The sequence below is a fragment of the Salvelinus namaycush genome, chromosome 20 (assembly GCF_016432855.1).
Source record: "Salvelinus namaycush isolate Seneca chromosome 20, SaNama_1.0, whole genome shotgun sequence".
Taxonomy (NCBI): Eukaryota; Metazoa; Chordata; class Actinopteri; order Salmoniformes; family Salmonidae; genus Salvelinus; species Salvelinus namaycush.
In genome coordinates this window covers 51144113-51284042 of record NC_052326.1, presented here as the reverse complement: position 1 = coordinate 51284042, position 139930 = coordinate 51144113, and the positions used below count along the sequence as shown (strand labels likewise).

The 139930-nt window shown below is 42.7% G+C and overlaps 5 protein-coding genes across 5 annotated transcripts; 2 read left to right on the top strand and 3 right to left on the bottom strand.

The window, feature by feature from the left end:
* The first annotated feature begins 23187 nt into the window (after positions 1 to 23187).
* Positions 23188 to 37041, top strand: si:dkey-222f2.1 (keratin, type II cytoskeletal 8). Its single transcript, XM_039015454.1, has 8 exons — positions 23188 to 23325; positions 29833 to 30041; positions 33300 to 33360; positions 33910 to 34005; positions 34229 to 34393; positions 34975 to 35100; positions 36095 to 36315; positions 36987 to 37041. The coding sequence occupies exons 1-8, from the start codon at positions 23209 to 23211 to the stop codon at positions 37039 to 37041; spliced, it is 1050 nt and encodes a 349-aa protein (XP_038871382.1). The 5' UTR covers positions 23188 to 23208.
* A 2856-nt stretch (positions 37042 to 39897) lies between these two features.
* Positions 39898 to 42067, bottom strand: LOC120065489 (pre-miRNA 5'-monophosphate methyltransferase). The gene is made up of 2 exons (XM_039016535.1): positions 41107 to 42067; positions 39898 to 40900 (listed from the first exon to the last, which is right to left on the bottom strand). Exons 1-2 carry the CDS (start codon positions 41311 to 41313, stop codon positions 40307 to 40309), a joined length of 801 nt encoding a protein of 266 aa, XP_038872463.1. The 5' UTR covers positions 41314 to 42067; the 3' UTR covers positions 39898 to 40306.
* LOC120065490 (cytochrome c oxidase assembly protein COX14 homolog) lies at positions 41847 to 42376 on the top strand. The gene has a single exon (XM_039016536.1). It carries the CDS (start codon positions 41860 to 41862, stop codon positions 42037 to 42039), a length of 180 nt encoding a protein of 59 aa, XP_038872464.1. The 5' UTR covers positions 41847 to 41859; the 3' UTR covers positions 42040 to 42376.
* Positions 42352 to 89796, bottom strand: LOC120065488 (ceramide synthase 5-like). The gene is made up of 10 exons (XM_039016534.1): positions 89516 to 89796; positions 67392 to 67500; positions 66363 to 66493; positions 55408 to 55465; positions 55258 to 55308; positions 54841 to 54933; positions 52633 to 52761; positions 52135 to 52241; positions 45298 to 45454; positions 42352 to 43366 (listed from the first exon to the last, which is right to left on the bottom strand). Exons 1-10 carry the CDS (start codon positions 89686 to 89688, stop codon positions 43175 to 43177), a joined length of 1200 nt encoding a protein of 399 aa, XP_038872462.1. The 5' UTR covers positions 89689 to 89796; the 3' UTR covers positions 42352 to 43174.
* Positions 89797 to 94366: 4570 nt separating this feature from the next.
* On the bottom strand, positions 94367 to 126254 carry LOC120065487 (SWI/SNF-related matrix-associated actin-dependent regulator of chromatin subfamily D member 1-like). The gene is made up of 12 exons (XM_039016532.1): positions 126046 to 126254; positions 113569 to 113744; positions 113174 to 113339; positions 111791 to 111913; positions 111551 to 111667; positions 111260 to 111361; positions 106119 to 106280; positions 105573 to 105670; positions 103429 to 103564; positions 100431 to 100553; positions 97343 to 97444; positions 94367 to 96073 (listed from the first exon to the last, which is right to left on the bottom strand). The coding sequence occupies exons 1-12, from the start codon at positions 126229 to 126231 to the stop codon at positions 96020 to 96022; spliced, it is 1545 nt and encodes a 514-aa protein (XP_038872460.1). The 5' UTR covers positions 126232 to 126254; the 3' UTR covers positions 94367 to 96019.
* Between the last annotated feature and the right edge of the window lie 13676 nt (positions 126255 to 139930).

Sequence of the window (139930 nt, the reverse complement as noted above, 5' to 3'; positions counted from 1 at the left end):
CCTCCATTATCTTCAATGGCAGAAGATCTCCTCATGGTGTGATAAACATGACTATTACAGCGCTACACGTGATTCTGCTTGAGAACATAATAGTAGTTTACAAACTATGTAATATGACGGTCATTACATTGTACATTTAATACTGAAATCTAATTTGGGCCTGAGTCTCCTTCTAAAAATGAATTAATTATATCAATGGATTAAGCTAAAATATCCCTTCATTGTGTTAAAGGTCATCTGTTTGAAATCCAGAGTACTTGTCATATCAGCGGTCACTCCTGGTTGGGTGGAGGTGAAACCAGTTGATCAAGGTAGGATGGAGCTGGATAAACTGGAGCTGAGGAGTTCAAATTCCAATGCTTCAAGATGAGTTGATCTGCTGACAACAGAATGGAGGGCTATTTCCCTATGGAACACGACATCACAGCTCCACAGTCTGTGGTTACAACTCTAATACAGTAATACAACTGTGAGCCAGCAGTTGTACCATTATTTAAATGTATCCTTTATTTAACCAGGAAGTGCTATTAGATGAGAATGTATTGTTGAGGGAGACCTGGCAAAAGCAGCATTTCCATACAGTACTTTCAACAAAGTCTTCAGAGCTATAGGCTTAGTCACTCCAGATGTGTAATTCCTCACCAGATGTGAAATTCCTAGTTGTGAGGAATTCCACCAAGCAGCACAGATAAAAAAAATACATGAAGTCACTTTAGTCCTACAGTGACTCAGCCTACGGACTAGGAGTAGGTTACTGTAGCAACAGCGTGTGACTGATTCTAACTTCTCTTTGTTGTGCAATAAACATGATTTCTTCTCACAGAACAGTAGTTCTGGATGACTGGCTGGAACAGAATTATGAATTCAATGTCATGTAGGTAGCATGCAAAAACAATCCAGCATATTTCAGGCAAATTAAACCACTAGAGTTGTAAAAGGATGTAACATGATCTCTGTTGACAAGCTCCAACATGCTCAGACATTACCTGGGGTATATTGAGTGGGAAGGGGCTAACAGGAATGTTCTATGTGGTTTCTTTCACTGACAAACTTGCAAAAACAAATTATATATTTTACCATAAGTTCAAATACTTCCAAATAACAGAAAGCTTAGAACAGTGTTTCCCAACTCCAGTCCTCCAGTACCCCCAACAGTGTTTCCCAACTCCAGTCCTCCAGTACCCCCAACAGTGTTTCCCAACTCCAGTCCTCCAGTACCCCAACAGTGTGCATTTGTATTGTAGCCCTGGACAAGATCACCTGATTCAACTTGTCAACTAATCATCAAGTTCTCAATGAATTAAAGCAAAACAAGAAAATCATTGAAAATATTCCAAGTATTTAAAATAGTTTGTGCTGGAGTCTGCATACAAATGAAGGAATATCTCATATCTGTAAATTCCAGTTGGACTTCACTTACCTGAAGGGATGATAGGCTCTATGATGTTGTGGTGCAGTATCTTGTTTAGCAATGAACAACTGTAACTCTCTGACAGGGGCTTGTCCTTCTTATACCGAGCACCTGTCACTTGATTGGCTGAAACTTGTGTGTGAGCCAAGCCAAGCCCCTGGTTGGATGGGAGGACCTATTGACTGGCCCCAGTTGAACCAGTATACAGGATAACCAAAACATCAACATCCTGCCCACACACTTTTCTCACAGATCACCTGCAACTACAGTATATCAGGCTTCTCTTAAAAGGAGGATATTGAAGAAATATTCATTAGAAACACTCCTACACTGGTTTAAGAGGGTTTGGACTACGCGCTATCTATAGATACAGTAGCAATGTATTTCTGTATGTACAGTGCCTTGCAAAAGTATTCATCCCCCTTGGAGTTTTTCCTGTTTTGTTGCATTACAACCTGTAATTTAAATTTATTTTTATTTGGATTTCATGTAATGGACATATACCAAATAGTCCAAATTAGTTAAATAATTTGTTTCATAAAATTCGAATAAATAAATAACAGAAAAGTGGTGTGTGCATATTTATTCATCCCCTTTGCTATGAAGCCCCTAAATAAGATCTGTTGCAACCAATTACCTTCTGAAGTCACATAATTAATTAAATAAAGTCCACCTGTGTGCAATCTAAGTGTCACATGATCTGTCACATGATCTCAGTATATATACACCTGTTCTGAAAGGCCCCAGAGTCTGCAACACCACCAAGCAAGTGGCACCATGAAGACCAAGGAGCTCTTCAAACAGGTCAGGGACAAAATTGTGCCGAAGTACAGATCAGGGTTGGGTTATAAAAAATATCCAAAACACTGAACATCCCACGGAGCACCATAAAATCCATTATTAAAAAATGGAAAGAATATGGCACCACAACAAACCTGCCAAGAGAGGGCTGCCCACCAAAACTCACGGACCAGGCAAGGAGGGCATTAATCAGAGAGGCAACAAAGAGACCAAAGATAACCCTGAAGGAGCTGCAAAGCTCCACAGCGGAGATTGGAGTATCTGTCCATAGGACCACTTTAAGCCGTACCCTCCACAGAGCTGGGCTTTACGGAAGAGTAGCCAGAAAAAAGCCATTGCTTAAATAAAAAAAATAAGCAAACACATTTGGTGTTCACCAAAAGGCATGTGGGAGACTCCCCAAACATATGGAAGAAGGTACTCTGGTCAGATGAGACAGAAATTTAGCTTTTTGTCCATCAAGGAAAACGATATGTCTGGCGCAAACCCAACACCTCTCATCACCCCGAGAGCATCATCTCCACAGTGAGGCATGAGGGAATCCCCATCATGCTTTGGGAATGTTTTTCATCGGCAGGGACTAGGTAACTGGTCAGAATTGAAGGAATGATGGATGGCGCTAAATACAGGGAAATTCTTGAGGAAACCTGTTTCAGTCTTCCAGAGATTTGAGACTGGGACGGAGGTTCACCTTCCAGCAGGACAATGACCCAAAGCATACTGTTAAAGCAACACTCGAGTGGTTTAAGGGGAAACATTTAAATGTCTTGGAATGGCCTAGTCAAAGCCCAGACCTCAAATTTCTGAAAAATTGTATGACGTTAACCACTTCTTTGAGTTAATAGAAAAGTAAACAATTGTTCACAAAAAAAAAAACTTAAGCTACCCACCCAACTATCAAGAGATCAATATACATCCTGGATACCACCAGCACCAGATACCCCACCCAACTATCAAGAGATCAAGATACATCCTGGATACCACCATCACCAGATACCCCACCCAGCTATCAAGAGATCAAGATACATCCTGGATACCACCATCACCAGATACCCCACCCAACTATCAAGAGATCAAGATACATCCTGGATACCACCATCACCAGATACCCCACCCAGCTATCAAGAGATCAAGATACATCCTGGATACCACCATCACCAGATTTACAAAGCCTTCAGAGCTACTCATAGTTTAATTTATTTATTTTTATTATGTATTTTGTGGTGGGGCTCGGATGGTTGAGGGGCAGCTCTCAGTGACTGTGGGGGTCTTGGATGGTTGGTAGCCTGGCGGTTGAGAGCTTGGGCCGGTGGCCGATAGGTTGCCTGTTCGGGTCCCTGTTTTGACTTGACTTGGTGGGAGATTTGTCGACATGCCCTTGGGCGGGGCGGTTGACCCAGATTGCTCCAGTGGGTCGCTCTGGACGGGAGAAGGTTAGATGACTGAATGTAATGTAAATGTTGAACGGCTTCACTGCAGGTAGATTGTATGTTTTAATTTTCAATAATACAAAATACATTTTACAAAGGCACCAGAGCATCTTTCGGATCCTGGGAATATCACCATAACACGCTACCAACTTGGAATAAAGAAACAGTTATAATATCGACTAAATTGAGAATTTAAGACAACTGTTATCAATTAACTTTAGTCAATCATCTTCTTTGTTAATGTCATATCATTTAAAAAAATAATATCATATTTTGTACCAAACAGCCAAAAGCATAGAAAAAGTTAACATGAGAAACGTTTGTATAATATTTAATGTTTATGTTCTTCGTGTGAGAAAAAGCTGCGGCTGATTTGTTTTCACAGGAAGTAACGACTGACTGCACAGGAAGTAACCCTGTTTTGAGGCTTCCGCTCTTTTTGAGGTTAGACAGTCTGCAAGGCTAGTGTTCTGCTTTCTGTATGTCAGACACAGGAGGTTGGTGGCACCCTAATTGGGGAGGACAGGCTCATGGGAATGGCTGGAGCGGAATGAGTAGAATGGTATAAAATACATCAAACACATGATTTGTATGGTTTCTATGGTTTCTATGGTTTCCATGGGTTTGATGTCATTCCATTCCAGCTCCTGAACAGCTTCTACCCCCAAGCCATAAGACTGCTGAACAATTAATCAAATGGCCACCGGATTATTTACAATGACACCCCCCCTCCATTTTTGTACACTGCTGCTACTTGCTGTTTATTATCTGTGCATAGTCACTTCACCCTTACCCACATGTACAAGTTACCTCGACTAACCTGTACCCCTCGCACATTGACTCGGTACCGGTACCCCCTGTATATAGCCTCGTTATTGTTATTTTATTGTGTTACTTTTTTACTTTAGTTTATTTGTTTAATATTTTCCTAACTCTTTCTAGAAATGCACTGTTGGTTAAGGGCTTGTAAGTAAGCATTTCACGGTAAGGTCTACACATGTTGTATTCGGCGCTTGTGAAAAATAAAGTTTGATTTGATTTGATTACTATGAGCCATTATTATGAGCCGTCCTCCCCTCAACAGCCTCCACTTATGTCAGATATGGGAAAAGCCTGGTTCTTTTGTGCCCCTGTGCATTTTCAGGAAAGGATGAATGACAACCAGGCAAGATTCACAATGAACAGTATTTTATTTGGGAAAGGTAGGAAGCATCTCATAAAAATGGGGCAATGTCTTTTTAAAAGTCTCTTCTCAAAAATATCAGTACCTTTTAAAACATAAACATGACATAGAGTACTAATATGACTAGTATTCTGGTAAGACTTAATCACAGTTCAATGTAACTTTTCCAAGCTTGGCCATCTGCATCTTCAGCACCTGTATCTCTAAATGTAGCTTCTCTGGTTAGAGGAGGAGAAGATTTCCTGTCTTCAGTTCCATCACCTCTTCACACAATCCCTCTGTCCTCTTGTCCATGTACATGGTTCTGCATCTTCAGCACCTGTATCGCTAAATGTAGCTTCTCTGGTTGGAGGAGGAGAAGGTTTCCTGTCTTCAGTTCCATCACCTCTTCACACAATCCCTCTGTCCTCTTGTCCATGTACATGGTTCTGCATCTTCAGCACCTGTATCTCTAAATGTAGCTTCTCTGGTTGGAGGAGGAGAAGGTTTCCTCTTTTCAGTTCCATCACCTCTGTCCTCTTGTCTGTGTCCCCATGTATAGGCTATTATTTCTCAATCTCATTATCTGAAAATACAGAATAATTTGTAAAAAATTATGTTGTTGCAGATTTTGAATGTGTGTGTAGAGTGATATGTACAGGTGTGTGTAGAGTGATATGTACAGGTGTGTGTAGAGTGATATGTACAGGTGTGTAGAGTGATATGTACAGGTGTGTAGAGTGATATGTACAGGTGTGTGTAGAGTGATATGTACAGGTGTGTGTAGAGTGATATGTACAGGTGTGTGTAGAGTGATATGTACAGGTGTGTGTAGAGTGATATGTACAGGTGTGTGTAGAGTGATATGTACAGGTGTGTGTAGAGTGATATGTACAGGTGTGTGTAGAGTGATATGTACAGGTGTGTGTAGAGTGATATGTACAGGTGTGTGTAGAGTGATATGTACAGGTGTGTGTAGAGTGATATGTACAGGTGTGTGTAGAGTGATATGTACAGGTGTGTGTAGAGTGATATGTTCAGGTGTGTGTAGAGTGATATGTACAGGTGTGTGTAGAGTGATATGTACAGGTGTGTGTAGAGTGATATGTACAGGTGTGTGTAGAGTGATATGTACAGGTGTGTGTAGAGTGATATGTTCAGGTGTGTGTAGAGTGATATGTACAGGTGTGTGTAGAGTGATATGTACAGGTGTGTGTAGAGTGATATGTGCAGGTGTGTGTGGAGTGATATGTGCAGGTGTGTGTAGAGTGATATGTACAGGTGTGTGTAGAGTGATATGTACAGGTGTGTGTAGAGTGATATGTACAGGTGTGTGTAGAGTGATATGTACAGGTGTGTGTAGAGTGATATGTACAGGTGTGTGTAGAGTGATATGTACAGGTGTGTGTAGAGTGATATGTACAGGTGTGTGTAGAGTGATATGTACAGGTGTGTGTAGAGTGATATGTACAGGTGTGTGTAGAGTGATATGTACAGGTGTGTGTGGAGATGTACAGTATGTGAATGTTACTCTGTTCTGTTGGTGTTGATCTTTTCAGCTCTACCTCCACAGGGTAATGGTCGCTCACCTTCAGGGCCTAATAAAGCATAGTAGTTAGATGTTGACACATGAGCCAGGCGGCTCAACTTCGACATGTACTGTATTTCTAGGACAGGTTGTCACAATGTAGGCTACTAACATGTTAATTTCATCTACTTATAATATTGTAATCAAACCCTCTACCAGGATGGAATTAGTCTGTAATGTGCATATTAACATCTTCAGAAAGCCCAGTGGTGGAAAAAGTACACAATTGTCATACTTGAGTAAAAGTAAAGATACCTTAATAGAAAATGACAAGTAAATGTGTGAGTCCCTCGGTAAGATACTACTTGAGTAAAAGTCTAAAAGTATTTTGTTTTAAATATACTTAAGTATCAAAAGTAAAAGTATAAATCATTTCAAATTCTTTATATTAGGCAAACCAGACGGCATTATTTTCTTGTTTTTTTAAATTTACGGATAGCAAGGGGCAGACTCCAACACTCAGACATCATTTGCAAATGAAACATTTGTGTTTAGTGAGTCCGCCAGATCAGAGGCAGTAGGGATGACCAGGGATGTTCTCTTGATAAGTGTGTGAATTGGACCATTTTCCTGTCATGCTAAGAATTCAACATGCAACGAGTACGTTTGAGTGTCAGGGAAAATGTATGGAGTAAAAAGTACATAATTTTCTTTAGGAAGGCAGTGAAGTAAAAGTAAAAGTAGTCAAAAATATACACTACCGTTCAAAAGTTTGGGCTCACTTAGAAATGTTCTTGTTTTCCATGAAAACATACATGAAATGATTTGCTTAATGAATAGAAAATATAGTCAAGACGTTGACAAGGTTATAAATAATGATTTTTAGTTGAAATAATAATTGTGTCCTTCAAACTTTGCTTCCGTCAAAGAATCCTCCATTTGCAGAAATTACAGCCTTGCAGACCTTTGGCATTCTAGATGTCAATTTGTTGAGGTAATCTGAAGAGATTTCACCCCATGCTTCCTGAAGCAAACAAGTTGGATTGGCTTGATGGGCACCTCTTATGTACCATACGGTCAAGCTGCTCCCACAACAGCTCAATAGTGTTGAGATCCGGTGACTGTGCTGGCTACTCCTCTGTCCAGTGTCTGTGTTCTTTTGCCCATCTTAATCTTTTATTTTTATTGGCCAGTCTGTGATATGGATTTTTCTTTGCAGCTCTGCCTAGAAGGCCAGCATCCCGGAGTCGCCTCTTCACTGTTGACGATGAGACTGGTGTTTTACGGGTACTATTTAAAGAATCTGTCAGTTGAGGACTTGTGAGGCGTCTGTTTCTCAAACTAGACACTCTACTATACTTGTCCTCTTGCTCAGTTGTGCACCGGGGCCTCACACTCGTCTTTCTATTCTGGTTAGAGACAGTTTGCGCTGTTCTGTGAAGGGAGTAGTACACAGCGTTGTACAAGATCTTCAGTTTCTTGGCAATTTCTTGCATGGAATAGCCTTCATTTCTCAGAACAAGAATAGACTGACGAGTTTCAGAAAAAAGTTATTTGTTTCTGGCCATTTTGAGCCTGTAATCGAACCCACAAACGCTGATGCTCCAGGTACTTAACTAGTCTAAAGAAGGCCAGTTGTATTGCTTCTTTAATCAGAACAACAGTTTTCAGCTGTGCTAACATATTTGCAAAAGGTTTTTCTAATGATCAATTAGCCTTTTAAAATGATAAACTTGGATTAGCTAACACAACGTGCCATTGGAACACAGGGGTGATGGTTGCTGATAATGGGCCTCTGTACGCCTATGTAGATATTCCATAAACAAATCTGCCATTTCCAGCTACGATAGTCATTTACAACATTAACAATGTCTACACTGTATTTCTGATCAATTTGATGTATGCGGAGGATGAGGGCTTCAGCAGGTATCTCAGATAGGAGGGAGTGAGGCCTAAGAGGGTTTTATAAATAAGCACATTTAGCAATTTAGCCTAGTAGCCTGTTTCAAGTGAGAATTAGGCAGGTCTGATGCTGAAAAATAAATGATATTCTTGACTTACATCATCCATATTTAATTTTTGTAAAAAACAAAAGTAGTGTGTAGTTCCAGTAGTTAGCTACACCGCTACATGGTAAAACAGTAGTGTGTAGTTCCAGTAGTTAGCTACACCGCTACATGGTAAAACAGTAGTGTGTAGTTCCAGTAGTTAGCTACACCGCCACATGGTAAAACAGTAGTGTGTAGTTACAGTAGTTATCTACACCGCTACATGGCATGAAAAGTCATTAACTACTGAAAACACTACCAACATTTTTATTTAGTTCAAGTACCACCAAGCTACTGTAAAATGTAGTTAAATTACTGGTTGAACTAGATGTAGTTCACTGCTCCCTAACACTGTATGTCAACACATGTATTGTGTTTATTTTCATGGAATGCCATTCCAGTCACTGCGTGTTGGAACTTGCCCTGGTGATCAGAGGGGCCAAAATAAATAGGGGCCCTGTAGCCTAGGTTGGTCTAACGGTCTAAGCCTCTGCAACACATATACCAGTGGCCTGCTGGAGCATGGGGTTTGAATCCAGCCCACTACTATTTCAGCACTCTCTCCTCTCTTTCTATCCTGTCCAATAAACACGAACAAAATATATATGGAAGTAGTGGGACTGCCCCAGTCTTTAAAGGCCTAGTCCACTCAAAAACGAGATTTCCTGTGTTATATATATACTATATTTCCACACTATGAGGTTGGAATAATACTGTGAAATTGTGAAAATTATGGTAATTACTTTTTAGTGTAAGAGCTGTTTGAAAAGACTGGAATTCCCTTTTTATGCATTTTTCTCTCTACGGTTATTCTGACCTTCAACTTAATTATGAGAATAGCATGTTGTTCAACCGCTAGTCGTTTTGTGTGGAGATCAAAGAAATGAAGGTGTGGTGGAGGTGTGTCTATAGATACACCACATTAATGAAGGTGTGGTGGAGGTGTCTATATATAGACCGTACTAATGAAGGTGTGGTGGAGGTGTCTATATATAGACCGTACTAATGAAGGTGTGGAGGAGGTTTCTATATACGTCTACCTTTGACTCATTCCTCTCTGCCTCCTTCTTTCCACTCCTCTCCTCTTTTGACCTCACCCTCTCACCTTCCCCCCCTACTCACAAGGCAGGCAATACGCTTGACCTCATCTTTACTAGATGCTGTTCTTCCACTAATCTCATTGCAACTCCCCTCCAAGTCTCCGACCACTACCTTGTATCCTTTTCCCTCTCGCTCTCATCCAACACTTCCCACACTGCCCCTACTCGGATGGTATCGCGCCGTCCCAACCTTCGCTCTCTCTCCCCCGCTACTCTCTCCTCTTCCATCCTATCATCTCTTCCCTCTGCTCAAACCTTCTCCAACCTATCTCCTGATTCTGCCTCCTCAACCCTCCTCTCCTCCCTTTCTGCATCCTTTAACTCTCTATGTCCCCTATCCTCCAGGCCGGCTCGGTCCTCCCCTCCTTCTCCGTGGCAGCCGAGCGGAAATGGAGGAAAACTCGCCTCCCTGCGGACCTGGCATCCTTTCACTCCCTCCTCTCTACATTCTCCTCTTCTGTCTCTGCTGCTAAAGCCACTTTCTACCACTCTAAATTCCAAGCATCTGCCTCTAACCCTAGGAAGCTCTTTGCCACCTTCTCCTCCCTCCTGAATCCTCCTCCCCCTCCCCCCTCCTCCTCCCTCTCTGCGGATGACTTCGTCAACCATTTTGAAAAGAAGGTCGACGACATCCGATCCTCATTTGCTAAGTCAAACGACACCGCTGGTTCTGCTCACACTGCCCTACCCTGTGCTTTGACCTCTTTCTCCCCTCTCTCTCCAGATGAAATCTCGCGTCTTGTGACGGCCGGCCGCCCAACAACCTGCCCGCTTGACCCTATCCCCTCCTCTCTTCTCCAGGCCATTTCCGGAGACCTTCTCCCTTACCTCACCTCGCTCATCAACTCATCCTTGACCGCTGGCTACGTCCCTTCCGCCTTCAAGAGAGCGAGAGTTGCACCCCTGCTGAAAAAACCTACACTCGATCCCTCCGATGTCAACAACTACAGACCAGTATCCCTTCTTTCTTTTCTCTCCAAAACTCTTGAACGTGCCGTCCTTGGCCAGCTCTCCTGCTATCTCTCTCAGAATTACCTTCTTGATCCAAATCAGTCAGGTTTCAAGACTAGTCATTCAACTGAGACTGCTCTTCTCTGTGTCACGGAAGCGCTCCGCACTGCTAAAGCTAACTCTCTCTCCTCTGCTCTCATCCTTCTAGACCTATCGGCTGCCTTTGATACAGTGAACCATCAGATCCTCCTCTCCACCCTCTCCGAGTCGGGCATCTCCGGCGCGGCCCACGCTTGGATTGCGTCCTACCTGACAGGTCGCTCCTACCAGGTGGCGTGGCGAGAATCTGTCTCCGCACCACGTGCTCTCACCACTGGTGTCCCCCAGGGCTCTGTTCTAGGCCCTCTCCTATTCTCGCTATACACCAAGTCACTTGGCTCTGTCATATCCTCACATGGTCTCTCCTATCATTGCTATGCAGACGACACACAATTAATCTTCTCCTTTCCCCCTTCTGATAACCAGGTGGCGAATCGCATCTCTGCATGTCTGGCAGACATATCAGTGTGGATGACAGATCACCACCTCAAGCTGAACCTCGGCAAGACGGAGCTGCTCTTCCTCCCGGGGAAGGACTGCCCGTTCCATGATCTCGCCATCACGGTTGACAACTCCATTGTGTCCTCCTCCCAGAGTGCTAAGAACCTTGGCGTGATCCTGGACAACATGCTGTCGTTCTCAACTAACATCAAGGCGGTGACCCGTTCCTGTAGGTTCATGCTCTACAACATTCGCAAAGTACGACCCTGCCTCACACAGGAAGCGGCGCAGGTCCTAATCCAGGCACTTGTCATCTCCCGTCTGGACTACTGCAACTCGCTGTTGGCTGGGCTCCCTGCCTGTGCCATTAAACCCCTACAACTCATCCAGAACGCCGCAGCCCGTCTGGTGTTCAACCTTCCCAAGTTCTCTCACGTCACCCCGCTCCTCCGCTCTCTCCACTGGCTTCCAGTTGAAGCTCGCATCCGCTACAAGACCATGGTGCTTGCCTACGGAGCTGTGAGGGGAACGGCACCTCCGTACCTTCAGGCTCTGATCAGGCCCTACACCCAAACAAGGGCAATGCGTTCATCCACCTCTGGCCTGCTCGCCTCCCTACCTCTGAGGAAGTACAGCTCCCGCTCAGCCCAGTCAAAACTGTTCGCTGCTCTGGCACCCCAATGGTGGAACAAACTCCCCCACGACGCCAGGTCAGCGGAGTCAACCACCACCTTCCGGAAACACCTGAAACACCACCTCTTTAAGGAATACCTAGGATAGGATAAAGTAATCCTTCTAACCCCCCCCCCCCCCCCTTAAAAGAGTTAGATGCACTATTGTAAAGTGGTTGTTCCACTGGATATCATAAGGTGAATGCACCAACTTGTAAGTCGTTCTGGATAAGAGCGTCTGCTAAATGACTTAAATGTAAATGTAAATATAGACCGTATTAATGAAGGTGTGGTGGAGGTGTCTATATATAGACCGTATTAATGAAGGTGTGGTGGAGGTGTCTATATATACACCGTATTAATGAAGGTGTGGAGGAGATGTCTATATATAAACCGTACTAATGAAGGTGTGGAGGAGGTGTCTATATATAGACCGTATTAATGAAGGTGTGGTGGAGGTGTCTATATATAGACCGTATTAATGAAGGTGTGGTGGAGGTGTCTATACATAGACCGTACTAATGAAGGTGTGGTGGAGGTGTCTATATATAGACCGTACTAATGAAGGTGTGGAGGAGGTGTCGACAGATACACCGTATTAATGAAGGTGTGGAGGAGGTGTCTACAAATACACCGTATTAATGAAGGTGTGGAGGAGGTGTCTATATATAGACCGTACTAATGAAGGTGTGGTGGAGGTGTCTATATATAGACCGTACTAATGAAGGTGTGGTGGAGGTGTCTATATATAGACCGTATTAATGAAGGTGTGGTGGAGGTGTCTACAGATACACCGTATTAATGAAGGTGTGGAGGAGGTGTCTATATATAGACCGTACTAATGAAGGTGTGGAGGAGGTGTCTACAGATACACCGTACTAATGAAGGTGTGGAGGAGGTGTCTATATATAGACCGTACTAATGAAGGTGTGGAGGAGGTGTCTATATATAGACCGTATTAATGAAGGTGTGGTGGAGGTGTCTATATATAGACCGTATTAATGAAGGTGTGGTGGAGGTGTCTATATATAGACCGTATTAATGAAGGTGTGGTGGAGGTGTCTATATATAGACCGTACTAATGAAGGTGTGGAGGAGGTGTCTATATATAGACCGTACTAATGAAGGTGTGGAGGAGGTGTCTATATATAGACCGTATTAATGAAGGTGTGGTGGAGGTGTCTATATATAGACCGTACTAATGTAGGTGTGGAGGAGATGTCTATATATAGACCGTACTAATGAAGGTGTGGTGGAGGTGTCTATATATAGACCGTATTAATGAAGGTGTGGTGGAGGTGTCTATATATAGACCGTATTAATGAAGGTGTGGAGGAGGTGTGTCTATATATAGACCGTACTAATGAAGGTGTGGAGGAGGTGTGTCTACAGATACACCGTATTAATGAAGGTGTGGAGGAGGTGTGTCTACAGATACACCGTATTAATGAAGGTGTGGTGGAGGTGTCTACAGATACACCGTATTAATGAAGGTGTGGAGGAGGTGTGTCTATATATAGACCGTACTAATGAAGGTGTGTCTATACATAGACCGTACTAATGAAGGTGTGTCTATATATAGACCGTATTAATGAAGGTGTGGTGGAGGTGTGTCTATATATAGACCGTATTAATGAAGGTGTGGTGGAGGTGTGTCTATATATAGACCATACTAATGAAGGTGTGGTGGAGGTGTCTACAGATACACCGTACTAATGAAGGTGTGGTGGAGGTGTCTATATATAGACCGTATTAATGAAGGTGTGGAGGAGGTGTCTATATATAGACCGTACTAATGAAGGTGTGGAGGAGGTGTCTATATATAGACTGTACTAATGAAGGTGTGGAGGAGGTGTCTATATATAGACCGTATTAATGAAGGTGTGGAGGAGGTGTCTATATATAGACCGTATTAATGAAGGTGTGGTGGAGGTGTCTATATATAGACCGTACTAATGAAGGTGTGGAGGAGGTGTGTCTACAGATACACCGTATTAATGAAGGTGTGGTGGAGGTGTCTACAGATACACCGTATTAATGAAGGTGTGGAGGAGGTGTGTCTATATATAGACCGTACTAATGAAGGTGTGTCTATATATAGACCGTACTAATGAAGGTGTGTCTATATATAGACCGTATTAATGAAGGTGTGGTGGAGGTGTGTCTATATATAGACCGTATTAATGAAGGTGTGGTGGAAGTGTCTATATATAGATCGTACTAATGAAGGTGTGGAGGAGGTGTGTCTACAGATACACCGTATTAATGAAGGTGTGGTGGAGGTGTCTACAGATACACCGTATTAATGAAGGTGTGGAGGAGGTGTGTCTATATATAGACCGTACTAATGAAGGTGTGTCTATACATAGACCGTACTAATGAAGGTGTGTCTATATATAGACCGTATTAATGAAGATGTGGTGGAGGTGTGTCTATATATAGACCGTATTAATGAAGGTGTGGTGGAGGTGTGTCTATATATAGACCGTATTAATGAAGATGTGGTGGAGGTGTGTCTATATATAGACCGTACTAATGAAGGTGTGGAGGAGGTGTCTATATATAGACCATACTAATGAAGGTGTGGTGGAGGTGTCTACAGATACACCGTACTAATGAAGGTGTGGTGGAGGTGTCTATATATAGACCGTATTAATGAAGGTGTGGAGGAGGTGTCTATATATAGACCGTATTAATGAAGGTGTGGAGGAGGTGTCTATATATAGACCGTACTAATGAAGGTGTGGAGGAGGTGTCTATATATAGACTGTACTAATGAAGGTGTGGTGGAGGTGTGTCTATATATAGACCGTACTAATGAAGGTGTGGAGGAGGTGTCTATATATAGACCGTATTAATGAAGGTGTGGTGGAGGTGTGTCTATATATAGACCGTATTAATGAAGGTGTGGTGGAGGTGTCTACAGATACACCGTATTAATGAAGGTGTGGTGGAGGTGTCTACAGATACACCGTATTAATGAAGGTGTGGAGGAGGTGTGTCTATATATAGACCGTACTAATGAAGGTGTGTCTATATATAGACCGTATTAATGAAGGTGTGGTGGAGGTGTGTCTATATATAGACCGTATTAATGAAGGTGTGGTGGAAGTGTCTATATATAGACCGTACTAATGAAGGTGTGGAGGAGGTGTGTCTACAGATACACCGTATTAATGAAGGTGTGGTGGAGGTGTCTACAGATACACCGTATTAATGAAGGTGTGGAGGAGGTGTGTCTATATATAGACCGTACTAATGAAGGTGTGTCTATACATAGACCGTACTAATGAAGGTGTGTCTATATATAGACCGTATTAATGAAGATGTGGTGGAGGTGTGTCTATATATAGACCGTATTAATGGAGGTGTGGTGGAGGTGTGTCTATATATAGACCATACTAATGAAGGTGTGGTGGAGGTGTCTACAGATACACCGTACTAATGAAGGTGTGGTGGAGGTGTCTATATATAGACCGTACTAATGAAGGTGTGGTGGAGGTGTGTCTATAGATAGACCATACTAATGAAGGTGTGGTGGAGGTGTCTACAGATACACCGTATTAATGAAGGTGTGGTGGAGGTGTCTATATATAGACCGTACTAATGAAGGTGTGGTGGAGGTGTGTCTATAGATAGACCATACTAATGAAGGTGTGGTGGAGGTGTCTATATATAGACCGTACTAATGAAGGTGTGGTGGAGGTGTGTCTATATATAGACCGTACTAATGAAGGTGTGGTGGAGGTGTCTATATATAGACCGTACTAATGAAGGTGTGGTGGAGGTGTCTATATATAGACCGTATTAATGAAGGTGTGGTGGAGGTGTCTATATATAGACCGTATTAATGAAGGTGTGGAGGAGGTGTCTATATATAGACCGTACTAATGAAGGTGTGGAGGAGGTGTCTATATATAGACTGTACTAATGAAGGTGTGGAGGAGGTGTCTATATATAGACCGTACTAATGAAGGTGTGGTGGAGGTGTCTATATATAGACCATACTAATGAAGGTGTGGAGGAGGTGTGTCTACAGATACACCGTATTAATGAAGGTGTGGTGGAGGTGTCTACAGATACACCGTATTAATGAAGGTGTGGAGGAGGTGTGTCTATATATAGACCGTACTAATGAAGGTGTGTCTATATATAGACCGTACTAATGAAGGTGTGTCTATATATATCCCGTATTAATGAAGGTGTGGTGGAGGTGTGTCTATATATAGACCGTATTAATGAAGGTGTGGTGGAGGTGTGTCTATATATAGACCGTACTAATGAAGGTGTGGTGGAGGTGTCTACAGATACACCGTACTAATGAAGGTGTGGTGGAGGTGTCTATATATAGACCGTATTAATGAAGGTGTGGAGGAGGTGTCTATATATAGACCGTACTAATGAAGGTGTGGTGGAGGTGTCTATATATAGACCGTACTAATGAAGGTGTGGTGGAGGTGTCTATATATAGACCGTAGTAATGAAGGTGTGGAGGAGGTGTCTATATATAGACCGTACTAATGAAGGTGTGGTGGAGGTGTCTATATATAGACCGTACTAATGAAGGTGTGGAGGAGGTGTCGACAGATACACCGTATTAATGAAGGTGTGGAGGAGGTGTCTACAAATACACCGTATTAATGAAGGTGTGGTGGAGGTGTCTATATATAGACCGTACTAATGAAGGTGTGGAGGAGGTGTGTCTACAGATACACCGTATTAATGAAGGTGTGGTGGAGGTGTCTATATATAGACCGTACTAATGAAGGTGTGGTGGAGGTGTCTACAGATACACCGTATTAATGAAGGTGTGGAGGAGGTGTGTCTATATATAGACCGTACTAATGAAGGTGTGTCTATACATAGACCGTATTAATGAAGGTGTGGTGGAGGTGTCTATATATAGACCGTATTAATGAAGGTGTGGTGGAGGTGTGTCTATATATAGACCGTACTAATGAAGGTGTGGTGGAGGTGTCTATATATAGACCGTATTAATGAAGGTGTGGAGGAGGTGTCTATATATAGACCGTATTAATGAAGGTGTGGTGAAGGTGTGTCTATATATAGACCGTATTAATGAAGGTGTGGAGGAGGTGTCTATATATAGACCGTACTAATGAAGGTGTGGAGGATGTGTCTATATATAGACCGTATTAATGAAGGTGTATCTATATATAGACCGTACTAATGAAGGTGTGGTGGAGGTGTCTATATATAGACCGTACTAATGAAGGTGTGGAGGAGGTGTCTATATATAGACCGTATTAATGAAGGTGTGGAGGAGGTGTCTATATATAGACCGTACTAATGAAGGTGTGGAGGAGGTGTCTATATATAGACCGTACTAATGAAGGTGTGGAGGAGGTGTCTATATATAGACCGTACTAATGAAGGTGTGGTGGAGGTGTGTCTATATATAGACCGTATTAATGAAGGTGTGGAGGAGGTGTGTCTACAGATACACCGTATTAATGAAGGTGTGGAGGAGGTGTGTCTACAGATACACCGTATTAATGAAGGTGTGGAGGAGGTGTGTCTATATATAGACCGTATTAATGAAGGTGTGGAGGAGGTGTCTATATATAGACCGTATTAATGAAGGTGTGGAGGAGGTGTGTCTACAGATACACCGTATTAATGAAGGTGTGGTGGAGGTGTCTACAGATACACCGTATTAATGAAGGTGTGGAGGAGGTGTGTCTACAGATACACCGTATTAATGAAGGTGTGGAGGAGGTGTGTCTACAGATACACCGTATTAATGAAGGTGTGGTGGAGGTGTCTACAGATACACCGTATTAATGAAGGTGTGGAGGAGGTGTCTATATATAGACCGTATTAATGAAGGTGTGGAGGAGGTGTCTATATATAGACCGTATTAATGAAGGTGTGGAGGAGGTGTCTATATATAGACCGTATTAATGAAGGTGTGGAGGAGGTGTGTCTACAGATACACCGTATTAATGAAGGTGTGGTGGAGGTGTCTACAGATACACCGTATTAATGAAGGTGTGGTGGAGGTGTCTACAGATACACCGTATTAATGAAGGTGTGGAGGAGGTGTGTCTACAGATACACCGTATTAATGAAGGTGTGGTGGAGGTGTGTCTACAGATACACCGTATTAATGAAGGTGTGGAGGAGGTGTGTCTACAGATACACCGTATTAATGAAGGTGTGGTGGAGGTGTGTCTACAGATACACCGTATTAATGAAGGTGTGGTGGAGGTGTGTCTACAGATACACCGTATTAATGAAGGTGTGGAGGAGGTGTGTCTACAGATACACCGTATTAATGAAGGTGTGGAGGAGGTGTGTCTACAGATACACCGTATTAATGAAGGTGTGGTGGAGGTGTCTACAGATACACCGTATTAATGAAGGTGTGGTGGAGGTGTCTACAGATACACCGTATTAATGAAGGTGTGGAGGAGGTGTGTCTACAGATACACCGTATTAATGAAGGTGTGGAGGAGGCGTGTCTACAGATACACCGTATTAATGAAGGTGTGGTGGAGGTGTGTCTACAGATACACCGTGTTAATGAAGGTGTGGAGGAGGCGTGTCTACAGATACACCGTGTTAATGAAGGTGTGGAGGAGGTGTGTCTATAGATACACCGTATTAATGAAGCTGTGGTGGAGGTGTGTCTACAGATACACCACATTAATGAAGGTGTGGTGGAGGTGTGTCTACAGATACACCGTGTTAATGAAGGTGTGGAGGAGGCGTGTCTACAGATACACCGTGTTAATGAAGGTGTGGAGGAGGCGTGTCTACAGATACACCGTATTAATGAAGGTGTGGTGGAGGTGTCTACAGATACACCGTATTAATGAAGGTGTGGTGGAGGTGTGTCTACAGATACACCGTATTAATGAAGGTGTGGTGGAGGTGTGTCTACAGATACACCGTATTAATGAAGGTGTGGTGGAGGTGTCTACAGATACACCGTATTAATGAAGGTGTGGAGGAGGTGTCTACAGATACACCGTATTAATGAAGGTGTGGTGGAGGTGTCTACAGATACACCGTATTAATGAAGGTGTGGTGGAGGTGTGTCTACAGATACACCGTATTAATGAAGGTGTGGTGGAGGTGTGTCTACAGATACACCTTATTCTGACCTTGACTTAATTCCATCATAATTCCACCATCTTTACGATGAAAGCATGAATAAGGTCGAGCAACCTGTCGGTTCCAAGTGGAACAACGACATTTCATGTTGATGTTCTTCATGTGAGAAACAGCTGTGAGACTGTACAGGAAGTAATTGCATGCATGTGTTAGACGTTTTGAGGCATCCGCTCTACTTGAGGTCAGACAGTCTGTAAGGCTGGTGGTCTGCGTTCTATCTTTAACTGTGATATGGCCAACATCCAGTGAAAATGCAGAGCGCCAAATTCAAATAAATTACTATAAAATTAGACTTTCATGAAATCACACATGCAATACACCAAATTAAAGCTACACTTGTTGTGAATCCAGCCAATGTGTCAGATTCAAAAGCACACCAAACGATTATGTTAGGTCAGTACATAGCCACAGAAAAACACAGCCATATTTCCAGCCAAAGAGAGGAGTCACAAAAAGCATAAATAGAGATAAAATTAATCACTAACCTTTGATGATCTTCATCAGATGACACTCATATGACTTCATGTATGTTTTGTTCGATAAAGTTCATATTTATATCCAAAAATCTCAGTTTACATTGGCGCGTTACGTTCAGTAATGTTTTGCTTCCAAAACATCCGGTCATTTTGCAGAGAGCCACATCAATTTACAGAAATACTCATTATAAATGTTGATGAAAATACAAGTGTTATGCATGGAACTTTAGATAAACTTCTCCTTAATACAACCGCTGTATCAGATTTCAAAAAAGCTTTACCGAAAAAGCACACCATGCAATAATCTGAGTACAGCGCTCAGAGCCCAATCAACCCAAAGAGATATCCGCCATGTTGGAGTCAACATAAGTCAGAAATAGCATTATAAATATTTACTTAACTTTGATGATTTTCATCAGAATGCACTCCCAGGAATGTTTGATTTGTTCCATAAAGTCCATCATTTATGTCCAAACACCTTTTGTTCGCACGTTTAGTACACAATGCAAACTGACGACGCGCTGGCAGGTCCAGGCGAAAGTTCAGACGAAAAGTCATATTACAGTCCGTAGAAAAATGTCAAACTAAGTATAGAATCAATATTTAGGATGTTTTTATCATACATCTTCAATAATGTTCCAACCGGAGAATTCCTTTGTCTTCAGAAATGCTATGAAACGCAAGCTACCTCTCATGTGAATGCGCATGACCAGGTCCTGGCACTCTGCCAGACCTCTGACTCAATCCCCTCTCATTCCTTTATAGTAGAAGCATCCAACAAGGTTCTATAGACTGTTGACATCTAGTGGAAGCTTTGGATAGGCAAAGAGTTGAAACACTACAAACCTCAGATTTCCCACTTCCTGGTTGGATTTTTTCTCAGGTATTTGCCTGCCATATGAGTTCTGTCATACTCACAGACATCATTCAAACAGTTTTAGAAACTTCAGAGTGTTTTCTATCCGAATCTACTAATAATATGCATATATTAGCAACTGGGATTGAGTAGCAGGCCGTTTACTCTGGGCACGCTTTTCATCCAAACGTGAAAATGCTGCCCCCTATCCATAAGAAGTTAAAGCCTTTTTGTCTGTACTGGTATCTATTGACAATTTACTGGTGAATTGAATGACCAGGACTGAACCCAACTCCACTGAACAAGTTGTGGGGACTAAAATAGCTAATTATTTCTACTAGATTATTTCTACCATAAAACGTCAGGAAGTCTAGCCTCTTTTTGTATGGTAAAGAATGGAAGCATATACTGCACTAAATCAATGTTTGCTGAAGTAAAAATGAGTGTGAAATATTAGGTTTAACAAGTCATCTTGACAAACATGTTACATCCAAATACAAGCATTGTGGATTCAGACTGTATAAACACTAGACTCTATGCCTACTACTAAGATGTATAATAACTGTTATATTACCTGAAGCAATAAGGAAGGTGGTATCATTTAACATCAGAAGATGGGGCCCAAGCAAAGGGGCCAATATGAAAGTCCTGAAATATCTCTATTATTCTGTTCTATCCCATATGTCCAGATTGTTCTCATATAAATCAAATACAACATAGTCCTTTTTCAAAAAGGTTATCCAACATAACCCTATGGAACTAATGAAATATTTTTGTTTCCTTTGTATCCTATCAGGATTGTGATGTCTGCGGATGACATGTTTTAGGCGATGGTCCCCAATTCAGCCAACACCTTCAACTACTACAAAGCCTTTCACCTATCTGAAGCCAGGGTACATCATAGTTCATCTTTTAGCTATTTTGTTGGAATCTTTCAGGGACTAAAATCCTTTTCAATTGAGATTCTCCATTGAGTTGGATTTTTAGTCGAGGACTAGGCTTAATCTGTGTCCAGGAAACGGTGTTCGTAGGTAATTCCTTACTATATCAATCCTTTACTCCCTCAAATGATGCAGGCTCTGAGTATCAGTGACCCAGACTGGGAGAAAGACATACCAAAACATGATCTGCAAATCTGTTTCTGTTTCAAATGCTCTCAAGTGTTTCAAATTCTTAATTTAACAAAAGACCTGCATTGCAAAATGATATTTTTCAAATAAATAAATAAGTCACCAAATATACCAACTGGTTCACAGCAGGTGGTGGAAACTATTGCAGCTACAGGGCTTGAAACGGTTGATCCACTAGACTAGAGTGTTTCCTAACCCCACTTCTGTTGGTTCACAGTGTTGCTCAGATAGCCACAGCAGACACTGTACAGCAGGCTGGAGAGAGATGACACTGTATCTCTCTCCCAGGAGTCACTAAAGAATGGGTGTGTCCCCAAAGGATGGATTGGGGACACGCTCAGCTCAGAAAGACTATCTGGGTGTGGTGGCAGACTACCGTTATTCTGCTGCATAGCTTGGGTGAGAGAGAGAGAGAGAGAGAGAGAGAGAGAGAGAGAGAGAGAGAGAGAGAGAGAGAGAGAGAGAGAGAGAACAACCTGAGGGACAGCCAGTGAAAAATGCAAAGTAATGTTGATAATATTTCCCATTTAGCTTAGTTTTGTTTTGTCTTTCATACCAGGTCATATGTCTTCTCAAGTCATGTTGACACTGGTCTACTACCATTGATTTAATATATTGTTGTTCTGATTAATATTGTTGTTGTAGTTGCTGTTAATGGTAATCCCATGTCCACTACTACTATTATTATTACTGTTGGTTCCACCATTTATTTATATATAAATATATATATATTTTGTATATATATACATATATATTCGATTTTTATTTTTCGATATGTATACTTTGACAATGTAAGTAATAATGAACTTGCCATGTCAATAAAGTCAATTGAATTGAATTGAATTGAAATTGAGAGAGAGAGAGAGAGAGAGAGAGAGAGAGAGAGAGAGAGAGAGAGAGAGAGAGAGAGAGAGAGAGAGAGAGAGAGAGAGAGAGAGAGAGAGAGAGAGAGAGAGAGAGAGAGAGAGAGAGAGAGAGAGGGACAGACAGACAGACAGACAGACAGACAGACAGACAGACAGACAGACAGACAGACAGACAGACAGACAGACAGACAGACAGACAGACAGACAGACAGACCGAGAGAGAGAGTCGAGAGAGAGAGTCGAGAGAGACAGAGAGAGAAAGAAAGAAAGAAAGAAAGAAAGAAAGAAAGAAAGAAAGAAAGAAAGAAAGAAAGAAAGAAAGAACGAGATGGGGAAGACAGAGCAGGGAGAGAGAGAGACAGAGAGTGAGAAAGAGACAGAGAGAGAGAGGAGAGAGAGAGAGAGAGGAGTTGGAGAGAGAGAGAGAGAGAGAGAGAGAGACAGAGAGGCAGTGAGAGAGGCAGTGAGAGAGGCAGTGAGTGAGAGAGAGAGAGAGAGAGAGAGAGAGAGAGAGAGAGAGAGAGAGAGAGAGAGAGAGAGAGAGAGAGAGAGAGAGAGAGAGAGAGAGAGAGAGAGAGAGTGAGAGAGAGAGAGAGAGAGAGAGAGAGAGAGAGAGAGAGAGAGAGAGAGAGTGAGAGAGGCAGTGAGAGAGACAGTGAGGGAGAGAGACAGTGGGGCCAGGGAGAGGAGAAAGGAAAGGTGTGAGTGGATAAGGCGTCTAACTGGTTTTGTGGCCAGAGAATGAGAGAACTAGAGAACCACCTCCACCCTGAGGGAGGGGAGTTTAAAAGGAGGGCTGAATGCCTGAGACAGCTCACTGAGGTCAGACAGCCCTGCTGCTATCCTGTCCTGGCTTGTCCATGAGCATCACTCTGATTCTCCCTCCTCTCCATCTTTTCCTCTCTGATTCTCCCTCCTCTCCATCTCTCCCTCTCTGACCCACACTCCTCTCCATCTCTTCCTCTCCAAATCACTGTCTCCAACTCTCCCTCCACCTCTCCCCTCTCCGTCTCCCCTTCCACCATGAGCCTGAGGTCCAAGCATATCTCCAGCTCCAGTGACCAGCACAGCAGCCCTCTCCACTCTGTCTCAGTCAACATGAGCCTGCTGGCCCCCCTCAATCTGGAGATCGACCCCGACCTGCAGGTCGCCCGCATCCATGAGAAGGACCAAATCAAGGAGCTCAACAACCGCTTCGCCTCCTTCATCGACAAGGTCTGTGTGGTTGTCGCTTATGATTATGAAGGTCTCTTTTTTAAATTTAATCAGGATAGTCCACCCAGTAGCAATAATTGCCACTGTTTTCCAAGGAGTCTTATGTCTCAGATGGTGTTCCTCTATCTGAATCAGCTACTAAAGGACTGAAAGATAACTTGGTTTAGCCATTGATTGGAAAAAGGGAGAACAAACAGTGATTGCCATCTCCTTATTTTTTTCATTACAACCTTGAAGTAACTGAATCTATGACAAATCAAATTCAAATTCATGACCAGGGATGTTCTCTTGATAAATGTGTGAATTGGACCATTTTCCTGTCATGCTAAGAAAAAACAAGGAAAAACTCCCTAGGCAAGGAAAAACTCCCTAGAAAGGCCAGAACCTAGGAAGAAACCTACAGAGGAACCAGACTCTGAGGGGTGACCAGTCCTCTTCTGGCTGTGCTGGGTGGAGATTATAAGAGTACATGGCCATTAAGGCCAGGTTGTTCTGCAAGATGTTCAAATGTTCATAGATGACCAGCAGGGTCAAAGAATAATCACGGTGGTTATACCCCAAAGAGGTCCTCAGGAGCAAAGATGACGAAAGCAAAGGATTTTTTTGTTGTTGTTTGTTGTTCTGTATTTCTGTTGACTTTGTATATCAGTTTCACTCGCGCTAACCCATGAAAACAAAGTCACCTGCTCTTTCACAGCTGTGGTCACTGATACGCCACTTAGCTTACATCATATCTGACGTTTCTCACGGAATGAGTAGCAGAGTTACAATAGAGGCTTTGTGTCTGTTCTACGCTACGGATCACCAGCCTAGTGCACAGCTCTAAGCTTCCTGCAATAACAAACTCTTATTTGTCTCAGGAGTTAACGTCAACACCAGACATTTTGAGACAAACCATGCCCTAATGGTGCAGGGAATTTGGGATGCAAAGCCCATTTAAAGATGTCTAATAACAAGTAAAAGATATTTAAAGCACCATCCATGTCCCATTTCTCTCAGCTCATTCAGCTCGCTGGTAACCTAATAAAAACAGGTCAGACGTGGTATGGTCTTTCAAGAGTGGAAAATTCCCTAGTGTTTAGGGAGGAAGCTTTTGTGTTGATCGCAGACAAACAATGGGAATAAAATACAGCTGCCTTGGGTGTGAAATAGAACCTTGAGGATCTCAGTAGGACTGACTGACTAGTCGTTATAACTACAATAATCTCAGTACTGTTATCTATTTAGTATCTACTGTTATCTATTATTTAGTATCTCTGTCAATCACCGTATTCTTATCGGCAGACTCAACAGCCTTGGTTTCTCAAATGACTGCCTCGCCTGGTTCACCAATTACTTCTCAGACAGAGTTCAGTGTGTCAAATCGGAGGGCCTGTTGTCCGGATCTCTGGCAGTCTCTATGGGGGTGCCACAGGGTTCAATTCTCGGGCCGACTCTTTTCTCTGTATATATCAACGATGTCGCTCTCTACGCACCTCTACGCAGACGACACCATTCTGTATACATCTGCCCCTTCTTTGGACACTGTGTTAACAAACCTCCAAACAAGCTTCAATGCCGTACAACACTCCTTCCGTGGCCTCCAACTGCTCTTAAACGCTAGTAAAACCAAATGCATGCTTTTCAACCGTTCGCTGCCCGCACCCGCCCGCCCGACTAGCATCACTACTCTGGACGGTTCTGACTTAGAATATGTGGACAACTACAAATACCTAGGTGTCTGGCTAGACTGTAAACTCTCCTTCCAGACTCATATTAAACATCTCCAATCCAAAATTAAATCTAGAATCGGCTTCCTATTTCGCAACAAAGCCTCCTTCACTCACGTCGTCGAACATACCCTTGTAAAACTGACTATCCTACCGATCCTCGACGATGTCATTTACAAAATAGCTTCCAACACTCTACTCAGCAAACTGGATGCAGTCTATCACAGTGCCATCCATTTTGTTACCAAAGCCTCTTATACCACCCACCACTGCGACCTGTATGCTCTAGTCGGCTGGCCCTTGCTACATATTCATCGCCAGACCCACTGGCTCCAGGTCATCTATAAGTCTATGCTAGGTAATGGTCCGCCTTATCTCAGCTCACTGATCACGATAACAACACCCACCCGTAGCACGCGCTCCAGTAGCTATATCTCACTGGTCATCCCCAAAGCCAACACCTCCTTTGGCCGCCTTTCCTTCTAGTTATCTGCTGCTAATACCTCGAACGAATGTTAAAAATCGCTGAAGCTGGAGACATTTTTCCCTCACTAACTTTAAACATGAGCTATCTGAGCAGCTAACCGATCGCTGCAGCTGTACATAGCCCATCTGTAAATAGCCCACCCAATCTACCTACCTATATACTATTATCTATAGAGTATCCACTGTTATCTATGGAGTATCTACTGTTATCTATGGAGTATCAACTGTTATCTATAGAGTATCCACTGTTATCTATAGAGTATCTACTGTTATCTATATAGTATCCACTGTTATCTATATAGTATCTACTGTTATCTATAGAGTATCCACTGTTATCTCTGGAGTATCTACTGTTATCTATAGAGTATCTACTGTTATCTATATAGTATCCACTGTTATCTCTGGAGTATCTACTGGTATCTATATAGTATCTACTGTTATCTATAGAGTATCCACTGTTATCTATAGAGTATCTACTGTTATCTATGGAGTATCTACTGTTATCTATATAGTATCCACTGTTATATATGGAGTATCTACTGTTATCTATAGAGTATCCACTGTTATCTATGGAGTATCTACTGTTATCTATATAGTATCCACTGTTATCTATAGAGTATCCACTGTTATCTATGGAGTATCTACTGTTATCTATGGAGTATCTACTGTTATCTATAGAGTATCCACTGTTATCTATATAGTATCTACTGTTATCTATGAAGTATCCACTGTTATCTATAGAGTATCTACTGTTATCTATAGAGTATCCACTGTTATCTATGGAGTAGCTACTGTTATCTATAGAATATCTACGGTTATCTGTAGAGTATCTACTGTTATCTATAGAGTAACCACTGTTATCTATGGAGTATCTACTGTTATCTATGGAGTATCCACTGTTATCTATGGAGTATCTACTGTTATCTATAGAGTATCTACTGTTATCTATAGAGTATCCACTGTTATCTATGGAGTATCAACTGTTATCTATGGAGTATCCACTGTTATCTATATAGTATATACTGTTATCTATAGAGTATCCACTGTTATCTATATAGTATATACTGTTATCTATAGAGTATCCACTGTTATCAATGGAGTATCTACTGTTATCTATGAAGTATCCACTGTTATCTATATAGTATCTACTGTTATCTATAGAGTATCTACTGTTATCTCTGGAGTATCTACTGTTATCTATGGAGTAGCTACTGTTATCTATAGAATATCTACTGTTATCTATAGAGTATCAACTGTTATCTATAGAGTATCCACTGTTATCTATGGAGTAGCTACTGTTATCTATAGAATATCTACTGTTATCTATAGAGTATCTACTGTTATCTATAGAGTAACCACTGTTATCTATGGAGTATCTACTGTTATCTATGGAGTATCCACTGTTATCTATGGAGTATCTACTGTTATCTATAGAGTATCTACTGTTATCTATAGAGTATCCACTGTTATCTATGGAGTATCAACTGTTATCTATGGAGTATCCACTGTTATCTATATAGTATATACTGTTATCTATAGAGTATCCACTGTTATCTATATAGTATATACTGTTATCTATAGAGTATCCACTGTTATCTATGGAGTATCTACTGTTATCTATGAAGTATCCACTGTTATCTATATAGTATCTACTGTTATCTATAGAGTATCCACTGTTATCTCTGGAGTATCTACTGTTATATATAGAGTATCTACTGTTATCTCTGGAGTATCTACTGTTATCTATAGAGTATCAACTGTTATCTATAGAGTATCCACTGTTATCTATGGAGTATCCACTGTTATCTATGGAGTATCTACTGTTATCTATAGAGTATCTACTGTTATCTATAGAGTATCCACTGTTATCTATGGAGTATCCACTGTTATCTATGGAGTATCCACTGTTATCTATATAGTATATACTGTTATCTATAGAGTATCCACTGTTATATATATAGTATATACTGTTATCTATAGAGTATCCACTGTTATCTATGGAGTATCTACTGTTATCTATATACTATACACTGTTATCTATGGAGTATCTACTGTTATCTATATAGTATCAACTGTTATCTATAGAGTATCTACTGTTATCTATGGAGTATCCACTGTTATCTATAGAGTATCTACTGTTATCTATATAGTATCCACTGTTATCTATGGAGTATCTACTGTTATCTATAGAGTATCTACTGTTATCTATGGAGTATCTACTGTTATCTATAGAGTATCAACTGTTATCTATAGAGTATCCACTGTTATCTATAGAGTATCCACTGTTATCTATGGAGTATCTACTGTTATCTATATAGTATCCACTGTTATCTATGGAGTATCCACTGTTATCTATGGAGTATCTACTGTTATCTATATAGTATCCACTGTTATCTATGGAGTATCTACTGTTATCTATAGAGTATCTACTGTTATCTATATAGTATCTACTGTTATCTATAGAGTATCTACCGTTATCTATATAGTATCCACTGTTATCTATGGAGTATCTACTGTTATCTATAGAGTATCCACTGTTATCTATGGAGTATCTACTGTTATCTATATAGTCTCCACTGTTATCTATGGAGTATCCACTGTTATCTATGGAGTATCTACTGTTATCTATATAGTATCCACTGTTATCTATGGAGTATCTACTGTTATCTATATAGTATCCACTGTTATCTATGGAGTATCCACTGTTATCTATATAGTATACACTGTTATCTATGGAGTATCTACTGTTATCTATAGAGTATCTACTGTTATCTATATAGTATCCACTGTTATCTATAGAGTATCCACTGTTATCTATATAGTATCTACTGTTATCTATGGAGTATCTACTGTTATCTATATAGTATCTACTGTTATCTATAGAGTATCCACTGTTATCTATGGAGTATCTACTGTTATCTATAGAGTATCCACTGTTATCTATGGAGTATATACTGTTATCTATAGAGTATCTACTGTTATCTATAGAGTATCCACTGTTATCTATGGAGTATATACTGTTATCTATAGAGTATCTACCGTTATCTATATAGTATCCACTGTTATCTATGGAGTATCTACTGTTATCTATAGAGTATCCACTGTTATCTATGGAGTATCTACTGTTATCTATATAGTCTCCACTGTTATCTATGGAGTATCCACTGTTATCTATGGAGTATCTACTGTTATCTATATAGTATCCACTGTTATCTATGGAGTATCTACTGTTATCTATATAGTATCCACTGTTATCTATGGAGTATCCACTGTTATCTATATAGTATACACTGTTATCTATGGAGTATCTACTGTTATCTATAGAGTATCTACTGTTATCTATATAGTATCCACTGTTATCTATAGAGTATCCACTGTTATCTATATAGTATCTACTGTTATCTATGGAGTATCTACTGTTATCTATATAGTATCTACTGTTATCTATAGAGTATCCACTGTTATCTATGGAGTATCTACTGTTATCTATAGAGTATCCACTGTTATCTATGGAGTATATACTGTTATCTATAGAGTATCTACTGTTATCTATAGAGTATCCACTGTTATCTATGGAGTATATACTGTTATCTATAGAGTATCTACTGTTATCTATACAGTATCCACTGTTATCTATAGAGTATCTACTGTTATCTATGGAGTATCTACTGTTATCTATGGAGTATCCACTGTTATCTATGGAGTATCTACTGTTATCTATAGAGTATCTACTGTTATCTATGGAGTATCTACTGTTATCTATGGAGTATCTACTGTTATCTATAGAGTAACCACTGTTATCTATAGAGTATCTATTGTTATCTATGGAGTATCTACTGTTATCTATGGAGTATCTACTGTTATCTATGGAGTATCTACTGTTATCTATAGAGTATCTACTGTTATCTATGGAGTATCTACTGTTATCTATGGAGTATCTACTGTTATCTATAGAGTATCTACTGTTATCTATGGAGTATCTACTGTTATCTATGGAGTATCTACTGTTATCTATAGAGTATCTACTGTTATCTATGGAGTATCTACTGTTATCTATAGAGTAACCACTGTTATATGTAGAGTATCTATTGTTATCTATGGAGTATCAACTGTTATCTACCAATCATTTACATAGAACATCTGATTTTATATAAACTTCATGAAGGTCATGACAAAGTCAAAGAGAAATTCCAAGGTGACCAACATGTGGTGTCTTTGAATCAAAGAGAAAAGCCTCTCTTCAGGGCCACTAAAGACCAAACATTACTATGTGCTATATCCTCAATGATCTGAGTCTCTTTTCTCCCTGTAGGTGCGTTTCCTGGAGCAGCAGAACAAGATGTTAGAGACTAAGTTTGACCTGCTGCACGGTAAGCAGACGGGCCGCTCCAACATCGAGCCGCTGTTCCAGGCCTACATGGCCAACCTCCGCCACCAGATGGACCTGGTGAACAACGACAAGACCAAGCTGGACGGAGAGCTGAGGAACATGCAAGGTCTGGTGGAGGACTTCAAACACAAGTAGGAGTCTGTCTGTCTGTCTGTCTGTCTGTCTGTCTGTCTGTCTGTCTGTCTGTCTGTCTGTCTGTCTGTCTGTCTGTCTGTCTGTTTTGCTCACCTGAAGTAGAGTATATTGTGATAAATTGCAGGCCACACTACTTGCATAGAGAGTTTTCAGCTATACTTTTCGTGGCTGTTTATTTACCACCACAGACAGATGCTGGCACTAAGACTGCACTCAGTCAGCTGTATAAGGAAATAAGCAAACAGGAAACCACTCACCCAGAAGCGGTGCTCCTAGTGGCCGGAGACTTTAACGCAGGGAAACTAAATCAGTTCTACCAAATTTCTATCAACATGTTAAATGTGCAACCAGAGGGAAAACAATTGTAGATCACCTGTACTCCACACACAGAGACGCGTACAAAGCTCTCCCTCGCCCTCCATTTGGTAAATCCGATCACAACTCTATCCTCCTGATTCCTGCTTACAAGCAAAAATTCAAGCAGGAAGCACCAGTGACTCTGTCTATAAAAAAGTGGTCAGATGAGGCAGATAGCAAAACAGTCCTGTAGTTTAGTATCACAGACTGGAAGATGTTCCGGGATTCTTCCTATGGCATTGAGGAGTATACCACATCAGTCACTGGCTTTATCAATAAGTGCATCGGTGGACGTCGTCCCCACAGTGACTGTACGTACATACCCCAACCAGAAGCCATGGATTACAGGCAACATTCACACTGAGCCAAAGGGTAGAGCTACCGCTTTCAAGGTGCGGGACTCTAAACCGGAAGCTTACAAGAAATCCTGCTATGCCCTGCGACAAACCATCAAACAGGCAAAGCATCAATACAGGGCAAAGATTGAATCATACTACACCAGCTCCGACGCTCATTTGTGGCAGGGCTTGCAAACTATTACAGACTACAAAGGGAAGCACAGCCGCGAGCTGCCCAGTGACACGAGCCTACCAGACGAGATAAATTACTTCTATGCTCGCTTTAAGGCAAGCAACACTGAGACATGCATGAGAGCATCAGCTGTTCCGGACGACTGTGTGATCACGCTCTCCATAGCCGACGTGAGTAAGACCTTTAAACAGGTCAACATACACAAGGCTGCGGGGCCAGACGGATGCTCCGGGCATGTGCTGACCAACTGGCAGGTGTCTTCACTGACATTTTCAACATGTCCCTGATTAAGTCTGTAATACCAACATGTTTCAAGCAGACCACCATTGTCCCTGTGCCCAAGAACACAAAGGCAACCTGCCTAAATGACTACAGACCCGTAGCACTCACGTCCGTAGCCATGAAGTGCTTTGAAAGGCTGGTAATGGCTCACATCAACACCATTAGCCAAGAAACCCTAGACCCACTTCAATTTGCATACCGCCCAAACAGATCCACAGATGATGCAATCTCTATTGCACTCCACACTGCCCTTTCCCACCTGGACAAAAGGAACACTTTTGTGAGAATGCTATTCATTGACTACAGCTCAGCGTTCAAAACCATAGTACCCTCAAAGCTCATCACTAAGCTAAGGATCCTGGGACTAAACCCCTCCCTCTGCAACTGGATCCTGGATTTCCTGACGGGCCGCCCCCAGGTGGTGCGGGTAGGTAACAACACAACTGCCGCTCTGATCCTCAACACTGGGGCCTCTCAGGGCTGCGTGCTCAGTCCCCTCCTGTACTCCCTGTTCACCCACGACTGCACGGCCAGGCACGACTCCAACACCATCATTAAGTTTGCAGACGACAAAACAGTGGTAGGCCTGATCACCGACAACGACGAGACAGCCTATAGGGAGGAGGTCAGAGACCTGGCCGGGTGGTGCAAGGACAACAACCTCTCCCTCATTGTGATCAAGACTAAGGAGATGATTGTGGACAACAGGAAAAGGAGGACCGAGCACACCTCCATTCTCATCGACGGGGCTGTAGTGGAGCAGGTTGAGAGCTTCAAGATCCTTGGTGTTCACATCAACAACAAACTAGAATGGTCCAAACACACCAAGACAGTCGTGAAGAGGGCACAACAATGCCTATTCCCCTTCAGGAAACTAAAAAGATTTGGCATGTGTCCTGAGATCCTCAAAAGGTTCTACAGCTGCAACATCGAGAGCATCCTGACTGGTTGCATCACCGGCCTCTGACCGCAAGGCACTACAGAGGGTAGTGTGTACGGCCCAGTACATCACTGGGGCTAAGCTGCCTGCCATCCAGGACCTCTACACCAGGCAGTGTCAGAGGAAGGTCCTAAGAATTGTCAAAGACCCCAGACACCCCAGTCATAGACTGTTATCTCTACTACCGCATGGCAAGCGGTACCGAAGTGCCAAGTCAAGGACAAAAAGGCTTCTCAACAGTTTTTACCCCCAAGCCATAAGACTCCTGAACAGGTAATCAAATGGCGACCTGGACTATTTGCATTGTGTGCCCTCCCAACTCCCCCCCCCCCCCCCAAACCCCTCTTTTTACGCTGCTGCTACTCTCTGTTTATCATATATGCATAGCCACTTTAACTATACATTCATGTACATACTACCTCAATTGGGCCGACCAACCAGTGCTCCCGCACATTGGCTAACCGGGCTATCTGCATTGTGTCCCACCCACCACCCGCCAACCCCTCTTTTACGCTACTGCTACTCTCTGTTCATCATATATGCACAGTCACTTTAACCATATCTACATGTACATACTACCTCAATCAGCCTGACTAACCGGTGTCTGTATGTAGCCTCGCTACTTCTATAGCCTCGCTACTGTATATAGCCTGTCTTTTTACTGTTGTTTTATTTCTTTACCTACCTATTGTTCACCTAATACCTTTTTTGCACTATTGGTTAGAGCCTGTAAGTAAGCATTTCACTGTAAGGTCTACACCTGTTGTATTCAGCGCACGTGACAAATAAACTTTGATTTGTCTGTCTGTCTGCCTGTCTATCTATCTATCTATCTATCTATCTGTATCTGTCTGGATGGAGAGCTGAGGAACATGCAATGTCTGGTGGATGACTTCAAACACAAGTAGGGACACCTAGTTATTGCCAGGAATGTTGGTTGAGTTCTCTTTTGTTCTCTTTTTTTCTGACAATGACTAGGGGGAAGAGCTGCCAGCGAGAGGGGTTTAGTCTGCAGGTTCAAGGAGAAACTCCTGGCCCAGATTATGACTAATATACTATCTGGTGTCATTTTAACACTGACCAATAACAAAGTGTGACCCGAAGACGATCAAAGCCAGTCTCTTGTCATTCTGTTTTTACCTAGATACGAAGACGAGATCAACAAGAGACAAAATATGGAGAACGAATTTGTGAATCTGAAAAAGGTGAGAACATCATATTTCCCCAGTGATACCTGAATTGTGTTTTAAATGGTGCCGTCTCAGAAGTATAACATTGATGCTTTAAGACTACTTTATGGACACAATACCATACTATGACATCAACTTGATGTTGTATTCAGTGATACAGTGCTGCACCATGAGAGTGAGGTTAAGTTAGACAAACACTGCAAATGAGAAGGCCCAGAGAGACAGAGACAACAATAGCTAGTATGAGCAAACCTGTCCCATCTTCTGCGAGATTAAAAAACCAAAAGCTTGTAAGGTATCATTTCACCACTGAAAAAAAAAATGAAAGAAATGGACCTGGGGTGTGTAGGGGAGACAGAGAAAATATCAAACCAGCATGTCAAAACCAATTTCAACCTAACTAGTTGCCTTGCAATGAAACAATCAGTCTTCAATAAATTGCGCCTGGTATGTTTGGACAAGGTACTTGGTGGCTTACTGTTGTTCTTTCAAGGAATTAGGTTTTACAAAACAGTAGTAGTCGAAGGGACTAGAGAGGGTAACTACAGTATGTTGTCCTATCAGGATGTGGACTCAGCACACATGGTGGAGGCAGACCTGGGAGACAAGGTGGGAGCTCTGACTAATGAGATCAACTTCCTCAGGTTCATCTATGAAGAGGTATGATCATTACTGTACTAAGAAACTGCAATCCACAAATGTATGTCCTGTATGGCTCAGGCAGTCGGTGAGAGTGAGTGGCTATCAATGCCAAGGTTGTGAGTTCAAATACTGTAATGATCGCAGTCAAAACAATTCCCGGGAACTCACGTTACTGTAAGATCCTTTGCAGTGTTAGAATATTTGTTTGTTTGTTTGTTTGTTCACCTCTCCGTACATCCAGGAGCTGCGTGAGCTGCAGGCCAGTATCAGGGACACCTCTGTGGTGGTACAGATAGACAACAGTCGTGACCTCAACATGGACCAGATAGTGGCTGACGTCAAGGCTCAGTACGAGGACATCGCTGTTAAGAGCCGAGAGGAGGCTGAGATGTGGTACAAGTCCAAGGTGAACAACAAGTTGGCTATTCTAGGATTGAAGTGGTTAAGAGGGATTTTGTTGGATTGAAGTGGTTAAGAGGGATTTTGTTGGATTTAAGTGGTTGAGAGGGATTTTGTTGGATTTAAGTGGTTGAGAGGGATTTTGTTGAATTGAAGTGGTTTTAAGAGGGATTTTGTTGGATTGAAGTGGTTTAAGAAGGATTTTGTTGGATTTAAGTGGTTGAGAGGGATTTTGTTGAATTGAAGTGGTTTTAAGAGGGATTTTGTTGGATTGAAGTGGTTGAGAGGGATTTTGTTTTACTACATGGAAATCAATACCCATTTCACACATACTGAGCCGAGCCGTACTGCTCTGGCCTGGTTACACATCTACCATAGCAGCTGGAACCAGGAACCAAAAAGTGTGTTTTGGCAGATAGTGTGAAAAAGGTCCAAGAGAACTCTGTGCCTCTCAGAGTTGGAGTGCTGATCTAGGATCAGTTTTAGCCTTTTAGATCATAGTGAATAACATTATTTCAACCTGATCCTAGACCAGCAGTCCAACTGATTCGGGGCCTTTAAGTAATGCATGTTGTGTTTTAATCTCAGTTGGACCAGATGGCCATCCAAGCCACGCAGTATGGAGACGAGCTGAGGAGCACCAAGGGAGAGACAGCCGAAATCAACCGCTTGATCGTCCGTGTGCAGAGTGAGATAGAGGCTGTCAAACAACAGGTAGTTCACTTATTATATAATGCTATATGGTTTAACTGCTTTGCTTTGAGGCACAGTAATATAAAACAAAACCATGTACGCAATACACACCCTGTCAGATGGGATCTACTTTATCGGACATAAGATTCAGCAGCCGTGCCATGGAGTGCGCCGCTAAGGCTGTAAGTGCCACTTGGTGTGACGCAAGCAAATGCCATGAAATCGATGCAACCTTAACCCTGCTGTTGATGTCCCGTAGCGTGCCAACCTGGAGAACCAGATAGCCGAGGTGAAGGGCCGCGGGGAGCTGGCTGTGAAGGAGGCCAAGTCTCTAACCTAACCCTAACTATACCTATCTCTCCCGTAGCGTGTCAACCTGGAGAACCAGATAGCCGAGGTGAAGGGCCGCCGGGAGCTGGCTGTGAAGGAGGCCAAGTCTCTAACCTAACCCTAACTATACCTATCTCTCCCGTAGCGTGCCAACCTGGAGAACCAGATAGCCGAGGTGAAGGGCCGCGGGGAGCTGGCTGTGAAGGAGGCCAAGTCTCTAACCTAACCCTAACTATACCTATCTCTCCCGTAGCGTGCCAACCTGGAGAACCAGATAGCCGAGGTGAAGGGCCGCGGGGAGCTGGCTGTGAAGGAGGCCAAGTCTCTAACCTAACCCTAACTATACCTATCTCTCCCGTAGCGTGTCAACCTGGAGAACCAGATAGCCGAGGTGAAGGGCCGCGGGGAGCTGGCTGTGAAGGAGGCCAAGTCTCTAACCTAACCCTAACTATACCTATCTCTCCCGTAGCGTGTCAACCTGGAGAACCAGATAGCCGAGGTGAAGGGCCGCGGGGAGCTGGCTGTGAAGGAGGCCAAGTCTCTAACCTAACCCTAACTATACCTATCTCTCCCGTAGCGTGCCAACCTGGAGAACCAGATAGCCGAGGTGAAGGGCCGCGGGGAGCTGGCTGTGAAGGAGGCCAAGTCTCTAACCTAACCCTAACTATACCTATCTCTCCCGTAGCGTGTCAACCTGGAGAACCAGATAGCTGATGCTGAGGGCCGTGGGGAGCTGGCTGTGAAGGAGGCCAAGTCCAAGATCAGAGATCTGGAGGATGCTCTGCAGAGGGCCAAGCAAGACATGGTCAAGCAGCTCAGAGAGTACCAGGACCTGATGAACGTCAAGCTGGCCCTGGACATAGAGATAGCCACCTACAGAAAACTACTGGAGGGAGAGGAGAGCAGGTATGGAGGGGGGGGGGACAGGTATGGACGGAGAGGAGGACAGGTATAGAGGGAGAGGAGGACAGGTATGGAGGGAAAGGAGGACAGGTATGGAGGGAGAGAAGGACAGGTATAGAGGGAGAGGAGGACAGGTATGGAGGGAGAGGAGGACAGGTATGGAGGGAAAGGAGGACAGGTATGGAGGGAGAGGAGGACAGGTATAGAGGGAGAGGAGGACAGGTATGGAGGGAGAGGAGGACAGATATGGAGGGAGAGGAGGGCAGGTATAGTATGGAGGGAGAGGAGGACAGGTATGGAGGGAGAGGAGGACAGGTATAGAGGGAGAGGAGGACAGGTATGGAGGGAGAGGAGGACAGATATGGAGGGAGAGGAGGACAGATATGGAGGGAGAGGAGGACAGATATGGAGGGAGAGGAGGACAGATATGGAGGGAGAGGAGGACAGATATGGAGGGAGAGGAGGACAGGTATGGAGGGAGAGAAGGACAGATATGGAGGGAGAGGAGGACAGATATGGAGGGAGAGGAGGACAGATATGGAGGGAGAGGACAGGTAAACCTGGGACATGATACAGCATGACCATTTTCTATGGGTTGAGGTTCTAAACAAGGACTGGACAATGTTTTAAAAGTATTTCAGAAACTGAAGCGTCTCTATCTATTTTTCTTCTAGGATTGGACATCAATCTATTGTCAATATCCAGTCGGTGTCCAGCTACAGTAAGTAGCCTATGTACTACTGAAAAATACATCAGAAAGCGTACTCTATTTAATGTTATCATCCACTGAATAGAATCACACAAAATTCTTCTTTTTTTTTTAACACAAGAGCATTTATGTTAAGGCTCCAACCCATAGAGAGCATATTAAATTACTAAGTTCCAGAATGGATTGAAAATGGCAGCCAATATAGATTTTATATCAGCAATTGTGTAATAGAATTATTGTCAACCTAAAATATTGTCATATACAGTGCATTTGGAAAGTATTCAGACCTCTTGAGTTTTTCCACGTTTTGTTACGTTACAGCCTTATTCTAAAATGTATTAAATATTGTTTTCCCTCATCAATCTACACACAATACCCCATAATGACAAAGTGAAAACAAGTTTTTTGAATTTTTTGTAAATGTATTAAAATATAAAACAGAAATACCTTCTTTACATAAGTATTCAGATCCTTTGCTATGAGACTCGAAATTGAGCTCAGGTGCATCCTGTTTGTATTGTTCATCCTTGAGATGTTTCTACAACTTGATTGGAGACAATCTGTGGTAAATTCAATTGACTGGACATGGTTTTGAAAGGCACAGAGCTGTCTATATAAGGTCCCAAAGTTGACAGTGCATGTCAGAGTAAAAACCAAACCATGAGGTCGAAGGAATTGTCCGTAGAGCTCCGATACAGGATTGTGTCGAGACACAGATCTGGGGAAGGGTACCAAAACATTTCTGCAGCATTGAAGGTCCCCAAGAACACAGTGGCCTCCATCATTCTTAAATGGAAGAAGGTTGGAACCACCAAGACTCTTCCTAGAGCTGGCCGCCTGGCCAAACTGAGAAATCAGGGGAGAAGGGCCTTGGTCAGGGATGTGACCAACAAAATGATGGTCACTCTGACAGAGCTCCAGAGTTCCTCTGTGGAGATGGGAGAACCTTCCAGAAGGACAACCATCAAATCAAATCAAAGTTTATTTGTCACGTGCGCTGAATACAACACGTGTAGACCTTACAGTGAAATGCTTACTTACAGGCTCTAACCAATAGTGCAAAAAAGGTATTAGGTGAACAATAGGTAGGTAAAGAAATAAAACCGTAAAAAGACAGGCTATATACAGTAGCGAGGCTATAGAAGTAGCGAGGCTACATACAGACACCGGTTAGTCAGGCTCTCTGCAGCACTCCACCAATCAGGTCAGACGGAAGCCACTCCTCAGTAAAAAGCACATGACAGCCCGCTTGGAGTTTGCCAAAAGGCACCTAAAGGACTCTCAGACCATGAGAAACAAGATTCTCTGATCTGATGAAACCAAGATTGAACTCTTTGGCCTGAATGCCAAGCGTCATGTCTGGAGGAAACCTGGCACCATCCCTACGGTGAAACATGGTGGTGGCAGCATCATGCTGTGGGGATGTTTTTCAGCAGCAGGGACTAGGAGACTGGTCAGGATCGATGGAAAGATGAACGGAGCAAAGTACAGAGAGAACCTTGACGAAAACCTGCTCCAGAGCGCTCAGGACCTCAGACTGGGGCAAAGGTTCACCTTACAACAGAACAATGGCCCTAAGCACACAGCCAAGACAACGCAGGACTGGTTTCGGGACAAGCCTCTATATGTCCTTGAGTGGCACAGCCAGAGCCCGGTCGAACATCCCTGGAGACCGGAAAATAGCTGTGCAGCGACGATCCCCATCCAACCTGACAGAGCTTGAGAGGATCTGCAGAGAACAATGGGAGAAACTCCCCAAATACAGGTCTGCCAAGCTGTAGCGTGATACCCAAGAAGACTAGAGGCTGTAATTGCTGCCAAAGGTGCTTCAACAAAGTACTTAGTAAAGGTCGTGAATACTTATGTAAAGAAGAAGAATTTGTTCTTAACTGACTTGCCTAGTTAAATAAAGGTTAAATAAAAAATATAAAAGTACCTGTAGCACTATGTACTATCATCAACTGATTTCAGCCAGTGTGTCGTGGATTGACTGCATTGTTGGAATGGAATGTTATCATATTGGCAGTTAAATTGAAAAAATTTATCGAATCATTGCTCCAAAACTGACTGACTGGCTAATCAAAATAAAGTAGTAGCAAACTATGGTTGACCAACTCCCTTATCTTTATACCATCATAAGAAGGTTCCTGTCCATCCTAGCATTCTAATTCCTAATTCTATGCTTTAACCATTAGACTGGTGTGTTCTGTTCAGGTTCTAAGAGTAGCAGTAACAAATACCACAGCAGCTTCAGCTCCTCAACACCCAAACTGCTGATTAAAACGATTGAACAAAAAGGCAGCTCCAGATTCAGCTTTCACTGAAGAGCCCTCAGATCCTTCTGGCTGTGGATGAAGAACCATTACCGGTATAGAAGAGTTTATATCACATCTCTTTCACATGTATTGCTTCTTTTGTTTATGTGCATGGAGAGTATACCATAAGATTATGATTCACGATCTAATAGTTTTGATTTTGTAGCTAGTTGTTTGTAGCTAGATGTTTGTAGCTAGATGGATACAAACTTTTGATTGTTCTTTCTGTAATGAAAACACAAAGACAAACTTGCAGTTTCAACTGGTCATTTCATGTTAATGTAAAATGTATTTTTTTTTAACACAGCTCATGCTACTTGCTGTAACACATGGGATGCCGTATAAGTTTTTAAATAAAGAACAAGAGAGTACTCAAGGCCTATAATGTAAACACAAAAAGCGTCATCCTCAGGCAGTGAGAGAATGGTTGTCATGAGGTCAAAAAACATGGGACACCACCTGCTTCTTTTCCATTCATCTAATATGAACCTTTTTGACTACTGGTTAGAGATCCCTGAAGGATGGGGGTCATGTTATTTGAAGAGATATGATGCTTTGGACTAGTAAATTCATGGGCTTTATTCATTCTTATTTTTAAACATTCCCAAAAATAAAATATTAAATTAATTTCTCATACATACACACACAATGGTTCATTCATAATTGTTTGCCAAAACATATACACTATTAAGAAAAAAATTGGGTAAGATCAGTTAAATGCATAGCTGAAAGCAAACACTAGGTATGGTGGTATTACAAGTAGTAACAGAGTATTATTGCCTCCTAGTGTTCAATCAACATACTGGTCCTTCACTGCACTTAAAGACTCCGAATCTGGAGTCCTTCACTGCACATACGTATTTCCTTAGGACCTTGCCACTTCATTGTCAAAGAAGACATTTTCAAATGTTTTCAGATTACTCCTTTAAGACAATCATCATAACATATACTACAAGTCCAGTCATTTTATCTACTGGGATAAATGTTGGTCTACCGTCTCTCTTCTCCTAAAGAGGAGCAGTCTGCGATCCCAGCTGGTACTACCGAAACACTGCATCAGTGCCATCCCACAGTGTTTCTCTAAGTGTTCCCTGGCTTGTTCTGCCACATCTCCTCTGATCTTTAACTCCTTGAAGTGGTCAAAGTCAGACCGCCCTAGCTTCCTCAGCCTCCGGGCAGCCGAGCGGTAGCACTTCCAGGGCTGGGCCTCCAGGAGGAGATGTTGGCTGACGGAGGCCAGCCGGGAGAGGAGCCCCAGCAGGGCAGCGTCTCCGTGGTTCAGGTGGACCCACATGGTAACAGCCAGGCACAGGGAGAGGTGGAAGCGGAAGCCGCCATGTTGTCTCAGGTAGTCCTGTAGCTGGGTCTGGCTAGCAGCATCCTCAGTGATGTCTAAGGGAATGAAAGAGATGCTCTGGGGGAAAGGGTTGGTCTGTTGGGCCCGGAGGATCAGGGTTTCGTCCAGGTCGAAGCCGAGGAGTTGGAGATCAGTGTCGGGTGGTGTTGTAGAGTCTTCAGACAAGACTCTCGGTTGGAGGTGTCTGTACAATGCCACTGTCAGGTCCTGTTATATATTACACATGGATAGATAAGAGAAAATAGTTCATTAGTGACAAGACAACTGACTCAAACTATTCAATCACCGATGATGAAACTCAGTGATTGTTGTCTTAATGTGTGGGTGGTGGATCAGTTTGTAAAGGATGGTTAACATGATTAAATATTTCTGTGTCTAACGTTAGCTGGCTATCTTAGCTAGCTTTAGCTTACCCCTGAATTGCAGCCAACATCCAGCATCAATATGGTTTCACTGCTGTCTTTGCCATATCCCAAATCCTGAATAAGTGTGGTCGGAATGAGGCTTAGACGGTTCTCTGGTGGGTTGAATGTGTAATAGTTTATAAAATTGCCGTAAGGTGCTGCACCGGGATCATCTTTTTCATCCAGAACTTCACTCTCTGCTCCACATGTTGCCATCGCTGTTCTCACGTGTGCAGCATCAAAATACGTCCGACCTAGGAAACATCTACAGAACTTCTATACCGTTCCTCCCACTACGGATTACTCAAGAACCGAACGACTTTTGACCCTCACAAGACTCCGTTGCTTTCAGTTACGGAACAAGTTAACTAGCTAGGTGTGTTGACATTGAGAAGGGTATCAATAATCTGACTGTCATTCTATTTTACAAGGTAAGAGACAATGCAATTTACATAGCAATAATTTGAAACTGGAAAAATCATTTTTTTTATTTAATGTGTTGATAAAAGCTTGCTAACCTTGATAGCTAGCTAAATTCCATCAGATACCCTGTCTTTAATTAACTAACGTTAACTTCTGATGTTATACTTTTTTGTTGAAATGTTGGCATTTTGTTATCTGTGATAACCACATTGTTAAACACGAGTAAACAAGGAGATGTACGTTATGTAGCTACCCTTAGTTGTACTACAACTTGTCGTTGCTGGATATAACCTCCTCAGAGACCCACATGTATTTGGTTCCGCCAGGAACACCATCACCATGTTGACCACCGCAAAGCGACTCGCCGACTTCGGATACCGGGGGTTTTCTGCCTCGATGATGCTGTTGACACTCTACGGGGGATACCTGTGCACCATGCGGGGATACCGCTTCATGAACAAGCAAAAAGAGCTGCAGGTAGCGGCAGAAAACCAAGACGTGGACGTCCTCAAGCCATAGAGGACTGGAACTGAATAGTTTGTCCATAAAATCATGGACATTTCTGTTCCTCCCATGGGACAACTATTTGGGTGTGGAAGTTTTGTGTGCCCAGACGAGTAAAGGAGAATCTACTCTTCATTTACTGTCAACTTCATCATTTATCTGCTAAAAGGAGAAGGGGGAGAGGACTGGAGTTGACTGAAAAATGGGTTGCCTCCTTCCAGCTTTAACTAAATGTCAAATCAGTCTCTTATCATAACTCGCTCAGGACACACTGAATCATAGTTTGTGTGGCGGGATCTTCAAAGTTATGTAACAACCGTTAATATGAATAAAAACATCTTACACAAATAAACATCTATTTTTGTCTCTGTAGTCAACACTCACATTATTAGCCCTAATACACACATCTATGGATGACCTCCACTGAAGAGGATTCTGTTGGCTTCTTCACATTTAAAATCTTATGCATTTCTTAACAAAGACATTTTAAAAACGTTAAACATTCAATAAACGTTGGTCTCGTATTAATAATATAGAAACAGTCAACAGAACTGACCAGAAACAAAGTAACTGAACAATTACTTAAAATATACAGTAGTAATTTAAGTCCACCTGACCAATAAAACTGAGAGAAGAGATAATCTCCAGCAAACTGCAGCATCAAACAAATGGAATACAAGCAAACGTTCTATGTTCATAAGGTACTGCAAATATCTACAGACCCATTCACTTGACATCAGGGAATGCACTTTTTTCCCCCTTCATTTCATCAGTTTTGATTCTATGGGTCACAGTAGTGTGTCTATTCATCCATCGTATGCTGTCATAGTCACCGATCATTGTTAGTTCTGAAGAAGAAAAATTAATTAAGAGTCAGATGAATGAAGAAACGGAGTTAAACCGTCCAGGGAACTGGATGAGGCTGGAAAAGCACTTCAAGGTGTAATCTAGGATAGGATGAACTAGTAGTGGAAATGCCTCACAGATATGCCCAATTCTCACTATAGGGCCAACCCGAACAGTACTGGCTCTGATATTGTCCTTTCCAGCACAGTACCGACAAATAGTGGATGCGCAGTGTAACCAGGCCAGACATATTTGACCTGGTTCGGCCCTATAGTGTGAATCAGACGGCAGACTCCTCTCTCTATCACCTGCTGCTGGTGCGTATCTGTGGCCAGCTTTTAGTGGTGACGACGTGGCCGTTGGTGCCATTGGTTCCGTTGGTGCCGTTCTCTGCCTTAGGAGAGAAAGCCATTTTAACCCCCCTGTCGTTGGTTCTGTTGGTGTCAGGCTCCTCCTCCGAGCTGCTCTCCACGTCACTGCGGTCATCCTTAGACACCTGACAGACAGAGAAATACAAGGTTACAATTCAAAGTGAATGACGTGCTTGACATCCTGGAAACACGGTTGCCAGGTCTGAATGAATAATGCACCTTATTTTCATAGGTAAATTACACAAATTAATAACATGATCTCTTCATATGTAACCCATTGCAGGTCAAAATGTCACTGACTGTCTTCATTAATTCTAACTCAAACTGCACATTCTGGAGTTTAGGAGCAACTGTGAGAAATACCTAATATTCCTAAAGATGACAACCACATTGTTTGGGGGGAAGGCATAAATAGAATACTTACTGCAGAGAATATATATATATATATATATAGTCATCAGATAGACAGGGCAAGCAAGGAAAAGAGCAGTGGAGGAGGAAGACGAGAAAGACAGGTGGAAAGATAGGAGGATCCCTCTCACCCCAGAGAGAAAAGAAAAGAGCCATCTCTGCAGAGAGAACGAGAGAAAGAAAAGGTATGAACAGATGTAAAACTGTTCTTCCATAGCCTCCAACATGCAACAGGTGTTATTATTTACCCACTATAGCCTGAGCTAAGGTCTGACATGATGAAATTTCCACTCCTGAGGTTCTCAAGTCTGGGTCTGTATTCACAACAGTGAATACAGTAACATTGCTGATATAGCATCAGCTGTGTCTTTTAGATCATAATGAATATGATTATATGAACAGGAAGGACCTGATCCTAGATCAGCACTTCTAATCTGAGACGCTGTCCTCATACAGGCCCTGACCTCATACAGGCTCTGAACTCACACTCACCTGTCTATATCTAACCTGTACCAGTCCTACATCCCACATCTAACCTGTACCAGTCCTACATCCCACTCACCTGTCTACATCTAACCTGTACCAGTCCTACATCTCACTCACCTGTCTACATCTAACCTGTACCAGTCCTACATCCCACTCACCTGTCTATATCTAACCTGTACCAGTCCTACATCCCACTCACCTGTCTACATCTAACCTGTACCAGTCCTACATCCCACTCACCTGTCTACATCTAACCTGTACCAGTCCTACATCCCACTCACCTGTCTACATCTAACCTGTACCAGTCCTACATCCCACTCACCTGTCTACATCTAACCTGTACCAGTCCTACATCCCACTCACCTGTCTACATCTAACCTGTACCAGTCCTACGTCCCACTCACCTGTCTACATCTAACCTGTACCAGTCCTACATCCCACTCACCTGTCTACATCTAACCTGTACCAGTCCTACATCCCACTCACCTGTCTACATCTAACCTGTACCAGTCCTACGTCCCACTCACCTGTCTACATCTAACCTGTACCAGTCCTACATCCCACTCACCTGTCTACATCTAACCTGTACCAGTCCTACATCCCACTCACCTGTCTACATCTAACCTGTACCAATCCTACATCCCACTCACCTGTCTACATCTAACCTGTACCAGTCCTACATCCCACATCTAACCTGTACCAGTCCTACATCCCACTCACCTGTCTACATCTAACCTGTACCAGTCCTACATCCCACTCACCTGTCTATATCTAACCTGTACCAGTCCTACATCCCACTCACCTGTCTACATCTAACCTGTACCAGTCCTACATCCCACTCACCTGTCTACATCTAACCTGTACCAGTCCTACATCCCACTCACCTGTCTATATCTAACCTGTACCAGTCCTACATCCCACTCACCTGTCTACATCTAACCTGTACCAGTCCTACATCCCACATCTAACCTGTACCAGTCCTACATCCCACTCACCTGTCTACATCTAACCTGTACCAGTCCTACGTCCCACTCACCTGTCTATATCTAACCTGTACCAATCCTACATCCCACTCACCTGTCTACATCTAACCTGTACCAGTCCTACATCCCACTCACCTGTCTACATCTAACCTGTACCAGTCCTACATCCCACTCACCTTTCCTCGGACCAAGGCCTTGTAGGCGATCCCGGCTATGAGGTAGGACCAGATGACATGCAGCACCTGTAGCACCAGCAGTAGGGAGTTGAAGAGCCACCAGGAAGGGTATGGACCAATGATCTCCCAGCTCTCAAACAAAGTTGTGTTCAGGATCCTGGAACAAAGGAAGTATCACATCATGAATTAAGATGTGCACAGAAAGTATGTGCACACACACACACACACACACACACACACACACACACACACACACACACACACACACACACACACACACACACACACACACACACACACACACACACACACACACACACGCGCATGGAAAGCAAACAGACAGCCATACTTAATCCAACCCCTCCAAATGACACACATACATGTTTTTGGAGAGGTGCAGGGGGCTGGCATACTGGCAAGCTCACTTCCTGACAGATTTGATCCGTCTGACCTGGGATTCGAACTGGCAACCCTTCAGTTGTTGGCTCGCCTCTCTAACCGCTAGGCTACCTGCCTACTTTATCTGCTTGGATAAAATAAAAAACTGAAATACCTTATTTACATAAGTATTCAGACCCTTTGCTATGAGACTCCAAATTGAACTCGGGTGCATCCTGTTTCCATTGATCATCCTTGAGATGTTTCTACAACTTGATTGGAGTCCACCTGTAGTAAATTCAATTGATTTGACATGATTTGGAAAGGCACACAGCTGTCTATATAAGGTCCCACAGTTGACAGTGCATGTCAGAGCAACAACCCAGCCATGAGGTCGAAGGAATTGTCTGTAGAGCGCAGAGACAAGATTGTGTCGAGTCACAGATCTGGGGAAGGGTACCAAAAAATGTCTGCAACATTGAAGGTCCCTAAGAAAACAGTGGCCTCCATCATTCTTAAATGGAAGAAGTTTGGAACCACCAAGACTCTTCCTAGAGCTGGTCGCCTGGCCAAACTGAGCAATCAGGGGAGAAGGGCCTTGGTCAGGGAGGTGATCAAGAACCTAATGGTCTCTCTGACAGAGCTTCAGAGTTCCTCTGTGGAGATGGGATAACCTTCCAGAAGGACAACCATCTCTGCAGCACTCCACCAATCAGACCTTTATGGTAGTGGCCAGACGGAAGCCACTCCTCAGTAAAAGGCACATGACAGCCCGCTTGGAGTTTGCCAAAAGGCACCTAGACTCTCAGACCATGAGAAACAAGATTCTCTGGTCTGATGAAACCAATATCGAACTCTTTGGCCTGAATGCCAAGTGTCACGTCTGGAGGAAACCTAGCACTATCCCTACGGTGAAGCATGGTGGTGGCAGCATCATGCTGTGGGGATGTTTTTCAGCAGCAGGGACTAGGAGACTAGTCAGGATCGATAGAAAGATGAACGGAGCAAAGTACAGAGAGATCCTTAATGAAAACCTGCTCCAGAGCGCTCAGGACCTCAGACTGGGGCGAAGGTTCACCTTCCAACAGGACAACAACCCTAAGCACACAGCCAAGACAAGTCTCTGAATGTCCTTGAGTGGCCCAGCCAGAGCCCGGACTTCAACCCGATCGAACATCTCTGGAGAGATCTGAAAATATCTGTTGCAGCGATGCTCCCCATTAAACCTGACAGAGCTTGAGAGGATCTGCAGAGAATAATGGGAGGAACTCCCCAAACAAGCATTGCGCTACACTCGCAATAACCTGTGCTAACCATGTGTATGTGACCACTAAAATTTGATTTGAAATACAGGTGTGCCAAGCTTGTAGCGTCATACCCAAAAAGATTCAAGACTGTAATCACTACCAAAGGTGCTTCAACTTAGTACTGAGTAAAGGGTCTGAATACTTATGCCAATGTCATATTTCAGTTTTTAATTTCTGAAAACCTGTTTTTGCTTTGTCATTATGGAGTATTGTGTGTAGATTGATGATAAAAAAAACAACTGAATCCATTCTAGAATAAGGCTGTAACATAACAAAATGTGAAAAAAGTCAAGAGGTCTGAATACTCTTCCCGAATGCACTATAGTTCTGCTGAATGTTATTTAACCTTTAGTTAACCAGGAAGTCCCATAAACCAGGAAGTCCCATTAACCAGGAAGTTTCCCAAGGGAGACCTGGCAGACAGACAGAGACAAACCATAGAAGGCAGATAATAACCATAGAAGGCTGTGCTGCACTAACCATAGAGGGTAGATGGATGACCATAGAGGGTAGATGGATAACCATAGAGGGTAGATGGATAACCATAGAGGGTAGATAGATAACCATAGAGGGTAGATGATAACCATAGAGGGTAGATAGATAACCATAGAGGGTAGATGGATAACCATAGAGGGTAGATAGATAACCATAGAGGGTAGATGGATGACCATAGAGGGTAGATGGATAACCATAGAGGGTAGATGGTAACCATAGAGGGTAGATGGTAACCATAACCATAGATGGTAGATAGATAACCATAGAGGGTAGATGGATAACCATAGAGGGTAGATAGATAACCATAGAGGGTAGATGGATAACCATAGAGGGTAGATGGATAACCATAGAGGGTAGATAGATGACCATAGAGGGTAGATGGATAACCATAGAGGGTAGATGGATAACCGTAGAGGGTAGATAGATGACAATAGAGGGTAGATAGATGACCATAGAGGGTAGATGGATAACCATAGAGGGTAGATGGATAACCATAGAGGGTAGATGGTAACCATAGAGGGTAAATGGTAACCATAACCATAGATGGTAGATGGTAACCATAGAGGGTAGATGGTAACCATAGAGGGTAGATGGTAACCATAGAGGGTAGATGGATAACCATAGAGGGTAGATGGATAACCATAGAGGGTAGATGGATAACCATAGAGGGTAGATGGATAACCATAGAGGGTAGATGGATAACCATAGAGGGTAGATATATAACCATAGAGGGTAGATATATAACCATAGAGGGTAGATAGTTAACCATAGAGGGTAGATGGATAACCATAGAGGGTAGATGGATAACCATAGAGGGTAGATGGATAACCATAGAGAGTAGATGGTAACCATAACCATAGAGGGTAGATGGGTAACCATAGAGGGTAGATGGGTAACCATAGAGGGTAGATGGTAACCATAGAGGGTAGATGGGTAACCATAGAGGGTAGATGGTAACCATAACCATAGAGGGTAGATGGGTTACCATAGAGGGTAGATGGTAACCATAACCATAGAGGGTAGATGGTTAACCATAGAGGGTAGATGGTAACCATAACCATAGAGGGTAGATGGATAACCATAGAGGGTAGATGGATAACCATAGAGGGTAGATGGATGACCATAGAGGGTAGATGGATAACCATAGAGGGTAGATGGATGACCATAGAGGGTAGATGGATAACCATAGAGGGTAGATGGATGACCATAGAGGGTAGATGGATAACCATAGAGGGTAGATGGATAACCATAGAGGGTAGATGGATAACCATAACCATAGAGGGTAGATGGATAACCATAGAGGGTAGATGGATAACCATAGAGGGTAGATGGTAACCATAGAGGGTAGATGGTAACCATAACCATAGATGGTAGATGGATAACCATAGAGGGTAGATGGATAACCATAGAGGGTAGATGGATAACCATAGAGGGTAGATAGGTAACCATAGAGGGTAGATGGTAACCATAGAGGGTAGATGGATAACCATAGAGGGTAGATGGATAACCATAGAGGGTAGATGGATAACCATAGAGGGTAGATGGTAACCATAACCATAGAGAGTAGATGGATAACCATAGAGAGTAGATGGATAACCATAGAGGGTAGATAGTAACCATAGAGGGTAGATGGATAACCATAGAGGGTAGATAGATAACCATAGAGGGTAGATGGATAACCATAGAGGGTAGATGGATAACCATAGAGGGTAGATGGTAACCATAACCATAGAGGGTAGATAGGGTAGATGGTAACCATAACCATAGAGGGTAGATGGATAACCATAGAGGGTAGATAGATGACCATAGAGGGTAGATAACCATAGAGGGTAGATGGATAACCATAGAGGGTAGATGGTAACTGGGATGTATTCGTTAGTGCAACAGAAAACTTTTCGCAACAAAAAGTATCTTTTTAGACTAATTCAGGTAGGCGCCTCCCTGTTTCAGCCCATTTACTTCCAAGTGGATACACCCCAGCAGTGTTGCATTTATCATAGAGGGTAGATGTCAACCATAGAGTTTCACTAACCGTAGAGGGTAGATGACAACCATAGAGTTTCACTAACCGTAGAGGGTAGATGACGAGCCGTGTGATGAAGAAGACTACTGGGTAGATAGATGACCATAGAGGGTAGATGGATAACCATAGAGGGTAGATGGATAACCATAGAGGGTAGATGGTAACCATAGAGGGTAAATGGTAACCATAACCATAGATGGTAGATGGTAACCATAGAGGGTAGATGGTAACCATAGAGGGTAGATGGTAACCATAGAGGGTAGATGGATAACCATAGAGGGTAGATGGATAACCATAGAGGGTAGATGGATAACCATAGAGGGTAGATGGATAACCATAGAGGGTAGATGGATAACCATAGAGGGTAGATATATAACCATAGAGGGTAGATATATAACCATAGAGGGTAGATAGTTAACCATAGAGGGTAGATGGATAACCATAGAGGGTAGATGGATAACCATAGAGGGTAGATGGATAACCATAGAGAGTAGATGGTAACCATAACCATAGAGGGTAGATGGGTAACCATAGAGGGTAGATGGTAACCATAGAGGGTAGATGGTAACCATAGAGGGTAGATGGGTAACCATAGAGGGTAGATGGTAACCATAACCATAGAGGGTAGATGGGTTACCATAGAGGGTAGATGGTAACCATAACCATAGAGGGTAGATGGTTAACCATAGAGGGTAGATGGTAACCATAACCATAGAGGGTAGATGGATAACCATAGAGGGTAGATGGATAACCATAGAGAGTAGATGGTAACCATAACCATAGAGGGTAGATGGGTAACCATAGAGGGTAGATGGTAACCATAGAGGGTAGATGGTAACCATAGAGGGTAGATGGGTAACCATAGAGGGTAGATGGGTAACCATAGAGGGTAGATGGTAACCATAACCATAGAGGGTAGATGGGTTACCATAGAGGGTAGATGGTAACCATAACCATAGAGGGTAGATGGTTAACCATAGAGGGTAGATGGTAACCATAACCATAGAGGGTAGATGGATAACCATAGAGGGTAGATGGATAACCATAGAGGGTAGATGGATAACCATAGAGGGTAGATGGATGACCATAGAGGGTAGATGGATAACCATAGAGGGTAGATGGATGACCATAGAGGGTAGATGGATGACCATAGAGGGTAGATGGATAACCATAGAGGGTAGATGGATGACCATAGAGGGTAGATGGATAACCATAGAGGGTAGATGGATAACCATAGAGGGTAGATGGATAACCATAACCATAGAGGGTAGATGGATAACCATAGAGGGTAGATGGTAACCATAGAGGGTAGATGGTAACCATAACCATAGATGGTAGATGGATAACCATAGAGGGTAGATAGGTAACCATAGAGGGTAGATGGATAACCATAGAGGGTAGATGGATAACCATAGAGGGTAGATGGATAACCATAGAGGGTAGATGGTAACCATAACCATAGAGAGTAGATGGATAACCATAGAGAGTAGATGGATAACCATAGAGGGTAGATAGTAACCATAGAGGGTAGATGGATAACCATAGAGGGTAGATAGATAACCATAGAGGGTAGATGGATAACCATAGAGGGTAGATGGATAACCATAGAGGGTAGATGGTAACCATAACCATAGAGGGTAGATAGGGTAGATGGTAACCATAACCATAGAGGGTAGATGGATAACCATAGAGGGTAGATGGATAACCATAGAGGGTAGATGGATAACCATAGAGGGTAGATGGATGACCATAGAGGGTAGATGGATAACCATAGAGGGTAGATGGATGACCATAGAGGGTAGATGGATGACCATAGAGGGTAGATGGATAACCATAGAGGGTAGATGGATGACCATAGAGGGTAGATGGATAACCATAGAGGGTAGATGGATAACCATAGAGGGTAGATGGATAACCATAACCATAGAGGGTAGATGGATAACCATAGAGGGTAGATGGTAACCATAGAGGGTAGATGGTAACCATAACCATAGATGGTAGATGGATAACCATAGAGGGTAGATAGGTAACCATAGAGGGTAGATGGATAACCATAGAGGGTAGATGGATAACCATAGAGGGTAGATGGATAACCATAGAGGGTAGATGGTAACCATAACCATAGAGAGTAGATGGATAACCATAGAGAGTAGATGGATAACCATAGAGGGTAGATAGTAACCATAGAGGGTAGATGGATAACCATAGAGGGTAGATAGATAACCATAGAGGGTAGATGGATAACCATAGAGGGTAGATGGATAACCATAGAGGGTAGATGGTAACCATAACCATAGAGGGTAGATAGGGTAGATGGTAACCATAACCATAGAGGGTAGATGGATAACCATAGAGGGTAGATAGATGACCATAGAGGGTAGATAACCATAGAGGGTAGATGGATAACCATAGAGGGTAGATGGTAACTGGGATGTATTCGTTAGTGCAACAGAAAACTTTTCGCAACAAAAAGTATCTTTTTAGACTAATTCAGGTAGGCGCCTCCCTGTTTCAGCCCATTTACTTCCAAGTGGATACACCCCAGCAGTGTTGCATTTATCATAGAGGGTAGATGTCAACCATAGAGTTTCACTAACCGTAGAGGGTAGATGACAACCATAGAGTTTCACTAACCGTAGAGGGTAGATGACGAGCCGTGTGATGAAGAAGACTACTGCAAACAGAACAAACAGGAAGTCACACAAGCGCTGGTACTTGGCGTAGTTGGCCAGCTTGGCTGCCTGAAAAAAAGGAGTAGGAAAAGCTTGATATAATTGAATGTACCTACTAGTTTCTGTGTCTGACTGAATGTTCCATGTCACACCAGAAGTTCCTTCTTCATGAGAAATAAGACTGATGTACATTCCAGTATCTACACTAGCATATCACTGAGAATGCATGGCCAACTCATTCTAAGTAGTATTCTAGTTTGTAAATGTGGACACTAGAACTGAGCCTGTGTGTCTGTGTGTGTGTGTGTGTGTGTGTGTGTCTCTGTGTGTGTCTCTGTGTGTGTGTGTGTGTGTGTGTGTGTGTGTCTCTGTGTGTGTGTGTGTGTGTGTGTGTGTGTGTGTGTGTGTGTGTGTGTGTGTGTGTGTGTGTGTGTGTGTGTGTCCGTCCATACCCACTCACCTCCAGTATGAAGTCTGATGCGTCGTGGACGCACATCACCAGGCTCCCGACACGTAGCATGTTGTTAGCGTAGGAGAAACTGATCAGGCTCACTGTTGCTAGGTGATGGATGAACATGATGGGGAAGTCCTGCAATTCAATAACGAACCAGGAGGAGGTTACCACAGCCACTGGGTCATAACGAACCAGGAGGAGGTTACCACAGCAACTGGGTCATAACGAACCAGGAGGAGGTTACCACAGCAACTGGGTCATAACGAACCAGGAGGAGGTTGTCACAGCAACTGGGTCATAACGAACCAGGAGGAGGTTGTCATACTTATGTCATGCAATAAAATGCCAATTAATCATACAATGTGATTTTCTGGATTTTTGTTTTAGATTCCGTTTCTCACAGTTGAAGTGTACCTATGATAAAAATTACAGACCTCTACATGCTTTGTAAGTAGGAAAACCTGCAAAATCGGCAGTGAATCAAATACTTGTTCTCCCCACTGTATATATAATTTAAAAAACTGAAATACCTTATTCACATAAGTATTCAGACCCTTTGCTAAAAGCCTCAAAATTAAGCTCAGGTGCATCCTGTTTCCATTGATCAGTCCTTGAGCTGTTACTATAACTTGATTGGAGTCCACCTGTGGTAAATTCTATTGATTGGACATGATTTGTAAAAGGCACACATCTGTCTATATAAGGTCCCACAGTTGACAGTGCACATCAGAGTAAAACCCAAGCAATGAGATCGAAGGAATTGTCCGTAGAGCTCCAAGACAGGACTGTGTCGAGGCACAGATCTGGGGAAGGGTACCAAAACATTTCTGCAGCATTGAAGGACCCCAAGAACACAGTGGCCTTCCAGAAGGACAACCATCTCAGCAGCACTCCAGCAATCAGGCCTTTATGGTAGAGTGGCCAGATGGAAGACACTTTTCAGTAAAAGGCACATGGCAGCCGGCTTGGAGTTTGCCAAAAGGCACCTAAAGACTCTCAGACATTGAGAAACAAGATTCTCTGGTGTCAGGAAAACCTGGCACCATCCCTACGGTGAAGCATGGTCGTGGCAGCATCATGCTGTGGGGATGTTTTTCAGCAGCAGGGACTGGGAGAATTGTCAGGATCGAGGCAAAGATGAACGGAGCAAAGTACAGAGAGATTCTTGATGAAAACCTGCTCTAGAGTGCTCAGCACCTCAGACTGGGACGAAGGTTCACCTTTGAACAGGACAAAGAGCCTAAGCACAAAGCCAAGACAACGCAAGAGTGGCTTCGGGACAAGTCGCTGAATGTCCTTGAGTGGCACAGCCAGAGCCAGGACCAGGTCATCTCCGGAGACCTGAAAATAGCTGTGCAGCAATGCTCCCCATCCAACCTGACAGAGCTTGAGTGAATCTGCATAGAAGAATGGGAGAAACTCCACAAATACAGCTGTGCCAAGCTTGTAGCGTCATACCCAAGAAGACTCGAGGCTGTAATCGCTGCCAAAGGGGCTTCAACAAAGTACTGAGTAAAGGGTCTGAATACTTATGTAAATGCAATATTTCAGTTTTTTATTTTTAATAAATTAGCAAACATTTCTAATAACCTGTTTTTGCTTTGTCATTATGGGGTATTCTGTGTAGATTGATGAGGGAGAAAAAACGATTTAATCTATTTTAGAATAAGGCTGTAACATAAAATGTTGAAAAAGTCAAGGGGTCTGAATACTTTCCGAATGCACTGTAATCTTAATCTCAGTCTTACAAAGTCCAACATAGCTTTAGCCTTATCCAACCCCGGACAGATTTTCTTGACCACATGGAATCCATGATGGAATTTGAATAATTCTATTAACGACCGGGACATTCTATCCTAATATCACATAAGTATAAATCCTGTCCCCTGTGCTGGAACTAGGCATTTAGAGGTTGAAACAAACAGCATTTCTGAGCAGAACCCATGTGACCTTTCATAATGAGTCATACTAAACTGCTCTAATCCAGTGGAGTCAAGGACATCCCTACGTATCTCACAACAGAAAGAAATATCTCAGCATACCTAGTAGTTTGTTTTTACATCTAGAGGCCAGTCTTTCTCCCCTTTCAAGTAGCGCTGTGTGTGTGTGTGTGTGTGTGTGTGTGTGTGTGTGTGTGTGTGTGTGTGTGTGTGTGTGTGTGTGTGTGTGTGTGTGTGTTCCCATCAAACAGACAACATCTGTTGCCTGTCTCACCTTGCGTTTGATGTCAGTAAACTGAGAGAACATGAGGGACCAGTAGAAGCCCAGCTCAGTCATGTAGTAGTGGTACAGGCCTGGAGTCAGGACCTGTTAGATAGTAACAGGGACCAAGACAGACAGGGTTTATGTTAACACGGACGGTACAGGCCTGGAGTCAGGACCTGTTAGATAGTAACAGGGACCAAGACAGACAGGGTTTATGTTAATACGGACGGTACAGGCCTGAAGTCAGGACCTGTTAGACACCAACATGGACCAAGACAGACAGGGTTTATGTTAATACGGATACAGACATTATTGAACGTGTATACCATACTACTGTCTTCTTGCACCCTCCTGGGTTTACTAGGAAGTACTCTTTCATTCCAAAATACTTCCAACCAAATAAAGAGGCAGCCTGTATAACGTCACCTGGTAGGGGTAGTTGTACCAGCAGTGGTGTGTATCCCACATCCATGGGCACTGTACAACACAGACAAACACAGTCAGTCTCAATTCAGTACACCACTGTTACGTCAATAGGAAATATGTAAATATACACACAATCACCGCAAATCTCACCTGCCATAGAAAACGAATCCCATAGGTAAATATGCACAGATAAAATGTAGACCTCCACCTGTAAATACATGACAGGGCTGGGGTCAGACAGAACAATGGACTGTAACCTCCACCTGTAAATACATGACAGGGCTGGGGTCAGACAGAACAATGGACTGTAACCTCCACCTGTGAATACATGACAGGGCTGGGGTCAGACAGAACAATGGACTGTAAACTCCACCTGTGAATACATGACAGGGCTGGGGTCAGACAGAACAATGGACTGTAACCTCCACCTGTGAATACATGACAGGGCTGGGGTCAGACAGAACAATGGACTGTAACCTCCACCTGTGAATACATGACAGGGCTGGGGTCAGACAGAACAATGGACTGTAAAAGAATGCGTGTCTCTGTCTCTGACCTTGCATACACTTCATAATTACACACATCCTGATGAATCATGTATTGTAGTCAGTGACAGAACCAAGCCAGTAGTAATGACAGTAGTCTGATTCATTTACAAATTAGACCGCCACACACACACACAACACATAACAACGCGTGCACAATCCCACAGAGGTCAAGGGCAAACTCATTAGTAAATAAGAACCATAGATCAAGACTAGATGTTATAGCCTATGATATGACCCTACATGTTCTATACCTGGTTTGATAACCTACATGTCCTGTACCTGGTTTAATAACTTACATGTACTGGGTTTGATAACCTACATGTCCTGTACCTGGTTTAATAACCTACATGTCCTGTACCTGGTTTGATAACCTACATGTCCTGTACCTGGTTTGATAACCTACATGTCCTGTACCTGGTTTAATAACCTACATGTCCTGTACCTGGTTTGATAACCTACATGTCCTGTACCTGGTTTGATAACCTACATGTCCTGTACCTGGTTTAATAACTTACATGTACTGGGTTTGATAACCTACATGTCCTGTACCTGGTTTAATAACCTACATGTCCTGTACCTGGTTTAATAACCTACATGTCCTGTACCTGGTTTAATAACCTACATGTACTGGGTTTGATAACCTACATGTCCTGTACCTGGTTTGATAACCTACATGTCCTGTACCTGGTTTAATAACCTACATGTACTGGGTTTGATAACCTACATGTCCTGTACCTGGTTTAATAACCTACATGTCCTGTACCTGGTTTGATAACCTACATGTCCTGTACCTGGTTTAATAACCTACATGTCCTGTACCTGGTTTAATAACCTACATGTCCTGTACCTGGTTTAATAACCTACATGTCCTGTACCTGGTTTGATAACCTACATGTCCTGTACCTGGTTTAATAACCTACATGTCCTGTACCTGGTTTAATAACCTACATGTCCTGTACCTGGTTTGATAACCTACATGTCCTGTACCTGGTTTAATAACCTACATGTACTGGGTTTGATAACCTACATGTACTGGGTTTGATAACCTACATGTCCTGGGTTTGATAACCTACATGTCCTGTACTTGGTTTGATAACCTACATGTACTGGGTTTGATAACCTACATGTTCTGTACCTGGTTTAATAACCTACATGGTCTGGGTTTGATAACCTACATGTCCTGGGTTTGATAACCTACATGTCCTGTACTTGGTTTGATAACCTACATGTCCTGTACCTGGTTTAATAACCTACATGTCCTGGGTTTGATAACCTACATGTCCTGTACTTGGTTTGATAACCTACATGTCCTGTACCTGGTTTGATAACCTACATGTTCTGTACCTGGTTTAATAACTTACATGTACTGGGTTTGATAACCTACATGTCCTGTACTTGGTTTGATAACCTACATGTCCTGTACCTGGTTTGATAACCTACATGTCCTGTACCTGGTTTGATAACCTACATGTCCTGTACTTGGTTTAATAACCTACATGTCCTGTACCTGGTTTGATAACCTACATGTCCTGTACTTGGTTTAATAACCTACATGTTCTGGGTTTGATAACCTACATGTCCTACATGTCCTGTACTTGGTTTAATAACCTACATGTACTGGGTTTGATAACCTACATGACCTGTACTTGGTTTGATAACTGTTACGTTCCCCAGTTTTCTGTGTTGTGGTATGTATTTTAGTGTGTGTTTCAGGAGATAGCTTCCTGAGTTCTCCATGGCTAATTGATAATTGGAGAGCTGACCACGCCCCCTCGTCAAGAAGCAGCTGACACTAATTACCTTTGCCACCTGAGGAATATAAAAGCCAGTGTTCTGTTCAGGAAAGGAGATCTTTTTTGGAGGGAGAGAAATCATTAGAGAGAGAAGATTTTGGAAAGATTGGAGAGAGAGATCCTTGCTTGAGAATTTGATTGTGATAAAGTGTTGGTTGTTTCTCAGAGATTTGGTATGTACTATATAAGTTGTTGCTGAGGGAGCTGATTGGTTATGTCTTATGTGTTATAGGACGCACTGTTTTGATTATTGAAATTGTTTGTTAATAATTGTTCTGTTTCATTTGTTCCCAGGGGGGAAGGAGAAGGCACTTTGGGAGTGCTTAGGCAAGAGGCCCGCGGGCATACATATACCCGTAGTATATTCATTGTCTAGGCACACTAGGTAAGACCTGGGCGGACCACCCCCTGTATTTTGGTTAGGGCACCAGGTGGTGCTAAGATAGGTAAGTAGTGGGTAGGCAGGTTAGATAGGAAAGGGGGAAGTTTTGATATTTACTTTCTTTGCTTTGGTTCCGTCCAGCCCCTTTTCCCCATATTACCGTAAGGAAATAAATCCTAGTAACGGTAAAATCTGCCTTTGTCGTCCTTACTCACGCCTACAGTCCATACCTCTTACACTTCACAGGGAGTTGAGTTGCAGCAGGGAGTTGCGTTCCCTCTTCTCAGAGGCGTGCGTAACAATAACCTACATGTTCTGTACCTGGTTTAATAACCTACATGTACCTGGTTTGATAACCTACATGTCCTGTACCTGGTTTAATAACTTACATGTACTGGGTTTGATAACCTACATGTCCTGTACCTGGTTTGATTTACCTACATGTACTGGGTTTGATAACCTACATGTCCTGGGTTTGATAACCTACATGTCCTGTACCTGGTTTAATAACCTACATGTCCTGTACCTGGTTTAATAACCTACATGTCCTGTACCTGGTTTAATAACCTATATGTCCTGTACCTGGTTTAATAACCTACATGTACTGGGTTTGATAACCTACATGTTCTGTACCTGGTTTAATAACCTACATGTCCTGTACCTGGTTTAATAACCTACATGTACTGGGTTTGATAACCTACATGTCCTGTACCTGGTTTAATAACCTACATGTACCTGGTTTAATAACCTACATGTACTGGGTTTGATAACCTACATGTCCTGTACCTGGTTTAATAACCTACATGTACTGGGTTTGATAACCTACATGTCCTGTACCTGGTTTGATAACCTACATGTCCTGTACCTGGTTTGACAACCTACATGTCCTGTACCTGGTTTGATAACCTACATGTACTGGGTTTGATAACCTACATGTACTGGGTTTGATAACCTACATGTACTGGGTTTGATAACCTACATGTCCTGTACCTGGTTTGACAACCTACATGTCCTGTACCTGGTTTGATAACCTACATGTCCTGTACCTGGTTTGATAACCTACATGTACTGGGTTTGATAACCTACATGTCCTGTACCTGGTTTGATAACCTACATGTCCTGTACCTGGTTTAATAACCTACATGTCCTGTACCTGGTTTAATAACCTACATGTACCTGGTTTAATAACCTACATGTACTGGGTTTGATAACCTACATGTACTGGGTTTGATAACCTACATGTACTGGGTTTGATAACCTACATGTCCTGTACCTGGTTTGACAACCTACATGTACTGGGTTTGATAACCTACATGTCCTGTACCTGGTTTGATAACCTACATGTACTGGGTTTGATAACCTACATGTCCTGTACCTGGTTTGATAACCTACATGTCCTGTACCTGGTTTGATAACCTACATGTACTGGGTTTGATAACCTACATGTCCTGTACCTGGTTTGATAACCTACATGTACTGGGTTTGATAACCTACATGTCCTGTACCTGGTTTAATAACCTACATGTCCTGTACCTGGTTTAATAACCTACATGTACTGGGTTTGATAACCTACATGTTCTGTACTGGGTTTAATAACCTACATGTCCTGTACCTGGTTTGATAACCTACATGTCCTGTACCTGGTTTAATAGCCTACATGTCCTGTACCTGGTTTGATAACCTACATGTACTGGGTTTGATAACCTACATGTCCTGTACCTGGTTTGATAACCTACATGTACTGGGTTTGATAACCTACATGTACTGGGTTTGATAACCTACATGTCCTGTACCTGGTTTGATAACCTACATGTACTGGGTTTGATAACCTACATGTCCTGTACCTGGTTTAATAACCTACATGTACTGGGTTTGATAACCTACATGTACTGGGTTTGATAACCTACATGTCCTGTACCTGGTTTGATAACCTACATGTACTGGGTTTGATAACCTACATGTCCTGTACTGGGTTTGATAACCTACATGTACTGGGTTTGATAACCTACATGTCCTGTACCTGGTTTAATAACCTACATGTCCTGTACTTGGTTTAATAACCTACATGTACTGGGTTTGATAACCTACATGTCCTGTACTTGGTTTAATAACCTACATGTCCTGTACCTGGTTTGATAACCTACATGTCCTGTACTTGGTTTAATAACCTACATGGTCTGGGTTTGATAACCTACATGTCCTGTACTTGGTTTAATAACCTACATGTTCTGGGTTTGATAACCTACATGTACTGGGTTTGATAACCTACATGTCCTGGGTTTGATAACCTACATGTCCTGTACTTGGTTTGATAACCTACATGTACTGGGTTTGATAACCTACATGTCCTGTACCTGGTTTAATAACCTACATGTCCTGTACCTGGTTTAATAACCTACATGTACTGGGTTTGATAACCTACATGTTCTGTACTGGGTTTAATAACCTACATGTCCTGTACCTGGTTTGATAACCTACATGTCCTGTACCTGGTTTAATAGCCTACATGTCCTGTACCTGGTTTGATAACCTACATGTACTGGGTTTGATAACCTACATGTCCTGTACCTGGTTTGATAACCTACATGTACTGGGTTTGATAACCTACATGTACTGGGTTTGATAACCTACATGTCCTGTACCTGGTTTGATAACCTACATGTACTGGGTTTGATAACCTACATGTCCTGTACCTGGTTTAATAACCTACATGTACTGGGTTTGATAACCTACATGTACTGGGTTTGATAACCTACATGTCCTGTACCTGGTTTGATAACCTACATGTACTGGGTTTGATAACCTACATGTCCTGTACTGGGTTTGATAACCTACATGTACTGGGTTTGATAACCTACATGTTCTGTACCTGGTTTAATAACCTACATGTCCTGTACTTGGTTTAATAACCTACATGTACTGGGTTTGATAACCTACATGTCCTGTACTTGGTTTAATAACCTACATGTCCTGTACCTGGTTTGATAACCTACATGTCCTGTACTTGGTTTAATAACCTACATGGTCTGGGTTTGATAACCTACATGTCCTGTACTTGGTTTAATAACCTACATGTTCTGGGTTTGATAACCTACATGTCCTACATGTCCTGTACTTGGTTTAATAACCTACATGTACTGGGTTTGATAACCTACATGACCTGTACTTGGTTTGATAACTGTTACGTTCCCCAGTTTTCTGTGTTGTGGTATGTATTTTAGTGTGTGTTTCAGGAGATAGCTTCCTGAGTTCTCCATGGCTAATTGATAATTGGAGAGCTGACCACGCCCCCTCGTCAAGAAGCAGCTGACACTAATTACCTTTGCCACCTGAGGAATATAAAAGCCAGTGTTCTGTTCAGGAAAGGAGATCTTTTTTGGAGGGAGAGAAATCATTAGAGAGAGAAGATTTTGGAAAGATTGGAGAGAGAGATCCTTGCTTGAGAATTTGATTGTGATAAAGTGTTGGTTGTTTCTCAGAGATTTGGTATGTACTATATAAGTTGTTGCTGAGGGAGCTGATTGGTTATGTGTTATAGGACGCACTGTTTTGATTATTGAAATTGTTTGTTAATAATTGTTCTGTTTCATTTGTTCCCAGGGGGGAAGGAGAAGGCACTTTGGGAGTGCTTAGGCAAGAGGCCCGCGGGCATACATATACCCGTAGTATATTCATTGTCTAGGCACACTAGGTAAGACCTGGGCGGACCACCCCCTGTATTTTGGTTAGGGCACCAGGTGGTGCTAAGATAGGTAAGTAGTGGGTAGGCAGGTTAGATAGGAAAGGGGGAAGTTTTGATATTTACTTTCTTTGCTTTGGTTCCGTCCAGCCCCTTTTCCCCATATTACCGTAAGGAAATAAATCCTAGTAACGGTAAAATCTGCCTTTGTCGTCCTTACTCACGCCTACAGTCCATACCTCTTACACTTCACAGGGAGTTGAGTTGCAGCAGGGAGTTGCGTTCCCTCTTCTCAGAGGCGTGCGTAACAATAACCTACATGTTCTGTACCTGGTTTAATAACCTACATGTACCTGGTTTGATAACCTACATGTCCTGTACCTGGTTTAATAACCTACATGTACTGGGTTTGATAACCTACATGTCCTGTACCTGGTTTGATTTACCTACATGTACTGGGTTTGATAACCTACATGTACTGGGTTTGATAACCTACATGTCCTGGGTTTGATAACCTACATGTCCTGTACCTGGTTTAATAACCTACATGTCCTGTACCTGGTTTAATAACCTACATGTCCTGTACCTGGTTTAATAACCTACATGTACTGGGTTTGATAACCTACATGTTCTGTACCTGGTTTAATAACCTACATGTCCTGTACCTGGTTTAATAACCTACATGTACTGGGTTTGATAACCTACATGTCCTGTACCTGGTTTGATAACCTACATGTACTGGGTTTGATAACCTACATGTACTGGGTTTGATAACCTACATGTACTGGGTTTGATAACCTACATGTCCTGTACCTGGTTTGACAACCTACATGTCCTGTACCTGGTTTGATAACCTACATGTCCTGTACCTGGTTTGATAACCTACATGTACTGGGTTTGATAACCTACATGTCCTGTACCTGGTTTGATAACCTACATGTCCTGTACCTGGTTTAATAACCTACATGTCCTGTACCTGGTTTAATAACCTACATGTACCTGGTTTAATAACCTACATGTACTGGGTTTGATAACCTACATGTACTGGGTTTGATAACCTACATGTACTGGGTTTGATAACCTACATGTCCTGTACCTGGTTTGACAACCTACATGTACTGGGTTTGATAACCTACATGTCCTGTACCTGGTTTGATAACCTACATGTACTGGGTTTGATAACCTACATGTACTGGGTTTGATAACCTACATGTACTGGGTTTGATAACCTACATGTCCTGTACCTGGTTTGACAACCTACATGTACTGGGTTTGATAACCTACATGTCCTGTACCTGGTTTGATAACCTACATGTACTGGGTTTGATAACCTACATGTCCTGTACCTGGTTTGATAACCTACATGTCCTGTACCTGGTTTGATAACCTACATGTACTGGGTTTGATAACCTACATGTCCTGTACCTGGTTTGATAACCTACATGTACTGGGTTTGATAACCTACATGTCCTGTACCTGGTTTAATAACCTACATGTCCTGTACCTGGTTTAATAACCTACATGTACTGGGTTTGATAACCTACATGTTCTGTACTGGGTTTAATAACCTACATGTCCTGTACCTGGTTTGATAACCTACATGTCCTGTACCTGGTTTAATAGCCTACATGTTCTGTACCTGGTTTGATAACCTACATGTACTGGGTTTGATAACCTACATGTACTGGGTTTGATAACCTACATGTCCTGTACCTGGTTTGATAACCTACATGTACTGGGTTTGATAACCTACATGTCCTGTACCTGGTTTAATAACCTACATGTACTGGGTTTGATAACCTACATGTACTGGGTTTGATAACCTACATGTCCTGTACCTGGTTTGATAACCTACATGTACTGGGTTTGATAACCTACATGTCCTGTACCTGGTTTGATAACCTACATGTACTGGGTTTGATAACCTACATGTACTGGGTTTGATAACCTACATGTCCTGTACCTGGTTTGATAACCTACATGTACTGGGTTTGATAACCTACATGTACTGGGTTTGATAACCTACATGTCCTGTACCTGGTTTGATAACCTACATGTACTGGGTTTGATAACCTACATGTCCTGTACCTGGTTTGATAACCTACATGTACTGGGTTTGATAACCTACATGTCCTGTACTGGGTTTGATAACCTACATGTACTGGGTTTGATAACCTACATGTTCTGTACCTGGTTTAATAACCTACATGTCCTGTACTTGGTTTAATAACCTACATGTACTGGGTTTGATAACCTACATGTCCTGTACTTGGTTTAATAACCTACATGTCCTGTACCTGGTTTGATAACCTACATGTCCTGTACTTGGTTTAATAACCTACATGTTCTGGGTTTGATAACCTACATGTCCTGTACTTGGTTTAATAACCTACATGTTCTGGGTTTGATAACCTACATGTCCTACATGTCCTGTACTTGGTTTAATAACCTACATGTACTGGGTTTGATAACCTACATGACCTGTACTTGGTTTGATAACTGTTACGTTCCCCAGTTTTCTGTGTTGTGGTATGTATTTTAGTGTGTGTTTCAGGAGATAGCTTCCTGAGTTCTCCATGGCTAATTGATAATTGGAGAGCTGACCACGCCCCCTCGTCAAGAAGCAGCTGACACTAATTACCTTTGCCACCTGAGGAATATAAAAGCCAGTGTTCTGTTCAGGAAAGGAGATCTTTTTTGGAGGGAGAGAAATCATTAGAGAGAGAAGATTTTGGAAAGATTGGAGAGAGAGATCCTTGCTTGAGAATTTGATTGTGATAAAGTGTTGGTTGTTTCTCAGAGATTTGGTATGTACTATATAAGTTGTTGCTGAGGGAGCTGATTGGTTATGTCTTATGTGTTATAGGACGCACTGTTTTGATTATTGAAATTGTTTGTTAATAATTGTTCTGTTTCATTTGTTCCCAGGGGGGAAGGAGAAGGCACTTTGGGAGTGCTTAGGCAAGAGGCCCGCGGGCATACATATACCCGTAGTATATTCATTGTCTAGGCACACTAGGTAAGACCTGGGCGGACCACCCCCTGTATTTTGGTTAGGGCACCAGGTGGTGCTAAGATAGGTAAGTAGTGGGTAGGCAGGTTAGATAGGAAAGGGGGAAGTTTTGATATTTACTTTCTTTGCTTTGGTTCCGTCCAGCCCCTTTTCCCCATATTACCGTAAGGAAATAAATCCTAGTAACGGTAAAATCTGCCTTTGTCGTCCTTACTCACGCCTACAGTCCATACCTCTTACACTTCACAGGGAGTTGAGTTGCAGCAGGGAGTTGCGTTCCCTCTTCTCAGAGGCGTGCGTAACAATAACCTACATGTTCTGTACCTGGTTTAATAACCTACATGTACCTGGTTTGATAACCTACATGTCCTGTACCTGGTTTGATAACCTACATGTCCTGTACCTGGTTTGATAACCTACATGTCCTGTACCTGGTTTGATAACCTACATGTACTGGGTTTGATAACCTACATGTACTGGGTTTGATAACCTACATGTACTGGGTTTGATAACCTACATGTCCTGTACCTGGTTTGACAACCTACATGTCCTGTACCTGGTTTGATAACCTACATGTCCTGTACCTGGTTTGATAACCTACATGTACTGGGTTTGATAACCTACATGTCCTGTACCTGGTTTGATAACCTACATGTCCTGTACCTGGTTTAATAACCTACATGTCCTGTACCTGGTTTAATAACCTACATGTACCTGGTTTAATAACCTACATGTACTGGGTTTGATAACCTACATGTACTGGGTTTGATAACCTACATGTACTGGGTTTGATAACCTACATGTCCTGTACCTGGTTTGACAACCTACATGTACTGGGTTTAATAACCTACATGTCCTGTACCTGGTTTAATAACCTACATGTACTGGGTTTGATAACCTACATGTTCTGTACCTGGTTTAATAACCTACATGTACTGGGTTTGATAACCTACATGTTCTGTACCTGGTTTAATAACCTACATGTCCTGTACCTGGTTTAATAACCTACATGTACTGGGTTTGATAACCTACATGTTCTGTACTGGGTTTAATAACCTACATGTCCTGTACCTGGTTTGATAACCTACATGTCCTGTACCTGGTTTAATAGCCTACATGTCCTGTACCTGGTTTGATAACCTACATGTACTGGGTTTGATAACCTACATGTCCTGTACCTGGTTTGATAACCTACATGTACTGGGTTTGATAACCTACATGTACTGGGTTTGATAACCTACATGTCCTGTACCTGGTTTGATAACCTACATGTACTGGGTTTGATAACCTACATGTCCTGTACTGGGTTTGATAACCTACATGTACTGGGTTTGATAACCTACATGTCCTGTACCTGGTTTAATAACCTACATGTACTGGGTTTGATAACCTACATGTACTGGGTTTGATAACCTACATGTCCTGTACCTGGTTTGATAACCTACATGTACTGGGTTTGATAACCTACATGTCCTGTACCTGGTTTAATAACCTACATGTACTTGGTTTGATAACCTACATGTCCTGTACTGGGTTTGATAACCTACATGTACTGGGTTTGATAACCTACATGTACCTGGTTTAATAACCTACATGTCCTGTACCTGGTTTAATAACCTACATGTACTTGGTTTGATAACCTACATGTCCTGGGTTTGATAACCTACATGTCCTGGGTTTGATAACCTACATGCTCTCACAGAACTTGGTGAGTATGCTGGGCTTATCCTGGTTGCGTCTTTGTCTGAACCATCGCTGGACCTTCCTCACATCCCAGTCCAGCTGCTTAGATAACCCATCCAGGTGTCGCCAGTCTGGGCACTGTGGGAGTGAGAGAGAGAGAGACAATGGGGAGGGAGAGAGGGAAAGAGAGACAAAGGGGAGAGAGTAACATGGGGCATAGGGAAGGAGACAGAGGGAGAGAGAGATACGAGAAAGTATGACTAACAAGGGAAATTCTAACACAGAAATTTGCTTTAAAACAAAGGCATTCCTGGCCCACCAACACATCACCAGACATCACATCAGATGACAGGCCTAGGTCATAAGAGTATGATTTATGAGTGAGAATAGGAGGAAGGAGGAAGAGATGGATTCAGAAAGTGAGGCGGTTGAGACGTGGACAGGTGGGAGGGTGGGAGGCATTAGGAGACTGACAGCACTTATTGTTCTTCAAGAGGAAATTCTTTCCACAGCTCACAACTTAGAGACAAGAGAATGACACATCATCTAGGATTGAAAAATGTGGGTAATTTTCACCAAATTCCTAAGTTTTCCATTAAATAATTCCCACCTTGGAATTTAGGGAAAGTTACTGGAATTTTGCAACTTAGACATGAGAGAGAGATGAAAGTAAGAGAAGGAGGAAGAAACAAATGAAGAACTAAGGCATGTGAGACCAGTATCGTTTGGTATTATGTAAGACCGATGTATGGATGCGTGACAAGAGACATTAGAAGACAAAGGACAGCTGACAGACAAACAGTTCAATATTTTCCTTGTATCTAGTGTGGGTGGGTGTGTGGTGTGTGAGGGTAGCGTACCTTTGTGATGTGTGTGGCAGCGAGCTTACATTTGTAATGGATGTAAACACTGTAAACACCTCATCTAATACCTTATTTGTGTGTGTGTGTGTGTGGCAGCGAGTGTACCTTTGATGGATGTAAACACCTCTAATACCTTATTCGTGTGTGAGTGTGTGTCAAGAGAGCTAGCGTACCTTTGTGATGGATGTAAACACCTTCTCCAGGATAGGGTTTGGTGTGGCTCGCCAGTGGACTGAGGCAGCGTGGATATGCAAGAGGAAGGCACATGGACTGGCTATGAACCTGAAGGGATAACAGCAGTGAAAGCCGATCTCTATCTTATTGCTATTAGCTGTATACAGGGCATTAAGAAAATATTCAGACCCCCTTGACCTTTCCCACATTTTGTTACGTTATAGCCTTATTCCAAAATGGATTAAAAAAAAATAATATTCCTCAATCTACACACAATAACCCATAATGACAAAGCATTTTTTTTTAAATTTTTTTTATGTTAGCAAATATATTAAAAATACAAAACAGAAATACCTTATTTACCTACTGTAAGTATTCTGACCATTTGCTATGAGACTCAAAATTAAGCTCAGGTGCATCCTGTTTCCATTGATCATCCTTCAGATGCTTCTACAACTTGACTGGAGTCCACCTGTGGTAAATTCTACTGATTGGACATGATTTGAAAAGGCACACACCTGTCTATATAAGGTCCCACAGTTGACAGTGCATGTCAGAGAAAAAAACCAAGCCATGAGGTCGAAGCTCCAAGACAGGATTGTGTCGAGGCACAGATCTGGGGAAGGTTACCAAAAAATGTCTGCAGCATTGAAGGTCCCCAAGAACACAGTGGCCTCCATCATTCTTAAATGGAAGAAGTTTGGAACCACCAAGACTCTTCCTAGAGCTGGCCACCCAGCCAAACTGAGCAATCGGGGGAGAAGGGCCTTGGTCAGGGAGGTGACCAAGAACCAGATGGTCACTCTGACAGAGCACCAGAGTTCCTCTGTGAAGATGGGAGAACCTTCCAGAAGGTCAACCATCTCTGCAGCACTCCACCAATCAGACTTTTATGGTAGAGTAGCCAGACGGAAGCCACTCATTAAAAGGCACAAGACTGCCAGCTTAGAGCTTGCCAAAAGGCACCTCAATGACACTCAGACCATGTCAAGATTGAACTCTTTGGCCTGAATACCAAGCGTCACGTCTGGAGGAAACCAGGCACCGCTCATCACCTGGCCAATACCAGCCTAACAGTGAAGCATGGTGGTGGCAGTATCATGCTGTGGGTACGTTTTTCAGCGGCAGGGACTGGGAGACTAGTCAGGATCGAGGGAAAGATGAACGGACCAAAGTACAGAGAGATCCTTGATGAAAACCTGCTCCATTTGTATTCTCACACCGCTTTCATTCTCATTTGTAGTCTTATATTCATACAATGCAATGTCTCCCAACGTCTTACATGACTTGTTTGATAAACATTTTTCAAAGATTTGATATCCCTCAATCAATATTTGTCCAACACCAGCCAAAAGACAAAGAGAGCAGGACTGCCACAACAGGGCATGAGGCCAGATTACTAAAGAAAGTAGAGATGAAATAGGATGCCATACATATAATGTTTGGCACAGCATTTGTCTGTCAGTGAGAATACTGCATACAGTAGAGTACAGAAGAGTGGAATGTAAAAGTAAAATATGATAACAAATTGTTAGTGTTCATTCAGTGTGTCCAAAGATAATAGAGAGCATTGGCCTAGAGCAGCCCGATCACTAGAAATAGACGTTGATTTCGGGACGTTTGAAAAGGTTCTGAGAACATCTTACTCGGTGAAAATTATTATTTTTTGCCCAGTACTGGGGGTGAACTCGAGCTGCTTAGACCACGGCACTACGGCAGTTCATAATGCTCTTGCAAGCTGCGAAAATTCTAAGAATACTAAAGATGATGGTGATAGCGAGTCGTAAAAAAAAAAAAAAAGATTTTGTTTCAAGCCTTCGCCAAACCATAGTCCTAACCTTAACCACTCAGAATGAATGCCTAAACACTGCTAACCTTTTGAGTTGTTTCTGTTTTAACCCTGAAACCACGCTGAATTAATGTATGAAAAATAAACATTCATCCTTAATACGTCACATTTCGAAGGGAAACTATGAGATCTTGTTGTCTAGAGAGCATTAAAAAACAGTGACCACACCCTCGAAGTAAAAGAGATGTCTTTTCATAAGCCACTGATTTGTTTGGAAGCTATTCCTTGTCCTTTGTCCTTATAGCTGGACTATAGCTGGACTATAGCTGGACTGTTTACAGTAGAAAATCATAACAAAAAACAGACAGACTAAAAGGTCAGACAGACATAGTTTTGACAAAAACAGAAGCCTATAACATAAAAAGAACAGACCCCTTGGTCCCAGCCATTCCAGCATTGGTTAGCGTACTGTGTAGGTAAACCAGAAGTCTACATTCAAAAGTTAGCCTAAGGCCTCCTGAGTGGCGCAGTAGTCTAAGGCACTGCATTGCCACTAGAGATCCTGGTTCAAGTCCAGGCTCTGTCGCAGCCGGCCGCGACCGGGAGACCCATGGGGCGGTGCACAATTGGCCCAGCGTTCCCCCGGATTAGGGGAGGGTTTGGCCGGCAGGGATGTCCTTGTTCCATCGCTGTGGCGGGCCGGGCGCAGTGCACGCTGACACGGTCACCAGGTGTATGGTGTTTCCTCCGACACATTGGTGCGGTTGGCTTCCGGGTTAAGTGGGCATTGTGTCAAGAAGCAGTGCGACTTGGGTGTGTTGTGTCTCGGAGAACGCACAGCTCTCGACCTTTGCCTCTCCGTTCGGGAGTGGCAGTGATGGGACAAGACTGTAACTACCAATTGGATACCAAGAAATGAGGGCGAAAAGGGGTAAAAAATCAAATACAAAATAAAAAGGTTAGCCTAACTGTCGGTAAGCCAGAAGCCTACAACAGAGGTTAACTGTGGGTAAACCAGAATCCCACAACAGAGGTTAACTGTGGGTAAGCCAGAATCCCACAACAGAGGTTAACTGTGGGTAAGCCAGAATCCCACAACAGAGGTTAACTGTGGGTAAGCCAGAATCCCACAACAGAGGTTAACTGTGGGTAAGCCAGAATCCCACAGAGTAGAGCAAGCTGCCAAAACCTGGTAGAGAATTCCATTGTGGCAGTGGAATAGACCACATACAGATCTGGGATCAGGCTAAAGGAAGGGATACTCTGCAGTGGAATGCGACACTATTCTCCCAGTGTGGCAGTCATTCTGCCAGCCAGAGTTCTGTGGTTAATTAGAATGTGAGAAAAATATCAGATCTTGTTTCTGAAACTACTCCGACCAGTTAGTGAAGAAAGAAAAGCCCCTATACTCTTCACCCTGTCCCTCCCCCTCCTCTCCCTCCTGTCATTCCAGTTCACAAGTATTAAAAATATGAGCAAAAAGAATATGTCCACCCACACTGCACTGGGATGAAAAAGAAGTCAGAGGGGAAAACACAACCACACGCCTCAGTGTTAAAACACAAATATTAGTCCATGAGGGCAGGTATGATACCTACCATCCAGATCAGGGGTCACTATTCAGTGAGATGAAACATTCAAATTGCAACACATAGACATTTTATGAAAAGAGCTGGCACGATTCCCTATACTAACCTGACAGACATCACCTGATCATATCTGTCCTACACTATACCTTTCTATCTGAACAATCTGTAACTTGGCAAGAACATGAACAGACCCAAGGGCTTTCCTGTTTCATCAAAATGTTCTTTACTAGTTTAGTGTTTACACCGTAGGGTAAACTAGTTTAATTATCAGTGTTTACACCATGGGGTAAACTAGTTGATTGCGCCGGAGAAGAAGGCTGACGTTTTGCGTGTTCCTATCCAATTGTGTTTTTTCTTTGCAACTTATTTTTTTACTTATTTTGTACATAATGTTGCTGCTACCGTCTCTTATGACCGAAAATAACTTCTGGACGATTACTCACCACGAACTGGCAGAATCCTTATTTTCCTTTAACGAGCCCGATGTGAATGACATACTGCTTTCCCGGGAACAGGCCCAGATCCCCGTCATTTGCATGAAGAGAAGGCGGAGAAAAAGGGGCCGGAGGGCGGGCTGCCTTCTGAGAATTCGAAGGCGATCGAATAAACCCCCACTTCCTTCCATTCTGCTGGCAAACGTGCAATCTTTGGAAAATAAAATCGATGACCTACGCAGAAGATTAAACTACCAACGGGACATTTAAAACTGTAATATCTTATGCTTCACGGAGTCGTGGCTGAACAACAACATTATCAACATACAGCTGGCTGGTTATATGCTGTATCGGCAGGATAGAACGGCGGCGTCTGGTAAGACAACAGGCGGTGGACTATGTATTTTTGTAAATAACAGCTGGTGCACGATATCAAAGGAAGTCTTGAGGTTTTGCTCGCCTGAGGTAGAGTATCTCATGATAAGCTGTAGACCACACTATCTACCTAGAGAGTTTTCATCTGTATTTTTCGTAGCTGTCTACATACCACCACAGACTGAGGCTGGCACTAAGACCGCACTCAATGAGCTGCATTCCGCCATAAGCAAACAGGAAAACGCTCACCCAGAGGTGGCGCTCCTAGTGGCCGGGGACTTTAATGCAGGGAAACTTAAATCGGTCTTACCAAATTTCTATCAGCATGTTAAATGTGCAACCAGAGGGGAAAAAAACTATGGACCACCTTCACTCCACACACAGAGACCCGACCATTCACTGGCATTTTCTACAAGAAATCTGCCTCCAGAAATAAAAGCTTCTCCCAAGTGGGTGTGACACCGACTCCCATTGCCTGCTGCACGGATTCCACCTGGTGATCTGTTCACCGTCCGACCTGGTTGTCTCCTCCTGTCTGGTACAGGTACCTCCACCACACTTACCCCTCTCTCCCGAGCTTTCGCTCACCTCCAGCATACACGCACTGTTGGGGTGAGTGACTCTGGACTTACAATGGCTAGCCCCAAGTCGTTATATATACTTTTTTTTTTCTTGTGCATTTTGCTATTTTGCCATTTGCCTCATGACTCCTGCATACTTTGTTGACTACAAACTTTCTTTACCCAACCGTGGGACAGACTATGTTTGTTCCCACACTCGGGACTCTGACTCTCTATTGGTTACACAGACTTTTGGCCTCCCATCCTATTCTAACCACCTCTTGCTGGCTTTGTATTCATGTTACCTTCATGTTGCTGTACAATATGATCTTGTTGCCATCTGATGCACATTCAGATGTCATAAATCAGCACTGCAGAGCTCTCCCTGTCCTCTGCCGTGCCTTGATTGTATTACTGTTGATGATATCTGGAAATGTGCATGTACACCCTGGCCCATCTACTGTTGCTAGCCCCAATTCTGACTTGTGCTCTGATATCTGCTTCACTGATTTCTGCTCTCGTAAAAGCCTGGGTTTTCTGCACGTTAACACTAGAAGCTTATAACCTAAAATGGATCAATTGAAAGTGTGGGTTTACAGCTCCAATCCAGATGTGTTGGTCATTACTGAGACATGGTTAAGGAAGAGTGTTTTGAATACTGATGTTAACCTTTCTGGTTATAACCTTTTTCGGCAAGACAGATCTTCCAAAGGTGGGGGAGTGGCAATCTTTACCAAGGATCACCTTCAGTGCTAGGATCACCTTCAGTTGTCTCCACCAAGTCTGTCCCCAAACAATTTGATTTACTGGTTTTAAGCATTAAAAACTTTCAAATAGCTCTTTGTTGACTGTTGTTGGGTGCTATCGTCCTCCATCAGCACCGGCCTGTACCCTACCTGCCCTAAGCTTTCACCTGGCCCCTTACACTAAGTCTGAATTTGTCCTGCTAGGTGACCTAAACTGGGACGTGCTTAAACCACCTGACCAAGTCCTAAAGCAATGGGACTCCCTAAATCTTTCTCAGATTATCACCAATCCCACAAGATATGGCTCCAAACACCCAGAAAAGGCTACTCTCCTCGATGTTATCCTCACAAATAATCCTGATAGGTATTTTTTTCCCATTCAACTTTTTCACTCCGGACGCTTTATCTGGACATGGTTCGTCAGGACTTCCAACAGCCGAAGCTAAGTAATAACATTAACATGATGCCTTCTAATTGCAGTCGCTGTACTCATAATATACAGGAAAACGATCGCCTTACGGCGAGGATAGCTGTGCTACAAGCCCAGCTTCAGACGCAATCGTTAGGCATGGGTAATTTACGTGTAGGAAAGGATGAAACAGCGTCTGTGCCACCAGTAAGTACAGATAGTAACGTTAGTATAAATCCCCTCGCACGGTCCCCGCAGCCTGACAACTTTCTCATGGCTTCTGGAGGGAAATGCTGTAGGAATGCTCAACCGGTGTCGCTCGAGCCTTCTCGAGCCTTCTCTGGTCTCTACTCCTTCCGTTACGGGGTCTGAGACGCCGAAGCTTCCCACCATTAGCTCTGACAAATTGAAAACCCTAGTCACCCTACTCCATTACCCGCAGTACTAGACTTAAAACGAATCATCCAGCGATCATACACTGTTTACCAGGGGGCAGGGCTACCGACGTTAAGGCTAATCTGAAGATGATGCTGGCTAAAGCTAAAACTGGCGAGTGTAGAGAGTATAGAGATATTGTTATCCACGTCGGCACCTACGATGTTAGGATGAAACAGTCAGAGGTCACCGTGCGCAACACAGCTTCAGCCTGTAAATCAGCTAGAAAGATGTGTCGGCATCGAGTAATTGTCTCTGGCCCCCTCCCAGTTAGGGGGAGTGATGAGCTCTACAGCAGAGTCTCACAGCTCAATTGCTGGTTGAAAACTGTTTTCTGCCCCTCCCAAAAGATAGAATTTGTAGATAATTGGCCCTCTTTCTGGGACTCACCCACAAACAGGACCAAGCCTGGCCTGTTGAGGAGTGACGGACTCCATCCTAGCTGTAGGGGTGCTCTCATCTTATCTACCAACATAGACAGGGCTCTAACTCCTCTAGCTCCACAATGAAATAGGGTGCAGGCCAGGCAGCAGGCTGTTAGCCAGCCTGCCAGCTTAGTGGAGTCTGCCACTAGCACAGTCAGTGTAGTCAGCTCAGCTATCTCCATTGAGACCGTGTCTGTGCCTCGACCTAGGTTGGGCAAAACTAAACATGGCGGTGTTCGCCTCAGCAATCTCACTAGAATAAAGACCTCCTCCATTCCTGCCATTATTGAAAGAGCTCGTGATACCTCACATCTCAAAATAGGGCTACTTAATGTTAGATTCCTCACTTCAAAGGCAGTTACAGTCAATGAACTAATCACTGATCATAATCTTGTATTGGCCTGACTGAAACATGGCTTAAGCCTGATGAATTTACTGTGTTAAATGAGGCCTCACCTCCTGGTTACACTAGTGGCCATATCCCCCGTGCATCCCGCAAAGGCGGAGGTGTTGCTAACATTTACGATAGCAAATTTCTATTTACAAAACCCCCCCCGGCGTTTTCGTCTTTTGAGCTTCTAGTCATGAAATCTATGCAGCCTACTCAATCACTTTTTATAGCTACTGTTTACAGGCCTCCTGGGCCGTATACAGCGATCCTCACTGAGTTCCCTGAATTCCTATCGGACCTTGTAGTCATAGCAGATAATATTCTAATTTTTGGTGATTTTAATATTCACATGGAAAAGTCCAGAGACCCACTCCAAAAGGCTTTCGGAGCCATCATCGACTCAGTGGGTTTTGTACAACATGTCTCTGGACCTACTCACTGCCACAGTCATACTCTGGACCTAGTTTTGTCCCATGGAATAAATGTTGTGGATCTAAATGTTTTTCCTCATAATCCTGGACTATCGGACCACCATTTGATTACGTTTGCAATTGCAACAAATAATCTGCTCAGACCCCAACCAAGGAGCATCAAAAGTCGTGCTATAAATTCTCAGACAACCCAACCTGCTGTTTTCAACTCTCTAGAGACTGCAGGAGCAGTAGAGATACTCTTAATGATCGGCTATGAAAAGCCAACTGATATATAATCCTGAGGTGCTGACTTGTTGCACCCTCGACAACTACTGTGATTATTATTATTTGACCATGCTGGTCATTTATGAACATTTGAACATCTTGGCCATGTTCTGTTATAATCTCCACCCGGCACAGCCAGAAGAGGACTGGCCACCCCTCATAGCCTGGTTCCTCTCTAGGTTTCTTCCTAGGTTTTGGCCTTTCTAGGCCAAAAAGCAGAAATATTGATAAAATTAATCACTAACCTTTGATATTCTTCATCAGATGACACTCCCAGGACAACATGTTACACAATACATGTATGTTTCGTTCGATCAAGTTCATATTTATATCCAAAAACCTCAGTTTACATTTGGCTTTGCCTCCAAAACATCCCGTGAATTTGCAGAGCCACATCAAATCACAGAAATACTCATAATAAACATTGATAAAAGATACAAGTGTTATTCAAAGATTTAAAGATATACTTCTCCTTAATGCAACCGCTGTGTCAGATTTCAAAAAAACTTTACGGAAAAAGAAAACCATGCAATAATCTGAGTACGGCGCTCAGACGACAAATTAACCCAAAGAGATATCCGCCATGTTGGAGTCAACATAAGTCAGAAATAGCATTATAAATATTCACTTACCTTTGATGATCTTCATCAGAATGCACTCCCAGGAATCCCAGTTCCACAATAAATGTTTGATTTGTTCCATAAAGTCCATAATTTATGTCCAAATTACTCCTTTTGGTTCGCGCGTTCAGTACACAATCTAAACTCACGACGCGCGGGCAGGTCCAGGCAAAAGTTCAGCCGAAAAGTCATATTACAGTCCGTAGAAACATGTCAAACGAAGTATAGAATCAATCTTTAGGATGTTTTTAACATAAATATTCAATAATGTTCCAACCGGAGAATTCCTTTGTCTTCAGAAAAGCAATGGAACAGAGCTCGCTCTCACATGAACGAGCGTCACGAGCCCTGACTCATTCCCCTCTCATTCGGCCCCACTTCACAGTAGAAGCATCAAACAAGTTTCTAAAGACTGTTGACATCTAGTGGAAGCCTTAGGAAGTGCAAAATGACCCCATAGACACTGTGTATTCGATAGGCCAAGAGTTGAAAACCTACAAACCTCAGATTTCCCACTTCCTGGTTGGATTTTTCTCAGGTTTTCGCCTGCCATATGAGTTCTGTTATACTCACAGACATCATTCAAACAGTTTTAGAAACTTCAGAGTGTTTTCTATCCAAATACTAATAATATGCATATATTAGCAACTGGGACTGAGTAGCAGGCAGTTTACTCTGGGCACGCTTTTCATCCAAACGTGAAAATGCTGCCCCCTATCCATTACAAGTTAAGTCAGGATTCCTATTTGACTCAGCCATGCCTCCTTGCCCGTCCAACATTTACTCATCTCCCACCCTTCTAATGTGCCTATCCCAGATGCTTCTCCCTCTTTTTCCCCTGCCCTCTACAAAGTTTCTCCCTGCAGGCAGTCACTGAGTCCGAGGTGTTAAAGGAGCTCCTTAAACTTGACCCCAAAAAACCATCTGGGTCAGATGGTTTAGACTCTTCTTTAATCTTGCTGCCCCTATCACCGCCAAGCCTGTCTCTCCTTTCTGGGGAGGTTCCCATTGCTTGGAAGGCAGCCACAGTTCATCCTTTATTTAAAGGGGGAGATCAAGCTGATCCTAACTTTTATAGGCCTATTTCTATTTTGCCCTGTTTATCAAAAGTGTTGGAAAAACCTGTCAATAATTAACTGACTGGCTTTCTTGGTGTCTACAGTATTCTATCGGGTATGCAATCTGGTTTCCGCTCAGGTTATGGATGCGTCACTGCAACCTTAAAAGGTCCTAAATTATGTCACCATTGCCCTTTATTCTAAGCAATGTTGTGAGGCTATTTTTATTGACTTGGCCAAAGCTTTTGATACGCTAGACCATTCCATTACTGTGGGCCGGCTAAGGAGTATTGGTGTCTCTGAGGGGTATTTGGCCTGGTTTGCTTACTACCTCTCTCAAAGAGTGCAGTGTATAAAGTCAGAATATCTTCTGTCTCAGCCACTGCCTGTCACCAAGGAAATACCCCAAGGCTCAATCCTAGGCCCCATGCTCTTCTCAATTTACATCAACAACATAGCTCAGGCAGTAGGAAGCTCTCTCATCCATTTATATGCAAATGATACAGTCTTATACTGAGCTGGCCCCTCCCCGGATGTTGTGTTAAATGCTCTACAACAAAGCTTTCTTAGTGTCCAACAAGCTTTCTCTACCTATAACCTTGTTCTGAACATCTCAAAAACAACGGTCATGTGGTTTGGTAAGAAGAATGCCCCTCTTCCCACAGGTGTGATTACTACCTCTGAGGGTTTAGAGTTTGAGGTAGTCACTTCACACAAGTACTTGGGAGTATGGCTAGACGATGCACTGTCCTTCTCTCAGCACCTATCAAAACTGCAGGCTAAAGTTAAATCTAGACTTGGTTTCCTCTATTGTAATTGCTCCTCTTTCACCCCAGCTGCCAAATGAATCCTGATTCAGATGAACATCCTACCCATGCTAGATTATGGAGACATAATGTATAGATTGGTAGGTAAGGGTGCTCTCGAGTGGCTAGATGTTCTTTACCAGTCGGCCATCAGATTTGCCACCAATGCTCCTTATAGGACACTTCACTGCACTCTATACTCCTCTGTAAACTGGTCATCTCTGTATACCCATCGCAAGGCCCACTGGTTGATGCTTATTTATAAAACCCTCTTAGGCCTCACTCCCCCCTATCTGAGATATCTACTGCAGCCCTCATCCTCCACATACAACACCTGTTCTACCAGTCACATTCTGTTAAAGGTCCCCAAAGTACACACATCCCTGGGTCGCTCCTCTTTTCAGTTCGCTGCAGCTAGCGACTGGAACGAGCTGCAACAAACACACTTAATCAATAAAAAAGTGGCCAGATTAATCAGATGCTAAGCTGCAGGACTGTTTTGCTAGAACAGACTGGAATATGTTCCGGGATTCCGCCGATGGCATTGAGGAGGACACCACATCAGTCATTGGCTTCATCAATAAGCTAAAGGCTAGAGCTGCCGATTTCAAGGAGCGGGACTCTAACCCGGAAGCTTATAAGAAATCCCGCTATGCCCTTCGACGAACCATTAAACAGGCAACATGTCAATACAGGACTAAGATCGAATCGTACTACACTGGCTCTAAAGCTCGTCGGATGTGGCAGGGTTTGCAAACCATTACAGACTACAAACGGAAGCACAGCCAAGACCTGCCCAGTGACACGATCCTACCAGACGAGCTAAACTAATTCTATGCTCGCTTCGAGGCAAATAGCACTGAAACATGCATGAGAGCACCAGCTGTTCCGGAAGACTATGCGATCACACTCTCCGCAGCCGATGTGAGTAAGACCTTTAACTTCTCTGGGATATGTGGGACGCTAACGTCCCACTTGGCCAAAAGCCAGTAAAAATGCAGAGCGCCAAATTCAAATAAATTACTATAAAAATCTAACTTTCATGAAATCACACATGAAAGAAACCAAATTAAAGCTACACTTGTTGTGAATCCAGCCAACATGTCTGATTTCAAAAAGGATTTACGGCGAAAGCACACCAAACGATTATGTTAGGTCAGTACATAGCCACAAAAAAACACAGCCATTTTTCCAGCCAAAGAGAGGAGTAACAAAAAGCAGAAATAGAGATAAAATGAATCACTAACCTTTGATGATCGTCATCAGATGACACTCATAGGACTTCATGTTACACAATACATGTATGTTTTGTTCGGTAAAGTTCATATTTATATCCAAAAATCTGAGTTTAGGCAGGACGCTACTGTCTCACTTGGCCAAAAGCCAGAGAAAATGCAGAGCGCCATATGCAAATAAATTACTATAAAAATCGAACTTTCATTAAATCACACATGAAAGATACCAAATTAAAGCTACACTGGTTGTGAATCCAGCCAACATGTCAGATTTCAAATAGGCTTTTCGGTGAAAGCAAACAATGCTATTATCTGAGGATAGCACCATAATAAACAGAGAGAGAAGCATATTTCAACCCTGCAGGCGTGACACAAAACGCAAAAAAATATATATAATTCATGCCTTACCTTTGACAAGCTTCTGTTGTTGGCACTCCAATATGTCCCATAAACATCACAAATGGTCCTTTTGTTCGATTAATTCCGTCGATATATATCCAAAATGTCCATTTATTTGGCGCGTTTGATCCTGAAAAACACCGGTTCCAACTTGTGAAACGTGACTACAAAATATCTCAAAGGTTACCTGTAAACTTTGCCAAAACATTTCAAACTACTTTTGTAATACAACTTTAGGTATTTTTTTACGTAAATAATCGATAAAATTGAAGACGGGATGATCTGTGTTCAATACAGGATTAAAACAAACTGTAGCTAGCCTTCTGGTCATGCGCCTCTAACAAACAGGACACAACAAGTGACCCTTATTCAAAATGGCCGAACTTCTTCATTACACAAAGGAAAAACCCTCAACCAATTTCTAAAGACTGTTGCCATCCAGTGGAAGCGGTAGGAACTGCAAGAAGGTCAATTAGAAATCTGTATTCCCAATGAAAATCCATTGAAAAGAGAGTGACCTCAAAAAAAAAAATCTGAATGGTTTGTCCTCGGGGTTTGGCCTGCTAAATAAGTTCTGTTATACTCACAGACATGATTCAAACAGTTTTAGAAACTTCAGAGTGGTTTCTATCCAAATCTACTAACAATGTGCATGTCTTATCTTCTGGGGATGAGTAGCTGGCAGTTGAATTTGGGTATGCTTTCATCCAAACGTGAAAATGCTGCCCCCTATCCTAGAGAAGTTAAACAGGTCAACATTCACAAGGCCGCAGGGCCAGACAGATTACCAGGACGTGTGCTGCGAGCATGCGCTGACCAACTGGCAAGTGTCTTCCCTGACATTTTCAACCTCTCCTTGTCCGAGTCTGTAATACCAACATGTTTTAAGCAGACCACCATAGTCCAAGAACACTAAGACAACCTGCCTAAATGACTACCGACCCGTAGCACTCACGTCTGTAGCCATGAAGTGCTTTGAAAGGCTGGTCATGGCTCACGTCAACACCATTAGCCCAGAAACTCTAGACCTATTCCACTTTGCATACCGCCATAACAGATCCACAAATGATGCAATCTCTATTGCACTCCACACTGCCCTTTCCCACCTGGACAAAAGGAACACCTATGTGAGAATGCTATTAATTGACTACAGCTCAGCGTTCAACACCATAGTGGCCTCAAAGCTCATCAATAAACTAAGGACCCTGGGACTAAACACCTCCCTCTGCAACTGGATTCTAGACTTCCTGACGGGCCACCTCCAGGTGGTAAGGATAGGTAACAACACATCCGTCACGCTGATCCTCAACACAGGGGCCCCTCAGGGGTGCGTGCTCAGTCCCATCCTGTACTCCCTGTTCACTCATGACTGCACGGCCAAGCACGACTCCAACACCGTCATTAAGTTTGCAGATGACACAACAGTGGTAGGCCTGCTCACCGACAGCGGCAAGACAGCCTATAGGGAGGAGATCAGAGACCTGGCAGTGTGGTGCCAGGACAACAACCTTTCCCTCAATGTGATCAAGACAAAGGAGATGATTGTGGATTACAGTCGTGGCCAAAAATGTTGAGAATGACACAAATATTAATTTCCACAAAGTTTGCTGCTTCAGTGTCTTTAGATATTATGGAATAGTATGGAATACTGAAGTATAATTACAAGCATTTCATAAGTGTGAAAGGCTTTTATTGACAATTACATGAAGTTGATGCAAAGAGTCAATATTTGCAGTGTTGACTCTTCTTTTTCAAGACCTCTGCAATCCGCCCTGGCATGCTGTCAATTAACTTCTGGGCCACATCCTGACTGATGGCAGCCCATTTTTGCATAATCAATGCTTGGAGTTTGTTAGAATTTGTGGGTTTTTGTTTGTCCACCCGCCTCTTGAGGATTGACCACAAGTTCTCAATGGGATTAAGGTCTGGGGAGTTTCCTGGCCAAGGACCCAAAGTATCGATGTTTTGTTCCCCGAACCACTTAGTTATCACTTTTGCCTTATGGCAAGGTGCTCCATTATGCTGGAAAAGGCATTGTTCGTCACCAAACTGTTTCTGGATGGTTGGGAGAAGTTGCTCTCGGAGGATGTGTTGGTACCATTCTTTATTCATGGCTGTGTTCTTAGGCAAAATTGTGAGTGAGCCCACTCCCTTGGCTGAGAAGAAACCCCACACATGAATGGTCTCAGGATGCTTTACTGTTGGCATGACACAGGACTGATGGTAGCGCTCACCTTGTCTTCTCTGGACAAGCTTTTTTTACGGATGCCCCAAACAATCGGAAAGGGGATTCATCAGAGAAAATGACTTTACCCCAGTCCTCAGCAGTCCAATCCCTGTGCCTTTTGCAGAATATCAGTCTGTCCCTGATGATTTTCCTGGAGAGAAGTGGCTTCTTTGTTGCCCTTCTTGACACCAGGCCATCCTCCAAAAGTCTTTGCCTCACTGTGCGTGCAGATGCACTCACACCTGCCTGGTACCATTCCTGAGCAAGCTCTGTACTGGTGGTGCCCCGATCCCGCAGCTGAATCAACTTTAGGAGACCGACCTGGCGCTTGCTGGACTTTCTTGGGTGCCCTGAAGCCTTCTTCACAACAATTGAACCGCTCTCCTTGAAGTTCTTGATGATGCGATAAATGGTTGATTTAGGTGCAATCTTACTGGCAGCAATATCCTTGCCTGTGAAGCCCTTTTTGTGCAAAGCAATGATGACGGCACGTGTTTCCTTGCAGGTAACCATGGATGACAGAGGAAGAACAATGATTCCAAGCACCACCCTCCTTTTGAAACTTCCAGTCTGTTATTCGAACTCAATCAGCATGACAGAGTGATCTCCAGCCTTATCCTCGTCAACACACACCTGTGTTAACGAAAGAATCACTGACATGATGTCAGCTGGTCCTTTTGTGGCAGGGCTGAAATGCAGTGGAAATGTTTTTGGGGGATTAATTCCATTTGCATGGCAAAGAGGGACTTTGCAATTAATTGCAATTCATCTGATCACTCTTCATAACATTCTGGAGAATATACAAATTGCCATCATACAAACTGAAGCAGCAGACTTTGTGAAAATGAATATTTGTGTCATTCTCAAAACTTTTGGCCACGACTGTACAGGAAAAAGAGGACCGATCACGCCCGCATTCTCATCGACGGGACTGCAGTGGAGCAGATTGAGAGCTTCAAGTTCCTTGGTGTCCACATCACCAACAAACTAACATGGTCCAAGCACACCAAGACCGTCATGAAGAGGGCACAACAAAACCTATTCCCCCTCAGGAGACTGAAAAGATTTGGCATGGGTCCTCAGATCCTCAAAAGGTTCTACAGCTGCACCATCGAGAGCATCCTGTCTGGTTGCATCACTGCCTGGTATGGCGACTGCTCGGCCTCCGACCGCAAAGCACTACATAGGGTAGTGGGTACAGCCCAGTACATCACTGGGGCCAAGATTCCTGCCATCCAGGACCTCTATACCAGGCGGTGTCAGAGGAAGGCCCTAAAATTGTCAAAGACTCCAGCCACCCTAGTCATAGACTGTTCTCTCTGCTAACGCACGGGAAACGGTACCGGAGCACCAAGTCTAGGTCCAAGACAGCTCTAAACAGATTCTACCCCCAAGCCATAAGACTCCTGAACATCTAATCAAATGGCTACCCAGACTATTTGCATTGCCCCCCTCCCTCACACACCCCTGCTTCTCTCTGTTGTTATCATCTATGCGTAGTCACTTTAATAACTCTACCTACATGTACATATTACCTCAATTACCTCGTCCCCTGCACATTGACTCTGTACTGGTACCCCCTGTATATAGTCTCGCTATTGTTATTTTACTGCTGCTCTTTAATTATTTGCTACTATTTTTTCTTATTCTTATTTTTATTTTTTTTACTGCATTGTTGGTTAGGGGCCTGTTGTATTTGGCGCATGTAAACAGTGCATCCAAATACCTGTTGTATTTGGCACGTGACTAATTCGATTTTATTTTATTAAATGATCAGTGTTTACACTATGGTGTAAACTAGTTTAATTCTAAGTGTTTACACCATAGGGTAAATAAACTAGCTTAGTTATCAGTGTTTACCAGTGGTGTAAAAAGTACCCAATAGTCATACTTGAGTAAAAGTAACGATACCTTAATAGAAAATGACTCAAGTAAAAGTCACCCAGTAAAATCCTACTTGAGTAAAAGTAAAAAAGTATTTCGTTTTAAATATACTTAAGTATCAAAAGTAAAAGTATAAATCATTTCAAATTCCTTATATTAAGCAAACAACACGATTTTCTTATTTTGTTGTTTTTTACAGATAGCCAGGGGCACACTCCAACATTCAGACATCATTTACAAAGAAAGCATTTGTGTTTATTGACTCAGCCAGATCAGATGCAGTAGGGATGACCAGGGTCGTTCTCTTGATAAGTGCGTGATTTAGACCATTTTCCTGTCCTGCTAAGCATTCAAAATGTAACTAGTACTTTTGGGTGTCAGGGAAAATGTATGGAGTAGAAAGTACATTATTTTCTTTTGGAATTTAGTGGAGTAAAAGTAAAAGTTGTCAAAAATATAAAATGTTAAAAATGTTAGTATGTAGCTTACTCTGACTGACGGAGCCATCAACAGAGATCTGTTATCTAGCTCGATGAATTTAGGTCTATAACCTCCATTGTTGAGTGAAGAGTCAGACTGCAAACATTTAGGAGCTGACAGTGGGTGACATGAGAACGTTTTTTCTGTTTGCAGTCCTGTGAATCTGGTACCCAACAGCTTTATTAGATATTGCCTAGTGTAGACTTGGTAAACTTTATTTATCCAGGTTGTATATCCTTGATAGGCTACCTGTAATCTCGGTTGGAAAGTGGACAGTCTGAGGGTTACTACTACTACAAATGGTCTTCTGAACAGGAAAGGATGATCAGACCAGAGGCACAGCCCTTTGTGCTGTTGTCTGTGCCCAACAATGTTTGTACCATGTTTTGTGCTGCTACCATGTTGTGTTGCTACCATGTTGTTATGTTGTGTTGCTACCATGCTGTGTTGTCATGTGTTGCTGCAATGCTATGTTGTCATTTTAGGTCTCTCTTTATGTAGTGTTGTCTCTCTTTTTATTTCATTTATTTTTATATTTAGCTAAATATTATATGATACTACAGATATAAATCTTCTACAGATATAATCCCTCCACAGATATAATCCTACTACAGATATAATCCCTCCACAGATAAACCTTCTACAGATATAAACCTTCTACAGATATAATCCTACTACAGATATAATCCCTCCACAGATATAATCCCTCCACAGAGATAATCCCTCCACAGATATAATCCTACTACAGATATAAACCTTCCACAGATATAATCCCTCCACAGATATAATCCTACTATAGATATAATCCCTCCACAGATATAATCCTACTACAGATATAATCCCTCCACAGATATAATCCTTCTACAGATATAATCCCTCTACAGATATAAACCTTCTACAGATATAATCCCTCCACAGATATAATCCTACTACAGATATAATCCCTCCACAGATATAATCTTACTACAGATATAATCCCTCCACAGATAAACCTTCTACAGATATAATCCCTCCACAGATATAATCCTACTACAGATATAATCCCTCCACAGATATAATCCTACTACAGATATAATCCCTCCACAGATAAACCTTCTACAGATATAATCCTTCTACAGATATAAACCTTCTACAGATACAATCCCTCCACAGATATAAACCTTCTACAGATATAATCCCCCCACAGATATAATCCTTCTACAGATACAATCCCTCCACAGATATAAACCTTCTACAGATATAATCCCCCCACAGATATAATCCTTCTACAGATATAATCCCTCCACAGATATAATCCTTCTACAGATATAATCCCTCCACATATATAATCCTACTACAGACATAATCCCTCCACAGATATAATCCCTCCACAGATATAATCCTACTACAGATATAATCCCTCCACAGATACAATCCCTCCACAGATATAATCCCTCCACATATATAATCCCTCCACAGATAATAATCCTACTACAGATATAATCTCTCCACAGATATAATCCTTCTACAGATTTTTTATTTAACTAGGCAAGTCAGTTTAAGAACAAATTCTTATTTACAATGACGGCCTACCAAAAGGCAAAAGGCCTCCAGTGTGGACGGGGGCCTGGGATTAAAAATAAATAAATATATATATATATAAACTCAGCAAAAAAAGAAACGTCCTCTCACTGTCAACTGCGTTTATTTTCAGCAAATTTAACATGTGTAAATATTTGTATGAACATAACAAGATTTAACAACTGAGACATAAACTGAACAAGTTCCAAAGACATGTGACTAACGGAAATGGAACAATGTGTCGCTGAACAAAGGGGGGTTCGAAATCAAAAGTAACAGTCAGTATCTGGTGTGGCCACCAGCTGCATTAAGTACTGCAGTGCATCTCCTCCTCGTGGACTGCACCAGATTTACCAGTTCTTGCTGTGAGATGTTACCCCACTCTTCCACCAAGGCACCTGCAAGTTCCCGGACATTTCTCGGGTGAATGGCCCTAGCCCTCACCCTCTGATCCAACAGGTCCCAGACATGCTCAATGGGATTGAGATCCAGGCTCTTTGCTGGCCATGGCAGAACACTGACATTCCTGTCTTGCAGGAAATCACTCACAGAACGAGCAGTATGGCTGGTGGCATTGTCATGCTGGAGGGTCATGTCAGGATGAGCCTGCAGGAAGGGTACCACATGAGGGAGGAGGATGTCTTCCCTGTAACGCACAGCGTTGAGATTGCCTGCAATGACAACAAGCTCAGTCCGATGATGCTGTGACACACCGCCCCAGACCATGACGGACATCTCCACCTCCAAATCGATCCTGCTCCAGAGTACAGGCCTCGGTGTAACGCTCATTCCTTCGACGATAAACGCAAATTCGACCATCACCCCTTGTGAGACAAAACCGCTACTCATCAGTGAAGAGCACTTTTTGCCAGTTCTGTTTGGTCCAGTGACGGTTGGGTTTGTGCCCATAGGCGACGTTGTTGCTGGTGATGTCTGGTGAAGACCTGCATTACAACAGGCCTACAAGCCCTCAGTCCAGCCTCTCTTAGCCTATTGCGGACAGTCTGAGCACTGATGGAGGGATTGTGCGTTCCTGGTGTAACTCAGGCAGTTGTTGTTGCCATCCTGCACCTGTCCCGCAGGTGTGATGTTCGGATGTACTGATCCTGTTCAGGTGTTGTTACACGTGGTCTGCCACTGCGAGGACGATCAGCTGTCTGTCCTGTCTCCCTGTAGCGCTGTCTTAGGCGTCTCACAGTACGGACATTGTAATTTATTGCCCTGGCCACATCTGCAGTCCTCATGCCTCCTTGCAGCATGCCTACGGCACGTTAACGCAGATGAGCAGGGACCCTGGGCATCTTTCTTTTGGTGTTTTTCAGAGTCAGTAGTTAGTTAGTGTCCTAAGTTTTCATAACTGTGACCTTAATTGCCTACCGTCTGTAAGCTGTTAGTGTCTTAACGACCGTTCCACAGGTGCATGTTCATTAATTGTTCATGGTTCATTGAACAAGCATGGGAAACAGTGAACAATGAAGATCTGTGAAGTTATTTGGATTTTTACGAATTATCTTTGAAAGACAGGGTCCTGAAAAAGGGAAGTTTATTTTTTTGCTGAGTTTATAAATATAGGACAAAACACACATCACGACAAGAGAGACAACAGAACACTACATAAAGAGAGACCTAAGACAGCAACATAGCAAGGCAGCAACACATGACAACACAGCATGGTAGCAACACAACATAACAACAACATGGTAGCAACACTACATGGTACAAACATTATTGGGCACAGACAACAGCACAATGGGCAACAAGGTAGAGACAACAATACATCACACAAAGCAGCCACAACTGTCAGTAAGAGTGTCCATGATTGAGTCTTTGAATGAAGAGATTGAGATAAAACTGTCCAGTTCCAGTGTTTTTTGCAGCTCTTTCCAGTCACTAGCTGCAGCGAACTGAAAAGAGGAGCGACCCAGGGATGTGTGTGCTTTGGGGAACTTTAACAGAATGTGACTGGCAGAACGAGTGTTGTATGTGGAGGATGAGGGCTGCAGTAGATATCTCAGATAGGAGGGAGTATAATCCTTCTACAGATATAATCCTCCTACAGATGTCATAGTTGGTACTCGTAACAGTCTATTCTATTCTTGGCCGTGTTTATGTGCCAAGTGAATGTGGTGATTGGCTACCCAACACACGGCAAGCGGTACCGGAGTGCCAATTCTGGGATCAAAAGGCTCCTGAACAGCTTCTACCCCCAAGCCATTAGACTGCTGAACAGTTAATCAAATGGCTACTTGGACTATTTGCATTGACCCCCTTTTTTTACACTGCTGCTACTCTCTGTTTATTATCTATGCATAGTCAATTTACCCCTACCTACATGTACATATTACCTCGACTAACCTGTACCTCCGCACATTGAATCGGTACCGGTACCCCCTGTATATAGCCTCGTTATTGTTATTTTATTGTGTTACATTTTACATGTATTTTTTATTTACTTTTTTAAACAATTCTGCATCGTTGGTTAAGGGCTTGTAAGTATTCACAGCAAATAAAATGTTATTTATTTGATTGATTTATTCTCCTGAGAGGTGAGGAAGGATAGAGGTGAGGAAGGCTAGAGGTCCCTTACATCCAGAAACAAACCCATTGCCATTGAGCTGCCCATCTCCTTTGCACTGTGAAGATCTGGGGCGGTATCAGGCATCTGAGAATAGAGGTGGTCTAGGTCCCACCTGCCCATTTAACCAACCTGGACTCAGGGGTAGACGTAACATAATAAATGTAAATCTGGGTCCCTCTAATTAGTAAGATATGTTACATTTCATATGGTATGTATTAATTTGTGGATGCCATCATTCATTTTGTATGATATGTTACAAATTACAATTCGTATGATATGTTACAAATTGCAATTCATATAATATGTTACGATAACCTACCCTCTAATGGAACAAAACAGTTTCCCGGATTCACATGAACTATCTTACGTGTAGTCTATGAGACCAGACTGATACAATCTTCAAAATGTATGCCTATTTTAAAACATCATTCCTACTTGGAGACACTTTATGAAAAAGGGCACTAAAAGTATGACAAATGTGGTGAAATGCCCACAATATCCAGAGCCACTATGAAAAGCCTACAATTGAACTCTTCATCATCACAGGACTTTGTTTTTTGATTTCAACCTAACTAAGCCCCAAAACTCTCAAAAGTGCAACCGTTTCCATGCTGTGTCATTTTGTCATTCCCATTTTCTCAGTGACAAGGGTCTGTTATACATGTTTACTCTCTCCAGCAGTTTTATAGCTATAATTGACAAGCCTGATTTGAATTGCAGGCAACCTGTGTATTGCGGGTGGGCTGTAGCCTAGCTACAACAGAGGAATGATGTAACGTTGACTGTGTAATAACTGCCTAACAACACCGGCCATAGCCAGCCCTGACAACTGTCATCAAGTTCTGATGTACAGTCACTGAGTGTCTGCCAAAGCTATTACATCAAAGAGATAATGAACTTACTTTATTTATCGATTTCGATGGTTTGCATTGATTGATTGATTTAACCTTTATTTTTATCAGGGAGTCATACTGAGAGCAAGGTCTAAATGACAGAAAATACACACATCAATATAAATACAAAATAGCAAACAGAAAGAAAAACACGGTCATAAAAAACAAACACATTCATCAGTAATTAGGTCCTCAATCATCTTTCTGAACTGCCCTAGAGGCACCAGAACATAAACTTTAAGAACATTTTGAAGATTGTTCCATAAATAAGTTGGAAGAAACCTAGAATGAGTTGGCTTGCTCCAGTGACAGGCACCCAGACAGACAACAGGTTAGCTTAGCTAGCTAGGGTGGGCAAACCTCCCAAATGACCTTAGGGTCTTAATCAATTCCAAGTACACTTCCTTTCAATTATTAAATATTCGAGTAGTTTTTGTGGCTGCAAAGACTCTGGCACGGCCGGGCGAGTGTTATCTTCAAGAAAGAGTTGATGAACGTAATGATATGAGTTCAAAAAACAGACAGTACGTACCTCTCAAATAGTATTCTGACCGCAAAGATCCCCAAAGCCAGCGGTAAAACAGAGAGCAAGTGACTAGCTTTTGGATACTCCACCCCGGGCGCTGGGTCTGCAAGGTCCGCCCAAGTCACATTATGTGGGAGCCAAAATCTCTCGTTCCAAAACCAGGCTGAAAGAGCAGCCATGGTCACCAAAAGTGGTTTCAATTAAATAAACATATCCTAAGGAAAAACTTGAGAAACGTTTCCACCGCCGTCCCTCCGTTTCGTGCCCCTGACGTGATGGACTTCTTGGATTAAGGAAGTGAAATGGGCCACGGCCCCACCTCCCGCCCGCTATTCAGAGGTTTCATTGATGGAATACTGTTACTTTGCCAGTCCGCAGCCACCTAGCTAGCTAGCGTTCTTGTCAAAATAAGAGATAATCAATAATAATCCGTGATTAAAATCGTGTGCCCAATATAGGTGAATGTGTGATGTATGTAGAAAATTGTCTTGACCCCCAGACTTGACTTTAAAAGTTGAACAAGAGAAGGCCACCACCATGCGGCCATCCATAGTATTACAAGAGAGACGTTCTGAAATGTCATGATTACCCCACATTTCAATCAACCGACAGCAAGAGACCCATACAGCGCCACCTCACACCAAGTGTGCATTAATTATCAGGTGGGCGTACCATGATCATCTAACGTAGTTATTCAAATAGCCTAAAATAAATTCCCAACCATGTGGATTGACTTCAAATTAAATGTTTGCCGATAATTGTTGTCATCAGCAGCCTACGCTTTAGCCTAATGCACCATATCTTAAGGACATTATCAACATAAATATTTAACTTATTCATCGTCTGTTATCAACATTAAAAGGGTATAATAGGCATTTTATCTAAGAAAATGTCCGAACAAATTAGCCATTTTCATTCGCTATAAAAATACACATAAGCCTAAGAACGTAAATGCTGAGGATAAGGCTTTTGCAAGCGCCAACATCCCTCCAAAAAAATTACAATTCCCAAATGCATGTGCATTCATTAACATACGTAAAGAACGGAGGCACAGTCTGGTAAAAAAAAATATATGTGAAAGCGTCTCCATAATAATGGAGGAATCCACTGACACACAAGACCAATATGTTCTTCACATTTTGTAGGAGAGCTAGGTGAAGAAGAAGACGTTCCAAATGGTTCTGGCTGATACAGGCAGAGAACTATTCAGGCACTGAACTATTCAACCGTGTTCCCGAGAACCTGCGCTTTGTGGAGACAGAAATATACTCAATATACTGCCGTCTTTACCGAGTTGGAGAAGTTGTTGGGGGTTTATTTCTATAGCTAATGAAAATATGTCAGCCATTTATGTTCTGAAAATAGTCTACAAATCCCACTCTACATTTTCTGTTATAAATATGCCCTTCATATCCATATGTATAATAATCGAATGCTAAATTGCAGGTTTTGCAGAATATATTGTTTTCTGCAAAGAGCGTCCCAGCAGGTTATTGGCGTGCTCTTTTTTTAAACAATATTCTGATTTTGAATTGTTTATATTTTCTGGTTGTCTCTCCCCTTTAACTGTCCTAATTGCCCCATTTTTATAACCTCCGATGATCAGCGATTGAGTCTGTTGGAGAGGATCAGTTTGAGCAAAGTGAAGTGTAGAATAACTGATCTACAAACAGTAGGTCTACGCCTCCCCTGGTTTAGGAGACCCCACACACCAAACGCTCACGCACAACCCGACGAGACAGTTTGTGTCAATTAAAGCATTGGTTCTTAACTGGATTTGCCTCGGGACACAAATTGAACCAGGTTGTCTCAGTCAAGAGACTCCACTACCCCAAAATAATCTGCAAAATACAGTATTTAAAACTATTTTTTATGCAATATTGATAGTAAAAGTAGCAAATATATGACAAGGGAATAACATTCCCACTTCTTTCATTGTCCATAATTACATTTTAAAATGTTATTCTTGATGAAGAATGTTAATAAACTCACTGGCTTGAGACCAAGTGGCGCAGTAGTCTAAGGCACTGCATCTCAGAGGTTTGAATCCAGGCTGTATCACATCCACCCGTGATTGGGAGTCCCATAGGGTGGCACACAATTGGCCCAGTGTTGGTCGGGTAGGCTGTCATTGTAAATAAGAATTTGTTCTTAACTGACTTGCCTAGTTATATACCTTTTCTCACAAATGTACAATGTAGAAAATAGTAAAAACACAGAAAAACCCTGGAACGAGTATGTGTGTCCAAACTTTTGACTGGTGGTCTAAGGTCTAAGGCACTGGTGCAGCGGTCTAAGGCACTGCATCTCAGTGCGAGAGGCATCACTACAGTCAGTGGTTCGAATCCAGGCTGTATCACATCCGGCCGTGATTAGGAGTCCCATAGGGCGGCGCACAATTGGCCCAGCTTTGTCTGGGTTTGGCCGGGGTAGGCCGTCATTGTAAGTAAGAATTTACTCTTAACTGCCTTAACTTGTTAAATTAAAAATTGCACCGTTATTGTGCTATTATCATCATACTGTATCATGACTATGGCCAGTTGTTCTTTGCAGGTCTTTTTCGCCAGTAATTACAGCATTATCCACTGGCTTGCAGCAGGCAGAAAATCCTAGGATATTCTCTTTCAGCGTTTCTCAACTAATTGGCCGTGTCACAAATTTGGGTCGGGGGACGTTTTGAATGGGTGTCAGAGTATTATTTTTTATTTTTTTAATGTTTTAAATGAAAAAATACTCCAGTCTGAACAAAAACAACTTAAACCAGGTAGAACGTGTGTAGAAATGATAATGAACTTAAATAATAATTATTCAATCACAGTATTTTCCTTTTTTGCTAACACTTTACGGTCATAACCATGTCATAGTAGCTGACATAACTTGTCACAACCTGTTGTAATATGGTCATAACACTGTCATGACACATACATTTAGACCTGTTTTGACATAAATTGCATTATTTTATGGCTGGTTATGACACCTACATAAGAGTGTCAAAACCTACAAAACCTACCACACAACAGTTTCTAACAAGTTAGGTCAGCTGTTATGACATTCTATGACATGCTATGACTGTATTATGAAGTATTTAATGCTGGTAGTAGTTACTAATAGTTTACTATTTACTGTTGGTAGTAGTTACTAATAGTTTATTATTTACTGTTGGTAGTAGTTACTAAGAGTTAACTATTTACTGTTGGTAGTAGTTACTTATAGTTCCTGGCCTATCTAGCCTAGAAACATAACTCATTCTCAGAAGATTCTGAAGTCAAACTCATCCACTATATATTCATATATAACTGTAACTCACTTGTCCACCAGGCCCTTCTTCTTCAGAATGTGGTTGACTTCAGCTGCAGTGGCTGGACCCTGGAGCTTCTGACCATTCAACATCTCCTTCTCCAACTCCTCAATTGTCTACAAATTGTGTAAATTTGCTTTTTTTATTGAGAAAAGGCGAACAAGGGAGAGCGAGGGAGGTGAGAAAAAAGAGGGAGAACAACAGAGAGAGAGAGAGAGAGAGAGAGAGAGAGAGAGAGAGAGAGAGAGAGAGAGAGAACCACAGAGAGAGATAGCAAAAGAGAGAAAACAACAGAGCCAAGACCACACTACTCTGTTAGAGGTATGGGTTACTGAGCTAAAGGAGCAACCACCCAACTACACCACCACCAGCCCAGACACAGAGCTTCTACAGGACCAGATCAACCAGTACAGGACCCAGCTGAAGAACTCTGTCCAGGAGCTGAGAGAGAGCCTTACCACAGCGCTGGAGGAGGTAAAGGCCACCGTGAAGAGAGAGCTAGTGCAGGAAAAGGAAGAGATGGTAAAGGAGTTGTCTGTCATCAAGAGGGTGCTGCATCACAGAGAACAGACTGTAGAGACTCCTAGACAGAAGCTGCAGCCCCTAACCACCCCTAACACCCACCCTGACCCACCCTCACCTACAACCCCCCCCCCCCCATACCGACAACCCTTTACCCACACCCCCAGTCAACAAGGAGGCTCAAATGGGGACACCTACTACAGAGAGCTCTCTGACACACCCGCAGATACCCCTCCTACACAAGCCCTGTGTACCCCAGCCCCAGACCGTAAACCCACTACTCTGGTAAAACCCACTGAGGTGGCCATCCTCCAAGAGGATAGACTCTTCCCCCACCACAAGGTGTCCAAAATATGGTGCCCAAAACGCAGGATGCACTCCACATAGACACGTATAAAGATTGCGCATCTTCAATATGTACCCATTGTTTCTCTTTAGTGCATTTAACCATGTCACAAGTAAACGCCTTGGGTAGCGAGTTGACACAATTCCAAGTTTGGAAATGCCACACTTTCCTTATTTTATTTATTTTAAGAGGACTATTTCTAATCACATTAGCAATAGTTTGCCTTAGGAAGACGTCTCAATAAATACAGGTACTCATCCTTTAACAGACTTCGCTGTTTGAACAAGTGAGGCTATCAGAAGTGAGGCTATGACCTAGTATGATTAGGATCATTTCAAGAGCAAAAGGTTCATTGAAGCAATACTTACAATATGGCGACTTTAAGGGCCCCAGAAAACCCATCCTTAACCTCTCACAAGAACAGCTGTCCAGGAAAAACTCCTGGCCCTATAAACATGATATGCTCACCTGCGGGCCAATGACCAGATCCGTCCCCTGGTTGTTATACCATCTCGTGCATCACCCCACTTCTCACAGCAATGAGACAGGTGTGTGTGGTGTTCATAAGAATCCCAGAACTAAACTGTGATGCTGAACATTAGGCAGGTAACAACTTTCATGGAAAGACTGTCAGTTTGTGTATCAAATGGTAGAAAACCAGCTTTAAAATCAACCATTCACAACTGACAAGTTATCATGAAGATATCCTTTATTATAGCATAGGATTAAAACATACAGGAAAAAATAGGTTTGGTCAATACGAGAAAAATACAATTTAAGTCTGAAGATTTCAATCAGTCTTCAGTATTATCCTTTACAGGATCGGGGGCAATTCAGGACAATCAGAACGTGGATGGAAATTACAATTTAATACTGAAAAAAGAAATCCCCATTGAAAATAGATGCCGCTTAATTTCAATTCACTTGACTACTGAACTGACAATGAATTGAGTCCAACCATGAAGCTTCATACATCCTTTACATGTCATCATATCTAAAACAGCAATACAACAAGCGGAAGCTTTCGATCATACTATCAAAAAAGATAATTCTTCAATATGTCACATCTACTAGTGAACCCAGCTCTATGCTTATCTTCCTCGGTGTTGATGACTTCTGCACACTAACAAATACTAAAGACGAAAACCCAGAGGAGTTCTTCTTAACCGAACAGTAGAACCTTGAAGGTTGTTCTCCCTTCCACACGGGGTAAACAAGCAACTTCAGCTCGCTGTTAGGATATAGAGAATGTTCTGGATTAAACCATTGGTATCACTTGAAGGGGAACGTCTTGGGAAAACTAATCGGGGCATTAGACAATGAGTCAAAATGACGGTCTGCCCTTTAAAAACAGACATTTTTCCTTCACATCAAACCAGATTATTCTGCTCAGTATTTACAAAACTAGATCGACTTGAGGTAATTACTACTAACACTACTTCCTTAAGGTTTAACTTCTAACAATACAAGCTTTAATATAATTCAGAGTTTCAAAACATAAAAAAAGCGTCACAAAAATAGTTTCAAATGAAAATGGCCCCTTAAATGATTAACTAAACCAACAGACTGAATCTTCACAAGCCTGCCTGCCATCGCCATACTTTGAAGTGTTCAGGGGAGAATTTTTGAGGTACACAATATTCTACAACAAGAATTCTAGAATACTCTTGAACCACTAAGAAACGGACAGCCAGCACAGCAATAAAAGACCACTGAATACTCACAACCCTATCAATACCAAACAAACACTGAAAAATCAATTCCAGACCAAAGCCTGAATGGTAGTGTGTGTAGTCTATCACCTAATCAGTTATGAGTTAGTATGGACTCAGAGCAGGTTAGAGACAGTCAACGTATTTAAAATGAACCCAATGCTCTTTCACAAATGGCCAAATGTTAAGACTTAAAATACTCAATATTAGTTATTGTGGAGTAGCATCAATACTTAGTTGGGGGTCATTTCAACCTCACTTAGGCCTGAATATAGATTCAAGATTGGCAACGTGAGAGAGTTCAGCCCAAAAAGGGAATGCATTGAGGTAAGGCATAGAGAGAGACCACTGAGAAAAAATAAGTCAAAAGATCTTTTAGCGGGACAAATATGAAGAGAGAGGAAGTAAAAATCTAACATTGATAATATAACCATAACAGCCTGCTAGATAACTTTCAAAAAGATATCCTATAGTTACCACCAGCAGTAAAGCAGATGTATATCAAAGATGTTTATCTAAGTTTTTCTCAAATCGGGGGCGTATTAATTAATGTCCCACACTTCTCTTCCTCTTCCCAGAGAGAATGGCCACTTGTTCCTCTGTTGGCCTGTTTTTCTTCAACATCTTCATCTCTAAGTGTTTCTGATTCCCAGGGCTTGTTCCAGCTCCTGCCTCCTCTGCTGGACCTGAAATACATGTTTTATTTATTAATATATTAAAATGCAGATAAAGAAGAAAATGTATTTCATAAATGGAAATTCAATTTCATAAGTGAAAGGAATACCAGGTAATATCAGGCAAATACCAGTACCGTAATATAAATTACAACTGAAAATCTTGTTCAGAGAATGATTTTAAAGTATTTAGTAGGGCAGAAAAAAACGCTTGGTGACACAGAGATGACGACCCTCATGGAGAACGAACGGCAGGAGAGAAGGCTTTACCTACCACGCATCGGGCCGACAGAAACAAACAACTCTCTGGTAAGAAGAAGGGAGGGGGTGTATGCCTTATGATTAACGACTCATGGTGTGATCATAACAACATACAGGAAGTTAAGTCCTTTTGTTCACCTGACCTAGAATTACTTACAATCAAATGCCGACCGCATTACCTACCAAGAGAATTCTCTTCGATTATAGTCTCAGCCGTTTATATTCACCCCCCCCCCCCCTAGCAGATCCCTCGACGGCCCTGAAATAACTTCACTGGACTCTATGTAAACTGGAAACCATACATTCTGAGCCTGCATTTATTGTAGTTGAGGTCAGTACAGGTGCATCAAAGCTGGGACCGAGAGACTGAAAAACAGCTTCTGTCTCAAGGCCATCAGACTGTTAAACAGCCATCACTAACATAGAGAGGCTTCTGTCAACATACAGACTCAAATCTCTGGCCACTTTAATACATTTAATAAAGGTATCACTAGTCACTTTAAATAACGCCACTTTAATAAATGTCTAGATATCCTACTTTACTAATCTCATATGTATATACTGTATTCTATACCATCTACTGCATCTTGCCTATGCCGTTCGGCCATCGCTCATCCATATATTTATATGTACATATTCTTATTCATCCCTTTACATTTGTGTGCATAAAGTAGTCGTTGTGAATTTGTTAGATTACTTGTTAGATATAACTGCACGGTCGGAACTAGAAGCACAAGCATTTCACTACACTCACATTAACATCTGCTAACCATGTGTATGTGACCAATACAATTTAATTTGATTTACCTTGGTGTAAAGCCACGGTGTACACACACACCCACCACGGTACATACACCACTGTACACACACACCACGGTACACATACACACACACACACACACCACGGTACACACACACACACACCACGGTACACACACACACACACACCACGGTACACACACACCACGGTACACACACACCACGGTACACACACAGAATGGTGAGAGGTGAGGACGTTACCTTGGAGTAGAAGTAACGACACACGGCCTCCTGGGCCCAGGGTTGGAAATAGAACTCTGCTCTCCTCTCCTCTTCTGGGTTCGCAACCACATCAGTCATAGTCTGTAAAAAATAATATACATTACAAACTTAAAACTTCCTTCAATAAAGCCTACAGGTATAATGTGTAGTTTCGTGTTCTACGCACCATGCATGTTATCTATATTTATTTTTTCATACAGATAAAAATCCTCAGGCCTATCAACCTTATCCCTATGTCGTGGTTAAAGAGAGACCTCTGGGACCATCTCTGTTTTAACAAAACACATCTTACTTCAGGACTACAAGGTTACTGGGCAACCACGCGGAAGGCTGAATGTTCAGGTGGGGGAAGAAAACAACAGCTATGAACTTTGGACTGGACTCAGCTTGAATCACCCCTTGGTTGTCATTGACGGTCCAGTCAGTCTGGTGTTTGGTCCAAGAATCACCTGAACAAACACTACACAGCTAGCTTGTGCTAATGGCTAACCTACATCCATGGCAGCTAGCTAGTGCTAATGGCTAACCTACATCCATGGCAGCTAGCTAGTGCTAATGGCTAACCTACATCCATGGCAGCTAGCTAGTGCTAATGGCTAACATACATCCATGGCAGCTAGCTTGTGCTAATGGCTAACCTACATCTATGGCAGCTAGCTTGTGCTAATGGCTAACCTACATCCATGGCAGCTAGCTAGTGCTAATGGCTAACATACATCCATGGCAGCTAGCTAGTGCTAATGGCTAACCAAGTCCATGACAACACAAGGAGAGGGTCCTGTTCAGTAAGACACACATCAAAATGTTTCGCAAAAGAAAACAGCAATCTGTGTATTTATTGGACACAAGTTCAAGTAGTGTCTCCCAGTTTCACTTAATTTCAATGTATTTTCTTCTTAATGAACATGACCCAAATGCTTTGGGGTGTTATTATGTAAAGGGAAATCAGTAACTGAGCAACACTAGAGAGCTGTGGTTTCCCTGTGCGTTTGTTTACCTTGCAGTAAAGAAAATATAATATTACTGCTCCCCTCATTTCTTTATCTGAAGTATTATGTTTCCTCAGCACCAGTTCTCTTAAGTTTAGTTCATAGTTTACCTTGAGGTCCCTGTACTGTGATCGCAGCCAGTGATTAATGAATCCCTGGGGGTACCTCCCTGTCTCCACAGTTTTCTCCCTACTGAACTATGCCCCATAGTGGTGTTTCCCTGTTAGTTTACCTGGCGGCCCGTGATCTGTGACCACATCCAATTATGTTAGTCCTAAATATTTCATCAACTAAAAGCATTGCATTTGGGACAAATCACTCACTAAACCCTAAACCTCAACTAAATATTGTGATGAATAATGTGGAAATTGAGCAAGTTGACGTGATTAAACTGCTTGGAGTAACCCTGGATTGTAAACTGTCATGGTCAAAACATATTGATACAACAGTAGCTAAGATGGGGAGAAGTCTGTCCATAATAAAGCGCTGCTCTGCCTTGTTATCAAAGCTATCAACAAGCCAGGTCCTACAGTCCCTAGTTTTGTCACACCTGGACTACTGTCCAGTCGTGTGGTCAGGTGCCACAAAGAGGGATTTAGGGAAATTACAATTGTCTCAGAACAAGGCAGCATGTCTGGCCCTTAAAAGTACACAGGGAGCTAACATTAATAATATGCATGTCAATCTCTCATGGCTCAAAGTAGAGGAGAGATTGACTTTATTGCTACTTGCATTTGTGAGAAGTATTGACATGTTGAATGCACCAAGCTGTCTGTTTAAACTACTAGCACACAGCTCAGACACCCATGCATAACCCCACAAGACATACCACCAGGGTTTCACAGTCCCCAAGTCCAGAGCAGACATGGGGAGGGGCACAGTACTACATAGAGTTCCATGTAGTCATGGCTCTATTCCACATCAGGTGGAAGCAGTAAAATTAGATTAAAAAAGACACATTATGGAACAGGGCCCCTGTGAAGAGATACACGCACGATAACATGTACACTATACACACACACGTACACATGGATTTTGTGTTGCAGATATGTGGTAGTAGAGAAGGGGCCTGAGGGTACACACTTAATGTGTTGTGAAATCTGTTCTGTCATGTAATGTTTTAAATTGTATATAACTGCCTTAATGTTGCAGGACCCCAGGAAGAGTAGCTGCTGCTAATGGGGATCCTTGATAAATACAAATACAGCCAGTCGTTGATGAAGCCCTGAAGTAGTTCCCTGTTTTCTCCCTACTGAACTACGACCCACATGCAACACAAGAGCAGTGTTTCCCTGTGTGTTTACCTTGAGGCCCCGGCACCGTGACTGCAGCCAGAATGATTTCTCTCTATTGAACTATGTTTCATAGTGGTGTTTCCCTGTGTGTTTACCTTGAGGCCCCGGCACCGTGACTGCAGCCAGAATGATTTCTCTCTATTGAACTATGTTTCATAGTGGTGTTTCCCTGTGTGTTTACCTTGAGGTCCCGGCACTGTGACTGCAGCCAGAATGATTTCTCTCTATTGAACTATGTTTCATAGTGGTGTTTCCCTGTGTGTTTACCTTGAGGCCCCGGCACCGTGACTGCAGCCAGAATGATTTCTCTCTATTGAACTATGTTTCATAGTGGTGTTTCCCTGTGTGTTTACCCTGAGGTCCCGGCACTGTGACTGCAGCCAGAATGATTTCTCTCTATTGAACTATGTTTCATAGTGGTGTTTCCCTGTGTGTTTACCTTGAGGCCCCGGCACCGTGACTGCAGCCAGAATGATTTCTCTCTATTGAACTATGTTTCATAGTGGTGTTTCCCTGTGTGTTTACCTTGAGGTCCCGGCACTGTGACTGCAGCCAGAATGATTTCTCTCTATTGAACTATGTTTCATAGTGGTGTTTCCCTGTGTGTTTACCTTGAGGCCCCGGCACCGTGACTGCAGCCAGAATGATTTCTCTCTATTGAACTATGTTTCATAGTGGTGTTTCCCTGTGTGTTTACCTTGAGGTCCCGGCACTGTGACTGCAGCCAGAATGATTTCTCTCTATTGAACTATGTTTCATAGTGGTGTTTCCCTGTGTGTTTACCTTGAGGTCCCGGCACTGTGACTGCAGCCAGTCGTTGATGAAGCCCTGGGGATCTCTGGCGAAGCTCAACATGAACTCTCTCTGGGTCTTCAGCTGGTTGATCGTCTCTATGGTCTCATGGATCTACAGGGGAAGAAGAGAGAGGTGGAGGGTCAAGCCTAGTTCAACATCTGAATAAACTATTGTCTAAATGATCTGAAGGGGAAGAAACAGCAAGATGGATGTCCAAACCAAGATGGATGAAGTAGAGTCACTTTTCTTTGTTATGTTTATTAGACCAGACAATGCAAATGGGTCCATACTTCAGTAAAATGTACCAGATTGAACCAGTCTGTAGTCCCTGTAGTAGGACATCATGTTAGCTCCTCCCATACTTCAGTAAAATGAACCAGATTGAACCAGTCTGTAGTCCCTGTAGTAGGACATCATGTTAGCTCCTCCCATACTTCAGTAAAATGAACCAGATTGAACCAGTCTGTAGTCCCTGTAGTAGGACATCATGTTAGCTCCTCCCATACTTCAGTAAAATGAACCAGATTGAACCAGTCTGTAGTCCCTGTAGTAGGACATCATGTTAGCTCCTCCCATACTTCAGTAAAATGAACCAGATTGAACCAGTCTGTAGTCCCTGTAGTAGGACATCATGTTAGCTCCTCCCATACTTCAGTAAAATGAACCAGATTGAACCAGTCTGTAGTCCCTGTAGTAGGACATCATGTTAGCTCCTCCCATACTTCAGTAAAATGAACCAGATTGAACCAGTCTGTAGTCCCTGTAGTAGGACATCATGTTAGCTCCTCCCATACTTCAGTAAAATGAACCAGATTGAACCCGCCTGTAGTCCCTGTAGTAGGACATCATGTTAGCTCCTCCCATACTTCAGTAAAATGAACCAGATTGAACCCGCCTGTAGTCCCTGTAGTAGGACATCATGTTAGCTCCTCCCTCAGCAGAGAAGGTCTCATCTCTGTTGTGTTTAATTGGCCTTTGTCACAGCAGCTTGTCAAATTACAATTGGCCCAGAACAGAACAGCACAACTGGCCCTTAAATGTAGACGGAGAGCTAACATTAATAATATGCATGTCAATCTCTCATGGCTCAAAGTAGAGGAGAGATTGACTTCCTCACTACTTGTGTATTTGTGAGAAGTATTGACATGTTGAATGCACCAAGCTGTCTGTTGTAAACACTACTGAATACACTACTGTCTAATGGAGGTCTCTCTGACCTTAGTCTGCACTAGATACCTCAGCTCTGATTTCTCTGCAATCACATGGATAAGACCTGCAGCCAATGCTACTGACAGGGTGTGTTTCTCAGAGACTCTTTCCTGTGGGGTCTTGTTCTTTGTCTGTATTAACAGTCTGAACTTGAAGTAGGCTACTGCTGCTGGAGAGGAGGGAGGGCTGTCTATTTCTGGAGAGGAGGGAGGAGGGCTGTCTATTTCTGGAGAGGAGGTAGGAGGGCTGTCTTTCTGGAGAAGAGCTGTCTTTCTGGAGAAGAGGGAGGAGGGCTGTCTTTCTGGAGAAGAGGGAGGAGGGCTGTCTTTCTGGAGAAGGGCTGTCTTTCTGGAGAAGAGGGAGGAGGGCTGTCTTTCTGGAGAAGAGGGAGGAGGGCTGTCTTTCTGGAGAGGAGGGAGGAGGGCTGTCTTTCTGGAGAAGAGGGAGGAGGGCTGTCTTTCTGGAGAGGAGGTAGGGGGGCTGTCTTTCTGGAGAAGAGCTGTCTTTCTGGAGAAGAGGTAGGAGGGCTGTCTTTCTGGAGAGGAGGGAGGAGGGCTGTCTTTCTGGAGAAGAGCTGTCTTTCTGGAGAGGAGGGAGGAGGGCTGTCTTTCTGGAGAGGAGGTAGGAGGGCTGTCTTTCTGGAGAGGAGGGAGGAGGGCTGTCTATTTCTGGACAGGAGGTAGGAGGGCTGTCTATTTCTGGACAGGAGGGAGGAGGGCTGTCTATTTCTGGACAAGAGGTAGGAGGGCTGTCTATTTCTGGAGAGGAGGTAGGAGGGCTGTCTTTCTGGAGAAGAGGGAGGAGGGCTGTCTTTCTGGAGAGGAGGTAGGGGGGCTGTCTTTCTGGAGAAGAGGGAGGAGGGCTGTCTTTCTGGACAGGAGGTAGGGGGGCTGTCTTTCTGGAGAGGATGGAGGAGGGCTGTCTTTCTGGAGAGGAGGGAGGAGGGCTGTCTTTCTGGACAGGAGGGAGGAGGGCTGTCTATTTCTGGACAAGAGGTAGGAGGGCTGTCTATTTCTGGACAGGAGGGAGGAGGGCTGTCTATTTCTGGACAGGAGGGAGGAGGGCTGTCTATTTCTGGACAGGAGGGAGGAGGGCTGTCTATTTCTGGACAGGAGGTAGGGGGGCTGTCTTTCTGGAGAGGAGGGAGGAGGGCTGTCTTTCTGGAGAAGAGGGAGGAGGGCTGTCTTTCTGGAGAAGAGGGAGGAGGGCTGTCTTTCTGGAGAGGAGGGAGGAGGGCTGTCTATTTCTGGACAGGAGGGAGGAGGGCTGTCTATTTCTGGACAGGAGGGAGGAGGGCTGTCTATTTCTGGACAGGAGGTAGGAGGGCTGTCTATTTCTGGACAGGAGGTAGGAGGGCTGTCTATTTCTGGACAGGAGGTAGGAGGGCTGTCTATTTCTGGACAGGAGGTAGGAGGGCTGTCTATTTCTGGACAGGAGGTAGGAGGGCTGTCTATTTCTCTTTTTATATCAGGTTCAGTGAGTTTCTCTGTAGTCGGTCCCTGCCTGCTCCCAGTCCCTGCCTACTCCCAGTCCCTGCTGACAGTAGTTAGTATCAATCAAATCAACACAATGCATTTGATTTTTTATAGCGCCTCTATTTTTCGCTCTTCCGGCGTTCTGACGACGGGCTGTACAATAGGAGACAAAAGGTGTGTGAAAAACATCTGTTCACAGCCTCAGAATAGCTCACCATAAGATGTTGTAGGCTAGATTACATCCCTTGAAAAGTAATGGACCCATGTAAAGTTAGTAACTATAGCATGGGCTCCATACATACCTTGTTGTCCAGGCCAGCTATCTCCTGCTGGCTGGCGGTGGATAGGAGGAAGGAGTTCATCTGGGTCTTTAGAGTGTCGTCCACCTCCACATCGATGTCATAGCAGGCCGTCTTCTTCTGGTCGTTGGGATCCACACTGTAGACGCACAGAGAGGAGTTAGATCATGCAGAGTCCATCTTACACTATGGGTTCGTTCCAGATGGTCCTTTCTTGCAGTCACGCTGCACATCTCAGGAGAGTTCTATATCATATTAACGTGGTTCCTGAGACATTTGAACACTTCTGTAGGCATTGTGAGATCTGATCATCTGAGCATTGTCTTACAAAAAAGGCCACAAGTTCTTCCTGACCACGGAACAACTCTAGACCCAAGTGATAACATAGTGAGGCGTTGACCCTAGAGGCGAGGAGGACATAGTGAGGCATTGACCCTAGTGGCGAGGAGGACATAGTGAGGCGTTGACCCTAGTGGCGAGGAGGACATAGTGAGGCGTTGACCCTAGTGGCGAGGAGGACATAGTGAGGCGTTGACCCTAGTGGCGAGGAGGACATAGTGAGGCGTTGACCCTAGTGGCGAGGAGGACATAGTGAGGCGTTGACCCTAGTGGCGAGGAGGACATAGTGAGGTGTTGACCCTAGTGGCGAGGAGGACATAGTGAGGTGTTGACCCTAGGGGCGAGGAGGACATAGTGAGGTGTTGACCCTAGGGGCGAGGAGGACATAGTGAGGTGTTGACCCTAGTGGCGAGGAGGACATAGTGAGGTGTTGACCCTAGTGGCGAGGAGGACATAGTGAGGTGTTGACCCTAGTGGCGAGGAGGACATAGTGAGGTGTTGACCCTAGTGGCGAGGAGGACATAGTGAGGTGTTGACCCTAGTGGCGAGGAGGACATAGTGAGGTGTTGACCCTAGGGGCGAGGAGGACATAGTGAGGTGTTGACCCTAGAGGTTAGTCCTACCTGATGACATGGTTAATAAAGACGGGTTAAGGCCTCCCGGGTGGCGCAGTGGTCTAGGGCACTGCATCGCAGTGCTAGCTGCGCCACCAGAGTCTCTGGGTTCGCGCCCAGGCTCTGTCGCAGCCGGCCGCGACCGGTAGGTCCGCGGGGCGATGCACAATTGGCCTAGCGTCGTCCGGGTTAGGGAGGGTTTGGCCGGTAGGGATATCCTTGTCTCATCGCGCTCCAGCGACTCCTGTGGCGGGCCGGGCGCAGTGCGCGCTAACCAAGGGGGGCGGGTGCACGGTGTTTCCTCCGACACATTGGTGCGGCTGGCTTCCGGGTTGGAGGCGCGCTGTGTTAAGAAGCAGTGCGGCTTGGTTGGGTTGTGCTTCGGAGGACGCATGACTTTCGACCTTCGTCTCTCCCGAGCCCGTACGGGAGTTGTAGTGATGAGACAAGATAGTAATTACTAGCGATTGGATACTACGAAAATTGGGGAGAAAATGGGATAAAAATAAAATTAAAATAAATAAAGACGGGTTAGTTCTACCTGATGACATGGTTAATAAAGACGGGTTAGTCCTACCTGATGACATGGTTAATAAAGACGGGTTAGTCCTACCTGATGACCTGGTTAATAAAGGACGGGTTAGTCCTACCTGATGACACGGTTCATAAAGGACGGGTTAGTCCTACCTGATGACATGGTTAATAAAGACGGGTTAGTCCTACCTGATGACCTGGTTAATAAAGGACGGGTTAGTCCTACCTGATGACATGGTTCATAAAGACGGGTTAGTCCTACCTGATGACATGGTTCATAAAGACGGGTTAGTCCTACCTGATGACCTGGTTAATAAAGGACGGGTTAGTCCTACCTGATGACCTGGTTAATAAAGGACGGGTTAGTCCTACCTGATGACATGGTTCATAAAGACGGGTTAGTCCTACCTGATGACATGGTTAATGATGACAGGTTAATCCTACCTGATGACATGGTTAATGATGACAGGTTAGTCCTACCTGATGACATGGTTAATAATGATAGGTTAGTCCTACCTGATGACATGGTTAATGATGACAGGTTAGTCCTACCTGATGACATGGTTAATGATGACAGGTTAGTCCTACCTGATGACATGGTTAATGATGACAGGTTAGTCCTACCTGATGACATGGTTAATAAAGACGGGTTAGTCCTACCTGATGACATGGTTAATGATGATAGGTTCTGGAGGCATCAGCAGAGCGTGTAGACGTTGTGGGATCTCAGAGAACTTCATACGCTGGGTCTCAAAGATCTACAACAACATAGATAAAAACACAACTTTATTACTCAACAACTGGACATGCAAGGATTTCAATATTGTGCTTTGTATGTTTCGGCTATGGACAGTTGATAAAGATCATATGTCAGAGGTCTATGGTGTGTTTGGGCTAAGGACAACATAACAGACACATTTACCCATAAAGATGATGAAATGGAAAAATCCCGTTACTAACATACTGTCCATCAGGTTATATAACAAATCCTCAACATTACAGATACCAACGTGGGGAAAAGACTCTATTTTCCCCAAGAAAGGCTTAGATCTTCCAACCAGCTGTGAACAAAGAGGAGAATTGCTGCTCACTGACTTGCTGCAGGTACTTGTCACAGTTGATGAACTCTGACCTGCTGCAGGTACTTGTCACAGTTGATGAACTCTGACCTGCTGCAGGTACTTGTCACAGTTGATGAACTCTGACCTGCTGCAGGTACTTGTCACAGTTGATGAACTCTCTCTCGTGGGGGTCCTGCAGCTTGTGGGTCTTAACATATTGCCAGAGGGCCTGGATGATGACCGGCCTGGTCTGGGTGTGGATCCCCAACATACGGGCCAGGCGAGGGTCCAGCTTGAACTGAGGGGGCTGGTGAGAGAGAAGTGAAATTAGCAGTGGCATTACACCATCAAACTGAAAACGCAAATGACAAGCATGTATTTGGGAGAGATGTTGAGAAAGGCCTAGCGGTCAAGAACGCCTGGTTCATATAGGTCGTTATCAATAAAACATCACAATAAAGAGCACAGAACTACAAATATAAAATTGTGTACTATACCCGACAAGTAGTTTAGGAAAATGTTCCATCCTTGTGCGGCTCTGCCTGTCAAGCAGCATAAGGACACATATGCCCATGTTGGCTAGTCTACTGGTGGCAAGTGATGTACTTTATTTTATCCTACCAACATAGCTAGCTTACAACATTATCCCATTTTCAACGTTGTTTTTAAGAGCGTTTAATCACGATTGCTGCTGACAGACATGATAGGCTACATTGATTGATGGACCACGTAAAATTGGCTAGCTAGTTAGCGAACACCAGATCAGGTCAGTAATGCTAGTGGACAAGCTAACACCAGATCAGGTCAGTAATGCTAGTGGACAAGCTAACACCAGATCAGGTCAGTAATGCTAGTGGACAAGCTAACACCAGATCAGGTCAGTAATGCTAGTGGACAAGCTAACACCAGATCAGGTCAGTAATGCTAGTGGACAAGCTAACACCAGATCAGGTCAATAATGCTAGTGGACAAGCTAACACCAGATCAGGTCAATAATGCTAGTGGACAAGCTAACACCAGATTTACATTTACATTTACATTCAAGTCATTTAGCAGACGCTCTTATCCAGAGCGACTTACAAATTGGTGCATTCACCTTATGATATCCAGTGGAACAACCACTTTACAATATCCACTTTACACTTTACACTTTACAATATCCACACATCCAAACCCTCCCTAACCGGGACGACGCTAAGCCAATTGTGCGTCGCCCCACGGACCTCCCGGTCGCGGCCGGCTGCGACAGAGCCTGGGCGCGAACCCAGAGACTCTGGTGGCGCAGCTAGCACTGCGATGCAGTGCTCTAGACCACTGCGCCACCCGGGAGACAGATCAGGTCAGTAATGCTAGTGGACAAGCTAACACCAGATCAGGTCTATAATGCTAGTGGACAAGCTAACACCAGATCAGGTCAGTAATGCTAGTGGACAAGCTAACACCAGATTAGGTCAGTAATGCTAGTGGACAAGCTAACACCAGATCAGGTCAGTAATGCTAGTGGACAAGCTAACACCAGATCAGGTCAGTAATGCTAGTGGACAAGCTAACACCAGATCAGGTCAATAATGCTAGTGGACAAGCTAACACCAGATCAGGTCAATAATGCTAGTGGACAAGCTAACACCAGATCAGGTCAATAATGCTAGTGGACAAGCTAACACCAGATCAGGTCAGTAATGCTAGTGGACAAGCTAACACCAGATCAGGTCTATAATGCTAGTGGACAAGCTAACACCAGATCAGGTCAATAATGCTAGTGTACAAGCTAACACCAGATCAGGTCAGTAATGCTAGTGGACAAGCTAACACCAGATCAGGTCAATAATGCTAGTGTACAAGCTAACACCAGATCAGGTCAATAATGCTAGTGGACAAGCTAACTTCCAGGGGATAAACTAGATGCCATCTATAGTGGTGATGACTGGCGTTTACCAGGACGAGTTGTGAATAAAAACAGGCTAGTTGCCGATAGCTAGGCTTTTTGGAAAGAGCTTGACATCTAACATGCCAAACAGTTTGGCTACCCTAACGCATCTGAAATTACATGATCAACAGATGCTTTACTGATCATGAAAAGCACGCCATTACCTGCTGTATAACTCTGATGATAGAGCTAAACAGTTACTAGCTGTATAACAGCGCTAAACAGTTACTAGCTGTATAACAGCGCTAAACAGTTACTAGCTGTATAACAGCGCTAAACAGTTACTAGCTGTATAACAGCGCTAAACAGTTACTAGCTGTATAACAGCGCTAAACAGTTACTAGCTGTATAACAGCGCTAAACAGTTACTAGCTGTATAACAGCGCTAAACAGTTACTAGCTGTATAACAGCGCTAAACAGTTACTAGCTGTATAACAGCGCTAAACAGTTACTAGCTGTATAACAGCGCTAAACAGTTACTAGCTGTATAACAGCGCTAAACAGTTACTAGCTGTATAACAGCGCTAAACAGTTACTAGCTGTATAACAGCGCTAAACAGTTACTAGCTGTATAACAGCGCTAAACAGTTACTAGCTGTATAACAGCGCTAAACAGTTACTAGCTGTATAACAGCGCTAAACAGTTACTAGCTGTATAACAGCGCTAAACAGTTACTAGCTGTATAACAGCGCTAAACAGTTACTAGCTGTATAACAGCGCTAAACAGTTACTAGCTGTATAACAGCGCTAAACAGTTACTAGCTGTATAACAGCGCTAAACAGTTACTAGCTGTATAACAGCGCTAAACAGTTACTAGCTGTATAACAGCGCTAAACAGTTACTAGCTGTATAACAGCGCTAAACAGTTACTAGCTGTATAACAGCGCTAAACAGTTACTAGCTGTATAACAGCGCTAAACAGTTACTAGCTGTATAACAGCGCTAAACAGTTACTAGCTGTATAACAGCGCTAAACAGTTACTAGCTGTATAACAGCGCTAAACAGTTACTAGCTGTATAACAGCGCTAAACAGTTACTAGCTGTATAACAGCGCTAAACAGTTACTAGCTGTATAACAGCGCTAAACAGTTACTAGCTGTATAACAGAGCTAAACAGTTACTAGCTGTATAACAGAGCTAAACAGTTACTAGCTGTATAACAGAGCTAAACAGTTACTAGCTGTATAACAGAGCTAAACAGTTACTAGCTGTATAACAGAGCTAAACAGTTACTAGCTGTATAACAGAGCTAAACAGTTACTAGCTGTATAACAGAGCTAAACAGTTACTAGCTGTATAACAGAGCTAAACAGTTACTAGCTGTATAACAGAGCTAAACAGTTACTAGCTGTATAACAGAGCTAAACAGTTACTAGCTGTATAACAGAGCTAAACAGTTACTAGCTGTATAACAGAGCTAAACAGTTACTAGCTGTATAACTCTGATGATAGAACTAAACAGTTACTAGCTGTATAACTCTGATGATAGAGCTAGACAGTTACTAGCTGTATAACAGAGCTAAACAGTTACTAGCTGTATAACAGAGCTAAACAGTTACTAGCTGTATAACAGAGCTAAACAGTTACTAGCTGTATAACAGAGCTAAACAGTTACTAGCTGTATAACAGAACTAAACAGTTACTAGCTGTATAACTCTGATGATAGAGCTAAACAGTTACTAGCTGTATAACTCTGATGATAGAGCTAAACAGTTACTAGCTGTATAACTCTGATGATAGAGCTAAACAGTTACTAGCTGTATAACTCTGATGATAGAGCTAAACAGTTACTAGCTGTATAACAGAGCTAAACAGTTACTAGCTGTATAACAGAGCTAAACAGTTACTAGCTGTATAACAGAGCTAAACAGTTACTAGCTGTATAACTCTGATGACAGAGCTAAACAGTTACTAGCTGTATAACAGAGCTAAACAGTTACTAGCTGTATATCTCTGATGATAGAACTAAACAGTTACTAGCTGTATAACAGAGCTAAACAGTTCCTAGCTGTATAACTCTGATGATAGAACTAAACAGTTACTAGCTGTATAACAGAGCTAAACAGTTACTAGCTGTATAACAGAGCTAAACAGTTACTAGCTGTATAACAGAGCTAAACAGTTACTAGCTGTATAACAGAACTAAACAGTTACTAGCTGTATAACTCTGATGATAGAGCTAAACAGTTACTAGCTGTATAACTCTGATGATAGAGCTCAACAGTTACTAGCTGTATAACTCTGATGATAGAGCTCAACAGTTACTAGCTGTATAACAGTGCTAAACAGTTACTAGCTGTATATCTCTGATGACAGAACTAAACAGTTACTAGCTGTATAACTCTGATGACAGAGCTAAACAGTTACTAGCTGTATAACAGAGCTAAACAGTTACTAGCTGTATAACAGAGCTAAACAGTTACTAGCTGTATAACTCTGATGATAGAACTAAACAGTTACTAGCTGTATAACTCTGATGACAGAGCTAAACAGTTACTAGATGTATAACAGAGCTAAACAGTTACTAGCTGTATATCTCTGATGATAGAACTAAACAGTTACTAGCTGTATAACAGAGCTAAACAGTTCCTAGCTGTATAACTCTGATGACAGAGCTAAACAGTTACTAGCTGTATATCTCTGATGATAGAACTAAACAGTTACTAGCTGTATAACAGAGCTAAACAGTTCCTAGCTGTATAACAGAGCTAAACAGTTACTAGCTGTATAACAGAGCTAAACAGTTACTAGCTGTATAACAGAGCTAAACAGTTACTAGCTGTATAACAGAGCTAAACAGTTACTAGCTGTATAACAGAGCTAAACAGTTACTAGCTGTATAACAGAGCTAAACAGTTACTAGCTGTATAACAGAGCTAAACAGTTACTAGCTGTATAACAGAGCTAAACAGTTACTAGCTGTATAACAGAGCTAAACAGTTACTAGCTGTATAACAGAGCTAAACAGTTACTAGCTGTATAACAGAGCTAAACAGTTACTAGCTGTATAACAGAGCTAAACAGTTACTAGCTGTATAACAGAGCTAAACAGTTACTAGCTGTATAACAGAGCTAAACAGTTACTAGCTGTATAACAGAGCTAAACAGTTACTAGCTGTATAACTCTGATGATAGAGCTAGACAGTTACTAGCTGTATAACAGAGCTGTATATCTCTGATGATAGAACTAAACAGTTACTAGCTGTATAACTCAGATGATAAGAGATAAATGTGAGCAATTGTTTTGCATGGAATAATTGGACATTTGTAGTTCTGACTACAATTTTCAACAAGTGCTGATATTACAACCAAATAGTTTTGAACTTTAGCAGGTTGTGACTAGAGGTGTGTTTACCTGGTAGTCCAGCATGAGCAGGACAGTGCAGCGTACGCCCACATCCCCTGGCCTCTTCACCTGGAACCCGTCTGTCTCCTGAGTGGTCGCAGTCCTGTGCCACTATAACAAGAGAAAATAAACTTTATTAGTCCTTTTCGTTTCTTTACAACAGAATATCATTAGAGTTTACTACAGACAAAATGGTTGAGAAGAGTGGCGGTGGAAATGAGCTAATATTGATCCCCTATTCATGAAAACAGATCTAAATCATGCATTTTTATATCCGAACATTAAACCACATCTTCTTACCTCGACCAAGTGATTGTCAGGCCCATAGAGGTCCTTGTCCAACTCGATGACCAGAGACTTGAAGAAGGAAGAGAACTTTCTCTTCTGCTTGGTGGCTTCATACTTGGACACAGCAGTCTGAGAAAGAAAACAATTTTTCAGACATTTCACCAAGTTATAAACACACACAAGACACTATCTGTCAACACACAGACACACACCCCCAACACACACAAACATATGCCTACTAATTAGTCTTACATCTTCAATTAGGCGCCCTTCGACACGCAGCTCCCATGATGCAACAGTGCCCTCTCCGTCTTCTGCGTCGGGCTTGGCAGGGTTGAAGGTGTTGGATATGAAGATACGAAGCTTTCGTTTTTGCTGAAACACAAGAAACCCAGTCATGTTGAATTTCACTATCAAAATGTGTATTACCTTCAGAGCAAAACATGGGATGTGATGACCAGGGAAAACTCCAAGTCCCATTTTATAGGCTACAACTCAGACCCTGAGCTTTCCTGGTCTGGCCACCTTGTCGGTCAGGAAAAGATCCTGGGCCTGAATTGTAGCCTATAAAATCATCCCTGTCCATCGAATGTTATTCATTAGGATCTAAAAGGGAATGATCCTTGATCAGCACTGTACTTTACTCTCTGTTTATTATCTATGCATAGACACTTTAACTCCACCTACATGTACATATTACCTCGACTAACCGGTGCAACCGCACATTGAGTCTGTACCGGTACCCCCTGTATATAGTCTCCACATTGACTCTGTACCGGTACCCCCTGTATATAGTCTCCACATTGACTCTGTACCGGTACCCCCTGTATATAGTCTCCACATTGACTCTGTACCAGTACCCCCCTGTATATAGTCTCCACATTGACTCTGTACCAGTACCCCCCTGTATATAGTCTCCACATTGACTCTGTACCGGTACCCCCCTGTATATAGTCTCCACATTGACTCTGTACCGGTACCCCCTGTATATAGTCTCCACATTGACTCTGTACCGGTACCCCCTGTATATAGTCTCCACATTGACTCTGTACCGGTACCCCCTGTATATAGTCTCCACATTGACTCTGTACCGGTACCCCCTGTATATAGTCTCCACATTGACTCTGTACCGGTACCCCCTGTATATAGTCTCCACATTGACTCTGTACCGGTACCCCCCTGTATATAGTCTCCACATTGACTCTGTACCGGTACCCCCTGTATATAGTCTCCACATTGACTCTGTACCGGTACCCCCTGTATATAGTCTCCACATTGACTCTGTACCGGTACCCCCTGTATATAGTCTCCACATTGACTCTGTACCGGTACCCCCTGTATATAGTCTCCACATTGACTCTGTACCGGTACCCCCTGTATATAGTCTCCACATTGACTCTGTACTGGTACCCCCCTGTATATAGCCTCGCTATTGTTATTTTACTGCTGCTCTTTAATTATTTGTTACTTTTATATTCTATTTTATTTACTTGACACTTATTTTTCTTAAAACTGCATCGTTGGTTAAGGGCTACACCGGTTGTATTCGGCGCATGTGACAAATACAATTTGATTTGAAAAGCTTTATGAATACAGGCCTTGGCCCTAGTGAGGACATAACTCCATATTTGTTACCTTGATGGGTCTCTTGAGTGCCTCCTGGATGTCCAGACGTTTCCTCATGATGGTCTGATCCAGCTTCCTCTCAAACGCCAGCAGGTCCATGTAGGCCTGAGACTCTGGCACCAGCTCCCGGATCCTCTGAGGTAAAATCTTATCCGCCATTTTCTTCTTCTTGGTACTGCAATTGAACAAAACAATACAGTGGGAGTTTATAAGGAACGAAAAGGCCTGTACGCACTTTATATACACACAAAGATACAGTCAACTCTGAATGACGACAAATAATCATAGTATACTAATAATCATTTTAATGTCCCTCATCTCCTGGTAGCAACGTAAAATATTACTGTTGAAGTAAATCCATTCAAGCCTAACATAACAAATACCGATGGCTAGTCAGATCTTACTGTTGGTTGCGCTGTTGCTGGACCTGTTGGACCTGCTGGGGAGCAGGTCTCTTACGGGAGGGATCCATGACGCCAGGCATCCCTGGCCGGGACACGGGGCTGGAGCCGTAGCCTGGAGGCCCCATGGGCGGACCCTGGGGTGTCATACGGCTGGAGGGTGGCATCCCACCTGGTCTCTGGAGGGGGGGAGAGAAGAGACAAGGAGGGAGGGGTTAGAGTCTGGAGAAGGGAGAGAAGAGACAAGGAGGGAGGGGTTAGAGTCTGGAGAAGGGAGAGAAGAGACAAGGAGGGAGGGGTTAGAGTCTGGAGAAGGGAGAGAAGAGACAAGGAGGGAGGGGTTAGAGTCTGGAGAAGGGAGAGAAGAGACAAGGAGGGAGGGGTTAGAGTCTGGAGAAAAGAGACAAGGAGGGAGGGGTTAGAGTCTGGAGAAGGGAGAGAAGAGACAAGGAGGGAGGGGTTAGAGTCTGGAGAAGGGAGAGAAGAGACAGGGAGGGAGGGGTTAGAGTCTGGAGAAGGGAGAGAAGAGACAGGGAGGGAGGGGTTAGAGTCTGGAGAAGGGAGAGAAGAGACAAGGAGGGAGGGGTTAGAGTCTGGAGAAGGGAGAGAAGAGACAGGGAGGGAGGGGTTAGAGTCTGGAGGAAGGAGAGAAGAGACAGGGAGGGAGGGGTTAGAGTCTGGAGGAAGGAGAGAAGAGACAGGGAGGGAGGGGTTAGAGTCTGGAGGAAGGAGAGAAGAGACAGGGAGGGAGGGGTTAGAGTCTGGAGGAAGGAGAGAAGAGACAGGGAGGGAGGGGTTAGAGTCTGGAGGAAGGAGAGAAGAGACAGGGAGGGAGGGGTTAGAGTCTGGAGAAGGGAGAGAAGAGACAGGGAGGGAGGGGTTAGAGTCTGGAGAAGGGAGAGAAGAGACAGGGAGGGAGGGGTTAGAGTCTGGAGAAGGGAGAGAAGAGACAGGGAGGGAGGGGTTAGAGTCTGGAGAAGGGAGAGAAGAGACAGGGAGGGAGGGGTTAGAGTCTGGAGGAAGGAGAGAAGAGACAGGGAGGGGTTAGAGTCTGGAGGAAGGAGAGAAGAGACAGGGAGGGGTTAGAGTCTGGAGGAAGGAGAGAAGAGACAGGGAGGGGTTAGAGTCTGGAGAAGGGAGAGAAGAGATAGGGAGGGGTTAGAGTCTGGAGAAGGGAGAGAAGAGATAGGGAGGGGTTAGAGTCTGGAGCAGGAAAGAGACAGGGAGGGGTTAGAGTCTGGAGGAAGGAGAGAAGAGACAAGGAGGGAGGGGTTAGAGTCTGGAGGAAGGAGAGAAGAGACAGGGAGGGGTTAGAGTCTGGAGGAAGGAGAGAAGAGACAGGGACGGGTTAGAGTCTGGAGGAAGGAGAGAAGAGACAGGGAGGGGTTAGAGTCTGGAGAAGGGAGAGAAGAGATAGGGAGGGGTTAGAGTCTGGAGGAAGGAGAGAAGAGACAGGGAGGGGTTAGAGTCTGGAGGAAGGAGAGAAGAGACAGGGAGGGGTTAGAGTCTGGAGCAGGGAAGAGACAGGGAGGGGTTAGAGTCTGGAGGAAGGAGAGAAGAGACAGGGAGGGGTTAGAGTCTGGAGGAAGGAGAGAAGAGACAGGGAGGGGTTAGAGTCTGGGGCAGGGAAAGATGGGTGGTGTTTGATAGGAGAAAAGAGTAGAAAAGGATAAAAGAGATGTAGAAGAGGAGGAGAAAACGGAGAAGATGTTGTGGTGGTTTGTGGGAGAGAAAAAGAAGGAAGAGGAGGAGAGAAGGTGCTACTGATGGTTGAGATTTGAGGAACAAAATGTTTTATTTTATAATGTTCTATCATCTACTGGTATATTCATCTTTGCAGGTGTTACTTCTGCCTTAGACTAAACATTCTCCTTTAGATGCAGTCTACCGAATGTGTTCAACAACAGATGGTGTTTTCCATTTGCGTTTTCAGCCGGCTACTTTTAATTTAAAAGTTTAAATTCGCTAGTCCCTCAAGCCCTCTCCCGCGAGAATGAACGATATGCATCTTATAGCAATCTATTGATAGGATAGTCACCTGTCAGTCACAAAGCGAGCATCAGGTCAGGTCATGTTAAGGGAGAAATAAAAGTTTATGGCCTGTATCACTTTGTCTAATGCAGCTGTATTGATCCTCTGGGAAGAATAAACTTGGTTTAAGCTTTCATGGTGTCCGTTGAGTTTTTACTCCCCCTGCGCGGGGGAGCCCCAAAAAAGAGGAAGAGGGTGTTTTCTCTGTACATCCACAGATGAGCCAGTCACACTTCATATGTAGGCTATGGGATGGTAGTTAGCTAAGTGCACAGACGCAATGCACACAACACTAAATACTTCCTCCATGCTAGCTAACAACTGTAGCTAGTATTGATTAGCTAGTTTCCATGAAACAGCTGCCTGTGTTAGCTGCCGGGTTAGCGCAATGTCCTTAGCAAGCTAGCTCAACATTTGGCTATGGGCTTGCACTGGCAGTATGGGATAATGGAGTGAATTAAATAGTTTCTTCGTCATCTTGCTAGGTAGTTATCAAGCTGTGGCCATCTGGATAGTATCGACAAGTGATTTCTACAACAATAGTAACATCAGCGCAGCTAGCTACGAATCTAGACCATAAGCAATACGCACAGGTTATGCATTGCCAAACAACGCTACTGCCACCTTCTGGTTTGGAGTATTTTAACACGGCTGAGTAGCTGACGACTTCCAAGGTCTTTGCTGTGTGAACACGAGATTGACTGTCGGCAGGCAAACGTTTGAAAATCCTACCGGTGCGTCTGAGTTTTGAGCCTAATTATTGTTCTGGCACATACGTTGAATTTAATTTAGCGTTTTTTCGCATGGCCAGCCTTCTTTTATTGACAACTGAACAGCAAGGGTTAACTAGTTTATAAAAGGTGTTGAACTGACAACGTTGGTCTTCTATATGCCGCTGACATTCATAAATTATGCAATGTGATTATATGATGTCCATGGTATCGCATCGGGACAAGTGAACCAAAAGGATTTCTTTGGTTTCCTTTCTAAGGAACGTCGGGGTTTGCCAGACAGTGACTCATCAGTCAGTGGCTGCATTTAGAGACTCATTCTGGTCCAAATATGATAATTAGGACATTCACGAAATCCAGGCATTAAAACGGAATTCAACATTATTCAAAAAGGTATTGAACTTAGTAGGGAATCAACTAAATGTACTGAACATTTATAACATTTGCCCAAGTTTATCATAAAGACATGAACAGAATGCATCAGTGATTCGTATTTCCTGCCACTTTCTGAAGAGGCAACCAGAATGCCCCTGTGTGTGTGTGCGGCGCATGTCTACCACTTTTTGTAGCCGTTAGCGGTGATGCTAATGCAAACTGAAGGCTTTCCCCAAAAACATTCTCAAATAAATGTTAACTACAAAGTAGCCTACAATTACCTGCCAGAATCATATGATTCTTTTTATCAATCCAGTGTGTATTTGTTTTGCAAACTCTATGATTACGTGTGCTACAAAACCACTGCTAAACAGCCTCTTGCTAGGTGTCCACTGGAATTAAAGGTCACTTTTGCTATTTGTCCACTGGAATTAAAGGGTACATTTTGGGGTAGCCTAGTGGTTAGAGCGTTGGGCCAGTAACCGAAAGGTTGCTGGATTGAATCCCCGAGCAGACATGGTAAAAATCTGTCGTTCTGCCCCTGAACAAGACAGTTAACCCACTGTTCCCTGGTAGGCCATTATTTTAAATAATAATTTGTTCTTAACTGACTTGCCTACTTAAATAAAGGTTAAATAATTTATTTGTATTTATTTTTTATATTGAATCAAGGCCACCTTATTTTACATTCACAATAAAAAACATAATAGTCATCTTAAAATTATGTAAAGTTAGCAAAGCCTTAAATAAGAAACAAAATGTATCTTTTCACTACCCAATAAAACATATTTCAGGTATAAGGCTATAGGTGAAATATCATGTAAATTTTACAGCAAAAAATCCTAATAAAAAACGATATCAACAAAAATCATCCACAACACACAACCAAAACACTCACCAATCCATGTGCTAGGAACTCAAACAGGCGACTTCGTGTTTCTGAATGCATGAGTACTTATATAGAGACGGTAGCTAGTAGGCAGAGGAGAGGATAGAGGAGACGCCCTCAGAACAGACCGGTAGGGCACCAGCCAGAGGCACACCTCTCTTTCCCTCTCCTCTCTGCAGCCTTGGAGGGAGGGCTGTCTGATCTGTTCTGCTCACATCAACGCTGATGCACACACTCTCTTTCCTTTCCCTCTCCTCTCCACAGACTTGGAGGGGGGGGGGGGGGGGGGGGGGGGGGGGGGGGGGCTGTGCTGTGTGCCTTGCTCATCAACAATGAAGCCCTCTGCCCTCTCCTAGTGATGGGCAGTATATATTTTTTTTTTTAAATCCATATCGTGATAAAAATGACCCATTTTTCCAATAACGACAAATCCCCAATAAATTAAACAATTATTTTTAGGGGTGCTGGCTGGGTTATATGGACAAAAAGTTACAGCGATAAATGTAACCCATTTTGCTCGACAACAACAAATACAACAATAATAAAATGTTTAATGTACAGTTAGTTACTTTCCATTATCAGCAAGGCTCTAGACAATTTTTTTCCAGTGCCAAGTAAAACAACTGAGATGATATAGTCTATGATTATAGTAAGCTAGTTCATTCAACATATCCAGGAAATGCATAATTGATATTTTGATGTGCAACCTGTCAAAACAGGATCCAGAATTAGGCTAACATTTCTTTTTTTATTTTCAGAGAACTTGCCGACCTGTTATATTATTCACCAAATGAGGAAGTGAGAACTCAAAACTAGATTGCGAACTCTAAATATGATATTGCTGCTCAATAGATTAATCAAATTAGCCTACACGTGGCTATCAGTAAAATGTAGGCTAATGTCCTACAAAAACGTTCCAGCGCTAGGCATAGGCTACTTGATGAAGCCTACAGCCTACTCCTGTTGTAAAGTGGCCCCATTAATACTATTACGACGCGAGAAATATGATATAGCAGGAGGCTCCGAGGAGGAGGAGGAGGACCGTCCTCAGTAAATTTCATAAAAACAAAAAAAATTGTAAAACATAAAAGTTAACCTTTTAAGATAAAACTATACTAAATATATTCATGTCACCAAATAATTGATTATACTACACTTTTTTTTCAGTGAAGGTCTACAGTAGCCTCAGCACTCTGTAGGTGTGACAGGTTAAAGGAAAATACTCATAGCCTGTTATACATTAAAAAGTATTAGTAAGTTCATAGTATGTGAGGATCTTAAAACATCTAAGGTTAAGAAGATCATGCATTCAGTATTAGTTGATAGAGATTGATAACATTCATATAATTGTGTTAAAATCCGTCAAGCATACAAAGGGTACGAATTGTGAGAGGAATGTGTAAACGTTATGTTGATTACTTTATTTTGTCGTGGGTAAAAGTGTTAATCTGTGATCTACTAAATGCTCTTAATCTATGAGCCTGAGATCAATTGCTCTGGTCTCCACTCAAGTTCACGGAGAAATCGCGGTCTTTTTCTCATTGCACTAAAAGTTTCAATGAGTAAACATTCAGTATCACACTCGTGATTCTTTCTCCCCCTTTTTCAGGTACGTTATTGATGATAAAAAAGAGTAATTTAAATGTAATAACTCGCTAACATGTCAAGAGTGTTTAAGGTGTGTCTTAGTAACATATTGAGGAAGTTAGTTAAGTTTGCAGAGAGTAATATGAGCCCTGCTCGGTTGCAGCTAGCTTTGTACTGCTAGGTACTGCTACGTAGCTGCCATTTTATGTCGATTGTGAATGAACATGTGCGTTGTTAATAAGAGATTTTGCGGCGTTATTTGTGTAATGGTTTTTCAAACACTTTATTGCCTGTTGATAAATTGAGTTATGGTTTACTGAGTTAAAGCTTTGTGCTTGACAGTTATATTGAAAATATTATTTGTTTCAGTGATGTACAGTGTATACTGTTGTGACTTGAATAAGCCTTGTACCCTACAAAACTATCTATTTCCTGTAGATCTGTTATTCTGTAAAATGTGTTACTTATGTAAAATGATTGCACTAAAAGTTTCAATGAGTAAACATTCCGTATCACACTCGTGATTCTTTCTCCCCTTTTTCAGGGGTGTAACATAGGGTAGCGCCATGGTGTAGCTGGAGGAAAGCTAGCTTCCGTCCTCCTCTAGGTACATTGACTTCAATACAAAACATAGGAGGCTCATGGTTCTCACCCACTTCCATAGACTTACACAGTAATTATGACAACCTCCGGAGGACACTCTCCAACCTATCAGAGCTCTTGCAGCATGAACGGACATGTTATCCACCCAATCAAAGGATCAGATAATGACTCTAGTACTCAAAGCATAACCTACAGCTAGCTATCACTGCAGTGCATAAAATGTGGTGAGTAATTGACTCAGAGAGAGAATAGTTTTACTGTTTTGATCAAATACATACACCACCGTTCAAAAGTTTGGGGTCACTTAGAAATGTCCTTGTCTTTGAAAGAAAAGCAGATTTTTTTGTCCATTAAAATCACATCAAATTGATCAGAAATACAGTGTAGACATTGTTAATGTTGTAAATGACTATTGTAGCTGGAAACGGCAGATTTTTTATGGAATATCTACATAGGTGTACAGAGGCCCATTATCAGCAACCATCACTCCTGTGTTAAAATGGCACATTGTGTTAGCTAATCCAAGTTTATCGTTTTAAAAGGCTAATTGATATTTAGAAAACCCTTTTGCAATTATGTTAGCACAGCTGAAAAACTGTTGTTCTGATTAAAGAAGAAATAAAACTGGCCTTCTTTAGACTAGTTGAGTATCTGAAGCATCAGCATTTGTGGGTTTGACTACAGGCTCAAAATGGCCAGAAACAAAGCCCTTTCTTCTGAAACTCGTCAGTCTATTCGTGTTCTGAGAAATTAAGGCTATTCCATGAGAGAAATTGCCAAGAAACTGAAGATCTCGTACAACGCTGTGTACTACTCCCTTTACAGAACAGTACAAACTGGCTCTAAGACAATGGACAGAGGAACTCCGCCTAGAAGGCTAGCATCTCGGAGTCGCCTCTTGACGTTGAGACTAGTGTGTTGTGGGTACTATTTAATGAAGCTGCCAGTTGAGGACTTGTGAGGCGTCCGTTTCTCAAACGAGACACTAATGTACTTGTCCTCTTGCTCAGTTGTGCACCGGGGCCTCCCACTTTCGATTCTGGTTAGAGCCAGTTCGCGCTGTAGATATTCCATAAAAATCCAAATCAGCTGTCTCCAGCTACAATAGTCATTAACAATGTCTACACTGTATTTCAGAGCTGAAACTTCACTGCTTGACATGTATGATGAAATCCTGGTTGAGAATGAAACGACTGAAAAAATGAACAACGAAACAGCACAGCAAGTAAGTGAAAGAAAGAGGTTTTGATTATGTTTTACTGGTAACGGGGACATACGTAAATGCCAACAAAATAACTTTTTGGCCTACCCCGCCCAAATCCGGACGACGCTGTGCCAATTGTGCGCAGGCCTATGGGACTCCCAATCACACCCGGATGTGATACAGCCTGGATTCGAACCAGGGACTGTAGTGACGCCTCTTGCACTGAGATGCAGTGCCTTAGGACACTGCGTCCATGTGTGTGTGTGTGTGTTAACTATTTAACTGTACTAGAATGCTTAAAAAGGCTGCTAAAATTGTAAATATCGGTTATCAGTTTCTTTTTTGGCAAGGAAAATATCAGATATCGGTGCATCCCTACAAATAATGGTTCCAGAACAATCTACAATAACGTCCTGTAGCAAAATCACCCAAAATAAATGACGTACAGCTAAATGAGGCAGTAAGAGGAAGGCGACATCTCTAATTTAGATTTTTTTTGTCTCAGCTCTACCCTCTCCTGTTCTCTACTGCAAGCTGCAGCCTCTGACTGTCTACACGTCTGTCTACACGTCTGTCTACACGTCTGTCTACACGTCTGTCTACACGTCTGTCTACACGTCTGTCTACACGTCTGTCTACACGTCTGTCTACACGTCTGTCTACACGTCTGTCTACACGTCTGTCTACAGACCACAACACCTGGGTCGTGTTCATTAGGGCACACCTGTGGTCAAATGTTTCAAAATGTTATTTAATGGAAAACAAAAATGTGCGTGCATTTACACAGGCAGTCCAAATCGGATTATTTTTCCTCTAATGGGTCATTAGACCAATCAGATCAGCTATTTTGCCAATAATTGGGCAAAAGATCAGAATTGGTCTGCCTGTGTAAATGTAGCCTCATTGGATAAGATCAGGTAGTTTTCTCCCTGTTTCAGTCTAATGACCATGACCCTGCACCCTACCTTCAGCCATCTATTTATTCCTTCGTTTTCATCCACATTGGAGAATGTATTCTCACATTTGTCACCATAGTGATTTCAGTGAGTCATGTAGATAGACAAGGTTCTAAAGCAGAGGTGTGTGATTCTGTACACTAATAGATGGAGTTGCTGGACGAGAACTCACCACTGAAGCGTGCGTCAAATGCTATATGAAAAAATTTGCTCTTTATTGCCATTTCATCTGCAAACCCTTTGCCCGGTCTTCGAGAGAGCAGAAGGACATTGCAGTTTACATGCCAAGAAAAAACAATCAAGGTGGATGTATCTTTTCAGTAATAAATGGACGTTACTGTGTGTGAGTGGAATGAAGAATTCAACAGCCATTAAAATTCTCAACTAATCGATTTTACACGTCTGTGCAACCTTGGCTTTCTACACAACAACTAGGGAGTTGTTCTGAAGCTTATAGAATGTGTGGCAGAGTGACTAGGAAGGACGCCACTGCTGCCGGTGAGGTGAGGTTGGATTTTGTGATCCAGGCAGTGACATGAGACAAAAGTAGACAGATCTTTCTTTCACTGAGAAATGCTTTTCAGGGGAATAACTGCATATGTGGGTATGGATGTGGGGACGTAGACCCCGAGCCACTGCAGCCCCTCATTAGTTTTGTGTCCCCCCACCCCCATCAAAGTTGCCCATTGCTGGGTTAGCTTATACCAAAACGCTGCCATAGATGTTTCAACTAACCTGCTTGTAATTCTAAATGCATTAGAATGGTGCTGCAATGGATAGGAGCCATTTTACGGGCTCCGGATCAATTCTGCTATTTTGTGCTTTTTTTTGTTGCTCTGATATTAACTATTGTTTCCACAATGGTTTCTTATGACCCAAAAGAGCTTCTGGACATCAGAACAGTGATCACTAACTAACACAAAGATTTCTACTTCAACGAGTCAGAGGCTCAGGACATACGGCTCACATTGGACCAGGACATAATATACCGGCGACTCGGAAGAGAACGAGACAGTGCGAGGTCGACGTGCGGGCACCCTGACGAAACTAAAACCGGCGAGTACATAAACCGCCTCTACCCTCTGTTCTTTTGGCGAATGTACAATCACTGGAGAAGAAACTAGACAAGCTCTGTTCGAGATTATACTATCAAATGGGACCTGAAGAACTGTAATATCCTGTTTGTCAGAGTCGTGGCTGAACAAAGACATGGATAATATACTGGTTTCTCTATGCGTCGCCAGGACAGAGCAGCAGCGTCTGGTAAGCTCAAGGGGGTGTTAACAACCGCCGGTACGCAATCTCTAGTATTAAGGAAGTCTCTAGGTTCTGCTCGGCTGAGTTAGAATACCTAATGATGATGATAATGGAAACAGAGAAAACCCTGAAAGATATTAAATCTAAATGTACTGCTCGCGTGTCACACAATGTGACCAAAACAAAGATCTACACACAGGCAAGAGGCATTTCTCACTTGATACAAAATATGGATTTAATATATTTCAGCTTTTTATAGAACCACCTGCAACTGGACATGGACATTTATAAGACACCCCTTTCTCCGAATCGAGAACAAAGACAGTATCATCAAGAGCAGATTAATTTAAACATATATGACAGAGTTTTGTATAAACCAACGTTACCCTGTAACGCCCAGTAATAGAAACATTGTTGATGAAAGGTATGTGGACACCTGCTCGTCGAACATCTCATTCCAAAATCATGGGCCTTAATATGGAGTTGGTCCCCCCCCTTGCTGCTATAACAGCCTCCACTCTTCTGGGAAGGCTTTCCTCTTGATGTTGGAACATCTAGTGGAAATGCCACAAGAGCATTAGTGAGGTAGGGCACTGATGTTGGGCGATTAGGCTCGCAGTCGCCGTTCCAATTTCAAGTTGGCTAAACTTGAAATATAAAGATTAGCTGGCTAGTCACAAGAATGTAGGCTTGAGAGATTATTGATGAGATCTGTGTTCATTTTCTATAGCCTAATGCCTGCAACAAGAAGTTAGTCATTATTAGTGAATGAGCATCTTGCATGGTTCTAGTTAAACTTGTAACAGAAAAGGGCATTTTCATAGACAGACTAGAAAGCCAGATCAGTGATTATTGCAAAGAGCAGGTAAAACTATTTTTTATAAAATAATTTAATTATTAGTGGGTCTCATGGTTGTGGAAGGCTTATATTTAGCCTAGGTATAACTTCACAAACCCTGAATTCATAGATTATTGCTGACTGTTTGAAATGCTGTGTATTTTACTTTTAAACTGTACAACAACGCATATTTAGAGAAAATATGTTCCCCAATGCTGGAAGGAGGGCCTGAGTAAAAAAAGTTTGGGAACACCTGATGACTACAGTAGAGACAAAGATTTAAACTAAACCCAGATAGACCACAGCCTGCCGTTTCCAATGGGAACAAATGAGTCATAGTGGGCAGAGCAAGCAAGGAGGTAGGTAGAGCCAAGCACGAGCTAGCGAGATCCTATTGGCACGTTCTAGCATACATCTACATAGTTCTGTTATGGAACGTCTCCTATGTGAAGTGTACTATATACAACTCAATAAGCCTTTGCACTCCTAAACAACGCGATTTAAAAAAACTTTTGCAAAGGGTAAAGTCTACTAAACATAGTCCACTCTGATCATAACAGATTTTAGTTTTGGGAATAGAAAACTGTATTGTGATCAAATGTTTAATCGATGGGAAAATTAGCAGAATGTCGGCCAAAATCCATCTCGTTCCATCTTCTTCTACTGCTGGACAGTGGCCTTCCTCTCACTACCATATTTGGTAGTGAGTGGAAACGCCAAGTGGATGCTTCACATTTATACATCTCATCTGTGGTAGAGATGCACACACCACCTTTCATTCAATCATCTGCAGATGTTGCCAGAATATACAGACCCTACAGTTACGCTTGTTTACACTGAGCTGCACTGGGGTCAGAACGCAATCAGGGTTACATTAAGACACAGTGGTGAGCGGCTTAAGATATGGGTTCAAAAACTTCCCTCAATGCTTAACTGGCTAAAGTTGGCTAGCTAGCTAGTTACTTCCAGACACAATTGGAAGAACACCTCACTGACCATTTTACTTGCCCTACAAGAGCTGGTTAGGCTGTTTTCATGTTATCTAGTTAGTGACTGTGTTGCTGGCAACCATTTTAATTGTTTTTCTGCTGACATCATCAAATTCAACAGGTTTTTGAATTCAAATAAAAAATCTAATTTTATTTGTCAAATGCGCTGAATACAACAGGTAGACTTTACTGTGAAATGCTTACTTACAAGCCCTTAATAACCAACAACGCAGTTAAGAAAAATAAGTTAAGAAAATATTTACTAAATAAATGAACATTTAAAAAAAGTAACAATACAATAACGACTATATTATGTATATATATATATATATATTTACAAAATCATTATTGGGGTACTGGTACTGAGTCAATGTGCTGGGGTACAGGTTAGACGAGGTAATTTAGGTAATATGTACATGTAGGTAGGGTTATTCATCAGTTATTCTGTGCTCTGGCACACTCAGACAAGAGTGCCCTGAAATCAGAGTAGATAGCCAATGAGTTTACTAACACATTCCTAATGTAACCATGATTGCGTCCTGACCCCAGTGCAACTTTGTGTAAACGGAAGTAACGGGAGGTTCTGTATCTTCTGGCAACCGCGGATTTAAAACCAGACAAATCAAATCAAATTTTACTTAGTTAGCTACCCAGATAGCTTTTGGCTAACACACGCCAAACTACTAGCAAATGGACTAGTTAGTTAGACAGTTAACGAGCTAGTTTAGCTAACGTATTAGTTTTAACCGCCACGGGGACAGACTTAGCTCATAGCTAGCGCGGTAGGTGGTGGTCACCTACAAAGTGTAGTTAGCTACAGTAGCTAACTACCCAGTTGTGCATAAACATAACATTGTGAATAGCCACAAAACAATAAATCAAGGATGGTAATCAGGGGCCTTTACGAGTAACGTCACCGTACCCCGTCGTTAACTACATATCATTAGTACAGTATAGGCTAACTACCGCTTTGAAAACGGCTTTGTTCTAGCTAACGTTAGCCGTTGAATCGTGGCTCACCGGGTATCCAGGCCCAGGCATCGGAGATCGGTAAAGGTGGTTCTGTGCGCCCGATGAGAGTCCCATCCTTCCACCAGGAGTTCCAGGTCCCATGCCTGGTCCTCCACCTTGCACCTGGGGTCCGGGTCCCATTCCCCCGCCACCACCTCCCGTTGGAGCCGATTGAAAACTACCTCTGGCCGCCATCTCCCCTGGATGTCTCCGCCACCGGATAGTGGAACGGAACTATCGCGACTCGCGAGAGTAGTCTAGTTGATGTAGCGGAGCGTTTCTTTATAACACAGCGACCTCTGCTGTTTAATTTCCATACAACCAGCCCTTATTGAGGTAAACATGTTACAATCTACAGCAGCCTATGAAAGCAGTTTCAAAATAAAAACAACCAAATATGCAGATCCCGTTTGAAGTTGTATAGGCCTACAATACCGTTTCATTTTATAGCCACGTCTCTAATTTTTTTGCTGTGCGTAATAGGAGCGCTCGCGGGCGCACAGAACCAGCTTTGGAGTCAGAATAACGTTGAATGATTGTTGCATGAATGCGTGGCGTTTAAATATCATTAATAATCATGCAGTCTGATTAAGACGAATGTACCAATAGCATTTTACATTGTAGAACCAGTTTATTGGTTATAATTGACAATTGGTATGGTCCTGGGAGCCAAGTGCTTATTTGGTGTTTGAGCTCCTCTTAGACAGATTCGATTTCTCAGATAGGACAGGAGGCTATTTCTTTTGAGATTTTGCGCATATTTATTTGGTAAATGTACTTGTATATTTTGTACGATATTGGATCACCAAGAGCTGTAAATACATCTACATTCGAAGGACGTCAACCTGCCTTGCCTTCAGCTGATTTGATGCTGACTTCCTATTTTACCTTTATTTAACTAGGCAAGCCAGTTAAGAACAAATTCTTATTTACAATGACAGCCTAGGAACAGTGGGTTAACTGCCTTGTTCAGGGGCAGAATGACAAATGTTAACCTTGTCAGCTCGGTGATTCAATCTAGCAACCTTTCGGTTACTGGACCAACGCTCTAACCACTAGGCTACCTGCCGCCCCAATTACATAGGCTAATAAAAATATGTTGTAGACAAAATAACCAAAAGAGCTGTCTGGTATCCTCAATAAATAGACAAAGATTTGTAGTTGAACAAGTCGTTGCATGTATAGATATTTTGTTTTGCTTGACTTGAAACTTGACTTAAAAACGTGTGACTCGACTTGACTTGATCTTAGAATGCACGACTTGGACTTTACTCCAGTCTTGACCCGTTCTACTTGGGACTCGACTTGAGACTTGTTTGTGACTCGAATAATAGTGACTTGGTCCCATCTCTGATGTTTACTGTATTAAGAGGGTAAACAATAGCCTGTTTAAAGTGTAAATAAATAATGGAAGAAAGGGAGGGAAAAAAACACTCACTGAAATATTTGTTAAGTTTTGTTCTGTCCTCAGCTGCCAAAAAATAAGATTAAAAGTTAAAGAATATTTCAGGGAGTGTGGACTTTTCCTTTCATCCAGTAAATATCAACCCAACATGTAAACCCAACATGTAAAATGTTGGTCCCATGTTTCATGAGCAGAAATAAAAGATCCCAGAAATGTTCCATACGCACAAAAAGCTTTAGATCATTTCTCAGTACATCCAACAGGCTTCACAACCGTAGACCACGTGTAACCACACCAGCCCAGGACCTCCACATCCGGCTTCTTCACCGGCAGGATCGTCTGAGACCAGCCACCTGCACATCTGATGAAACTGTGGGTTCGCAAAACTGAAGAAGGTCTGCACAAACTGTCAGAAACCGTCTCAGGGAAGCTGATCTGCGTTCTCGTCGTCCTCACCAGGGTCTTGATCTGACTGCAGTTCGGCGTCGTAACCGACTTCAGTGGGAAAATGCTCACCTTCGAAGGCCACTGGAACGCTGGAGAAGTGTGCTCTTTATGGATGAATCTGGTTTCAACTGTACCGGGCCAGATGGCAGACAGTGTGTATAGCGTCATGTGGTCGAGCGGTTTGCTGATGTCAACGGCGGTGGGGTTATGGTATGGGCAGGCATAAACTAGGGACAACAAACACAATTGTATTTTATTGATGGAAATTTGGAATGCAGAGATATCGTGACGAGATCCCGAGGCTCATTGTCGTGCCATTCATCCGCTGCCATCACCTCATGTTTCAGCATGATAATGCACAGCCTCATGTTGCAAGGATCTGTACACAATTCCTGGAAGCTGAAAATGTCCCAGCCTTCATAATCACCAAACATGTCACCCACTGAGCATGTTTGGGATGCTCTGGATCGTGTGTACAACAGGGTGTCCCAGTTCCTGCCAGTATCCAGCAACTTCACACAGCCGTCGAAGAGAAGTGGGACAACATTACACAATCAACAGACGGATCAACTCTATGCAAAGGAGATGTGTCACACTGCATGAGGCAAATGGTGGTCACACCAGATACTGACTGGTTCTGATCCATGCCCCTACTTATTTTTTTAACCCACCTTTTTCAATCTTGTCTCATCACTGCAACTCCCCAACGGACTCGGGAGAGACAAAGGTGGAGTCATGCATCCATTGATCGATCGATCGAAACATGACCCACCTAACCGTGCTCCTTAACACCAATGTGTCGGAAGAAACACAGTCGCTAGAGCGCAATGAGCCAAGTAAAGCCCCCCGGACAAACCCTCCCCTAACCTGGACAACGCTGGGCCAATTGTGCACCGTCTTATGGGACTCTCGGCACAGCCCGGGAATGAACCCGGGTCTGTAGTAACGCTTCTAGCCTTAGACGGCTGCGCCACTCGGGAGGCCCCCCATTACCTTTTAAAGGTGTCTGTGACCAACAGATGAATATCTGTATTCCCAGTCATGTGAAATCCATCGAGTAGACTGATTTCCTTATATGAACTGTAACTCAGTAAAATCTTTGAAATTATTGCATCTTGCTCTTCTTTTTACTACAACCATTTGAGCTGAGCCCATTGATTTGTCTATATACTGTAAATGTACACACACAAATTTGACAGACATCTCATTTACTTGAGTCTTTTTATTTAAATGTTTTATTTAACCTTTATTTAACTAGGCAAGTCAGTTAAGAACAAATTCTTAATTTACAATGACGGCCTACCAAAATGCCTCCTGCGGGGACGGGAGCTGGGATTAAAAATAAACAATTAAATAAAAACCAATAACAACCATGACATTACAACTAGGCCACAGGGGAGCCTCTTCAGCCCCACAGCTGTATCATCATATATTCAGTTACAGACTTATCTCATAAGATAATTCAGAATCATTGACGTGTTCTTTGGATAGAACAAGCTGATCAGCCTGCATGGCTGCCTGCCATCAGTTTTATTAGAAAATCAATAATGGAAGACGTTAAATCAAAAGAATCTTCCTTATGATGTCATGTTGATTCACTCACATTAATTGTGATGAAATCAGGGAGAGAGAGAGAGTGTGAGAGCAAAAGGTAGAGAGTGAGAGAGAAAAAGGGAGAGAAAGAGAGAGGAGAGAGAGAGAAAGAGAAAGTAAAAAAGTATTAAGAGTAAGAGAAAGTATTAGGGAGGAGAGCATTGTTTATTAACAGTCAGTTCAGCTTTCTCACTCAGCTCGCTTGGTCACCTGTCTGGACATGACTCAACACTGAACATCTGGCTGAAACAGACAGTGGCTGAAATAAAATCTTGGTTGAGAAAACATTGTGTACTGTACATACTTTAATTAATCCAATAAAATGTCAAGGAGGGAGCAAGAGAGAGCGAGAGGATTGGGGAGATGGTGTTGTTTATTAACAAACAGTTAGGCCAGCTCTCTCTCGCAGTGGCCCGGCTGCAACGTGACTCAATGCTGAAATGTTTGCAGTGGCTGAAATAAAATCATGGTTGCACACTTTTAATTTGTTCTCAATTTGACCTTCCACAAAAACAACAGGATTTATTGGTTTGCTTACCACGCAGGAAGCATTGATAAATTCACTGTACGTACGCAGAGAGAGAAAGAGGGAGAGAGACAGAGAGAGAGAGAGAAAGTGATGGAAAATAAATCAGCCTCAGTGACAATTATTTGAATAATTCAATGGATGTTTTGTGCACAGAGGTGATGACTATGGAAATTGTCTTTCTGGGCCAGGCGTCAGTTAAACTGCAGTACCGATGCAAAACTGTAGGAGCACTCAAAACCGTGCTTTTATAACAGAACCCTGGCCCCTTGGTCCAGACAGGGCCTAAGTCTATAACTCACTATAGTGTAATGGCCCGGCATTAATCAACACAACACACCCTTTTACAGACTCGCTTTGATGATGTCATTAATGATGTCATTAAACTCCTGGCTGTTAGCAGGCTTACAGTGCTACAAATCTATACATTTTACACTGTGACAAATGTGTGTCGCCAAATTGGGGCTGGGATTTTGGGGCTGGGAGTGTGTGTCTGTGTGTGAGATAGAGGCAGCAGAGAGAGAGAGATAGAGACAGCAGAGAGAGAGATAGAGAGAGAGCGAGAGATAGAGACAGTGAGAGATAGAGACAGCGAGAGAGAGACAGAGAGAGAGCGAGACAACGAGAGAGAGTGTGAGAGAGAGAGAGAGAGAGAGAGAGAGAGAGAGAGAGAGAGAGAGAGAGAGAGAGACCATGTATGTGTGTGTCTAAGGCTGTTTGTGAGCTAGTAAATACAGCCATCTGCCTCTAGACTCTGTACCGGTTATGTTTGACAGAGTGGTTTCATTGACTTCACGGTCCTTTTTCATGTGGTAACACTAAAACAGTAAACAGAAAACATTTCTCATCCTTTCAGACACATACTGTACCAATGAGCCATGTAGTTACTGAGTGTTCAAAGCAACACATCTTATAGGATATTGCAGTCAGTAGAATCTTATAATTTAGGTCTCAACAGCCTAATTTGCTGGCTCGTCATTAAAATGTTTACTACATGCAAGGGACAATCTTCACTGTGTAAAAACACTGTTGATGAAGCCTGCTTAATGAATGTGTGGGTGTGCGTGTTAGTGTGCACGTTGCATGGGTGTGTGTGTGTGCGTGAACGTGTTTTAAAACCTTTCTTGACAGCCTCAACTACTGCAGATGCTACATTTTTTTTAAACGGATGAAGACGAAAGAAGAACCCTAAATCTGAAATAATAAATAGCATTGTTGTGTCCCAAATGGCCCCCTCTTCCCTATATAGTGCAGAACCCTGGTCAAAAGTAGTGCACTATTTAGTAAATAGGGTGCCATTCAGGATGAGTCTCAACTGTAATGACTAATCCTCTTAACGAAACAGTTACGCAAAGTAGAGCCTCGAGGATCACTAGAGCTCTACCGCCGCCTTATCTAAGACAAACGGCTGGCCTACTAATTGCACTGTGAGATCAGACACGATATTAATACTTAAGCGCTGCTGCCTGGAAAACTCTGACTCAGTGTTCTGACATGCTAGTTGGCTGTTAGCAGGAAGCGAATGTAATTGGGAGAAGTTGGAATGTTCTTTTACTGTCTTAGAAAACTATCTCACTTGTGAGGCAGAAAAGGGATAGTATGTGTTACGAAACCAATAGCTAGCCTGCTAGTATTGTTTCACTCGCTAAGTTTAGGCGACTTAGACCTAGCTAACTGGTCTGTAACCTGATTTGATGTGTGCATTAATATGAGAAGTAAACGTATGCAACCAGGTGTGGACTGTATGGAGACAGCCACCTTGCATTAGGCCCAGGGCCAGCTCTTGCTTGACCTCTTGGTCGGCCAGTCCAAGCAGATAAGTATTCGTTTAAAGTGGAGATCCAAAATTTAAAAAAGCATGCCCAAACTAAAGACTCAAAATCAAACAAAGGGCCTCATGGCCAACAAACAAACCAGCAGCCTCATGGCTCTCCAAACAAACCAGCAGCCTCATGGCTCTCCAAACAAACCAGCAACCTCATGGCTACCAAACAAACCAGCAGCCTCATGGCTCTCCAAACAAACCAGCAGCCTCATGGCTCTCCAAACAAACCAGCAGCCTCATGGCTCTCCAAACAAACCAGCAGCCTCATGGCTACCAAACAAACCAGCAACCTCATGGCTACCAAACAAACCAGTAGCCTCATGGCTCTCCAAACAAACAAGCAGCTTCATGGCTTTCCAAACAAACCAGTAGCCTCATGGCTCTCCAAACAAACCAGCAGCCTCATGGCTCTCCAAACAAACCAACAGCCTCATGGCTACCAAACAAACCAGCAACCTCATGGCTACCAAACAAACCAGTAGCCTCATGGCTCTCCAAACAAACCAGCAGCTTCATGGCTCTCCAAACAAACAAGCAGCTTCATGGCTTTCCAAACAAACCAGCAACCTCATGGCTCTCCAAACAAACCAGTAACCTCATGGCTCTCCAAACAAACCAGCAGCTTCATGGCTCTCCAAACAAACCAGCAGCCTCATGGCTCTCCAAACAAACCAGCAACCTCATGGCTCTCCAAACAACGCAGCAACCTCATGGCTCTCCAAACAAACAAGCAGCTTCATGGCTCTCCAAACAAACAAGCAGCTTCATGGCTCTCCAAACAAACCAGCAGCCTCATGGCTCTCCAAACAAACCAGCAGCCTCATGGCTCTCCAAACAAACCAGCAGCCTCATGGCTCTCCAAACAAACCAGCAGCCTCATGGCTCTCCAAACAAACCAGCAACCTCATGGCTACCAAACAAACCAGCAGCCTCATGGCTCTCCAAACAAACCAGCAGCCTCATGGCTCTCCAAACAAACAAGCAGCTTCATGGCTCTCCAAACAAACCAGCAACCTCATGGCTCTCCAAACAAACCAGCAGCTTCATGGCTCTCCAAACAAACCAGCAGCCTCATGGCTCTCCAAACAAACCAGCAACCTCATGGCTCTCCAAACAACGCAGCAACCTCATGGCTCTCCAAACAAACCAGCAGCCTCATGGCTCTCCAAACAAACAAGCAGCTTCATGGCTCTCCAAACAAACAAGCAGCTTCATGGCTCTCCAAACAAACCAGCAGCCTCATGGCTCTCCAAACAAACAAGCAGCTACCTAACTACCTAGTCATCTGTTCTACCTAACTACCTAGTCATCTGTTCTACCTAACTACCTAGTCATCTGTTCTACCTAACTACCTAGTCATCTGTTCTACCTAGTCATCTGTTCTACCTAACTACCTAGTTATCTAATCTACCTAACTACCTAGTTATCTGTTCTACCTAGTTATCTGTTCTACCTAACTCCCTAGTTATCTGTTCCACCTAACTACCTAGTTATCTGTTCTACCTAACTACCTAGTTATCTGTTCTACCTAGTTATCTGTTCTACCTAACTACCTAGTTATCTGTTCCACCTAACTACCTAGTCATCTGTTCTACCTAACTACCTAGTCATCTGTTCTACCTAACTACCTAGTCATCTGTTCTACCTAACTACCTAGTCATCTGTTCTACCTAACTACCTAGTTATCTGTTCTACCTAACTACCTAGTTATCTGTTCTACCTAACTACCTAGTCATCTGTTCTACCTAACTACCTAGTTATCTGTTCTACCTAACTACCTAGTCATCTGTTCTACCTAGTTATCTGTTCTACCTAACTACCTAGTTATCTGTTCTACCTAACTACCTAGTCATCTGTTCTACCTAACTACCTAGTCATCTGTTCTACCTAACTACCTAGTCATCTGTTCTACCTAACTACCTAGTTATCTGTTCTACCTAACTACCTAGTTATCTGTTCTACCTAACTACCTAGTTATCTGTTCTACCTAACTACCTAGTCATCTGTTCTACCTAACTACCTAGTTATCTGTTCTACCTAACTACCTAGTCATCTGTTCTACCTAGTTATCTGTTCTACCTAACTACCTAGTTATCTGTTCCACCTAACTACCTAGTCATCTGTTCTACCTAACTACCTAGTCATCTGTTCTACCTAACTACCTAGTCATCTGTTCTACCTAACTACCTAGTTATCTGTTCTACCTAACTACCTAGTTATCTGTTCTACCTAACTACCTAGTTATCTGTTCTACCTAACTACCTAGTCATCTGTTCTACCTAACTACCTAGTTATCTGTTCTACCTAACTACCTAGTCATCTGTTCTACCTAGTCATCTGTTCTACCTAACTACCTAGTCATCTGTTCTACCTAACTACCTAGTCATCTGTTCTACCTAACTACCTAGTCATCTGTTCTACCTAACTACCTAGTTATCTGTTCTACCTAACTACCTAGTTATCTGTTCTACCTAACTACCTAGTTATCTGTTCTACCTAACTATGTAGTCATCTGTTCTACCTAACTATGTAGTCATCTGTTCTACCTAACTACCTAGTTATCTGTTCTACCTAACTACCTAGTCATCTGTTCTACCTAACTACCTAGTCATCTGTTCTACCTAACTACCTAGTCATCTGTTCTACCTAACTACCTAGTTATCTGTTCTACCTAACTACCTAGTTATCTGTTCTACCTAACTATGTAGTCATCTGTTCTACCTAACTATGTAGTCATCTGTTCTACCTAACTATGTAGTCATCTGTTCTACCTAACTATGTAGTCATCTGTTCTATCTGGCTACATAGTTATATGTTCTATCTGGCTACGTAGTTATCTGTTCTATGTAGTTATCTATTTTACCTAGCTATGTAGTTATTTGTTCTATGTAGTTATCTGTTCTACCTGGCTATGTAGTTATCTATTCTATGTAGTTATCTGTTCTGCCTGGTTGTCTGTTCTATGTAGTTGTCTGTTCTACCTAACTGTGCAGTTATCACAGTAAATCATGCTCACATCACTTCCTGTTGAACGTGGATTGAGGGAGAGCTCGGTTTGTTGTTTTGTAAAGTTTTGAAAGTCTCTGAAAAAGTGTTCTATTGAAAAAGTTTGGTTACTAACTGTTAGCTAGCTAACTTTGAGTTTGGATCCCGCGACACGATTGGCATCAGTTGCTGGGCCCGCTGCTATCTGTCCAGGGATCCTGCCGACCAAGGGTATGAAGAGCTGCTTGACGTAGAAGATAGTATAGCTGCTAGCTGCCTATTAAACTAGCAGGGTTTCCTTGAGGGCCTGAACGCAGTTAGCCATTGTGACTGGGACCACAGGACCACGCATTGTCCCGGACTTGTGGCTCAGGATGTTAAATTGCAGGCGCAGACGCTCCGATTTCAAAACGATTTGGCGCACAGTTGAAAAGTTAACGCGCGGACTAATTAGACAAATAAAAGCAGTTATTTTCAATGGGTGCGATATAAGAGGTGTGGCGAAAAGGTGTGAGAAGAAGAGGGTCCAATGCGTGTTCTCACGGCCAATGGGTGAGAGTTGGCAGCTCTGCAGATTGCTGTCATCTTCACGCTCTCCTGTTTAAACTCATCTCGCTGACCCTGGGAGCAGAACCCCTGTCATTGTCCTGTCTTGCAACAGCACTGTGAACTGTGGCATTTTGAAACATATGATTGGTCTAGTTATGTAAGGGATCAAGGGGATTGGATGCATGTTTTAAAGAAACGCCCCTCAAGATTAGTGGAGCTGAATGCAGACAGAGAATGTTCTCCACTGATTTTATAAAGCTGTATAAAGAGCAGCACAATTGTTTTATGTACAATGTTGTCAACAAAATTAGGTTGCTGTTACTCCCGTCCCAATTATTGCAGATTGCAGCCTTTTGACAGCATGTACTAAAGTCCATTTAATCCTCTTGGATTAGACTTGGATTAGACCCCTTGTTTGGTGATTGGCATTTGGAAACGGCATCAGACAGACTTACATTAAAATTTAACAGGGAAGTTTGGTAGGGTGACCTTATTTGTTACAATGAAAATAATTTTGTCAAACAGATTGTTAAATTGAAAGTGTAAATTTGATTCTAGAGGGGGGGGGGGGGGGGGGGGGGGGGGGAATTAATAGAACAATTATTTGGTTAGTGTGTAGGGGCAGATTTATGTCCCTCGTCTTCTTATTTACTGGATTTAGTCTGATGAGTGGAACAATTATAATTCTTAACAATGGGCTAAACTATAGGGTAATTAGTGTACTTGTCAGAAACAACACTACTGTCATTCCCTACAGTTATTTTATTATTCCACCTTTCTTCCCAGTTCTGACAGTTCTGACATTTTTTATTTAAGCTTTATTTAACTAGGCAAGTCAGTTAAGAACAAATTCTTATTTTCAACAATGGCCTAGGAACAGTGGGTTAGCTGCCTTGTTCAGGGGTAGAACAACAGATTTTTACCTTGTCAGCTCGGGGATTCAAACTAGCAACCTTTCGGGTTACTGGCCCAACGCTCTAACCACTAGGCTACCTGCCGCCCCCAATTATTGTTATAACAATAATTTCGCAAAATCACCCAACCTTCAAGAAAAATGTAATGAATATCAACATTCCGGTTGTTTATGCCTACTAAAGAGATTGGGGGTAAGGCCATGCGGTAGATTAGCATCCTGTCCAAGGGGTGTACTTGTACACCAGGCTGCCTTACACTACAGAAAAAGGAGATAGGCTCCTGCTCTATGAGCCGCTTTGGCTCACACAAGTCATGGCTTGTGCAAGGCTACTTACTTACTACTTATGCCTACTAGTTGAAGATCCATGGCATCATCTAACTCAACATTGACCAAAAAAAAAGAATGTGTTTATGAGCTGTGAGTCCCCGTACCATCTCTGCCTAGCATGTGCACAATTCTAAAAGGTCAATAAATTATATTTGATTCCTGGAGCATTTAACATCCCATGCTTATTTGTCTGATTCATTCAAAACTGTCCAAGAATGGCTGCAATAATACATAGCCTCATATCATTACATTTCAAAGTCACAAGTAGACCTATCCGATTTCAAATATGTGATTACTTGCCTAGTTAAATAAAGGTTAAAAAAAAACATTTTCCAAACACCCAGCACTTGGGAAACAGAGTTCAGGGGTGGCCAACTTATCCCAGCCTTGAAAGCTGCCAGAGCGCGTGGGGACATTACTTACATCCGCTATGACAAGCTCATTGTCCACCCTCCCTCCCAGAAGCCTGAAGGGATGAGAGGGCCAAGCCTATGGGTTCGTAGCTTCAACCCTGCAGCACACACAGACACTTACACACAGCTACTGATTAATGGACTGCTAAATGTTTTTCCCCCTTTCCTTTGTTTGCTCTTTTCCATATTATGTCTATCTCTGAGAAGCTACCCAGGAAAGGGCTGAAAATAGCCCATTTTAATATATATGTAGCCTTAGAAATAAGGTTAATAAAATAAATAACTCACTAACATCAGATAACATTATTATATTAGCCATTTCTGAGCCTCACTTAGATTATTATTTTCATGATACAGCAATAGCAATACAAGATATATTTATAGTAGAGACAGGACCGCTTATGTAGGTGGTGTTGCAGCTTTTTCTCATAGACTAGACGTAACTGTCACGGCTGTTGAAGGAAGAGGACCAAGGTGCAGCGTGGGGAGCGTACATATTCCTTTATTCTTGGAAATGCCGACAAAAACAATAAACACTACAAAACAAACCGTGAAGCTCAAAGACTATGTGCCATAAACAAAGTCAACTTCCCACAAAGACAGGTGGGAAAAAGGGATACCTAAGTATGGTTCTCAATCAGAGACAACGATAGACAGCTGTCCCTGATTGAGAACCCTACCCGGCCAAAACATAGAAATACAAATAATAGAACATAGAATACCCACCCCAACTCACACCCTGACCAAACCAAAATAGAGACATAAAAAGGATCTCTAAGGTCAGGGCGTGACAGTAACATAGTAAATGTAAATTTGAGACACTCAAATTAGTATGATATGTTACATTTGGTATGGTTAAATAAGACAGATGGTTACTGAAAGTAGGGTGGATGGGTAGGCGTATAACGCAAACTTCTATCAACCCAAAGGTTGCAAAGTAGAATCGCATTACTGGCACCTTTAGTATTTTAGCTAATTAGCAATGTTTCAACTACTTTTTAGCTACTTTGCAAATACTTAGCATGTTAGCTAACCCTTCCCCTAACCCTTTTAGCTAACCCTTCCCCTAACCTTAACCTGAACCCTTTAACCTAACTCCTAAACTTAACCCTTAAACCGTAGCCTAGCTAACGTTAGCCAGGTAACTATCATTAGCTACCTAGTTAGAATTCGTAACATATCATACATTTTGCAATTTTCGTAACATATAGTACCTTTTCGCAAATTCGTAACATATTGTAAGTTTTGCAATATCATAAAATATAATCCAAATTGTAATTTTAACATATACAAAATGGGTGATGGACATCCACAAATTAATACATACCATATGAAACGTAACATATCATACTAATTGGAGAGTCTCGGGTTTACATATAGAATAATACTAAATGCTCTGAGACCAGGTTGGGTGTTGCAGTATATATTCAGAGTCATATTCCTTTAATGCTTAGAGAAGATCTCATGTTAACTCTTATTAAAGTGTTGTGTTTGCAGGTTCACCTGCCTCATTTAAAGTCTATTATTTTGGGGTGTTGCTATAGACCACCAATTGCTAACAGTCAGTATCTAAATAATGTGTGTGAAATGCTTGATAGTGTAAGTGATGTAAACAGAGAGGGGACCTGACTGTTTTTCATCAAGCTGTCCGCTTAAGAGGAAGCTTCTCACTGTAACCAGTGCCTGTAATCAGGATCAGGTTATTAATCAACCTACCAGGGTGTTTACAAACACTACAGGAAGAAGATCATCCACATGTATTGATCAAATGTTTACTAATACTGTAGAACTTTGTTCTAAAGCTGTTTCTCATGGTGCTTTTAGCAAACTCCAAGCGGGCTGTCATGTGCCTTTTACTGAGGAATGGCTTCCGTCTGGCCACTCTACCATAAAGGCCTGATCGGTGGAGTGCTGCAGAGATCGTTGTCCTTCTGGAAGGTTCTCCCATCTCCACAGAGGAACTCTAGAGCTCTATCAGAGTGACCATCGGGTTCTTGGTCACCTGCCTGACCAAGGCCCTTCTCCCCCAATTGCTCAGTTTGGCTGGGCGGCCAGCTCTAGGAAGAGTCTTGGTGGTTCCAAACTTCTTCCATTTAAGAATGATGGAGGTTGAAGGTTCTTGGGGACCTTCAATTGCTGCAGAAATGTTTTGGCACCCTTCCCCAGATCTGTGCCTCGACACAATCCTGTCTCTGAGCTCTACAGACAATTCCTTTAACCTCATGGCTTGGTTTTTGCTCTGACATGCACTGTCAACTGTGGGACCTTATGTAGACAGGTGTCTTCCTTTTCAAATCATGTCCAATCAATGTAATTTACCACAGGTGGACTCCAATCAAGTTGCAAAACATCTCAAGGATGATCAATGGAAAAATAACAACAGAAACAGGATGCACCTGATCTCAATTTCGAGTCTCAATTTCGAGCAAAAGGTCTGAATATTTATGTAAATAGGGTATTTCTGTTGTTATTTTAAATACATTTGCAAAAATGTCAGAACCTGTTTTCTCTTTGTTATTATGGGGTATTGTGTGTAGATTGATGAGGGTTTTATTTTTGGAATCCATTTTAAAATAATACATTTTAAAATAAGGCTGTAACGTAACAAAATGTGGAAAAAGTGGTGTGGTCAGAATACTTTCCAAAGGTAACGTTCAGGACAGCCAAAGTTCCAAATGCTGGGCCTAAAATTGTGCGTAAGAGATCATACAAACAATTTTGCTATGACTCTTATGTGGATGATGTTACAAATGTTTTGGTCTGAGCATCCAGACGCTGCACTTGATACATTTATGAAATTGCTTCTTCCAATTATTGATAAACATGCACCTGTTAAGAAACTGACTGTTAGAACTGTTAAGGCTCCATGGATTGATGAGGAATTGAAAAACTATGGTTGAAAAATATG

What these genes read in the sequence shown, in the direction of transcription:
- si:dkey-222f2.1 (XM_039015454.1), top strand. Translation starts at nt 23,209, where the DNA reads ATGAGCCTGCTGGCCCCCCTCAATCTGGAGATCGACCCCGACCTGCAG. An exon ending in TCAGGTTCATCTATGAAGAG is followed by an intron (nt 34,006 to 34,228) that starts GTATGATCATTA and finishes CCGTACATCCAG; the next exon opens with GAGCTGCGTGAGCTGCAGGC. An exon ending in CTGGAGGGAGAGGAGAGCAG is followed by an intron (nt 36,316 to 36,986) that starts GTATGGAGGGGG and finishes TTTTTCTTCTAG; the next exon opens with GATTGGACATCAATCTATTG.
- LOC120065489 (XM_039016535.1), bottom strand. Translation starts at nt 41,313, where the DNA reads ATGGCAACATGTGGAGCAGAGAGTGAAGTTCTGGATGAAAAAGATGAT. An exon ending in ATGTTGGCTGCAATTCAGGG is followed by an intron (nt 40,901 to 41,106) that starts GTAAGCTAAAGC and finishes AATATATAACAG; the next exon opens with GACCTGACAGTGGCATTGTA.
- LOC120065490 (XM_039016536.1), top strand. Translation starts at nt 41,860, where the DNA reads ATGTTGACCACCGCAAAGCGACTCGCCGACTTCGGATACCGGGGGTTT.
- LOC120065488 (XM_039016534.1), bottom strand. Translation starts at nt 89,688, where the DNA reads ATGGCTGCTCTTTCAGCCTGGTTTTGGAACGAGAGATTTTGGCTCCCA. An exon ending in GGATTCGTTTTCTATGGCAG is followed by an intron (nt 55,309 to 55,407) that starts GTGAGATTTGCG and finishes TGTGTTGTACAG; the next exon opens with TGCCCATGGATGTGGGATAC. An exon ending in CTCGTCATCTACCCTCTACG is followed by an intron (nt 45,455 to 52,134) that starts GTTAGTGAAACT and finishes CCTTTGTTCCAG; the next exon opens with GATCCTGAACACAACTTTGT.
- LOC120065487 (XM_039016532.1), bottom strand. Translation starts at nt 126,231, where the DNA reads ATGGCGGCCAGAGGTAGTTTTCAATCGGCTCCAACGGGAGGTGGTGGC. An exon ending in CACTCAAGAGACCCATCAAG is followed by an intron (nt 111,914 to 113,173) that starts GTAACAAATATG and finishes CTTGTGTTTCAG; the next exon opens with CAAAAACGAAAGCTTCGTAT. An exon ending in ATCATTAACCATGTCATCAG is followed by an intron (nt 103,565 to 105,572) that starts GTAGGACTAACC and finishes GTGCGTCTACAG; the next exon opens with TGTGGATCCCAACGACCAGA.